The 122500-nt window shown below is 33.9% G+C and overlaps 4 protein-coding genes across 5 annotated transcripts; 1 reads left to right on the top strand and 3 right to left on the bottom strand.

Moving 5' to 3' along the window:
- Positions 1 to 40943: 40943 nt before the first annotated feature.
- Positions 40944 to 75714, bottom strand: LOC115410460 (matrix metallopeptidase-21-like). Its single transcript, XM_030122115.1, has 8 exons — positions 74838 to 75714; positions 63581 to 63770; positions 59310 to 59957; positions 56473 to 56612; positions 56253 to 56394; positions 48872 to 49129; positions 46141 to 46313; positions 40944 to 41267 (listed from the first exon to the last, which is right to left on the bottom strand). Exons 1-8 carry the CDS (start codon positions 74988 to 74990, stop codon positions 40944 to 40946), a joined length of 2028 nt encoding a protein of 675 aa, XP_029977975.1. The 5' UTR covers positions 74991 to 75714.
- A 5598-nt stretch (positions 75715 to 81312) lies between these two features.
- On the bottom strand, positions 81313 to 93143 carry LOC115410525 (uroporphyrinogen-III synthase-like). Of its 2 annotated transcripts, none has more exons than XM_030122192.1 (10): positions 93139 to 93143; positions 91034 to 91118; positions 89962 to 90045; positions 89781 to 89871; positions 88620 to 88694; positions 85899 to 85973; positions 85705 to 85788; positions 85481 to 85566; positions 81718 to 81816; positions 81313 to 81632 (listed from the first exon to the last, which is right to left on the bottom strand). In XM_030122192.1, exons 2-10 carry the CDS (start codon positions 91094 to 91096, stop codon positions 81510 to 81512), a joined length of 780 nt encoding a protein of 259 aa, XP_029978052.1. In that variant the 5' UTR covers positions 91097 to 91118; positions 93139 to 93143; the 3' UTR covers positions 81313 to 81509. The 2 variants fall into 2 exon arrangements, with proteins under 2 accessions (XP_029978052.1, XP_029978053.1); XM_030122193.1 differs by lacking the exon at positions 93139 to 93143 and adding an exon at positions 91588 to 91604.
- Positions 91986 to 103762, top strand: LOC115410526 (protein BCCIP homolog). Its single transcript, XM_030122194.1, is given in 9 exon segments — positions 91986 to 92148; positions 95715 to 95789; positions 96912 to 96992; positions 97108 to 97122; positions 97124 to 97195; positions 97302 to 97362; positions 97365 to 97488; positions 100584 to 100749; positions 103192 to 103762. Coding segments are annotated over 9 exon segments (927 nt in total). The 5' UTR covers positions 91986 to 91992; the 3' UTR covers positions 103369 to 103762.
- Positions 103763 to 105100: 1338 nt separating this feature from the next.
- LOC115410458 (putative pre-mRNA-splicing factor ATP-dependent RNA helicase DHX32) lies at positions 105101 to 122129 on the bottom strand. The gene is made up of 8 exons (XM_030122114.1): positions 121838 to 122129; positions 119699 to 119792; positions 119437 to 119586; positions 108374 to 108565; positions 108110 to 108265; positions 107053 to 107243; positions 105395 to 105585; positions 105101 to 105278 (listed from the first exon to the last, which is right to left on the bottom strand). The coding sequence occupies exons 1-8, from the start codon at positions 122117 to 122119 to the stop codon at positions 105101 to 105103; spliced, it is 1434 nt and encodes a 477-aa protein (XP_029977974.1). The 5' UTR covers positions 122120 to 122129.
- Positions 122130 to 122500: the final 371 nt, after the last annotated feature.

Here is a 122500-nt window from a genome sequence, read left to right as displayed (position 1 = left end):
ACAGACAGACAGACAGACAGACAGACAGATAGACAGACAGACAGACAGACAGACAGAGACAGACAGACAGACACACAGACACACAGACACACAGACACTTGCATCCTGTAGTTTTCAGTCAGGACAACTATTTCATGTACAAAACTCCACTTCTTCTTTCCTGGGTCTGAGGATGACAGAACTGAACTCACCTCGACAGTCTTCATCTAAACATACCAAACATATGTCAGCCTCCTGCACAAATTGTGCACATAATTATAATAAAACAAACTAACCTGGTTCATGTGTCTGTATTTCATTCTTTTTCTTCTAAAAAAAAAAAAAAAAAAAAAAAAGGCTAGTCTAATGGAACATTTCTCCATTTCTGCTGCTCTTTCTTTCTTTACCCTGTCAGCCTTTTTTTCCTTGTAACTTAATGCAACAGTTCAATGATTATCCTTACATAACCTGAATTCATCCCACAAATATAAGTTTGAGGAACCGTTTAAAGCATGTTCCAGGTTTTAGGATTCAGTCTAAATTTAGTTAAGTAATTTTGCAGGATTTTGGCTGGAGTCTGCAAATGTCTGCTCAGGAAGCACTCGAATGTATTTATTTAAGGATGATGCAAACCACTATTCAGTTTTTTTTAACCCATAAAGACCCAAATATACTCTGGAGACCAAAAGCATCTACAGATCTAAACTGCTTGATACCTGTTGATCCATTAATTCTATCAATACATGTAAATAATTGGTGTAAAATACAGTTTGTCATCTTTTCATGGTCATCAGATATGACCCATTTGGACGTTCAGAGGCTCTGTAGTTACCATGGAAACACCGTCATCTTCTACAACATTGATTCACCAGTAAAACCCATGGAGTTGGATCAACGACAGTGGATGGACACATTTGGTTTATGCTCAGTTAATGATATCTTTGTGGAAAAGTCTTTTTTTTTCAGTTTTTCCTCTATAATAACCTTTGAATTAACTCAATTTTAATGAACGTCTACATGATCATTGACTGAAATCCAGGAAAATACCAGATTTTTAATGAAAAAAAGCAATATTAATATTATAATAAATGATGATAAATAGCTTAGGTAAAGTCAAATGTAAACAGAAATGACAATGGATGAAGATTATGATCAAACAAGTGGTGCCAGGCAAAACAAACCCCGCCCCTCGCACGTATTTCGCCCATTATAAGTAAATGGGAAGGTTTAAAAAATTATTAAAAATTTGAACTTTGACCTACTTTTCCAAAAATGTAATGACATCTATTGTGCACTGTAAAAAAAAAAAAAATCCAGTAAAAAAAAAGAAACTGTATTATTCCGGCAGCAGGGGTGCTGGAAAAATACTGTAAAATAACAGAAAATAACCATCTCATAAAAATATGATAATTCTCCATAATTAAAATACAGTTTTTCACCCTAACTTTACATGAGATTTTTCTTTTTTTTTTTTTTTTACTTTTTAATGTTCAATAAAGAATATTAACATGAATTAAAACAATCAAATTACCTATAAATACATATATAAATAATTTTTAATGAGACTCAGTTGTACAATCCACTGATAAAAACTGTATTTTGTCAGTTTATCAGTGCTTATACATGTTATACATTCACAAAAATACATTTATTCAACATTTTTGTTGTGAAACCTCCTGTAATTACACAAGATATTTGCCAATTAACAAACAAGTCTTGTTAAAATTACAGAGCAAATACTTCTTTAAAGGTTAATTGTCAGTAATTTTATTTATTATAAAATTGTCAGTCGTTTTATTTATTTATTTATTTTTAACAGTATTAAACTTTAAATTAACAGTTTAATCTCATAAACAGAAAATAAATATTTGTGAAATTATGATACATTTGCAAATGTATTTCAACTGTATTTTTCTGTCAAAAAAGAAAAAAATTCCTTAAAAAGAAATGGAAATTTTATGGTTATTCACAGTTACAGTTTTTTCGTATTATTTTCCATTTGACATGTAAAATCACAGTCTATTTTTGTTGTTTCATTGATATTTTCCTGTATCTTAAAAATACAGGAAAAATCTGGAAAATATACAGTGAAAATTCTGTTAAATTACAGATTTTTTTTTAACAGTGTGGGTCACTGGCAATCCATATTATACCCAATTTGGTATGAATTCAACCAACAGTGTTGCTGTTAGAGACATGTGAAATTCTGCCCATTATAAGTAAATGGGGAAAAAACATTTTAAAAATTCCTAAAAAAATTTTTAACTTTGACCTACTTTTCCCAAAAGGTAATGACATCTATTCTGAGTCACTGGCAATTTATAAACCCAATTTAGTATGAATTCAGCCAATGGTTTTACTTCTTTAACCCTTAATAGGTAACCTGGGGTCCAAGCAGAGCCCACGTTTTTAATTTTTTATGTTTTCTATGTTTTTATTTGAAGCTCGTGCGTGTTACTTCATTTACCCTCCTAGTATAGGGATCTGAAAAGTAAAATGGAACCAAAAAATTAACTCGTAGAATAATATAGGCAATACAGACATTTTGGGGTTGCCCGTGACCCCAGGTTACCTTTAACGTATATTGATTTATTGTTTCTCCATTTCAGGTATTTCAGAATATGATCAATAATTGATATTATAAATTTCTAATAACACTAACCTTCAGTGCTTTAATCTTTTTTGAGTAATTTTAACATTGTGTGAGGCCATGGCTAAGAGGAAAACTAAGTGATGAAGATATTAGGACAGAGCTTGCAGATGTATGTATAACTCCTCACGTATAAAGCTCTAAATGGAACCGGACCAAGTTACATTGCAAACTCACTGATCAATTATGTACAAACTAGAACACTGAGGTCATCAAACGCAGGGTCACTAGCGACTCCCAGAAATATTACAAAGAAAATGGGGGACGCAGCCTTTACTAACTATGCACCAAAGTTATGGAATACAATTCCAAAAGACATTAGAGAAGCCAGTTCACTGAATATATTTAAAACCAAATTAAAAACATTTTTATTCTCATTAGCCTTTGAAAGGAAATAAAAATGGGGTCACAATTCAGGAACCAGGAATGTGCGCTGTTTTTATTTTTATTTTATTTTATTGTATTTCTGTTTTTATTTTTTATTTTATTGTATTTCAAATTTCATCTTATTTCTTGCACTTCAAAAATTCTATGCACAATCAAATATTTTAATGTGCGCTGTTTTTATTTTAATTTTAATTTTATTGTATTTCTCTCAACTTTCATCTTATTTCTTGCACTTCAAAAACTCCATGCATAATCAAATATTTTAATGTGCGCTGTTTTTATATTTATTCTTATTTTATTGTATTTCCCTCAAATTTCATTTCATTTCTTGATGTATAATCAAATCTTAATGTATTTTAATATTGTATTTTTTCAATCAATGTGAAGCACTTTGGGCTACAATTTCTGTATGAAAGGTGCTATACAAATAAAGTTTATTATTATTATTATTATTATTATTATTATTATTATTAGATTTAGAAGTAGAATCTGAATCAGATGATGACCATTTATCGATTGATAGTGTTTATGACGTCAGTTTTCCTTCTGTGAAGACTGTTTGTGAGCACCTATTCGTACTACCCAATTGTGTAGTTAGTTTAGTTTTTAGTTATAGTTTAGTTTTTAGAGAAACTTTATTGAAACTGTATTGCAAATGTGTTATAGCAATGTAGTGTGTTTATTTGTAACATGTGAAACTTTTTTGAAATTTTCTGTTAACTTTAGTGAAGGACATACTTCACGCAGTAAAGGAGAATTTATTTGGAAAATAAAGCACAATTTTGTTATATTTTTTTCGTTTCATTGCTATCCTTTCATACTATAAGCAATAAAGTATTGTAACTGACTAAAAAATAACATTTTTAGATGTTTTTATCACCATAGGTAACCTGGGGTCTAGCTGGACCCCAGGTTACCTGTAGCTGTGGGGGGCACCATGGTTACCTATTAAGGGTTAAGTGTTGACAAACAAACAAACAAACCGAACCAACAACAATACCTCTTGCCTCCACTTTGGGGGGGGGGGGGGGGGGGGGGGGGGGGTTAATTATGATAAAATGTGAGACAGATCACAGGAAAACCTCAATACATCCATGTCACATGCCAGGCAATGCAAACTTCTTATTACCTCCGCCAAGGAGGTTATGTTTTTGCCAGGGTTTGTTTGTTTGTCTGTTTGTTTGTCTGTCCGTTAGTGTGCAACATAACTCAAAAAGTTATGGACAGATTTGGATGAAATTTTCAGGGTTTGTTGGAAATGGGATAAGGAAGAAACGATTAAATTTTGGTGGTGATCGGGGGTGGGGGGGCCCACGGGGGGGGGGGCGCAGACCACAAAATTTCATCAAAATCTGTCCATAACTTTTTGAGTTATGTTGCACACTAACGGACAGACAAACAGACAGACAGACAAACCCTGGCAAAAGCATAACCTCCTTGGCGTGGGGGGGCCCACGGGGGGGGGCACTGATCAGCCTTGGCGGAGGTCTGCGCTCTCCGAGTGCTTCTAGTCTTGATATACTTTCTTCCTTGGATTAACTCTTTCAATGCCATGGGCCGATTAAATCGGTTTTACGAATACAACCTTTAAAGTGCCACAGGCCGATCAGATCGGCTTTGGAGAACACGCCATATTTGTGTACAAACAAACCATCAACCCCCATTTCTTTCTCACACTTCGATGACGTTCTTTCAAATCTTCTTGCAAATTACGATCAATAATGAATCGGCTGCGTCCGGTGCGTTTTGAATCTAAGTAGCAATCGGTCGGATGTTACCGAGCGGTTTTTGACCAAGGAAGAGCTCGCGTTTCGTTTTCTGCTTGGGAAATTTTATGAATGAATTTATGAATGAAATCATATGCAAATTAGATGGCCATTTTGTAGTAATATCGTAAACACAGCGATCTGTCAAAACAGTCCCATCTGCTAGAAAATGAGTTCTGATGACGATTCAGACTTCGATTATAAAAACGACGCGAAATACTGAAAAACGGCCAAATTCTGTGGCACTTTTAAGGCTTATTAGCCCCTTAACTGTCTGGCACTGAAAGAGTTAAGGTGATGTGAACTAATAAACAGTTCAGAGGATGATGAAATAACTATAAAAAACATTTTTCTTTTCCTTTACTCATATAAAAGTAGTAATGCACTGTGAAAGTACTGCACTCCAAGTTAGCAAATGAGCAAATACTGTAAGGTCTGCACTCAAAACCTTATAGTACATGAGTATCATCAGCAAAATGCACTTAATCGTCAAAACACTTGGTTTATGTTCAATACCACTGGTCTACGAGTAAAATGCTTCCAGAATAAAAGTAGTTAAACTTTACCAAATTTGAGCCGGATAGGAACTGGATACAATTGTTTCATGTCCATGTTGTATGTTCCTTGTTTTGCATTTGAAAATTGAAAATTAAAAAAAACCTTGATTAAAAAAAAAAAAAAAAAAAGCTGCACAGACCAAACCTGGACAGCGTGGTGTGCAGAGTGTGACACCCTTCCCCCCTGGTTTATTAAGGGATGGGTCATCCACGACCTATTCTTTAACCCCATCTGTTCCTCTGGTGGAAAAGTGAGGGGATGAGGAAGAGGAAGAAGAGGAGGAGGGGGATGCTGAGGTGAGGAGACAATTAGAAAATCAGGATGGGACATGTAGGCAGTGGAAGACAACATACTAATATACTTCACACATGTCCTTTTCAGTTCAAAAGTCTCTCAGATGCAACTATTTATGTAACAAAACAGTAAAAAAGTCCAGATTTCCAACACTAAACCCACTGAACAAACCTGATATGAAGATGCTGGCTTGTAAAATCCACATATCTCATGACCAACCAAACCATGTGTGATGGTGTGACACAACTAAACATGACAGTGTCCCCTTTTTTTGTTTGTTTTACAGGCTTTCCATTCCCCTCAAAGGAGTCTATGTTAAAGCTCACACAGCGCTCATTAAAGGAGCTCATCTTCGCCCAGAATGAAGCGTCATAAAAGCTCATCTGACCAAGCTTTTGTTCCACACGACACAAAGAACTCCCTGTCCACTTTTCACTGCATCGACATACCTAAGAAACACTCAGCAGAGCAGCAAGTATTAAGTATTTAAAGCCTTACTTAAGTATTTATCTGCAAAATTAAAATAAAAGGAGCGAAGTAAAGTGGTGCCTGTTGGCGCTTTTGAGTCATTTTCCTGCTGGTTTGAGCTATATTTCATACTGTTGGTAGAAAATGTAGTATTTATTGATAGTATTAGTATTTATCTGCAAAATTAAAATAAAAGGAGCGAAGTAAAGTGGTGCCTGTTGGCGCTTTTGAGTCATTTTCCTGCTGGTTTGTGGTATATTTTATATTGTTGGTAGAAAATGTAGTATTTATTGTTAGTATTAGTATTTATCTGCAAAATTAAAATAAAAGGAGCAAAGTAAAGTGGTGCCTGTTGGCGCTTTTGAGTCATTTTCCTGCTGGTTTGTGCTATATTTTATATTGTTGGTAGAAAATGTAGTATTTATTGATAGTATTAGTATTTATCTGCAAAATTAAAATAAAAGGAGCGAAGTAAAGTGGTGCCTGTTGGCGCTTTTGAGTCATTTTCCTGCTGGTTTGTGCTATATTTTATATTGTTGGTAGAAAATGTAGTATTTATTGTTAGTATTAGTATTTATCTGCAAAATTAAAATAAAAGGAGCGAAGTAAAGTGGTGCCTGTTGGCGCTTTTGAGTCATTTTCCTGCTGGTTTGTGCTATATTTTATATTGTTGGTAGAAAATGTAGTATTTATTGATAGTATTAGTATTTATCTGCAAAATTAAAATAAAAGGAGCGAAGTAAAGTGGTGCCTGTTGGCGCTTTTGAGTCATTTTCCTGCTGGTTTGTGCTATATTTTATATTGTTGGTAGAAAATGTAGTATTTATTGTTAGTATTAGTATTTATCTGCAAAATTAAAATAAAAGGAGCGAAGTAAAGTGGGGCCTGTTGGCGCTTTTGAGTCATTTTCCTGCTGGTTTGTGCTATATTTTATATTGTTGGTAGAAAATGTAGTATTTATTGTTAGTATTAGTATTTATCTGCAAAATTAAAATAAAAGGAGCGAAGTAAAGTGGTGCCTGTTGGCGCTTTTGAGTCATTTTACTGCTGGTTTGTGCTATATTTTATATTGTTGGTAGAAAATGTAGTATTTATTGTTAGTATTAGTATTTATCTGCAAAATTAAAATAAAAGGAGCGAAGTAAAGTGGTGCCTGTTGGCGCTTTTGAGTCATTTTCCTGCTGGTTTGAGCTATATTTCATACTGTTGGTAGAAAATGTAGTATTTATTGATAGTATTAGTATTTATCTGCAAAATTAAAATAAAAGGAGCGAAGTAAAGTGGTGCCTGTTGGAGTTTTATTGTTATATATGACAGTTTTAAGTCATTTTACTGCTGGTTTGAGCATTATTTTATACTGTTGGTAGAAAATGTTGTATTTATTGTTAGTATTAGTATTAATCTGCAAAATTAAAATAAAAGGAGCGAAGTAAAGTGGTGCCTGTTGGTGTTTTATTGTTATATATGACAGTTTTAAGTCATTTTCCTGCTGGTTTGAGCTATATGTTATACTGTTGGTAGGAAATGTAGTATTTATTGTTAATATTAGTATTAATCTGCAAATTTTATTGTTTTGTTGTTGTTTTTATTGTTATATATGACAGTTTTGAGTCATTTTCCTGCGGGTTTGAGCTATATTTTCTACTTTGGTAGAAAATGTAGTATTTATCGATAGTATTAGTATTAATCTGCAAAATTTAAATAAAAGGAGTGAAGTAAAGTGGTGCCTTTTGGTGTTTTATTGTTATATATGACAGTTTTGAGTCATTTTACTGCTGGTTTGAGCATTATTTCATACTGTTGGTAGAAAATGTAGTATTTATTGATAGAATTAGTATTAATCTGCAAAATTTAAATAAAAGGAGTGAAGTAAAGTGGTGCCTGTTGGCGCTTTTGAGTCATTTTACTGCTGGTTTGTGCTATATTTTATACTGTTGATAGAAAATGTCATATTTATTGATAGTAGTAGTATTTATCTGCAAAATTAAAATAAAAGGTGCATAGTAAAGTGGTGCCTGTTGGTGTTTCATTGTTATATATGACAGTTTTGAGTCATTTTACTGCGGGTTTGAGCTATATTTTATACTCTTGTTAGAAAGTGTAGTATTTATTTATAGTATTAGTATTAATCTGCAAAATTTCAATAAAAGGAGTGTAGTAAAGCGGCGCCTTTTGGAGTTTTATTGTTATATATGATGGCTTTGAGTCATTTTCCTGCTGGTTTGAGCTATATTTTCTACTGTTGGTAGTTTAATCTACAGAACTGCATCATATTACATCAGATCCTTATAGGTTTGTGTGAATCGGAGAAGGTTTTTGCAGCTTATTAAACTAAAGAAGAAGGAAAATTGTAGAACAAACCTATAAAATAACATGTCATCTAAATTTTCAGAATTAAAGCAGAGAAATGTGGTTTTCACTGAACTAAAAGGAGATAAAAACTGTACAAGTAGCTAAAAGCTGTTGAATAAATGTAGCAGAAGGACAAGTATAATATTTACCTATTGATGTAAAGTTGCATATCGTGGAAATACTCAAGTAAATTAGCTCAAAACAAAGCAGAAGTATATTTAATTATTGTAGACATAAATGCAGATGGTACACGATGTGATATATTCTGTGATTTCGGTGAAATAACCTTTAAAATCCAAGTCATGCCAACTAATCCCACACTGTAAAAAATGACTGTAGAATTAACACCAAAAAGTTGTAAAATTGCAACAAAAAAAAATTGTAAGTGACAATACGATGCAAAATTGTTTATTTGAAAAGATTTTGTGTTAACAATTAAATCAAATATAGCTGTAGTTTTTACAGGAAGAGTATGTGAACAAAACCAGATTTGGATGTAGAAATGATGTATCTCTATTAGGGCTGGGCAAGTTAACGCGTTATTACCACGTTAACACATTCATTAAATAACGCTGACAATTTTTTAAATCTCCCGTTAATGCTGTTCTGCCTTTCAAGCAAGTCTTAGTTCATTTATACATACGGACTCTTATTTTGAAACTCATGCTTTTATTCTGGCGCACCATACGCACCAAGCGCTGGTGCCCTGTGTGAACTGCACGTAGCTGAGAGGAGAAAAGAGCGAACTTTACAAGTACTGCTGAATCAAACTTTGTGTAACGCCAGCAGAAGCAACGCCTGTATGTATCAATCATTCTGTTGTTTCTAAATAATTTCACATGCATGCAATAATTTCACACGCATGCAGAAACATGTTTATGACGTTATTTTGGATGTGTTTATTACAATGTGTTATTAACATGTTTAAGCTAATTCATTTATGCTAGCAGTCGGAGATGGGTTGATAATTCTTTATGCAGGCTCATGCTAAGTTTATGTAAATTCATTGGTTGTGTTTAGGTATAATATGCCAGCCTTTGAACTAACCTTTACATATTTACGATGTGATTAGCTCGATGCTAACTTGAATGGGAAAGTCCATAGACACGCTAACGATTAGCATTTACAGATTAACTTAAGATTTGCAACATCTTTTTATCCAGCAACAAAGGTTCACATCAGAAATATTTTATACTATTCATTCTTACAACAACTGAACATAAAATACTCACAGGCAAACGTTTTTGGGGCCATACAAACAGAGTGAAAGAAACACGTCTGTTAGTTCCTTCTTATGTCCGAACTTACTACGGTAACACCAAAAGGACAAAACATACATACGACTAGAGGGCCCCCTTTGCTTGGTTTTAACAACTGAACATCACATATTATTGGGCTTATTAGTATTAGTACTTATTAGTGGGCTTAAGACTCCTGTCAATCACTCACAAGCAGAAATAAACTGATGTGGACATAAACATGGCGAAAAGTACCGGTCTTTTCCATGGACATTTTCATTTTAAATGTCTTCAGATGGTGGGGCTGAGAAGGACAAAGTTGTTTGGAAGAACTGACATGTAGAATTATTTTTATCACCGGCAATACACACGGTTGATGCCAGCACCCCCCCCCCCCCCCCCCCAATATAACTATGCAATTAATCACGATTAATTGCAGAAATCCACGCAATTAATTGCGATTAAAAATTTTAATCCCTGCCAAGCCTTAATTTCTATTTTTTTTTAGAAAATAAAACTGTAAATTGAAAAACAATGTGGTGCTGTTTAAACTGCAAGACCATAAATGTTCAATTAACGGTGTATTTGCTTTTTTTCATATATGTATTAAAAAAAGTTATAAAAAAGTAAACATTTAACAATGTAACATTTTAAACTTGTAAATTAATGGGTTGGCAGAGTTGGTAGAGCGGCTCGTCCAGTGGTTCAAATCCTGGCTCCGACTGTCCATATGTCAAAGTTTACATGGAAGACACCGAACCCTGAATTGCTCCCAGTCAGACCTGGTGGTTTTGGAAAGTGCTTTGGACACCATGAAGATGTGGAAAATGTGCTAAATAAGTGCAGTCCATTTACCATTTAAATCCAATGTTAAATCTACATGTTTAAACTGTTAAATCTACATGTTTAAACTGTTAAATCTACATGTTACTCCGTAAATATGTTTACAGTTGGATGTGTTTTTTACAGTATTGTTCTGGAAACCACAGCTGCCAGTTTTTTTTTTCCATAAAAACAACAGGATTTTTTTTTTTTTTTTTTTTACAGTGCAGGTAAAAATGCTAGACGCCGCAGCTGTCATGGCCACCAGCCTCGTGTCCGGACGCCTTTTCAGTTTGATTCTCCTCTTTGACAAAGCCTGCCACGACACGTACGCTTCCTGTCACTTTCCCAGGCTGGAAAAGGAGGCGGCGGCCAGGGGGAGTCACTTCGGTGTGGCCATGCGTGGGACAGCCACCGCCAACCCCCCCCTCCCTCCTGCCCTGACCTGCAGCTGCCAATCATCCTGACATCAGCAGAAAGCCCCCTGTTTTGTCTCTGAAACTCTCTCTCAGCCAGAGGTCAAGGTTCAGTTTGCGGTGGGCGGGGCCTGCCGACTGTGTGAAGACCCTGTCATTCCTCGACCGCAGATGCAGGCAAATTAGCGGGCAGGCATCGTTTACAGAGGCCGACTGCTTGTGGTACGACTCCTGAACACCCACGCTATTTGTTTATCAGGTATTTAGTCAATACCTAAATGCTCCATTATGCATGAGGCGACGCCGTACTTAATTACTGTTGCATGGTTTGGACGCCTTATTCAGATTAGCCTGTTTGATACATGGGCTATTCTCAAGAGAAGACACATAATTACTGTACTATTTCCATTTGGCAAATAGACTTCTGCTTACAAGTGTAACCATGAGGGGATATGAAGTCAAATGTACTTGTTCTGTCGTCTAAAACTGTTTTCGCTGCAGACTTACACAGCTCTCCGTCACACAAAGAGAGTTATTTTCTTCTCCACGGTATAATGACGGCATGAAAGCATGGGTTTGTGAATTCTAAATCCTATTTACCTCTCCTCGACATTAAAGATCCTTAGTGAGGAGCACTTTGCGCAAAACTATTTGATGATAAAGCTTTTGAAATATTGATCTGAATGTAAAATTGAGAGGCAGTCATGAAGGCATCAGTCAGTGTTTTTCTCTTTTAATCCCAACTTCTTTAGCTGGGGGCATAAAGGGAAGCAGAAAGAGAAGGAAGCATGCGAGGGCACATCTGTGTGTGTGTGATGGGATTCTCATGAGGGTGCACATGTGGATGCATTTACAAATGGAAGGCACGAGCGTGTGCACGTGCACGCCGGACTGTTTCAAGTGCATTTCTTCTTTGTGAGTGAGGTGAGAGACTGCTTGATTTGTGAACCACTGTAAACAAGCTGGAGCCTTGTTAACGATGCCACTCAGAGTTAATGTGCAAAACAACTTTCAAGTTGAAATCCGCTTTTCAGGAAAGTCTGAATTCCACGCTTATTACCGCGGAATAAATGCTGATCCGTACTATGCCTGGGTAAGTCAGAGGAAAACTCTGGCAGCCCAAACAAATTCCCTTTCAAACACATGGTGAAATATAGCACAGAGTTTGTGCAGAGCCAGGTAAATGTGTCTGCACAGTCTGACATTTCAGAGAAAACACACACATGTGAACTTATGTGGGGTAGACCAGATCGCTAAATCATTATGGCTTAAATCTGGCCCAAAACTGGCAAGCCATTTTGGCAAAGTTCTGGGCCCAAAATAGGCAAGCCTAAATCAAACCAGAAGGAAGCCAAAATTCACCCAAAAGTAATTGTGGACTTCCAAAATATAGCCATAATTGTCCCAGAAAAGCCCCAAATCCCCATAATCCAGCCAAAAAGTAGCCAAAACTGACCCAAAGAGGCCAAAAGGAGGCCAAAATTCACCCAAAAGTAATTGCGGACTTCCAAAATATAGCCATAATTGTCCCAGAAAAGCCCCAAATCCCCATAATCCAGCCAAAAAGTAGCCAAAACTGACCCAAAGAGGCCAAAAGGAGGCCAAAATTCACCCAAAAATAATTGTGGACTTCCAAAATATACCCTTAATTGTCCCAGAAAAGCTCCAAATCCCCATAATCCAGCCAAAAAGTAGCCAAAACAGACCCAAAGAGAGGCCAAAAGGAGGCCAAAATTCACCCAAAAGTAACTGCGGACTTCCAAAATATAGCCATAATTGTCCCAGAAAAGCGGAAATTGCAGACTTCCAAAATATAGCCATAATTGTCCCAGAAAAGCCCAAAATCACCATAATCCAGCCAAAAAGTAGCCAAAACTGACCAAAAGAGAGGCCAAAATTCACCCAAAATTTGTGTTGATCATGCTTTTAAAATGAAGTGGGGTTTTCTTCTGGGTAGAAATTCCCGCTCTTTGCACAGTGTTTTGGCTTTACAGAAATATGCCAAAACACAACCAAAACACCTCCATATATGGAATAACCATACCATCCTTACACGTGATCCCACTCTTTGCCCAGTCTTTTGGTTAACCACACATATGCCAGAACTCAGCCATTTATTGCTGATGCCTCCATTTCTATTACACTGGGTTACAAAAAAATGTTTTTTGCAAGTTGTCTAGGTTTTTTCAACTGAATTCGGACCATTTTGCACCGCTAAATCCAAAAATGACATCTGTTTTTCTCAATCAGGTCAGGGTTTTTTTTGCTAATTTGATTTGGAAAAATTTGATCTTCTCTTCTCACAAAATATAATAATTAATACCAAAATAAGATTGGTAAGCACACTTTATGAAACTTGTGACTTGATTCCTGTTAGGTACAATGGTGTATTCAGCGCAGATGTAGCAGAATACGTCAGGCTTATTTTTTGCGAGATCTTCTAGTCGAAGCCATTTCATTCACCTGTAATATTAAAAAAAAAAAACATTAATCATAAATTGGCAAAAGTAAAATCTTCAGAACTCGTTTATTACAAAAAATATGAAAGAATTTTGTATCATATGATGTGAAAATGCCCATAAATGTAAGCAAAAATGTCAAAAAGCCAATATGTAGAATAGTTCAGAAAGTTGACCTGATTGAGCAAAATTAATGTGATTTTTGGATTCAGCACACCAAAATGATCCTAAATCACCTCAAAAAACTTCAACAATAAATTTGTTGTTGACCAGTGTTATGGATAACCTGAATCATACCGTAGTTGAGCCAAAAGGTTTTCATAATGCCAAAAGAAAGCCAAAAATTCCAGATGTATGCCATAATACTGCCAAAATATTTGCTATCTGGGCGGCCTCTGACAACAGCAGACACCTCCAGTGTTTGGAAGGAACCTCTGTTTCTTATTGTCCTCTCCAAACACACCTGACACATTCAGGAGCAGAAACACACCCATGACAAAGATATCCACCTATTCATAGCTCTGCACCATTAGACACAATGTGTTCGCTTTAATTGCTTTCATAGGCTTCCGTCCAAAATACACTCCACTTGTGTCTATTCACGACTTGTTGACACGATGAAGGTGACGCAGAAGAAACCCAAACACTTTCCCCCGGCAGCCGAGCCTAAATAGTGCACATTAGAGACGCTGCCATTTCACAGTGAACATTTCCGCTGTGACTGACACTAACTATGATGTGGATGTGACCACCTTTGGCGACACTGAGGATCCGATCCCACTGAGAAATCATTCTACTGGTTCTGTGTGTTGAGGTTGCCCTCTAGTGGTGACTTCTTTTACAACATGCAGAGATGTATAGACCGAGGAGTTTAAAGGAACAGGAAATGCTCCTACATTTGCATTTTATGAAGCGGTTAGTCTGAAGAGCAGCTGTAAACGATAATGTCAAATGTGTAATCTGAGGAGGACAGATGTTGTGTATGTGGTAACCATGGTAACCGACATTAGAATATGAACATTTTCCATTAAAACACCTCCTGAACTGCCCCCCTGACCCCTTATATGCAGACGAAAGGACACAGAGTACATTCTAACATCAATACTTGCTTTAAAATCCAATATGTACTGGGTTAAATAAGGAACTATGGATCTGGTCATATTTACATGGGGTGGACAGAGGTGTTGGCAAGGCATAGTGGAAATCATATATGAATCAGCCTATAGTCTCTATGGAAATCTTAAGGCACAACAGGGGGTAAAAAAACAGTATTCAAAAAAAATAAAACTGCAGTTCTACAAAAGTCAAAGCAGTGAGACGCCTTATTCTGTTCAACTGGAAGAACAAAACTTATCAGACTCTGTTGAAAGACATTATACAACACTTACATTTGGAAAAAAAATCTAATTTTCACTAAAAGATAATGTAAAGTTTTTTTTTTTCAATTTAGCAGCTTTTTATAGATGACTTTAATATTAACCCTTTCATGCATAGTGGTCACTCCAGTGGGCAGCTGTTCTCTTGTATATTCATGGATTTTATTTAGGGATGTCCAATAATATCTGCCCACCGATATTATCGGCCCGATATTGGCATAAAAGTGTAATATCGGTGAATATCGTTATCGATTTTTTTGCCTGTCATTAAAACCGATAAAATAATGCCTTGATTTCGCCGGCATTTACCGACACGTAAACGAAAGCATTGTTTGTAGCTGAAAGAAATGTGCAGTTTTCAAAGTTGTACAGTAGAGTTGCCACACTGTAACAGACTCATGGAGGGAGGGAGAGAAAATAAGTAAATATGGCATTTTTTTCACAACTTAAGTTGAAGTATGTATTCTTTGCACAGACAGTGTTTACATTTTGAAAGCCTTGTTGCATTTGAGAATGCATCCAATGGGGCATCGCAATAAAATTAGGCATGATGTGTTAATTCCATGACAGGAGATACAGGGTAGGGGAGCAAAATTTACAATGAACATTTAGTTGTTTTTTCTCAGCAGGCACTACGTCAATTGTTTTGAAACCAAACATATATTGATGTCATAATCATACCTAACACTATTATCCATACCTTTTCAGAAACTTTTGCCCATATGAGTAATCAGGAAAGCAAACGTCAAAGAGTGTGTGATTTGCTGAATGCACTCGTCACACCAAAGGAGACTTCAAAAATAGTTGGAGTGTCCATAAAGACTGTTTAGAATGGAAAGAAGAGAATGACTATGAGCAAAACTATTACGAGAAAGTCTGGAAGTGGAGGAAGCAACAAAAAACGTACCAAAGCTTTTATTAAAGCTCTCCAATCCAAAATCCTAAAGGATCCAACCAAATCCGTGAGAAAAATGGCAACTGAACTTGAGGTAGACAACAAGAGCGTTAGAAATGCAGTAAAATAGGATTTGAAGTTAAAATCTTACACAAGAACACCAAAACACTTGTTGACAACAGCAACAAATCCAACTTTAGCAATTTTTGGGAATCATGTTTATGGCCGCCTTCTAGCCCAGATCTAAACCCTCTGGATTCTGCTATTTGGGACGTTTTAGAACATGCTACCAACAGAACATCACACAGCAATGTCGACTTTCTTAAAGATACTATTAAAGAAGAATGGGAGAAGTTGTCACCCGAATATTTGAGGAACACTTGCGCAAGTTTCAGGAAGCGTGTGAAGGCAGTTATTGAGAAAGAAGGAGGACACATAGAATAAAAACATTTTCTATTATGTACATTTTCTTGTAACAAATAAATTCTCATGACTTTCAATAAACTAATTGGTCATACACTGTCTTTCAATCCCTGCCTCAAAATATTGTAAATTTTGCTTCCCCACCCTGTATGTGATGTTACTTAAAATTAGTTTAATATCCCACATATATTGGCAGCGGTATCGGTAGATATCGGAATCGGAAGTTAAGCACTGGACAACATCAGCATATTGGTTTTTGGCAAAAAAGCCGGTATCGGACATCCCTAATTTGATTGTTTTAGTTGCATATCAGTGAACACAGTGGACGCTCACACTGCAAAAATCTAACTCTGACCAAGTGTATTTGTCTCATTTCTAGTCCAAATATCTCATCACACCTAAAATCAGACAGAATCACCTAAAGAGGAACTTTACAGTGAGATAGAAGAACTGATTTATAGACAACAGATCTGCAAAATCTGATTTCAACTAATCTGACCAAGAGCATTTTCACTTGTTCCATTGGCAGTTTTTGTTTTTTTTTTTGCTTGAATTCAACAAAAAATGTTCCTCTTTAGGTGATTACGTCTGATTTTAAGTGTGATGAGATACGTTGTTTTTGTTTGTTGTTTAAAGTAATTAACGACCGAATAAACTACTACTTCACTTAAGTCACAATTCTGCGTCCCAGGAAAAAACAGACTTCCTTCCATAAACACAGTGCATGCCTGCGTGGTCACGTATTACGTCACTTCAGGGTCGCATTCAGTTCAGACTCAAAACTGATAGAAGTCGCATTTAATGTGTAATATGGATGAGCACACACACAAAAAAAATTGGATTTCACCAAAAAAATCAAAATTGTGCATTAAAACCTGCTGTCTGAACGTAGCCATAATCTGGTACCAGAACCCACTTAGAACCAAAACCACCAGCGAATCAACCCCATGTACCCACAGACTGTATCAGTCAGTGAATACAGTATAAAACTCATGAGTTACACACATCTGCAGTGTGGTATCATCAAGTTTTCTTCATCAAACCAGAACTTATAGATGCTTATTTTAACAGTCCAACACAAAAACACTGTCATAATCTTCACATCAGCTGATAGTTTCCATTATAGCTCCGTTAGCTTAGCTCTGTTAGCTTAGCTCTGTTTTTAGACTGAAAACAGCCACAGTAAAATAACTAATCATCTGTTTTCTGTTTGGTTTGTGTTGCTATAGTCTGGTACCAGAACCCCCTTAGAACCAAAACCACCAGCGAATCAACCCTATGCATCCACAGAGTGCATCAGTTTATACACATCTGTATTATGGTATTATCAAGTTTTCTTCTTCAAACTAAAACTTATAGACACTTATTTTAACAATCGAACATAAAAACATTGTCTTATAATCGTCACATCAGCTGATAGTTTACATTATAGCTCTGTTAGCTTAGCTCTGTTAGCTTAGCTCTGTTTTTAGACTGAAAACAGCCACAGTAAAACCACTAACCATCTGTTTTCTGTTTGGTTTGTGTTGCTATAGTCTGGTACCAGAACCCCCTTAGAACCAAAACCACCAGCGAATCAACCCTATGTATCCACAGACGGTATCAGTTTATACACATCTGTATTATCGTCACAGTTTCCACACAACTGTATTACAGTATCATCAAGTTTTCTTCTTCAAACTAAAACTTATAGATGCTTATTTTAACAGTCAAACACAAAAACACTGTGAAAAATATTCACATCAGCTGATAGTTTACATTATAGCTCCATTAGCTTAGCTCTGTTAGCTTAGCTCTGTTTTTAGACTGAAAACAGCCACAGCAAAACCACTAATCATCTGTTTTCTGTTTGGTTTGTGTTGCCATAGTCTGGTACCAGAACCCCCTTAGAACCAAAACCACCAGCGAATCAACCCTATGTATCCACAGACTGTATCAGTTTACACACATCTGTATTATAATCAAGTTTTCTTCTTCAAACTAAAACTTATAGACGCTTATTTTAACAGTCAAACACAAAAACACTGTGAAAAATATTCACATCAGCTGATAGTTTACATTATAGCTCCATTAGCTTAGCTCTGTTAGCTTAGCTCTGTTTTTAGACTGAAAACAGCCACAGTAAAACCACTAATCATCTGTTTTCTGTTTGGTTTGTGTTGCCATAGTCTGGTACCAGAACCCCCTTAGAACCAAAACCACCAGCGAATCAACCTTATGTATCCACAGACGGTATCAGTTTACACACATCTGTTTTATCATCAAGATTTCTTCTTCAAAGTAAAACTTTTAGACGCTTATTTTAACAATTGAAAATAAAAACACTGTCTTCTAATTGTCACATCAGCTGATAGTTTACATTATAGCTTCGTTAGCTTAGCTCTGTTAGCTTAGCTCTATTTCTAGACTGAAAACAGCCACAGTAAAACCACTAATCATCTGTTTTCTGTTTGGTTTGTGTTGCCATAGTCTGGTACCAGAACCCCCTTAGAACCAAAACCACCAGCGAATCAACCCTATGTATCCACAGACGGTATCAGTTTATACACATCTGCATTACAGTATCATCAAGTTTTCTTCTTCAAACTAAAACTTAGACGCTTATTTTAACAGTCAAACATAAAAACACTATCATAATCTTCACATCAGCAGATAGTTTACATTATAGCTCTGCTAGCTTAGCTCTGTTAGCTTAGCTCTATTTTTTAACTGAAAAAAGCCACAGTAAAACCACTAATCATCTGTTTTCTGTACAGTTTGTGTTGCGATAGTCTGGTACCAGAACCCCCTTAGAACCAAAACCATCAGCGAACCAACTCTATGTATCAATAGGCTGTATCAGTTTATACACATCTGTATTATGGTATCATCAAGTTGTCTTCTTCAAACTAAAATTCATAGACGCTTATTTTAACAATCGAACATAAAAACACCGTCTTATAATCGTCACATCAGCTGATAGTTTACATTAAAGCTCTGTTAGCTTAGCTCTGTTAGCTTAGCTCTATTTTTTAACTGAAAAAAGCCACAGTAAAACCACTAATCATCTGTTTTCTGTACAGTTTGTGTTGCGATAGTCTGGTACCAGAACCCCCTTAGAACCAAAACCATCAGCGAATCAACTCTATGTATCAATAGGCTGTATCAGTTTATACACATCCGTATTATGGTATCATCAAGTTGTCTTCTTCATACTAAAATTCATAGACGCTTATTTTAACAATCGAACATAAAAACACCGTCTTATAATCGTCACATCAGCTGATAGTTTACATTAAAGCTCTGTTAGCTTAGCTCTGTTTTTAGACTGAAAACAGCGACAGTAAAACCACTAATCATCTGTTTTCTGTTTGGTTTGTGTTGCCATAGTCTGGTACCAGAACCCCCTTAGAACCAAAACCACCAGCGAATCAACCCTATGTATCCACAGACTGTATCAATTTACACACATCTGTATTATCAGCAAGTTTTCTTCTTCAAACTAAAACTTAGACGCTTATTTTAACAGTCGAACATAAAAACATTGTCTTCTAATTGTCACATCAGCTGATAGTTTACATTATAGCTCCATTAGCTTAGCTCTGTTAGCTTAGCTCTGTTTTTAGACTGAAAACAGCCACAGTAAAACCACTAATCATCTGTTTTCCGTTCGGTTTGTGTTGTCAGTAGCTGAACTAAAGATCTGTTTGAATCCAACAAACAAGGTCAGAACTGTCACGGTTTAGTCTGAACTGAGTATCAACAAACGGCAACTTAGCAAAGATAAGAACATCCCATAATAATTTTACCTTCATAAGACTCAGAATCAAACTCACCTGTGTAGAAGAAATGCTGCCATTTTAGCATCAAACTCCATTCTTTACATTTACAGTGGAGAAAACAACAGCTTCTATTTTTATCACTTCTTTTCTTTGAATCTAAAAGTTGTTTCTTAATGGTTCTCATCCCATCTGGTTACTTTTTGACACTTTGGTGGTTTTTAGTTTTCCTCATCATGGGAGACCACCACTCCCTCTAGTGGTCACATAAGTAAATCCAGTTCATATCTCTACAATTACATTTTTTATCGTCTTTCACAGAACCTCACAGAAGACCATTAGAGGTAGCAGCACACTGTAAAAAATAATGAATTCATTACTTACTGAAATCATGTGAACAGCGCAGATATCATCATGTGTCAGTCCACTGCAGACCAGGAACCCCCTCAAACCAAACCAGGACACCCTGAAGAAAGACAGAAGGACCGGTATTTAGAACTTGGATATGTAAACAGTAGGTATAAACACAGAACAACAAAAAAAAAAAACTAATTGATATTACACAATCCAGTTGATAATAAGTGGCTTCCCACTGAATTTACAGTAGGTATTTCATCCTATTATATTGCAGCCATTTACTAAAATCATTAAATTAAATTTTTTTCCTCGTTAATGTACACACAACACCCAATTTTGAAAGAAAAAAAACAGAATTGTAGACATTTTTGCTAATTTATTAAAAAAGAAAAACTGAAATATCACATTTCTATCACAAGAAAGCACATGTGTAAATATGTAATCAGTAATATTGTCCTTAAACCCTTAAAATCCTTAAAATACCATGTTTTCTCTTAATCCACCTGCAGAGATCAGCGACAGGACAAAACTTAAAATACACTATATGGACAAAAGTATGTGGACACGTTGAATTCAGGTGTTTCTGTTCCAACAGGGGTCTGGGATTCAAAACAATAATGACAAATGTTATAACATACTTTTATATTGTCATACATTTCATTGCATTAGTTAGTTGTGTGTAAATTGCATCCAAAATCCTTAATGCCAAATACTTTTGTCCATATAGTGTATTTTAATTATGATATAATGAATCGAGATTCAAAAAATTTTTAAGTATTTAAAGCTAGAAGTAAGTTGAAATATTCCACATTATGCAACAAGACTAAAAAAATAGATATTTCTATCACAAGAAAGCACATGTGTAACTATGTAATCAGCAGTGGTGATTTTTCACAGACTGCAAAGGAAGCTCAGCTTCCCCTAAAATCATGAAAGTTAAATGGTTAAATATGTTCGGTTGTGTTGACATTTCATTGACTACAAATGTGTTAGAACACGTTCATCTCACAGACGAGTTCGTTCAGAATCAGTTTTATCACAAACCAACAGACTCCATGTTGTTCACTTCTCCTCCATTCCCGTGTCTCTGTTTTCTCATTCCATCTCTGCTCAGTGCATTTGTCCGTAGACTCTCAGCGTCCATGCACTTCAATGGGACTGAGTGGAACAGTTTTTTTTCATTGCCTCAAAACTGGACGGTAATTGGATAAATGCCACAATGGTGTTCCGCCCCCGGACGCCCGGCGTCTCTGGGGGTGAATGGAGCTGTGGGCGGAGCTCGGCCGGGCTGGACGCCGGGATTCCATGTGCTGATTGGAGGATCAGCTGAAAGGCTGAATCCTGTTTGATTGACAGCTATTTTCAGATCTACTCCTTCACTGACACAGTTCAGTTTAATACCGTCGCACATTCTGCTGTGAAATCAGAGAGAAACCACTACGAAATTACTCGTTCATTTCTTGCACTGTAAATAAAACACACTCATTGGACTTCCTTGTTTCAATTTAACATAATTTCAACGTTTTCTTGTTTACTTGGTACGATAAAGTCACTGACCATTTTCTTAAAAAGGAACGGAGGGACGAATGTATGTTTAAATAACTTGACTTTTTTTTTATGTAAGCCGACAATGAGTTTCCCCTGTCTGAAAGACGAGCAGCCGCCACTGGTAATCAATCAATCAATCATTTTTTATTCTTCTGTAGAACAGTTTTGTTTTTTTTTTTAAATTGTACAGCTGTTTTGTGACTTTTAATCTATTATTGTATTTTATTCTATTATTTTGCTTTGTTTTTCTTCAGAACGACACTTTTTTTGTTTTTTTTTGTTTTTTTTTTAATTGTACAGCTGTCTTGTCTTTATTTTTGTATTTTATTACATTATTTTGCTTTTTAATTCTTCTGTACAACACTGTTTTTTATTCTACAGCTGTTTTGTCTTTTTAATCTATTCTTGCATTTTTATTCTGTTATTTCTCTTTTTCATACTTCTGTACAACACTGTTTTTAATTATACAGCAGTTTTATGTTTATTCTTGTATTTTATTCTTTTATTTTGCTTTTTTATTCTTCTGTATGACACTGTTTTTTAATTATACAGCAGTTTTATGTGTTTATTCTTGTATTTTTTCATTTGTTTTGTTTTTTTATTCTTCTGTACGACACTGCTTTGGAATTGTACAGCTGTTTTATGTCTATTCTTGTATTTTATTCTTTTATTTTGCTTTTTTATTCTTCTGTATGACACTGTTTTTTAATTATACAGCAGTTTTATGTGTTTATTCTTGTATTTTTTCATTTGTTTTGTTTTTTTATTCTTCTGTACGACACTGCTTTGGAATTGTACAGCTGTTTTATGTCTATTCTTGTATTTTATTCTTTTATTTTGCTTTTTTATGCTTCTGTACGACACTGTTTAATTGTACCGCTGTTTTATGTCTTTAGTCCTTTATTTTGTTTTTTATTTATTTTTCTGTACAGCACTTTGGTCCGCTGTGGTTGTTTTAAAGTGCTTTACAAAAAAAAGTAGAGAGAAAGCACTTAATTGTTTATCTTCCCCTGTAAGTCATTTTGGAAAAAAGCATCTGCCAAATGCATAAATGTAAATATAAATGTTTTGAATCCACCTGCAGAGATCAGCGACAGGACAAAACTTAAAACACACTATATGGACAAAAGTATGTAGACACGTTGAATTCAGGTGTTTCTTTTCTAACAGCGGTCTGGGAATCAAAACAATTTGTCAACAAAATGTCATGATATATTTTTATATTGTGATAAATATCATTGCATTGGTTAGTTTTGTGTAAATTGTTACCTTGGCTTACAAATACTTTTGTCCATATAGTGTATTTTAAGTATGATATAATGAATCAAGATTAGAAGAAATTTTAAGCATTTTAAGACAAAAGTATTTTTTGTGTTATTTTGCTTTTTTATTCTTTTGCACTGCACTTTTTTTTTTTTTTTTTAATGTACAGCTGTTTTAGGTCTTTATTCTTGTATTTTATTCTTTTATTTTGCTTTTTTATTCTTCTGTATGACACTGTTTTTTATTCTACAGCTGTTTTATGTCTTTATTCTTGCATTTTATTCTATTATTTTGCTTTTTTATTCGTCCGTACGACACTTTTTTTTAAGTTGTACAGCATTTTTATAACTTTATTTTTGAATTTTTTTCTATTATTTAGCTTTTTTCATCTTCCGTAATACACTGTTTTGGGTTTTTTTTATTTTTTAAAATTAAACAGCTATTTTATGTTTTTTTTCTTGTATTTTATTCTTTTAAGTTGCTTTTTTTATTCTTCTGTACGACAGTTTTTTTTTTGTTTTTTTTTATTGTACAGCTGTTTTATGTCTTTTTTTAATCTATTCTTGTCTTTTATTCTATTGTTTTGCTTTTTTATTCTTCTGTACGACACTGCTTTTTAATTGTACAGTAGTTTCATGTCTTTATTCATGTATTTTATTCTTTTATTTTGTTTTTTATTCTGTACGACAGGGTTTTTTTGTTTTTGTTTTAAATTGTACAGCAGTTTTATGTCTTTATTCTTGTATTTTATTCTTTTATTTTTGCTTTTTTATTCTTCTGTACGACACTTTTTGTTTTTTGTTTTTTTTAAATTGTACAGCAGTTTTATGTCTTTATTCTTGTATTTTATTCTTTTATTTTTACTTTTTTATTCTTCTGTACAACACTATTTTTTTTTTTTTTAAATTGTACAGCAGTTTTATGTCTTTATTCTTGTATTTTATTCTTTTATTTTTGCTTTTTTATTCTTCTGTACGACACTATTTTTTTTTTTTTTTTACATTGTACAGCAGTTTTATGTCTTTATTCTTGTATTTTATTCTTTTATTTTTGCTTTTTTATTCTTCTGCACGACACTGTTTTTTTTTTTTTAAATTGTACAGTGGTTTTATGTCTTCATTCTTGTATTTTGTTCTATTATTTTGCTTTTTTATTCTTCCGTACGACAGGTTTTTGGTTTTTGTTTTTTTTTTAATTCTACAGTGGTTTCATGTCTATTCTTGAATTTTATTCTATTATTTTGCTTTTTTATTCTTCCGTATGACACTTTTTTTTTAATTGTACAGCTGTTTTAAGTTTTTATTCTTGTATTTTATTCTTTTATGTTGCTTTTTTATTGTTCTGTACAACAGTTTTTTGTATTGTACAGCTGTTTTATGTCTTTTTTTAATCTGTTCTTGTCTTCTATTCTGTTATTTTGCTTTTTTATTCTTCTGTACGACACTGCTTTTTAATTGTACAGTAGTTTCATGTCTTTTTTCATGTATTTTATTCTTTTTTTTTTATTCTTCGACGGTTTTTTGTTTTAAATTGTACAGCTGTTTTATGTCTTTATTTATTTATTCTTTTATTTTGGCTTTTATTTATTCTTCTGTACAGCACTTTGGTCCGCTGTGGTTGTTTTAAAGTGCTTTACAAAAAAAACGTAGAGAGAAAGCACTTAATTGTTTATCTTCCCCTGTAAGTCATTTTGGAAAAAAGCATCTGCCAAATGCATAAATGTAAATATAAATGTTTTCAATCCACCTGCAGAGATCAGCGACAGCACAAAAGGTGCATCTTTGACAAGTGAAATACCTTATCTGTATTCAGTATTCTTTGGAATCCTTTGCCTTGACATACACAAGGACGCGTTATGACACTCATTTCAGATGATACTAGATGATGACTAGTTTTTCCACACAGCTCAGAGACAGATATGAGGCAACAGCACTGCAAGTTACTCATATCCTGGCAGAATTTGGGCGATTTTTGGTCGGTTTTCGCCTGTTTGTGAAGTGACTCCCATGTGGATTCTTATGCAATGACACAGGTTGTACATCTCCAAGTGATGCTGTTGCTGCTGCTGAGGCTCATTCTCCATCCCTGTCGCATTCCAAAGAGGCCCGTAGTGTAAAAAAACAAACAAAAAACAAATAAAAAAGGAGCTTTAGCAGCAGCACAAGAAACACAGATCACTGAAGTGTGCAGAAAAACAGTTTACATTTCGGATTTCTCTGTATGGGTGCGGGAAATGCTTCATAATAGAATAAACAAACAGATTACGAGGCTCCACTGCACTGCATCATCTTACGTCTTACACACCCGATTCCATATCAGTCTATCAATAATTCCCGCTGAGATGTCATCGACACAACAGAGCACGCAGCTACAAACATATGGCAGACAAACACAGCGTCTTTATGATTTACACAGTGTTTATTTGTGCCCGTGGTGGGTTTAAATCATTGTTTATTTAGCTTTTGTTTTTTTACTGTTTCAGCCTGAGACGTCTCCTCAGGACCCAGATTTGTACAAATACATGCTGAACTACTCTGATGTCGACGTTTTTTTACGGATTCTTGCTGTTCTTGTCGTGTCGTTTTCGTCTCGTGCGTTTCACTTTTAGATCATTTTCATTTTGTTGTGTGATGTTACAGCTGCACGAGCGGGATTATTCCAGTGGCAATTGGAGAACTGATGTCTAAAACTCGATTGAGTCTTAAAAAGCAAGTGAAGATGTTCTTGTTTAGACTTTTCGTTAGAAGTAGTTTTTATGACCATTCGGTTTTATATTTTTATGCCTGTGTCTGTGTGTGTAGCTGTGTTTTTTGGGTTTTTTTTGCCTATGTAGCCTATTTTATTTCTGATTTCATTATATTTCCGCAAAAAGTGCTATATATAAATCTGCTAAAATTTGCTTAGAGGTCTTATTTATGTCTTTTTGCATAAGAAATCAATAGAAGTGAATCCCCAAAAGAACTTTGTGTTGGTAAATCTCAGTGGATGGAGACGCTTGGGTTATATTCAGTTAATGATATATTTTACTGAAAAAGTCACATTTTCTTCACTTTTCTGTGTTTCTGATAAAACAACCTTCAACTTTAATCTCAGCTTTTATAAACATCTACATGATTCGTAAATTAAATATAGGAAAATACCTGATTTTCACTTAAAAATGCTAAACACAGAGTATAATATTAGAGAAAATGGTGATAAATCACTTAAGAAAAGTTAAATATAAAGAAAGAAATATTTTGGAATTGCCACAAAAGTAGCACTGGGTCTTTATGGGTTAACGTTGATTCTTCCAAGGCATATTTATCTGCAAATCAGAGTAAAATAAAGAAACAAGCATCATGTATTGATTAAAAGAACTAAGTGAAACATGCTACAGGGTGCATAGGAAGTGTTTTAATAATGTATTTAGTTTGTATGGAACCAATTTCTTCACAAAAACAGATACTGGAACATTTTACATAAAGTAGAAACTCTTCTTTTATGCACCTTAGTTAAGATTTAAGACACACTCTTAGTACTTCTGTTATGTTTGTAAGGTCTCTTATTTCTTCTGTTTATTATTTCTTTTACCGGTTAAAATTTGCTTAGAGGTTTTATTTATGTCTTTGTGCATAAGAAATCAATAGAAGTGAATCCCCAAAAGAACTTTGTGTTGGTAAATCACAGTGGATGGAGACGCTTGGGTTATATTCAGTTAATGATATATTTTACTGAAAAAGTCACATTTTCTTCACTTTTCTGTGTTTCTGATAAAACAACCTTCAACTTTAATCTCAGCTTTTATAAACATCTACATGATTTGTAAATTAAATACAGGAAAATACCTGATTTTCACTTTAAAATGCTAAACACAGAGTATAATATTAGAGAAAATGGTGATAAATCACTTAAGAAAAGTTAAATATAAAGAAAGAAATATTTTGGAATTGCCACAAAAGTAGCACTGGGTCTTTATGGGTTAATGTTGATTCTTCCAAGGCATATTTATCTGCAAATCAGAGTAAAATAAAGAAACAAGCATCATGTATTGATTAAAAGAACTAAGTGAAACATGCTACAGGGTGCATAGGAAGTGTTTTAATAATGTATTTAGTTTGTATGGAACCAATTTCTTCACAAAAACAGATACTGGAACATTTTACATAAAGTAGAAACTCTTCTTTTATGCACCTTAGTTAAGATTTAAGACACACTCTTAGTACTTCTGTTATGTTTGTAAGGTCTCTTATTTCTTCTGTTTTATTATTTCTTTTACCGGCTAAAATTTGCTTCTTCTTTCTGTCTTTGTGCATAAGAAATCAGTAGAAGTGAATCCCCAAAGGAACTTTGTGTTGGTAAATGCAAGTTATGCAAATTGACAGGATTTCAGTTCTGTTGCAACATGTTGATGCTCATATGAACTATGTTTTCAGCTCAAAAATGTCCAGTTTCATCACAATTCATGCTATATTTTCATGTCACAAATGGCCAAGTTATATTTGAACTGAATTTATCTGAAAAACAAAAATTCTATTCTTTTAGATTCCCCAATTTTTCTTACAAGATTATATCCTACATATCACGTTTTATTTTTACAGGTTGCAATATGGAGTATGGTGCTGATCCATCCTGCTTATGTTACGCCAATACATACATGAAGAATGTCGCACGTCACTTTTTAAATCAACAGTTTTCTAATAATAAGCATTTTTATAAAGAAATAACAATTCTATATTGTTATTTTCTCTTTAGTCTGATGATAAACTATACAATAAATAATTCTGATCCTAGTTTTTGCACAGGGGTCATTTGTGGAAAGTGTTACGGCTGGGGCCATTGGTTGTTCTTTTTTTTTTGTTTTTTTTCCCTTGTCTCCGCCTTCAATTCGGGGCCAACTGGGAACACCTGAATTCAATTTGCCGCCTGCATATAAAAGCCTGGGGCTCCGACCATGAAGACGAGACTGGGTCCGTCGCCGCAGTTCACTTTTTGTAGTTGGAGTGGGATCCCGGACGAGCCCCCAATCTGTTACGTGCCAGGAGGTCTAGGGTGCTGACACATAACAAAAACTAAAAGAAGGAAAAAGATGGTCCCGGAGACAGTAAAGGAAAACGTGGAGAGCAGGTCGCTTGTAGCAAAATAACTGAAAATTTATTATAGAAAAAATAAATTGTACATAGCCAAAATTACTTATAAATAACAAAAGTTGCGACAAACAAAAAGTGAACTGCAGCGATGGACCCAGTCTCGTCTTCATGGTCGGAGCCCCAGGCTTTTATAGGCAGGCGGCAAATTGAATTCAGGTGTTCCCAGTTGGCCCCGAATTGAAGGCGGAGACAAGGAAAAAAAAAACCAGAACAACCAGTGGCCCCAGCCGCAACAAAACGGTGACATGGCTGCCGAGCATCAGTATGATGGGATCTGGAACAACCATGTCACATCCGTCCACTGCCACATTTAGTGTTTTTGTGTCAGCTGTTATTGTTTTAGATCCACAATACTAACATTTATGAATAAGAGGAGAATTCCACTGGTCTACAAGGAAAATGCTTCCAGAATAAAAGTAAAGAAATTTTACCACATGACAGTCACTGATAAGGAAAAATCAAGTCAAAAATGCTGGTTGGCGGAACTTTCCAAGATACAGCCTTGGGTCAAAATGTGAAATTCAAGAATTAACGAGAGAATGGGTTTGACTCCAAAGGAATATTTGTCTCAGAGCTACAAGATCTACTTCAAAACACTGTCTGCACATTAGAATACATTCATTTTACAGGTTCTATTTAGTGGAAGATTTACAAAACTATTATATAAATGTACATAAACCAATATATATGTGTAATAACACTTAATCATATACCTTGAAAACATCAGCAAACCGGCACTTTTGTCGTTTATTTTCCAATTAATCTTATTAAAATACTTAACATTTAGCACATTCAATGTCTGAAGCAAATCATTTCTAAAAAATTGTAGACCAGTGTTAGCGATAGTAAGGCTATAAGTTTATTTCTAATAAAGTACTGGTACTGACCAGAGCATCATGGGTAATGTCACATCCGTCCACCAGCAAAAGTTTTCACATACACGTGCTATTCAAAATCCAATATTTCTGAAAATAGAACTTCCACTGTCAAATAATATCAGTAGTCTGTGCACAAATGGATTAGCATTATTTCAACACAGTTTTACGCATTTCTTACAACTTTTTTTTTTTTTTTTGACAAAAATGGCCGCTCATTTGACCCCCTAAGTAAATTTTTGCAGAAATAGGCTTTATTATTGTTATTATTATCATCATTATTATTATGAGTTCAAGTCTATAAGTTTATTACTAAAAAAAGTACTGGTACTGACCAGAGCATCATGGGTAATGTCACGTCCGTCCACCAGCAAAAGTTTTCACATATACGAGCTATTTAAAATCCAATATTTCTGAAAATATAGCTTCCACTGTCAAATAATATCAGTAGTCTGTGCACAAATGGATTAGCATTATTTCAACACAGTTCTATGCATTTCTTACAACTTTTTTTTTTTTTTTTTTGACAAAAATGGCCACTCATTTGACCCCCTAAGTAAATTTTACCCAAAATAAGCTTTATTATTGTTATTATCGTCATTATTATTCTGTGTTCAAAAAGCATCTAAAAAATTGGTACATTAATAATTGGAGGCAACCAACATTAGAAATGTTTTAGCCCCGTCGCCGATGCCTGTATTTGGATTATTTTGTGTGATTTTCATATGATTGTTTATTTTATATAAAAAGCATTTTATTTTATTTATTTATTTTTTTTCTATTAAACTTGTTTTGTCCAGGATCATAACAGCAGAATGGTAGTCTGGCTGCCTTCTGGTGCAATTATGTTATGAGGCTAACGATATGGGAAAATACCGGATTTTCACTAAAAACGCAAAAAAAAAAAAAAAAAAAAAAGTGAAAAAAAAAAAGCATTTTATTTATTTATTTTTTTTCTATTAAACTTGTTTTGTCCAGGATCATAACAGCAGAATGGTAGTCTGGCTGCCTTCTGATGCAATTATGCTATGAAGCTAACGATATGAGGAAATACCTGATTTTCTCTAAAAATGCAAAAAAGAAAAAAAAAAATAGTGAAAAAAAAGCTTTTTTTTTTTTTCTATTAAACTTGTTTTGTCCAGGATCATAACAGCAGAATGGTAGTCTGGCTGCCTTCTGGTACAATTATGCTATGAAGCTCACAATATGGGAAAATACCGGACTTTCACTAAAAACGCAAAAAAAAAAAAAATAGTGGAAAAAAAAAAAAGCATTTTGTTTGTTTGTTTCTTTTTTTCTATTGAACTTGTCTTGTCCAGCATCCCAACAGCAGAATGGTAGTCTGGCTGCCTTCTGGTGCAATTATGTTATGAAGCTAACGATATGGGAAAATACCGGATTTTCACTAAAAACACAAAAAAAAAAAAAAACAAAAAAAAAAAAAAAAGCATTTATTTTATTTATTTATTTTTTTCTATTAAACTTGTCTTGTCCAGCATCATAACAGCAGAATGGTAGTCTGGCTGCCTTCTGGTGCAATTATGCTATGACGCTAACGATATGGGAAAATACTGGATTTTCACAAAAAACGCAAAAAAAAAAAAAAAAAAAACAGTGGGAAAAAAAACAAACATTTTATTTTATTTATTTATTTATTTTTTTTAAATTAAACTTGTCTTGTCCAGCATCACAACAGCAGAATGGTAGTCTGGCTGCCTTCTAATGCAATTATGCTATGACGCTAACGATATGGGGAAAATATCTGATTTTCACTAAAAACGCAAAAAAAAAAAAAAAAACACAAAGCATTTTATTTATTTATATATTTTTTTTATGATTGTTTATTTTTTTAAATTAATTTGGCTTCTAACCTCTATTGCACAATGAGCTAACTGTAAAAAAAAAAACACATCTTATTGAACGTACTGTGTAAATAAACTAAAAAATAAGTCTCTTTATATATTCAAACACCTCACACATCCATTTTCTGCTCCTTAATCTCAGTGAATACAGTTTTAAACCTGGTTTCACTAAGCTGTAAAGGCCAAAAATGATGCCAATAGTGTTATTTATTCCAAAATTGCAGTTTCACGCGCATCAAATATACATGAAATACAAGATCAATAAGGTAAACATTCATATGCTGTTAATTTAGAAACAGAAGCTCGTCCTGTACATGTGAACAGGCTCATCATCGTATGACATCCATGCCTGTAGCTCCACTTACCATGACATTTTATTCCTTGGCTCATAATTGATTTCTACTTCAATTTATTAATATAGCCTATGGAACGCCTCTGGCACAATTCTCGTTATCCGCAGACCCCCCAGGAGTTTAATCTCTTAAAATGAGCTGAATTAATAAGGGTGCCTTCGAGTAACATATTGATTACGGAATCGATGTCCGTTTCTTTGCACCGAGCTCAAATGATTAGGATAAAATGGGACAGCAAGAAGTAATAAGACTCGTCCCCCCTTTTCAATCATTTGGCTTAATTTTTATTTCAATAGGCTTAATTTTGAGGGTTAGCGTGGAAATTTATACATCGCCGCTGCCAGGATTTTTATCGACAGATCAGAGGTGGTTGTGAGAAGAAGCACCCAGTGAAGTGGGATGAATCACAACAGTGCACTTTACAAGGGCGAGTGTCATGATTCGCAGGTCACATGACAGATGTAGGTTTGACCTTTTCTGCAGGGGATTCATGGGGGAGCGCTGATTTTTTTTTTTTTTTTTTTTTTTTGTACAGTCAGTGCTTTTCAAGTCGAGCCAAGAAGAACCTGATGTATTAACCTTTAAAACCACAATATAGAAAACAACCACAGCATACATTTACAGCACAGGTGTTAAACATGCGGTCCATGGGCCAAAACCGGCCAGCCAAGGGGTCCAATTCATCCTGTGGGAGGAGTTTGTGAAATGCAAACATTGCATTGAAAATATTAACAATCAATGGTGTCAAAATCCTTTTAATTCAGGTTCCACATACAGACCAGGTGGGTCAGACCAGGAAAATCTATATCATAATACTGACTCTAAGCACAACAGTCTCCTTTTGCACTGACTCCTTGTGGAAAGTTCAAGTTTTTTTTTCTTTTTACGATTGTGTTCTTAATATTGTGTTTTACTACTGTTGTTTTGAAATTTGTGGATACTGCTGGAACCTGTAAATTTCCCTATGGGATGAATAAAGTATCTATCTATCTATCTGGAAGGTCTCAGAGCGTGTGTGTATCTGCACACTTCTGAGAAATTGAGATGTTTTAAACTGGCCAATTTGGTACTGATTGTGGAGGAATCGTCCGTTCTCCACATTAAATATCTCGGCAAGTTGATAGGACCAATATTTACCTCCGCCAAGGAGGTTATGTTTTTGCCAGGGTTTGTTTGTTTGTTTGTTTGTCTGTCCGTTAGTGTGCAACATAACTCAAAAAGTTATGGACGGATTTGGATGAAAATTTCAGGGTTTGTTGGAAATGGGATAAGGAAGAAATGATTAAATTTTGGTGGTGATCGGGGGTGGGGGGGCCACTGATCAGCCTTGGCGGAGGTCTGCGCTCTCCGAGTGCTTCTAGTTGTATTTGTATTTGTGTTTATTTATTTAGCACAATAAAAAAAACAGTGCAGGGAGGGAACGAAGCCCAAAGGGCTTGTACAGAGTTCCACTCCCATCATCTATTATAAAATTTAAAAAAAATTGAATGTACAAACATAAGAAAACAATAATTAAACAACAATTAACAATATAGAAAACACTGAAAAAGTAAGGACAGGAGATGTTTTTTCAGTGAGTTTTTGAAAGATGTAAATGAAAATATAGACTTTGAAGACATGTCTAGATTGTTCCACAATTTAGGACCTCTAAATCAAATATTAAATTGATGACCAGATGTTCGACAGAAGGGTAAATGAAGACTGTCAGTATGTCTAGTTGAGTATAAATGTAAATCAGATGAAAAACTAAAAAAATTATGAAAAGTGTCCAGAAGATCTTGCTTATTATTGATAAACTTGTGCACAAATAAACACTGAGTTCATGAACGGGTAGTATTGAATATTTCCTAAAAATTGGTGCAGATGGTTTGTATCTACTAGACAGTGAGATTGTTCTCAGGAATCTCTTCTGGATTATGGAGAGTTTGCTGGCATAAGTTGGATAAATTCCTGACCGGACAATATTGCAGTAATTCATATATGGAAACAGAAAACTAGAATACAAAGTCAAGTGAGCAGAGGGATGAATCAGGGGACAAACTTTTCTCAGTATACCAAGCATCTTCATTGATCTTTTGCATACATAATTGAAATGGCTATTCCAATTAAGACCTTCATCCAGAACAACACCCAAAAATGTGGTGTGAGGTCATTTTGGGAGCTATTAGTCATTTTGGAATACAACAGCCTTACAATCACGTTGCGTTGCCCATGACGGTTGACAGGAAGCGCAGTACTATGCTACATGACGTGAAATGAAATTAAAAACAGGAACAACGCAGTTACTAACTTCAGTCCCTAGGTATTGGTATAAAGACTCGCTAGCACTACCATAATAGCCTATAAATAATGAAAATCAAAAATTTTCTCTTTGTTTTAGTGTAAAAAAGTAAAATTGCATGAAAATGTTTATATTTACAAACTATCAGTTTACAAAAATATGTGAATAACCTCAATTTCCTGAGGGTTTTGCCCAAAGCATCAATAAAGTTCTGCCTAACCTAATATAATATAATCTAAACTAATCTAAAGTAATCTAATTAAATCTAACCTAATCTAATTTTACCTAATCAATTTAATCTAAGATCATGTAACCTAATCTAAACTAATCCAATTAAATCTAACCTAATCTAATTTTACCTAATCTAATTTAATCTAAGATAATGTAACCTAATCTAAAGTAATCTAATTAAATCTAACCTAATCTAATTTTACCTAATCAATTTAATCTAAGATCATGTAACCTAATCTAAACTAATCCAATTAAATCTAACCTAATCTAATTTTACCTAATCTAATTTAATCTAAGATAATGTAACCTAATCTAAAGTAATCCAATTAAACCTAACCTAATCTAATTTTACCTAATCTAATTCAATCTAAAATAATGTAACCTAAACTAATCCAATTAAATCTAACCTAATCTAATTTTACCTAATCTAATTTAATCTAGGATAATGTAACCTAATCTAAACTAATCCAATTAAATCTAACCTAATGTAATTTTACCTAATCTAATTGAATCTAAAATAATGTAACCTAATCTAAACTAATCCAATTAAACCTAACCTAATCTAATTTTACCTAATCTAATTCAATCTAAGATAATGTAACCTAAACTAATCCAATTAAATCTAACCTAATCTAATTTTACCTAATCTAATTTAATCTAAGATAATGTAACCTAATCTAAACTAATCCAATTAAATCTCACCTAATCTAATTTTACCTAATCTAATTTAATCTAAGATAATGTAACCTAATCTAAACTAATCCAATTAAACCTAACCTAATCTAATTTTACCTAATCTAATTCAATCTAAGATAATGTAACCTAAACTAATCCAATTAAATCTCACCTAATCTAATTTTACCTAATCTAATTTAATCTAAGATAATGTAACCTAATCTAAACTAATCCAATTAAATCTAACCTAATCTAATTTTACCTAAAACAATGTAATTTAAACTAATCCAATTAAATCTAATTTAATGTAATTTTACCTAATCTAATTTAATCTAAGACAATGTAACCTAAACTAATCCAATTAAATCTAACCTAATCTAATTTTACCTAACCTAATTTAATCTAAAATAATCTAATCTAAAATTCAGGGGTCACATACAACATGATCTCAGCTAAAATCCTAGCATAATAACCTATAAATAAATAAATGACTCAAAATTTTCTTCTGGATTTTATCTGATGAAAATATTACATTATGTCTCTAAATGACAACTCCAATTGTTTCTCTTTGTTTTAGTGCACAAACCCCCCCCCCATTAAATTCTGGAAATATTTACATTAAACTTTGGTTTAACAATAATACGAACCTGAAATGTCTTCAGAGAATTAAATGTAATTTTACCAATATTTTACCTGTTACTAATTTTTTTTTATGTATTTGTACTTGTTTTATAAGTTGTAATGTACATGTCTAAATGATAAACTGAGGCATAATATTGTTAAAATTGCGCTTATTTTTACCTCCGCCAAGGAGGTTATGTTTTTGCCAGGGTTTGTTTGTTTGTCTGTCCGTTAGTGTGCAACATAACTCAAAAAGTTATGGACAGATTTGGATGAAATTTTCAGGGTTTGTTGGAAATGGGATAAGGAAGAAATGATTAAATTTTGGTGGTGATCGGGGGTGGGGGGGGCCCACGGGGGGGGGCCACTGATCAGCCTTGGCGGAGGTCTGCGCTCTTCAAGTGCTTCTAGTTTGTTTGTTTGTTTGTTTGTCTGTCCGTTAGTGTGCAACATAACTCAAAAAGTTATGGACAGATTTTGATTAAATGTTCAGGGTTTGTTGAAAATGGGATAAGGAAGAAATGATTAAATTTTGGTGGTGATCGGGGGTGGGGGGGCCCACGGGGGGGCCCATTTCCAACAAACCCTGAAAATTTCATCAAAATCTCTCCATAACTTTTTGAGTTATGTTGCACACTAACGGACAGACAAACAGACAGACAAACAAACAAACAAACCATGGCAAAAGCATAACCTCCTTGGCGTGGGGGGGGCCCACAGGGGGGGCCACTGATCAGCCTTGGCGGAGGTCTGCGCTCTCCGAGTGCTTCTAGTTCTTAATACATTTCAGGTTGTTCATGTTATTCAGATTTTTGAGGAAACTTTGTAGATGTAAACATTTTCATGATATAATTTTACTTTTTTCACTGTTATTTTACTGGTCCAGCCCATTTCAGATCCTACTGGGCTGAATGTGGCCCCTGAACTAAACTGACTTTGACACCCCTGGTTTACAGTTATTTAACGCCGGCACATTGAATCTGATTTGCATCTCACGGAATTGTATGTTTTTCTTTCCCCCCCTCTCTGAAGCGTTTCCCATTTGTGTCGACTGTAACAAACTCCATCTGCTGATCATCAGGATGTGATCAAACACTCTCAGCAACCCAGTGGATCTTGTGGTGAAGCCGTTGGAAAACATTTCTGACAGTATAATTATTGCTTACACAACCATAATTGCTGGTATTTTACTGTATGAATTTCCCGTCCAACGATTAATGATGTTTTCTATTGTTTTTCATGCTCACAAACACTCAGACTGACCAATTTCTTTGTAAAATTCATGCCATTTGTTTTGCGGGCATTTGAATCACTATTAAAGACAATAAATGCACAAAAACTCTGGCTTTAATTTTCTTCCTAAAACATTTAACAGGTTTTTTTTATTCATTTTGTTGCTAATTCTTGTGCTCATTGCAGCAGCCTCGTCCGATTGTATTTTCTAACAGATGTTTTACAAAAGAAAAGTGCTATTGTTTAGAAATGTACAGTATGAATGAGGTTGATTCTGTTCTATTTAATATGTGTAGAGTCAAAATGGAATGCAAAAAAAGGGAGAAATTTACAGATGATGTGCACGGTTTGGTTCAAATCCACGCTTTTAATCATTTTTAATAAATGCATGATAGTGGAGATTCTGTTACTTCTATTACACAGCCCAAGTTTAATAATTTTTGTGTTTTTTGTTTTTTTATGTAAATAGCTCAGTCGTACAACAAATGTATCTGTGGTCTTAGTAAAACAAAGCTCCTGCAATAAAACAGCCACCAGTGACCAAAAGCATCTACTGATTTAAAATGTGTAATAGCTTTTAAACTATTAATCCTATCCATACATGTAAATAATTGGTGTAAAATACAGTTTGTCATCTGTTCATGGTCATCAGATATGACCCATTTGGACGTTCAGAGGCTTCGTAGTTACCATGGAAACGCGGTCATCTTCTACAACATTGATTCACCAGTAAAACCCATGGAGTTGGATCAATGATAGTGGAAGGAAATACTAATTTTTATGTTTTCATTGGGGTTTGTTTGTCTGTCTGTTAGCAAGATTATTCACAAAGTTAGGGAATTTTTCAGGAAATGTTGATACTAGCACAAGGAACAAATTGTTAAATTTTGGTGGTGCCCGGGGGGGCAAGTTATTAAACTTGTCGTCCAGGATCATAACAGCAGAATGGTAGTCTGGCTGCTATCTGGTGCAATTATGCTATGAAGCTAACGATATGGGAAAATACCGGATTTTCACTAAAAACGCAAAAAAAAAAAAAAAGTGGAAAGTGAAAAAAAAAGCATTTTATTTATCTATTTTTTTTTTCTATTAAACTTGTATTGTCCAGCATCATAACAGCAGAATGGTAGTCTGGCTGCCTTCTGGTGCAATTATGCTATGAAGCTAACGATATGGGAAAATACCGGATTTTCACTAAAAACGCAAAAAAAAAAAAAAAAGTGGAAAGTGAAAAAAAAAGCATTTTATTTATCTATTTTTTTTTTTCTATTAAACTTGTATTGTCCAGCATCATAACAGCAGAATGGTAGTCTGGCTGCCTTCTGGTGCAATTATGCTATGAAGCTAACGATATGGGAAAATATCTGATTTTCACTAAAAACACAAAAAAAAAAAAAAAAAAAAAAGTGAAGAAAAAAAAAAGCATTTTATTTTATTTATCTTTTTTTTTTCTATTAAACTTGTATTGTCCAGCATCATAATAGCAGAATGGTAGTCTGGCTGCCTTCTGGTGCAATTATGCTATGAAGCTAACGATATGGGGAAATATCTGATTTTCACTAAAAACACAAAAAAAAAAAAAAAAAGTGAAAAGTGAAAAAAAAAGCATTTTATTTTATTTATCTATTTTTTTTTTTATTAAACTTGTATTGTCCAGCATCATAATAGCAGAATGGTAGTCTGGCTGCCTTCTGGTGCAATTATGCTATGAAGCTAACGATATGGGGAAATATCTGATTTTCACTAAAAATGCAAAAAAAAAAAAAACAAAAAAAAAAAAAATAGTGAAAAAAAAAAGCTTTTTTTTTTTTTTTCTATTAAACTTGTCTTGTCCAGCATCATAACAGCAGAATGGTAGTCTGGCTGCCTTCTGGTGCAATTATGCTATGAAGCTAACGATATGGGGAAATATCGGATTTTCACAAAAAACGCAAAAAAAAAAAAAAAAAAAAAAGTGAAAAGTGAAAAAAAAAAGCATTTTATTTTATTTATCTATTTTTTTTTCTATTAAACTTGTATTGTCCAGCATCATAATAGCAGAATGGTAGTCTGGCTGCCTTCTGGTGCAATTATGCTATGAAGCTAACGATATGGGGAAATATCTGATTTTCACTAAAAATGCAAAAAAAAAAAAAATAGTGAAAAAAAAAAGCTTTTTTTTTTTTTTCTATTAAACTTGTCTTGTCCAGCATCATAACAGCAGAATGGTAGTCTGGCTGCCTTCTGGTGCAATTATGCTATGAAGCTAACGATATGGGGAAATATCTGATTTTCACTAAAAACACACAAAAAAAAAAAAGTGAAAAGTGAAAAAAAAAGCATTTTATTTTATTTATCTATTTTTTTTTCTATTAAACTTGTATTGTCCAGCATCATAATAGCAGAATGGTAGTCTGGCTGCCTTCTGGTGCAATTATGCTATGAAGCTAACGATATGGGGAAATATCTGATTTTCACTAAAAATGCAAAAAAAAAAAAAAAAAAAAAAAAAAAAATAGTGAAAAAAAAAAGCTTTTTTTTTTTTTTTCTATTAAACTTGTCTTGTCCAGCATCATAACAGCAGAATGGTAGTCTGGCTGCCTTCTGGTGCAATTATGCTATGAAGCTAACGATATGGGGAAATATCGGATTTTCACAAAAAACGCAAAAAAAAAAAAAAAAAAAAAGTGAAAAGTGAAAAAAAAAGCATTTTATTTTATTTATCTATTTTTTTTTCTATTAAACTTGTATTGTCCAGCATCATAATAGCAGAATGGTAGTCTGGCTGCCTTCTGGTGCAATTATGCTATGAAGCTAACGATATGGGGAAATATCTGATTTTCACTAAAAATGCAAAAAAAAAAAAAATAGTGAAAAATAAAAGCATTTTTTTTTTTTTCTATTAAACTTGTCTTGTCCAGCATCATAACAGCAGAATGGTAGTCTGGCTGCCTTCTGGTGCAATTATGCTATGAAGCTAACGATATGGGGAAATATCTGATTTTCACTAAAAACGCAAAAAAAAAAAAAAAGTGAAAAAAAAAAGCATTTTATTTATTTATTTTTTTTTTTCTATTAAACTTGTCTTGTCCAGGATCATAACAGCAGAATGGTAGTCTGGCTGCCTTCTGGTGCAATTATGCTATGAAGCAAACGATATGGGGAAATATCTTATTTTCACTAAAAACGCAAAAAAAAAAAAAAAAAAAAAAAAAAAAAAGGGAAAAAAAAGCATTTTATTTTATTTATCTATTTTTTTTTTTTTATTAAACTTGTCTTGTCCAGCATCATAACAGCAGAATGGTAGTCTGGCTGCCTTCTGGTGCAATTATGCTATGAAGCTAACGATATGGGGAAATATCGGATTTTCACAAAAAACGCAAAAAAAAAAAAAAAAAAAAAGTGAAAAGTGAAAAAAAAAGCATTTTATTTTATTTATCTATTTTTTTTTCTATTAAACTTGTATTGTCCAGCATCATAATAGCAGAATGGTAGTCTGGCTGCCTTCTGGTGCAATTATGCTATGAAGCTAACGATATGGGGAAATATCTGATTTTCACTAAAAATGCAAAAAAAAAAAAAATAGTGAAAAAAAAAAGCATTTTTTTTTTTTTCTATTAAACTTGTCTTGTCCAGCATCATAACAGCAGAATGGTAGTCTGGCTGCCTTCTGGTGCAATTATGCTATGAAGCTAACGATATGGGAAAATATCGGATTTTCACTAAAAACGCAAAAAAAAAAAAAAAAAAAGTGAAAAAAAAAAGCTTTTTTTGTTTTTGTTTTTTTTTTAAACTTGTATTGTCCAGCATCATAACAGCAGAATGGTAGTCTGGCTGCCTTCTGGTGCAATTATGCTATGAAGCTAACGATATGGGGAAATATCTGATTTTCACTAAAAACGCAAAAAAAAAAAAAAAAGTGAAAAAAAAAAGCATTTTATTTATTTATTTTTTTTTTCTATTAAACTTGTCTTGTCCAGGATCATAACAGCAGAATGGTAGTCTGGCTGCCTTCTGGTGCAATTATGCTATGAAGCAAACGATATGGGGAAATATCTTATTTTCACTAAAAACGCAAAAAAAAAAAAAAAAAAAAAAAAAAAGGGAAAAAAAAGCATTTTATTTTATTTATCTATTTTTTTTTTTCTATTAAACTTGTCTTGTCCAGCATCATAACAGCAGAATGGTAGTCTGGCTGCCTTCTGGTGCAATTATGCTATGAAGCTAACGATATGGGAAAATATCTGATTTTCACTAAAAACGCAAAAAAAAAAAAAAATAGTAGAGGATAGAGAAGAATGAGGATAGAGAGAATGTAGAGGATAATATAATCGGTGACTTCAAAAATGTAAATGTACAGAAATAGTCATTTGAAAGTTGCCATAAAAATAGTTCTTGGCGTTAAAAGGCTTAAAATACACGATAATCAACAGCAATTACATTAAATCAGCTCAAAACTTCACATTTATAACAGTAGAATTAATTTTAAAAATATCATATATAGCAGTAAAAAACAGTCGGGGGCCATTTTACTTTGACTTTTCATACTTATTGCACATTTTCCTGATAACAGTGTCCTACATTTACTTAAGTACTTGCAAAAAGTACTTGGCATCAGTACTTTCAAATACCTGTTTTAGTCTAATAATCACTAATATCCTGCCCCTATATTAACTGAATACTAGTAAAACTACTGAGTCATGAATGCACTGGACTGTGCTCGTTCATTCTGAGTGCAGCTGGATGAACGTTGCAGATGTCAAACCACTGCGTGTCCACCTCCTTTCGTGGCAGGAGGCCATTGCGCGGCAGAAACGGCCGCCGCCAACGATCGCGACTCCCCACCACCTGCCAGAAACCCGTGCCCTTGAGTAGAAAGACGGCGTTGTGGGTGTAGGAGAAGTAGGCAGCGTCAACGTTGCCATCTGGATGGTCTCCACTCACCACTGGAGGGAACACGTCTCTGATGCGTTTGGGGAAGCCTCTTGCCAAGCTGTTGGCGCCCACGTCGAAGCCGTACACCTGTTAGAACAGATAATTGTTTTCCTTACGTAGAAATGAATTCAATTATATCTAACAAGTCACAGAGGAAGTCGGGGGAATGTTTGCATGAATACATTCCCTCATAATGGGGAGAAACAATGAATTAGCCTGGGCTTTGGGCCTTTCAAGAATTCTCTAAATGGAGATCTGTTCGATTACCGAGAACCCAAACAGCTGCTGTGGAGACGGAACAGTCTGCAGTCGGATTAACCTGGTGCATGAAGAGTTCACCTGGAGTGTTTATCATCTCTGTGGGTCCGAGGTTCGACTTTCTATAGATTTTACAGCAAGAAATTAACCCATAAAGACCCAAACCTGGGGCGCCGATAGGGGGGGGTAAACATGACAAATTCATGGGGCCCAGCATTTGTGGGGAGTTCATAGAGAAGAACCAAACGAACCAATCCAATGATATTCATCCCAATATAAAACTATATTATTGCATTTGTCATCAGGGTGTGATTTGGTGGGGGTTGGGGGTCAACTCCCCCTCTGGTTTTTACATCCCTACTTCTGATCAATGAATTTCATCTTTGGTGGGGGACAACCAACCAATGTAAATAACAGGCAGGTTGTGACAGTTTTCTTCCACCTATATCCTACATTAGTGGCACTAACGTTCACCTGAACTGAACTGTCGGCAGTCTCAGAATTCATGAACATCCCCATGCACTGGGGCGTTGTAAAAGGAGGGGGGGGGGGGGGGGGGGGGGGTAAATATGACAAATTCATGAGGCCCAGCATTTGTGGGGGGCCCATAGAGCAGTGGAGGGGGTCCAGTGGATACAGGTTAGAAGTTGTGAAAATTTTGTGTAAGGTCCACTGTACAATAATAATAATGGATTAGATTTCTATAGCGCTTTTCTATGAACGCATACTCAAAGCGCGTACAGTGGATCCATTATTCATTCGCTCTCACATCCTCCCTCTGGTGGTGGTCAACTACATCTGTATCCACAGCTGTCCTGGGGCAGACTGAAGGAAGTGTGGCCGCCAATCTGCGCCTACACCCCTCTGACCACCACCAAACATTCACACACATTCATACACCAGTGTGAGTAGCAGCACTGGAGACAAGGAGGGTGAAGTGCCTTGCCCAGGGACCAGTGGCGATTTTTCACAGACTGCAAAGGAAGCTCAGCTTCCCCTAAAATTACGAAAATTAAATGGTTAAATATGTTCGGTTGTGTTGACATTTTATTGACTACAAATGTGTTAGAACACGTTCATCTCACAGACGAGTTCGTTCAGAATCAGCTTTATCACAAATCACAGACTCCATGTTGTTCACTTCTCCTCCATTCCCGTGTCTCTGTTTTCTCATTCCATCTCTGCTCAGTGCATTTGTCCGTAGACTCTCAGCGTCCATGCACTTCAATGGGACTGAGTGGAACTGTTTTTTTCATTGCCTCAAAACTGGACGGTAATTGGATAAATGCCACCATGTTGTCCCGCCCCCGGACGCCCGGCATCTCTGGGGGTGAATGGAGCTGTGGGTGGAGCTCGGCCGGGCTGGACGCCAGAATCCCACGTGCTGATTGGATGATTAGTCGAAAGGCTGAATCCCGTTTGACTGACAGCTAGTTTCAGATCTACTCCTTCACTGACACAGTTCAGTTTAATACCATCGCACATTCTGCTGTGAAATCGAGAGAGAAAACCACTACGAAATTACTCGTTCATTTCTTGCACTGTGAATAAAACACACTCATTGGACTTCCTTGTTTCAATTTAACATAATTTCAGCGTTTTCTTGTTTCAGTTTCATAATTTAATAATTTCTTGTTCGAGTTTAATATCGTTTTGTAGATAGTTAAATCAGTCAAACTGTCGGCTAGGTCGGAGTGAAAGGAGCATCTGTAGTTTAAAAGGCTGAAGTCTTACACCCACAACACACTGGGCCAAGGCCATCTGAGCAGCCCAGCTCTGCTGGACATTCAGAGGACACTGGTCCAGTCCCTGGAAAAGACGCCTACTGGTACGATAAGGTCACTGAGAATTTTCTTAAAAAGGAACGGAGGGCCAAATGTATGTTTAAATAACTTGACAATGTTTTTTGATGTAAGCCGACAATGAGCTTCCCCTGTCTGAAAGACGAGCAGCCGCCACTGACAAGGACACATCAGCACATGGACAGAGCCAGATTCGAACCACTAACCCTTTGGTTATTAGACGACCCGCTCTACCATCTGAGCCATGGCTGCCCCATAGATAATAGAGGAATAGAAGTCGGGAGTCGGACATTGAAAGCATGCCAAGTTTCAGTGTTGTTGTACGCTAGCATAAGTGACGTTATGTATGGACCCTCAAGAAACAACGCTCATGCTTTCATGGGACCCACAGTCAGTAGTGGCGCCCCTGACCCAAACAGACACCAGTGACCAAAACCATCTTCTGATCTGAAATATTTTATACCTGCTGATCCCTGTTGATGTCCAAAAACTAAACTGCAGACTGCCCCCCCCCCCCCCCCCCCCGAGTACAACTTTATTTTTAATTACAGCTTGTGTTTAAGTAATAATCTCAAACTTTATATTTTCTTCAATTTTCTCTGTTTTGATGTAATAATATTTGAATGAACTCAGTTTTTGAGAACATCTACATGATTAGTAAATGAAATCCAGGAAAATAACATTTAATTTAATAAATAATAAATACATCAGAGAATAATATTATAATAAATAATGATAAGTGACTTGGGTAAGGTTTAAATATAATGAAAAAAAAAAAATCTGTTTTAATATAATATCCTTTAATTTACTAGTCAGATAGGTGTTCTTCATAGCCTAGAGTACATTCAAATATAGGAAAATACACAATTTTCACAAACAAATGACCTGTATAATATGATAGTAAATGGAAATAAATTCCTTAAGAGAGTTTATGAGAGAAGAGAAATATTAATTTGGAATTTGGCACAAAAATAGTTCTGGGTTTTAAATGGTTAAAGTGTTAAATAGGCTATAACTGTCATCCTACTAGGAATGTAATGATTACTGGTATAACAATAAAGCGCAGTAAAACTGTCAACAGTTAGTATTACTGTTTAAATTCTAATTATCATGATAACTGTGTTTGATTACCACACTTTTCCGGAGAAAATGCCTATGTAAAGATCTGCTTTTATGTCAAATATTTGAGAATAGTTTTAATTTATCACAATTTTTATTTTATATACCTCATATTTGGAACCAACATTCACTTTTAAAGTCTTTGAAAAGGTTCATTGAGCATCTGTGTGTTATTCATGCAATAAATTATGTACATTTTTCAAATCAAATTTTATAATTTTTTTTGTGTTTTCTAGCCTTTTACATTGATAAAGTAGGTTAAAGTGAAAAAAATAACAGGCAGATGATATAAATGAAGTTGTGCTGAAAAAAAAGACCCCAAACATGGGTATAGTAAACATTTGTTTATATAGTATATAAAGGCAAAATCAAAAGTACTGAAAAACGGCCAAAATAGGCTCAGACCACTAAGGGTTAATATTTGAATGTTTCTGTCAAGAGAAAGTACATTGTGCCAATTACACTGAACAAAAATATAAACGCACCACTTTTGTTTTTGCTCCCATTTGTCATGAGCTGAACTCAAAGATCTAAAACTTTTTCTGTGTACACACAAGGTTTATTTCTCTCAAATATTGTTCACAAATCTGTCTAAATTTGCGTTAGTGAACACTTCTTCTTTGCTGAGATAATCCATCCACCTCACAGGTGTGGCATATCAAGATGCTGATTAGACAGCAGGATTTTTGCACAGGTGTGCCTTAGGCTGGCCACAATAAAAGGCCACTCCAAAATGTGCAGTTTTATCACACAGCACAATACCACAGATGTCACAAGTTTTGAGGGAATATGAAATCGGCATGCTGACTTCAGGAATCTCCACCAGAGCTTCTGCCTGTGAACTGAATGTTCATTTCTCTACCATAAGCCATCTCCAAAGCTGTTTCAGAGAATTCATGAAGAAGACTGTGCGAGGAAAATGGTGGTCACACCAAATACTGACTGGTTTTCTGACCCCCCTGGACCACCCAATACAGTAAAAGTGCACATTTTAGAGTGGCCTTTTATTGTGGCCAGCCTAAGGCACACCTGTGCAATAATCCTGCTGTCTAATCAGCATCTTGAGCTGCCACACCTGTGAGGTGGATGGATTATCTCAGCAAAGGACAAAGGAGAAGTGCTCACTAACACAGATTTAGACAAATTTATGAACAATATTTGAGAGAAATAGGCCTTTTGTGTACATAGAAAAAGTTTTAGATCTTTGCGTTCAGCTCATGAAAAATGGGAGCAAAAACAAAAGTGGTGCGTTTATATTTTTGTTCAGTGTATTTTATTTGTTTTGGGTTTTTTTTTTTTGTTTTTTTCTCAAAATACAACTTGGTTAAATTATTTGTGTGTGTATCAGTACTTTTTGAACATTTTGAGCATAATTTCAACAATACCGCGATAATAATGATAATCGTGATAATTTTGGTCACAATAACCGTGATATGAAATTTTCATATCGTTACATGCCCGACATACTACACAAGCCATTTTGCTGAAAAAAGTCACTATTTCTTCAGTTTTCAATTAAAGATGGGAAAATACATGATCTTCCAGAGGATAATAGTATAATAGAAGGAGATAAATCACTTAAAGGTTAAATAGAGAGACAAATTCATTTGGGAGCTGCCACTAAAGCAACACTGGGTCTTTATGGGTTAATCTTTTCTGCTGACATTTCTCCACCAACCCCTGAGACGCTGGTGTTTCAGATCCTTCTAATAGAACTATTCCTGTGGGTTTCCTGCACCATTTGTCATGTGTAAAAGGGTAGATAAGGACGGCGTTCTCACTAGGCTGTTCTTGAAGAAGTAGATGCGGGACTCCCTTCGGTCGTAAAAGGCTGTGTCGATGGGACTGGGAACCCCCGGGAAACCCTCCGAGATCCGCCTCGGGTAGCGCCGCCCCTCCTGGTCCTGTGTGAAGGCCTGGTCCTGGTCCTGGTTGTACTTCCAGAACTGAGTACCTGTCAACAGAAGCATCACACACTGTAAAAAAAAAAAAAAAAAGCTGTAATTTAACAGAATTTTTACCGTTTATTTTACAGATTTTTCCTGTATTTTTAAGATACAGGAAAATATCAATGAAATGACAAAAATAGACTGTGATTTTACATGTCAAATGTAAAATAACATGAAAAAACTGTCACTGTGAAGAACCATAAAAATTTCCATTTTTTAACCCTTTCATTGCTGAATTATGAGAGCCTTAATCAAGATTTTTTTTCCTGAGTGTTTTATATCCATCTTTACGCATGAAAAAAACACTGTCATTGAACTTCTTTTTTTTTTTTATGAACCTATTTTTCATGGAGTTCAAAAAATGCCCACTCAGCTGGACTCCATGCATTTAATTTTTGAAGCAAAAAAAACATGTATTTACTGATATACTGTGTGAAAACTATGAAATAACTTTTTTTGGTGCTACTAATCTGATGTTTTGTCATTTTAACATACTCTAATTCTAGTCATTACTCATTTTATGGAGATAATATGCCAAAAAAAAAAATGTTTGAAAAAAACTGTTAATTACAGTCTAATAATAATAAGCAATTGATTTACACTCAAACATGTTAGTGCAGATCAGGTTTATCAAGAACAGTAAAATTACAGTAATGGAATGAATGTCAGTGTATGGGATGATCCATTTTGTTGGCTGAGGTGGAACTAAAACAATAAAAACCATAAATATACAAGAGAACAGCTGTAGAATGGCTGTCCACTGTAGTGACCACTATACATGAAAGGGTTAAAAGATTTTATTTATTTATTTATTTATTTATTTATTCCCACAAAAATAGTTAAATACATTTGCAAAAGTATCGTAGTTTCACAAATATTTATTTTCTATTTATGAGATTAAACTGTTAATTTTTTAAAGTTTAATACTGTAAAATAATTATAAAATGAGATAAAATTACTGACAATTAACCGTTAAAGAAGTTTTTGTTCTGTAAGTTTAACAAGACTTGTTTGTTAATTGACAAATATCTTGTGTAATTACAGGAGGTTTCACAACAAAAATGTTGAATAAATGTGTTTTGTGAATGTATAACATGTATAAGCACTGATAAACTGTGCAAATATAGTTTTTATCAGTGGATTGGACAACTTGGTCTCATTGAAATGTATTTATATATTTATTTATTTATAGGTAATTTGATTGCTTTAATGCATGTAAATATTCTTTATTAAACTTTATTATTATTATTATTAACTTTATTAAACTGATCTGCAGTAACATGTTTTGGTGTAAATCAATTGTTAATTGTTATTATTGTTGTTTCATAAGTGTATAAAGCAGGGGTGTCAAACATACGATGATTTGCAAAAAATTACATTCAAGATATTAACAAACTTTTTTTCTTTTTTTTTGCATATCCTCCTGAGACCAAGCAATGCATTTTGTCCTCCATAGGGGACAAAAGTTTGACAGTTTTACTTTAAAAATGCTGTCCATTGCAAAGGATATTCCATTTAAAAAATAAATAAATAAATAAATAAAAAATCAACAAATAAATTAAAAAAAATTTTAAACTGTATCTGAAAAAACTGTTGCATTATGCAGTTTGCTATCAAGACAATTTTTTAATGTAAAAAAAGCTAAAACTGTCATATTCCCGGGTCTCAGGAGGATTTTATCCCCATGAAATGAGTAATAACTAATATTAGAGTATGAGAAAATGTGAGAAAACAGTAGCAATTTAGCAATTAGTGGCATTAAAAATGTTTTTATTTCATAGTTTTCACACAGTTTATCACTTTCTGATGATGTTTAAATAAATGTTTCTTTGCTTCAAAACTTAAATGCATGGTGTCCAGCTGAGTGGACATTTTTGTAACTCCATGAAAAATAGGTTCATAAAAAGAAAAAAAAAAATAAAAAAAACACTTGCATTCTTTTTTTTTCATGCCTAAAGAGGAACAAAAACATTCAAGAAAAAAATATTGACTAGGTTTTCATAAATTCATGCATGAAAGGGTTAAATAAAGCTATGAAACTCTCCTCCACTACAGCGGACATAAATGCATTGCTGGGTCTCAGGAGGATACTGGTACTTTTACTCCAGTGGACCACCTGAGTTTCTGTTTTTACAGGAAACGCAGACCTTTTACAAAAATAATTAAGTCAAAAATGTTGACTTTATGTATTTTAATTACATGTAAATTTTCCATGGAATTTTATTACATAAGTTTAATGTAAAGAGTTGCATTTAATACAATGTTTTTTCTATCATATTGAGTCAATATGAATAAATTAAATACCTTCAGTCAGATTTGCTTTAGTTAATGCAAACTTTTACATAAACTGTGTTTGACTGTGACGCTCAGCCTTTTTATGTGATCTAGAAAATAAAGTTTACTTTAGTTGTTTGGATTCACTTTATACTAAGCATATTCACATTATGTTTGACTTTTTCAGATAAATAAACTTTAAATCTCATATAGTTCAGTTACATTTTACTTTAAAATATTACTTCATGTTTATTAGAGCCAAGAATCATTTTTTTGAGTGCAGCTTCACCTTTGAAGAAGTAGACGTCATCTCTTTTTCTGGACCACACGTGCACATATGCGTCCACTCCACCCGTGGGAATCCCTCTCCATCCGACCTGCAGGGCCACCGGATCTCCATAGCGCGTCCTGTTGTTTCGGTTCTCGTACAGCCAGTACCAGTCGTCTCTCATGAAGTAGGTGTTGAAGCGGATCACCACCTCCCCGTAGGCCGTCCTCTCCTTCCTGATCCAGTCAAACACTGTGTTGAACCTGCCTTTACAGCCTCCTGGAGGGAAATATAAGAGAGTGTAGTTTCACTCATTTGTGTTTCATAAGTGTATAGAGCAGGGGTGTCAAATATACGATGATTGGCCAAAAAAAATTACACTAAAGATATTAACGATTTTAGCTCAGGTTCCACACACACACACACACACACACACACACACCAACATGTTCAAAATTAAAATAATAGCATAATAAGCTATAAATAATGACTCCAAATATTCTTCTTGGTTTAACATGAAAATTTTTTTTAAATATTACATTATGCCTATAAATAAGGACAACCCCAAATTTCTTCTTGGTTTAATGGATAAATAGATAAATACACTTTATTGATCCCATTCTGGGAATTTGCCTTGAAGGGACAGCATTTGACAGGAAAAAAAAAAAAAAAAAAAAAAAGAATAGAATAGAATAGAATAGAATAGAATAGAATAGAATAGAATAGAATAGAACACAAGAGCAAACACACTACACATAATGAACTGGAAGTACAACCAGAACTGGGAAAGAAATCAGGATAATTTAAACAGTAAATAAAATAAAATAAAATAAAATAAAATAAAATAAAATAAAATAAAATAAAATGAAACAGAAAAGAATAAAATAAAACTGAATAAAACTGAAAAAAAAAAAAAAAAAACGGAAAAAAAACAGAATAGAATAGAATAGAATAGAATAGAATAGAATAGAATAGAATAGAATAGAATAGAATACAAGAGCAAACACAGTACACATAATGAACTGGAAGACCAACCAGAACTGGGAAAGAAATCAGGATAATTTAAACAGTAAGGTACAAGAAAATAAAATAAAATAAAATAAATAAAACAGAAAAGAATAAAATAAAACTGAATAAAACGAAAAAAAAAAAAAAAAAAAAACGGAAAAAGAATAGAATAGAATAGAATAGAATAGAATAGAATAGAATAGAATAGAATAGAATAGAATAGAATAGGCTTTATTATCATTTCACCAGTTGTACAACAGAACTGCAGGTGGTCTCTACCAGTGACAGTGCATTTACATCTAAATAACAACACAATAAGATACAAATACATGATATAAAGTGGTGTGCAATCAAAACATGTGCAAATTAGAGATAAACTGCACAAAAAAAGGAGGTAAAAAAAATATAAAAGTAGAATAAAAATGTGCAAATGTAACTGTAAACAGTTTATAAGTAACATTTATAAGTTATTCATTAGTTGTTTTGTTCTAAATCAAAGTATAACATTTGGAGTTGTCATTATTTATAGGTTATTATCCTATTGTTTTACTGGTTCAGCTCAGGTTATTCACTTGTTTTGTGAAAGGATAGTTTGTAAATGTAAATATTTTCATAATTTAAAAGCTATTCATTAGTTTTTTGCTCTAAAACAAAGTGCAAAATGTGAAGTTGTCATTTATAGGTTATTCTGTTATTTTACTGGTTCAGCTCAGGTTATTCACATTTTTTTGTGAAAGGATAGTTTGTAAATGTAAGTATTTTCATTTTTGCACTAAAACAAAGTGTAAAATGTGAAGTTGTCATTATTTATAGGTTATTATCCTGTTATTTTATTGGTTCAGCTCAGGTTATTCATATGTTTTTGTGAAAGGATAGTTTGTCAATGTAAATATTTTCAGAAGTTCTAAGTTATTAAGTTATTCAAAAGCTTTTTTTTTTTTGCACTAAAACAAAGAGAAACATTTGGAGTCGTCATTATTTATAGGCAATTATTTTACTGTTATGACCCATTTGGGATTAAAATGGGCTGAATGTGACCCCTGAACTAAAATGGGTTTGACACCCTGGTTTTGATGATATTTTAATTTATAAGGGTTTTTTTTTTTTTTTTTTTTTACAAAAACAAAGGAAAAACAAAAGTAGGAGTTGTCATTATCTACAGGTTATAATCTTATTTTACTGGTTCAGCTCAAGTTATTCACATTTTTTTGTGAAAGGATAGTTTGTTAATGTTAACATTTTTATAATTTATAAGTTATTCATTAGTTTTTTTGCCCTAAAACAAAGTATAAAATTTGGAGTTGTCATTATTTGTAGGTTATTATCCTAAATATTGTCAGAATTTATAAGTTATTAAGTTATTCATAAGCTTTTTTTGCAATAAAACAAAAGCAAAATGTGGAGTTGTCATTATTTATGGGTTATTATTCTGTTATTTTACTGGTTCAGCTCAGGTTATTCACTTGTTTTTGTGAAAGGATAGTTTGTAAATGTAAATATTTTTAATTTTTGCACTAAAACAACGTGTAAAATGTGAAGTTGTCATTATCTATAGGTTATCATCCTATTATTTTATTGGTTCAGCTCAGGTTATTCACATTTTTTTGTGAAAGGATAGTTTGTAAATGTAAATATTTTCATTTTGCACTAAAACAACTTGTAAAATGTGAAGTTGTCATTATTTATAGGTTATTATCCTGTTATTTTATTGGTTCAGCTCAGGTTATTCACTTGTTTTGTGAAAAGATAGTTTGTAAATGTAAATATTTTCATAATTTATAAGTTATTCATTAGTTTTTTTGCTCTAAAACAAAGTGCAAAATGTGAAGTTGTCATTATTTATGGGTTATCATCCTATTATTTTACTGGTTCAGCTCAGGTTATTCACATTTTTTTGTGAAAGGATAGTTTGTAAATGTAAATATTTTCATTTTTGCACTAAAACAAAGTGTTAAATTTGGAGTTGTCATTATTTCTAGGTTCTTCTCTTATTAATTTACTGTTTCTGCCCATTTGAGTTCAAACTGGGCTGAATGTGACCCCTGAACTAAAATGGGTTTCACACCCCTGGTTTAGATGATATGTTAATTTATAAGGTTTTGTTTTTTTTTTTTTTTTGACAAAAACAAAGTAAAAAAAAGTTGGAGTTGTCATTATCTATAGGTTATAATTTTAGTTTACTGGTTCAGCTCAGGTTATTCACATTTTTTTGTGAAAGGATAGTTTGTAAATGTAAATATTTTCATTTTTGCACTAAAACAACTTGTAAAATGTGAAGTTGTCATTATTTATGGGTTATCATCCTATTATTTTACTGGTTCAGCTCAGGTTATTCACATTTTTTTGTGAAAGGATAGTTTGTAAATGTAAATATTTTCATTTTTGCACTAAAACAAAGTGTTAAATTTGGAGTTGTCATTATTTCTAGGTTCTTCTCTTATTAATTTACTGTTTCTGCCCATTTGAGTTCAAACTGGGCTGAATGTGACCCCTGAACTAAAATGGGTTTCACACCCCTGGTTTAGATGATATGTTAATTTATAAGGTTTTTTTTTTTTTTTTTTTGTTGACAAAAACAAAGTAAAAAAAAAGTTGGAGTTGTCATTATCTATAGGTTATAATTTTAGTTTACTGGTTCAGCTCAGGTTATTCACATTTTTTTGTGAAAGGATAGTTTGTAAATGTAAATATTTTCATAATTTAGAAGTTTTTCATAAGCTTTTTTTGCACTAAAACAAAGTGTAAAATGTGAAGTCGTTATTATTTATAGGATATTATCCTGTTATTTTACTGGTTCGGCTCAGGTTATTCATATGTTTTTGTGAAAGGATAGTTTGTTAATGTAAATATTTTCAGAAGTTCTAAGTTATTAAGTTATTCAAAAGCTTTTTTTTGCACTAAAACAAAGAGAAACATTTGGAGTCGTCATTATTTATGGGTTATTGTCCTGTTATTTTATTGGTTCAGCTCAGGTTATTCACATGTTTTTGTGAAAGGATAGTTTGTAAATGTAAATATTGTCAGAATGTATAAGTTATCAAGTTACTCATAAGCTTTTTTGCACTAAAACAAAAGCAAAACATTTGAAACTGTCATTATTTATGGGTTATCCTATTATTTTACCGGTTCGGATCAGGTTATTCACTTTTTTTGTGAAAGAATAGTTTGTAAATGTAAATATTTTCATTTTTGCACTAAAACAACTTGTAAAATGTGAAGTTGTCATTATTTATAGGTTATTATCCTGTTATTTTATTGGTTCAGCTCAGGTTATTCACTTGTTTTGTGAAAGGATAGTTTGTAAATGTAAATATTTTCATAATTTATAAGTTATTCATTAGTTTTTTTGCTCTAAAACAAAGTGTAAAATGTGAAGTTGTCATTATTTATAGCTTATTATTCTGTTATTTTACTGGTTCAACTCAGGTTATTCATATGTTTTTGTGAAAGGATAGTTTGTAAATGTAAATATTTTAAGAAGTTATAAGTTATTAAGTTATTCATAAGTTTTGTTTTGCACTAAAACAAAGCGAAACGTTTGGAGTTGTCATTATCTATAGGTTATAATCTTATTTTACTGGTTCAGCTCAGGTTATTCACTTGTTTTGTGAAAGGATAGTTTGTAAATGTAAATATTTTCATAATTTATAAGTTATTCATTAGTTTTTTTGCTCTAAAACAAAGTGTAAAATGTGAAGTTGTCATTATTTATAGGTTATTATTCTGTTATTTTACTGGTTCAACTCAGGTTATTCACTTGTTTTTGTCAAAGGATAGTTTGTAAATGTAAATATTGTCAGAATTTATAGGTTATTAAGTTACTCAAGCTTTTTTTTGCACTAAAACAAAAGCAAAACATTTGAAGTTGTCATTATTTAAAGGTTATCATCCTATTATTTTACCGGTTCGGATCAGGTTATTCACTTTTTTTTGTGAAAGGATAGTTTGTAAATGTAAATATTTTCATAATTTATAAGTTATTCATTAGTTTTTTTGCTCTAAAACAAAGTGTAAAATGTGAAGTTGTCATTATTTATGGGTTATCCTATTATTTTACTGGTTCAGCTCAGGTTATTCACTTTTTTTTGTGAAAGGATAGTTTGTAAATGTAAATATTTTCATAATTTAGAAGTTTTTCATAAGCTTTTTTTGCACTAAAACAAAGTGTAAAATGTGAAGTCGTTATTATTTATAGGATATTATCCTGTTATTTTACTGGTTCGGCTCAGGTTATTCATATGTTTTTGTGAAAGGATAGTTTGTTAATGTAAATATTTTCAGAAGTTCTAAGTTATTAAGTTATTCAAAAGCCTTTTTTTGCACTAAAACAAAGAGAAACATTTGGAGTCGTCATTATTTATAGGTTATTGTCCTGTTATTTTATTGGTTCAGCTCAGGTTATTCACATGTTTTTGTGAAAGGATAGTTTGTAAATGTAAATATTGTCAGAATGTATAAGTTATCAAGTTACTCATAAGCTTTTTTGCACTAAAACAAAAGCAAAACATTTGAAATTGTCATTATTTATGGGTTATCCTATTATTTTACCGGTTCGGATCAGGTTATTCACTTTTTTTGTGAAAGAATAGTTTGTAAATGTAAATATTTTCATTTTTGCACTAAAACAACTTGTAAAATGTGAAGTTGTCATTATTTATAGGTTATTATCCTGTTATTTTACTGGTTCAACTCAGGTTATTCACTTGTTTTGTGAAAGGATAGTTTGTAAATGTAAATATTTTCATAATTTATAAGTTATTCATTAGTTTTTTTGCTCTAAAACAAAGTGTAAAATGTGAAGTTGTCATTATTTATAGGTTATTATTCTGTTATTTTACTGGTTCAACTCAGGTTATTCACTTGTTTTTGTCAAAGGATAGTTTGTAAATGTAAATATTGTCAGAATTTATAGGTTATTAAGTTACTCAAGCTTTTTTTTGCACTAAAACAAAAGCAAAACATTTGAAGTTGTCATTATTTAAAGGTTATCATCTTATTATTTTACCGGTTCGGATCAGGTTATTCACTTTTTTTTGTGAAAGGATAGTTTGTAAATGTAAATATTTTCATAATTTATAAGTTATTCATTAGTTTTTTTGCTCTAAAACAAAGTGTAAAATGTGAAGTTGTCATTATTTATGGGTTATCCTATTATTTTACTGGTTCAGCTCAGGTTATTCACATTTTTTTGTGAAAGGATAGTTTGTAAATGTAAATATTTTCATAATTTAGAAGTTTTTCATAAGCTTTTTTTGCACTAAAACAAAGTGTAAAATGTGAAGTCGTTATTATTTATAGGATATTATCCTGTTATTTTACTGGTTCGGCTCAGGTTATTCATATGTTTTTGTGAAAGGATAGTTTGTTAATGTAAATATTTTCAGAAGTTCTAAGTTATTAAGTTATTCAAAAGCTTTTTTTTGCACTAAAACAAAGAGAAACATTTGGAGTCGTCATTATTTATAGGTTATTGTCCTGTTATTTTATTGGTTCAGCTCAGGTTATTCACATGTTTTTGTGAAAGGATAGTTTGTAAATGTAAATATTGTCAGAATGTATAAGTTATCAAGTTACTCATAAGCTTTTTTGCACTAAAACAAAAGCAAAACATTTGAAATTGTCATTATTTATGGGTTATCCTATTATTTTACCGGTTCGGATCAGGTTATTCACTTTTTTTGTGAAAGAATAGTTTGTAAATGTAAATATTTTCATTTTTGCACTAAAACAACTTGTAAAATGTGAAGTTGTCATTATTTATAGGTTATTATCCTGTTATTTTACTGGTTCAACTCAGGTTATTCACTTGTTTTGTGAAAGGATAGTTTGTAAATGTAAATATTTTCATAATTTATAAGTTATTCATTAGTTTTTTTGCTCTAAAACAAAGTGTAAAATGTGAAGTTGTCATTATTTATAGCTTATTATTCTGTTATTTTACTGGTTCAACTCAGGTTATTCATATGTTTTTGTGAAAGGATAGTTTGTAAATGTAAATATTTTAAGAAGTTATAAGTTATTAAGTTATTCATAAGTTTTGTTTTGCACTAAAACAAAGAGAAACGTTTGGAGTTGTCATTATCTATAGGTTATAATCTTATTTTACTGGTTCAGCTCAGGTTATTCACTTGTTTTTGTGAAAGGATAGTTTGTAAATGTAAATATTTTAAGAAGTTATAAGTTATTAAGTTATTCATAAGTTTTGTTTTGCACTAAAACAAAGAGAAACGTTTGGAGTTGTCATTATCTATAGGTTATAATCTTATTTTACTGGTTCAGCTCAGGTTATTCAAACTGGGCTGAATGTGACCCCTGCATGAACCCCTGGTGTACGGACTGTGGTTCATTTGTCCACAGGTGTGCGTCCACTAGATGGTGCTGTGGTCACATGTACCGTACAGGTGCTGGATGGCCTTCCTGTCCATCCAGTCCATCTCAAAGCCGGCCTCATGGGGCAGGTAGCTGGGCTGCATTATAGATCCAGGTCTGTAGATGTGAGGTAAACCCAACACGTGTCCGATCTCATGAACCGCCACCTAATCAGTACACACAAACTGGAGTTCCATTCTGTCTGAACATTTCTACGTATGCGTCTGAAAAGTGAGCGTTCCTACTTTGAGCAGACTGATCCCACTGCCGGTGTTTGGAGCCGTAAAATGTTCGTCGTCATCAAAGTGTATGTCACCCAGAAACCAGGCGTGGGCGAATTCACGGCCGGTTCCGTCAAACCTCTGATTACATCCCAGGTGTCTTCCTGTTGGTTTGAAGATGTGACACAGATCACAGGAAAATCTACTTTTACATGTAAAGCAATGCAAACTTCACAGCTGCATGTGTTTTCAGCCTTTGGTTCATGTGAAGTGAACTAGTATGGGCATTAAACAGCTGAGAGGATGATTAAATTACTACAAAAAAAGACTTTTCTTTTCCTTTACCTGTATAAAAGTAGTAATGCACTGTCAAAGTACTCCATTACATGTTAGTAAGTGAGCAGATACTCTAAGTTCTGCATTAAAACCTTATAGTACATGAGAAGTATCAGTAAAATGCATTTAACCATCAAATTACCTAAACCACTAGCATCTTCTGATCTAAATTAATAATTTCTGATCCACTAAACCTATCAATACAAGTAAATAATTGGTGTAAAATACAGTTTGTCTTTATCCTATTGATAATATATTGTCTAGTACGTATTGTAAATTGCTGTTCTAATTTGGTATCTTCATAGAGTGTTTTATTATGAATATTTGGGCTACATATGTATGTTTTGTTTTTACCTTTTTTGTTGTATTGACAATTTATTTCCTGCTACTTTTTATTAAATTTGAATGGAGCGACTGGAACACCCAATAATTTCTCCCTGGGATTAAAAAAGTATTCTAAATCTGATTAAGACTGTGACACACTACTGGATATTCCACATCTAAGTGCACATGTGTCAACTTGCATGCAGCCTGTGTCAGTCGCTCCACCTTATAACCTCTTAATTATAATTACACACAACTGTATTTTTGCACACCATATATAGTTCTTTAATTATTATATTGTTAATCTATTGTTTAGTACATATTGTACAAATTGCTGTTCTAATTTTGTGACTCAATAGAGTGTTTTAATATGAATATTTGGGCTTCATATGTATGTTTTGTTTTTCTTTTTTGTTGTATTGATAATTTCTTTCCTGCTACTTTTTATTACATTCTAATGGAGTGACTAACGCCCAATAATTTCCTCCTGGGGTTAATGAAGAATTCTCCACTGCAAAAAAGGCAAGTACAAAAATAAGAAAATTAAACCCATTATTGGTTTAAAATGTCTTATTTTATGTTAAATTATCTGCCAGTGCAGTAAGAAAATTGCACTTATCAAGTTTTCTTAAACTAAGAAAATTTTATCTAAGGATTATAAAATGCTAAAATTGTTATTTTAAGCAGAATATACTCGTTTGAAGTCGTCATAGAAGGATTTTTTAAAAATCTAAATATAAGGTCTTATTAAGTTATAATGACTCAATAGCAGAGACGATTTCTCATAAACTGCAAGGGAAGCTCGGCTTCCCCTAAAATTACAAAAATTAAATGGTTAAATATGTTCGGTTGTGCTGACATTTCATTGACTACAAATGTGTTAGAACACGTTCATCTCACAGACGAGTTCGTTCAGAATCAGTTTTATCACAAACCAACAGACTCCATGTTGTTCACTTCTCCTCCATTCCCGTGTCTCTGTTTTCTCATTCCATCTCTGCTCAGTGCATTTGTCCGCAGACTCTCAGCGTCCATGCACTTCAATGGGACTGAGTGGAACAGTTTTATTCATTGCCTCAAAACTGGACGGTAATTGGATAAATGCCACGATGTTGTCCCGCCCCCGGACGCCGGGGCGTCTCTGGGGGTGAATGGAGCTGTGGGCGGAGCTCGGCCGGGCTGGATGCCGGGCTTCCACGTGCTGATTGGAGGATCAGTCGAAAGGCTGAACCCCATTTGATCGACAGCTATTTTCAGATCTACTCCTTCACTGACACAGTTCAGTTTAACTCTTTCAGTGCCACAGGCCGATCAGATCGGCTTTGGAGAACACGCCATATTTGTGTACAAACAAACCATCCTCCCCCATTTCTTTTTCACATTTCGATGACGTTCTTTCAAATCTTCTTGCAAATTACGATCAATAATGAATCGGCTGCGTCCGGTGCGTTTTGAATCTAAGTAGCAATCGGTCGGATGTTACCGAGCGGTTTTTGACCAAGGAAGAGCTCGCGTTTCGTTTTCTGCTTGGGAAATTTTATGAATGAATTTATGAATGAAATCATATGCAAATTAGATGGCCATTTGGTAGTAATATCGTGAACACAGCAATCTGTCAAAACAGTCCCATCTGCTAGAAAATGAGTTCTGATGACGATTCAGAGTTCGATTATAAAAACGACGCGAAATACTGAAAAACGGCCAAATTCTGTGGCACTTTTAAGGCTTATTAGCCCCTTAACTGTCTGGCACCGAAAGAGTTAATACCGTCGCACATTCTGCTGTGAAATCAGAGAAACCACTACGAAATTACTCGTTCATTTCTTGCACTGTAAATAAAACACACTCATTGTACTTCCTTGTTTCAATTTAACATAATTTCAACGTTTTCTTGTTTACTTGGTACGATAAGGTCACTGACCATTTTCTTAAAAAGGAACGGAGGGACGAGTTTATGTTTAAATAACTTGACATTTTTTTGATGTAAGCCGACAATGAGCTTCCCCTGTCTGAAAGACCAGCAGCCGCCACTGGTCTTAAACATGACCTTTCGAGATAAATACTCCAAATTTGAGTCAGTTTAAGTCATATCTTCCTTTTTTGCAGTGTGATATTCCAAAGTCAATTTTTCAGTATAAATAACATTAAAATGACGTCAGTAAAGTGGTAAAGTGGGATGGTTTTAAGCACATGCTTCGTACCTGTGCCAAAGCCAAGTCTAATATCAATATCTTCCAGCGGTGAACTCGTGTCCTCCACAAAGTCCAGCGGTGACACTTCGCTCCACATCCTGAAGGCCAGTCTGAAGATGTACCTCTGCTCGTCCACGGTCAGCTGACTGCTGTAGCCTTCACCCATCAGCCTCCACCTCAGCAGCGTCTTAGAAAAAGCCATGTGACCTGTTTCACTCACTTCTCTCTTCTGTCTGTTTTTGGACACCAGACCTGCGAGGTGACGTTTCCTTCGTCGGTTCGGTTCGTTTTGATGCACGTTCACGCTCATATTTTCCATTTTAGAGTCAGTGTTGGCGTCATGTGTGCCGTTTATGACATCACCAAACCCTTTAAAGTCGTCTGTGTCGTTTGTGTTGGTATCATTGGAAGCGTCGGTGGTATTAAAGTTGAATATGTCGCCTTCAGAGGAGTTGCCACCTCCTATGTTGGTCCTGACAGTTTCATTAAAGGTGTCCACAGCGGTAGAGTCGTCACTGTTCGACAGCTCCACCTCCTTGTCTGGAACTCCACACCTGGGTTTGTTCATGGCCGTCTTGGTGGCTTCGTCAAACACGCCGGTGACAGGCAGACCTGATACTCTCTGGAACTCTTCCAGGGCTGAGGTGAACTCCTGGGCTGGACCAAGGTGATTATCGTTAACGAAAACTAACGAAATGACAAAAACTAGAATTGTACAAACATTTTTGTTCACTGAATTAACCCTTTCATGCATAGTGGTCACTCCAGTGGACAGCTATTCTCCAGCTGTTCTGTTGTTTATTCATGCGTTTTGTTGTTTTAGTTCCATATCAACCAAATATAGTGGAGCTTATGCATCATCCCAAACACTGACATTCAGACCATTACTGTAACTGTGCTGTTCTTGATAAACCTGATCTGCACTAACATGTTTGAGTGTAAATCAATTGCCAATTGTAATTAGACTGTAATTAACAGTTTTCTGGAACAAAAAGTTTTTTTTTTTTTTGTTTTTGTTTTTGCATTTCCACCTGAAACCCAGCAAATGCATTTTGTCCTCTGGAGGGCACAAAAGTTTGACAGTTTTACTTTAACCCTTTCATGCATGAACTATGAGAACTTTAATCAAGATTTTTTTTCCTGAGTGTTTTTATTCCTCTTTAGGCATGAAAAAAATAGTGATTGAAATTTTTGTTTTTATGAGTCTATTTTTCATGGCGTTACAAAAATGTCCACTCAGCTGGACACCATGTGTTTAACCCTTTCATGCAATTATGAAAACCTTAGTCACGATATTTTTCCTGAGTGTTTTTATTCCTCTTTAGGCATGAAAAAAAAAACAAAAAAAACAAAACAATGCGATTGAGTTTTTTTGTTTTGTTTTGTTTTTTTTAAAGTAGTTACAAAACTGTCCACTCAGCCGGACCCCATGCATTTAACTTTTGAAGCAAAGAAACATGTATTTAAAACCTAATATCAGAATGTGAAATGGAAAACTATGCAATAAAAACATTTTTAATGCTGCTAATCAGATGTTTTCCCACATTTTAACACACTCTAATGCTAGTTATTATTCACTTCATGGAGATAATATGCACAAAAAAAAAAAAAAAAATGTTTTGTTTGTTGATTTACACTATAACATGTTAGTGCAGATCAGGTTGATCAAGAACAGCAGTTACAGTAACAGTATAAAATGCACTGTATGGGATGATGCACGTGTCCACTGTGTTGACTATTATGCAACTAAAACAATAAAATGCATGAATATACAAGAGAACAGCTGTAGAATAGCTGTCCACTGGAGTGACCACTATGCACGAAAGGGTTAATTTTTGAAGCAAAAACAATACATGCATTTACTGTCATACTGTGTGAAAACGATGAAATAAATGTTTTTTTTAATGTTGCTAATCTGATGTTTTCTCACGTTTTAACATACTATAATAGTAGTTATTACTCACTCAAATAATATGCAGAAAACAACAACACAACTTAAAAAAAACAAACAAAAACTGTTAATTACAGTCTAATAACAATTAGCAATTGATTTACACTCAAATATGTTGCTGGAGGTCAGGTTTATGAAGAACAGGAATGTTACAGTCACGTAATGAATTGCAGTGTATTATGGGATGGTGCATAAGTATCCACTGTCTTGGTTGATATGCAAGTAAAACAACAAAATCCATGAATATACAAGAGAACAGCTGTAGAAGAACTGTCCACTGTAGTGACCACTGTACATGAAAGGGTTAAAGAGGCTATGCATTGCAAAGGACATTCCATTAAAAAAAAATCAATCAATAAATAAAAATAATGAATGAATAATGAATTTGAAAATGTATCTGAAAAAAATGTTGCATTATGCAGTTTCCAATCAAGACAATTTTTTAATCTAAAACAGCCAAAACTGTCCATTTCCTGGGTCTCAGGATATTATCTCCATGAAATGAGTAATAAATATTAGAGTATGAGAAAATGTGAGAAAACAGTAGCAATTTAGCAATTGGCAGCATTAAAAATGTTTATATTTCATAGTTTTCACACAGTATATCACTTTCTGATAATGAGTTTTAACCCTTTCATGCATACTGGTCACTACAGTGGACACATATTCCAGCTGTTCTATTGTTTATTCATGGGTTTAGTTGTTTTAGTTCCATATCAGCCAACACAGTGGACGCTTATGCACCATCCCATAATACACTGACATTCATACAATTATTGTAGCTTTGCTGCTCATGATAAACCTGATCTGCAGTAATATGTTTTAGTGTAAATCAATTGCTAATTGTTATTAGACTGTAATTAACAGTTTTCTGGAACAAAAAGTTTTGTTTTTTTTTGTTTTTGCATTTCCACCTGAAACCCAGCAAATGCATTTTGTCCTCTGTAGGGCACAAAAGTTTGACAGTTTTACTTTAACCCTTTCATGCATGAACTATGAGAACTTTAATCAAGATTTTTTTTCCTGAGTGAATCAGTGGCTAATTGTTATTAGGGTTTTTTTTGCATATCCTCTTGGGACCCAGCAATGCATTTTGTCCTCTATAGGGGACAAAAGTTTGACAGTTTTACTTTAAAAATGCTATGCATTACAAAGGCCATTCCATTAAAAAAAAAAAAAATCAATCAATAAATAAAAATTATTTTAAAAATGTATCTGAAAAAACTGTTGCATTATGCAGTTTCCAATCAAGACAATTTTTTAATATAAAACAGCCAAAACTGTCCATTTCCTGGGTCTCAGGATTTTATCTCCATGAAATGAGTAATAACTAATATTAGAGTATGAGAAAATGTGAGAAAACGTTAGCGATTTAGCAATTAGCAGCATTAAAAAATGTTTTTATTTCATAGTTTTCACACAGTATATCACTTTCTGATGACGAGTTTTAAATACATGTTTCTTTGCTTCAAAAATTAAACACATGTTGTCCAGTTGAGTGGACATTTTGTCACTCCGTGAAACATAGGTTCATAAAAATAAATAAATAAATAAATAAATAATTTGCATTGTTTTTTTCATGCCTAAAGAGGAATATAAAAAACTCAAGAAAAAATAATGACTAAGGTTCTGATAACTCATGCATGAAAGGGTTAAATACATGTTTCTTTGCTTCAAAAATTAAATGCATGGTGTCCAGTTGAATGGGCATTTTTGTAACCCCATGAAAAATAGGTTTATAAAAAAAAAAAAAATTTCAAATGCATTGTTTTCTTCATGCCTAAAGAGGAATAAAAACACTCAAGAAAAAAATACTGACTCAGGTTCTCATAATTCATGCATGAAAGGGTTAAATAAAAACTATAATTAAAAGAAAAAACGACAACTAACTGAAACTGTATTGTGTGTTTACAAAACTAACTAAAACGTATAAAAATTCTGGATAAAATTCCCTTCGTTTTCGTCTTTGTCGATGTCGAATTGATATAAAATCGATTTATTTCCCTCAAGCAATTTTCGCTGCTGGTACCATATGATATTTAACGGTCCGTCACTTCTTGTCACTTGTCGTTTAGTCGTCTTCTGGTCCCCACTCTACCTGGAAACATGGAAGCTAAAGCTGGGAGAAAGTAGCAGAGTCCTGTCTGGGATTTATGTGAATTCGACGACGAAGAAGAGAAAAGATATAAAGAAACTAAAACTAAGCATTTAGAAAAGAACGAAAACTAATAAAAACTAAAAACGAATTAAAACGAACTGAATTAGAGAAAAAAAAAAGTCAAAACTAAATAAATCTAAACTATAACGAAAAATCCAAAACCGTTAGAACCTTGGGCTGGAGTTGGACCGACGTCTTGAGCTGTAACTCTTGGATTTTGCGACGATGCTCCTTCCTGGATCCGAACGTCTACATCATCCAAGTAGTCATCAGTAAAAGGAGAGTCTGCGTCATCTGCATCGTGGAACTGGATTTCCTCCCAGTTCACCGGCTTCATGAAACCATATCTGGAGAGAAACAACTGTAACATGACATGAGGCGTTAGTGATGTTTGGGTGTTCAAGTCACGGTAGTTCAGGGGTCGTTTAGGCTACGGTCAGACTGCAGGTAAATGTGGCCCAAATCCGATGTTTTTTGCCTATATGTGACCTGTATGTAGGGATGGGAATCGATAAGAATTTAACGATTCTGATTCCATTATCGATTCTCATTAGGTGAGGGAATCAAAGAGTACAAACGGGTGTGTTTGTGTAACAGAGTTAAGGTATATAGTGTAGGATTCCACTTGCCATTGCTGACTTTTGTTGTGCTAATTCCAATTTTATTTTGGGGACATGAACCCCACACCCCTTCAAACTGGGGTCGTGCACCCCAGGAGATAGCAGCAGTTTTGTCGTTCTTTCCTGGTGAGTGCACGCATGTTGGTCCTGTCTTTATTTTACTTTTTTTTTGTTTTCTTTATGTCATATTTGGGTGGGTGTTGTGTGCCGTTGTGTTGGTGTCATGATTGGCTTTCGGTTGAGTATGTTGTTGTTGTTTTTTTAATTGCAATGTTCTTTGTGTGTGTTCGTGGAGTTAGCTAACTGTGATTTTTATTTTATTTTATTTTATTTTTTTTTTAGCCCAAGACGGACTGCGGGTTTTTCATTTGACGTATGTTTTTTTTTTTTTTTGTATGTGTGCCAGATATGTATTTTGTTTGCTTTGTTTTTACAATGTTGGTTAAAAAAAAAAAAAAATAGCAGCAGTTTTGTCGTTCTTTCCTGCCCAAGACGGACTGCGGGTTTTTTATTTGACGTATGTTTTTTTTTTGTATGTGTGCCAGAATAAACTGGTGAACAAGGGAAAAAAAAGGATTGTGTGGAAAGACCTCTTTGGCAACGCATGTGTACAGCTGCTACATTTGCATTAACTGTCTTTTATATTTCCATCTTTGCACAGAAAATACAACATATACAGTATGTACAAATAATAATAATAATAACAGATGATGCCGACCCAGTTTGGGGGCGGGGCGTACAGTGAAAGTGAAACTAAGGATGCTTTACGAATTCCTCTATTGCCTCATTTCTACTACGTGGAACCGGTTCGACTCTGCCCGTCTCCCGTTGTCGTGCACCTCATTGCCTTTCCCCTACCTTCAGAAACTTGTATTTGAGGGGGTACAACATTTGTTGCCCGCACCGGAACCAGAACTGGGCCCGGATGACGGCCTGGTGTTCACTCTGCCGCTAGATTAACAAGCGCTGCTAAGTAGAGAATCAAATGAATCCCATGCTGTGGACAAATGTTTGAACAGATTGGAGGGATTCCACCATTTTGAAGAAATGGAAGCTTTGACAGTGTTCCAGTGGACCTGGTGTCGTCTTTTTAGACCGTTTCTGCCTCAACGCCATGTTGGCTACGTTCTCACCAAAACAATGCAGCGTATGCGTGACGTCATCGCGCATGTGCAACGAAGGTGGAATCGATAAGCAGAATCGTTAAGCAAGCAAGCAAACAATTCCAAGGAATCGAGCTACCGGGATACGGTTCTCGATTCCCATCCCTACCTGTATCCGATCTGTTAACCTTCCTCTTATGTTAGGGTCGGCACCAACCCATTTTAGGTTTTAAATGCATAAAAGAACCACATAAAGTTTGTTTATTGCATCTAAGCTTTTTGACTTTGTCAGGAACCTCGTTTCAACAAAATAATACAAAACATTTTTTTCTTCACTAAATTATGAAATACTCTGGTTGAAATTATGACCTTTATGTTGTTAGGGTCGGTTTCAACCCCGTTATAGAAAAATGAGTTTATAAACCAATAATGAGAGCGAAAACTGAAATCATAAGTGCACTGTCAGCCAACACACTGACAGCCAACTCCTCTCCCAATCATGTAAGCTTTTAGGGATTCTCATTTTGACTCGTTATCCAGTGTACCTGCACAAAAACAAAAAAAGCAAAGACGGGCATGTCCACTCATGTGACGTCAATTCCGTATAGAGTTGGTGACTTGCAGAGTGCACATCAAGGGGTATACTGACAAAAAAAAAGGCCAAGATGCTCACACTAAAAATATTAAAACCAATATTTTCATGGATAAGGAAACCTAACAAGGTAGCCAAGAGATAAGAAACAAATTGGATGATCGATCTTTGTATTTTGTGTATTTTACAGCTGATTTAAGACATGGGTCAAAACCGACCCGTTGACATAAGAGATGGTAACAGAAAGCTAACACAAGAGGAAGGTTAAAGCAGTGTTTTTCAACCTTGGGGTCGCTTGAAATTTATAGTAATTGATAAAAATTAAAAAAAAAAAAACAAAAACAAAAAAAACTTACTAATAAAAATATATGCGGAGTTGACAGAGACAATCCCAATCCATAACAGACATGACAAACTGAAGCTGAAACTGCAGCACTGTGGTTCTGTTTATCTGTCACATGTTCATGGTGGTCAGTTTCAGATGCTGCAGCTCTTTCATAATTCATAGTTTGAGTTCTTGTTTGTTCAGTATTAATTGTCAGCCTTGTAAATATAAGCTGGACTGACTGTACATATCCTGACCAAGGAAACTCAAATTCTCACTTTGTGCAGTAATCTACACCTGGATTTACTGCCTCTGTCCATAATAAGATACATTATATAGACTAAATGTCATCTAAAATTAACGTTTATTTGCAACATAGCATAGCAAACTATTACATGATCAAAAACAAATTAATTTTAGCAAAAAAAAAAAAGTCTCGGTTTCGAATGTCTGGGGTCGCCAGAAATTTGTGATGTTAAAAAGGTTGGAACTACAGTGATAAAGACAGTTTGAACAGCACAAATTCGACCCAGGCCACTTTCATATGTGGTCCTAAATCTGATACACATCTAATATTTTGCAATGTGACTTCATTTTGAACTGCCAGGTCGCATTTATCCGACATTTACGTCACTGAAATGCGACAAATGTCACAATTCTGTGTCCCAGGAGGAGGAGCGACGGGGAAAAATTTATTTCCGTAAACAGTGCGTACCTGCGTGGTCACGTATTATATCAGGACCACTTTTACAAATGCGGGTCACTTCAGGGTCGCATTCAGTTCAGACTCAAAACTAACAGAAGTCCCATTTAATGTGTAATATGAGCAAGCATACAAAAAAAAACAAAAACAAAAAAAAACACATCGGATTTCACCAAAAAATCTGAATTGTGCATTAAGACCTGCTGTCTGAATGAAGCCATACAACACAATATGATCTCAAGTGGATTGGACCGGTAAAATAATAACATATTAACTTATAAATAATGACTACTCCAAATTTTTCGCTTCGTTTTAGTGGAAAAAAAAAAAAAAAAAAGGTATGAATAACTTAACTTATAAATTTTGGAAATATTTACTATCCTTTCACAAAAAATGTGAATAACCCGAAAGGAATTAAATTTCTTAAGAAAAATAAGTGAATATTAACAATACTAGTATAACATTAAGTAGTAGAAGTACAAGCAGTAAGGTGAGAAGTATTTGTAGTTGAAGTACAACATTAACTAAGACAAACCTGAAAAGAATGAAATTTCTCAAGAAAAATAAGGGAATATTAACAGTATTATGTCTCAGGTAATCATTTATACACATGCATTATGGATCAAATCTACAAAGGCACAAAACTTTTGGAAACATTTACTCAAGTAAATGTAAACGTATTCTGAATTTTTATGTTTTTAAGTTATTCATATGTTCTGGGGGGGGTTTTGTACGAAAAACAAAGCGAAAAATTTGCAGTAGTCATTGTTTATAAGTTATTTTGTTACATTATGCCTATAAATAACGACAACTTCAAATTTCCTTCTTGGTTTATATGTGAAAAAATATTACCTTATCAAAATATTTACTATCCTTTAACAATAAAAAGTGAAAAACTTGAACAAATATTAATATTCACTTATTTTTCTTAAGAAATGTCATTCTTTTTATGTTATTTTTTCACATTAAACAAATAAGAACATTTTAAGTTGTCATTATTGACAGGCATAATGGAACATAACAACTTAGAAATAATGACAACTCCAATTTTTTCGCTTCATTTTAGTGCAAAAAAATACAAATAAATAACTTAACATCTAAACTTTGAAAATATTTACATTTACAAACTATTCTTTCACAAAAAATATGAATAAACTGAAAAGAATGACATTTTTTAGAAAAATTAGTCAGTATTAACATTAATATTTGTTCGTTACTCACATTTGATTGTTAAAGAATAGTTTGTAAATGTGAATATTTTCATAACGTAACATTAAACCAAGAAGAAAATTTGAAGTTGACATTATTTATAGGCATAATGTACCATAATAACTTATAAATAACAGCTACTCCAAATTTTTCACTTCATTTTAGGGCAAAAACTACATATGAACAACTTAACTTCTACATTTGGAAAATATTTACATTTACAAACTATCCTTTCACAAAAAAAATGTGAATAAACTGAAAAGAATGTTTTTTTAGAAAAATGAGTCAGTATTAACATTAATATTTGTTTGTTATTCACATTTTATTGTTAAAGGATAGTTCATAAATGTGAATATTTTCATAACGTAACATTAAACCAAGAAAAAAATTTAAAGTTGACATTATTTATAGGCATAATGTACCATAATAACATAAACAATGACTACACCAATTTTTTTGCTTCATTTTAGTGCAAAAAATACAAATGAATAACTTAATAACTTCTAAATTCTGAAAATATTTACATTTACAAACTATCCTTTCACAAAAAAATGTGAATAAACTGAAAAGAATTACTTTTTTTTTTTTAGAAAAATGAGCCAGTATTAACATTAATATTTTTTCGTTACTCACATTTTATTGTTAAAGGATAGTTTGTAAATGTGAATATTTTCATAACGTAACATTAAACCAAGAAGAAAATTTGAAGTTGACATTATTTATAGGCATAATGTACCATAATAACTTATAAATAACAGCTACTCCAAATTTTTCACTTCATTTTAGGGCAAAAACTACATATGAACAACTTCTACATTTGGAAAATATTTACATTTACAAACTATCCTTTCACAAAAAAATGTGAATAAACTGAAAAGAATGTTTTTTTAGAAAAATGAGTCAGTATTAACATTAATATTTGTTTGTTATTCACATTTTATTGTTAAAGGATAGTTCATAAATGTGAATATTTTCATAACGTAACATTAAACCAAGAAAAAAATTTAAAGTTGACATTATTTATAGGCATAATGTACCATAATAACATAAACAATGACTACACCAATTTTTTTGCTTCATTTTAGTGCAAAAAATACAAATGAATAACTTAATAACTTCTAAATTCTGAAAATATTTACATTTACAAACTATCCTTTCACAAAAAAACAAATAAATAGAAAAAATGAATTATTTTAGAAAAATGAGTCAGTATTAACATTAATATTTTTTCATTATTCACATTTAATTGTTAAAGGATAGTTTGTAAATGTGAATATTTTCAGAACGTAACATTAAATCATGAAGAAAATTTGAAGTTGACACTATTTATAGGCATAATGTAACATAACTTATAAATAACGCTTCATTTTACTTAACTTAATAACTTTGACATTTGGAAAATATTTACATTTACAAACTATCCTTTCACAAAAAAATGTGAATAAACTGAAAAGAATGAATTTTTTTTTTTAGAAAAATTAGTCAGTATTAACATTAATATTTGTTCGTCATTCTCATTTCATCGTTAAAGGATAGTTTGTAAATATGAATATTTTCATAACGTAACATTAAACCAAGAAGAAAATTTGAAGTTGATATTATTTACAGGCATAATGTAACATAACTTATAAATAATGACGACTCCTAATTTTTTGCTTCATTTTAGTGCAAAAAAAACATATGAATAACTTCAAAACTTAAAAATTCTGAAAATATTTACATTTACTTAAACAAATTTTACCAAAGTACCAAAATATTTACATTCACAAACTATCCTTTCACAAAAAACATGAATAAAAATGAACAATCTGAAATTTCTAAAGACAATTAAGTGCAATTTTAACAATATTCTGCCTCATCTTCTCATTTACACATATGCATTATAACTTACAGATCACAGTGGATCTACAAATACATGAAACTTTCAATAACAGGCAGAAAATTGTTAAAATTTTGAACTTGACTTTATATTTTCTGTGTAAAAATTCATCCCACTGGCCGGATTGGACCCTTAGGGGGGCCTGTTTTGGCCCACGGGCCTTATGTTTGACCCCCGTCTGGTCTAATGGAAACTACAAAGACCCCATTTTTCATTGACGTGTTATTTTCCACAGCGTCAAGCTTCAGTAAAGGTCTGTGAGTAAATACAAAAAACAAAACTTTAAGAATTCTCACATAGTTCCTGTTGTGCGTGAAGTTACGAATCCTCTTCAAACTAATGGAAACAAAATGTTCAAATGTGCACAAGTCTTCAGGTTTGGTGGTTCAGTAAAGGTCTGATGGTGACACCAGGCAGGTCCTTCAGGTTCTGTTCATCAGGTGAGTGGATGCACCTGCGGTTCAACCACACCTGAGGGTCATTGGGCTGAGTGGGCGGGGCTAAAGAGGCTGACACTGCTCAGTCGTAACAGAAAAATAAATAAAAAATAATTTAATTACACACACCTCAGTGAGCAGTGTTGAAGAAACTACAGTAAATTCCCAGGAAATACTTTTTATTCTGAAGCTTCTATCGCCCTCAAGTTTAAAAAGTTTGATTAGAAAATTCCTTGACGCACACACTAGCTAATGCTGCCTTCAGGCGCTGTCGGGAAGATGACGCTTTGCCCTTGTGAGTTACTAGTGCGTTGTGTTCAAGTGCTTCTGTTGTCGTAGTGAAATCAGACTTCTTACAGGTTTCTACAAGTTAAATTTAAGACTACTTTGAACTGAATTTAATGCCTATTTCACAGATATACCAGCAAAAATTTGTGACTCCTAGAATTTAGGAAAATGTATTTATTTACTTCAACGCCTTTATTCGCACTGTTACGAGTAATTCTCACCGGGAGCTTAAATTACTGATAATCGGTTCCTAATTTCAATATAAATTGGAACTAGTGGAAGTAAGTAGATGAACGTTACTTTCTTTACAGTTTGGATATTTCCCAGACACATTGAAAGCAACATAATTTAAGACCTCCCCTATCGAATTGAATACCTTTTAAAGACTTTTTAAGGCAGTAAATGCTAATTTGTTAGGCTAATTTTTTTTCATTTCATTTATTTCGTTCATGGATGTGCATTTCATCAGCAGACATTCAATATCACTGGTCAACAACAAATTTATTGTTCAAGTTTTTTGAGCTGATTTAGGATCATTTTGGTGTGCTGAATCCAAAAATCACATTCATTTTGCTCAATCAGGTCAACTTTCTGAACTATGCTACATATTGGCTTTTGAACATTTTTGCTTACATTTATGAGCATTTTCACATCATATGATACAAAATTCTTTCATATTTCTTGCAATAAATGAGTTCTGAAGATTTTACTTTTGCCAATTTATGATTCATGGTTTTTTTTAATATTACAGGTGAATGAAATGGCTTCGACTAGAAGATCTTGCAAAAATAAGCCTGACGTATTCTGCTACATCTGCGCTGAATACACCATTGTACCTAACAGGAATCCTGTTAGAAAATGATTTTTTTTCTCTTAAAACCTATTTTGGGTGAGAACTATATAAAAAATCAACTGATAACGTCACAAAAATGTCATCAATTTTGTGAGAAGATCAAATTTTTCAAAATCAAATTAGCAAAAAAAAAAAAAACCTGACCTGATTGAGAAAAACAGATGTCATTTTTGGATTTAGCGGTGCAAAATGGTCCGAATTCAGTTGAAAAAACCTAGAAAACTTGCAAAAAACATTTTCTTGTAACCCAGTGTAATCGGTTCCTATTTTCAATATAAATTGGAACAAGCAGAACTAAGTAGATGAACGTTACTTTCTTTACAGTTTGGATATTTCCCAGGCACATTGAAAGCAACATAATTTAAGACCTTCCCTATCAAACTGAATACCTTTTAAAGACTTTTTAAGGTAGTAAATGCTAATTTGTTAGGCAATTTTTTTTTCATTTCATTTATTTCATTCATGGATGTGCATTTCATCAGCAGACATTCCATAACACTGGGTTACAAAAAAATGTTTTTTGCAAGTTGTCTAGGTTTTTTCAACTGAATTCGGACCATTTTGCACCGCTAAATCCAAAAATGACATCTGTTTTTCTCAATCAGGTTTTTTTGCTAATTTGATTTGGAAAAAATTGATCTTCTCACAAAATATAATAATTAATACCAAAATAAGATTGGTAAGCACACTTTATGAAACTTGTGACTTGATTCCTGTTAGGTACAATGGTGTATTCAGCGCAGATGTAGCAGAATACGTCAGGCTTATTTTTGCAACATCTTCTAGTCAAAGCCATTTCATTCACCTGTAATATTAAAAAAAACATTAATCATAAATTGGCAAAAGTAAAATCTGCAGAACTCGTTTATTGCAAGAAATATGACAGAATTTTGTATCATATGATGTGAAAATGCCCATAAATGTAAGCAAAAATGTTAAAAAGCCAATATGTAGCATAGTTCAGAAAGTTGACCTGATTGAGCAAAATTAATGTGATTTTTGGATTCAGCACACCAAAATGATCCGAAATCAGCTCAAAAAACTTCAACAATAAATTTGTTGTTGACCAGTGTAAACGGTTCCTAACTTCAATATAAATTGGAACTAGTGGAACTAAGTAGATGAACGTTACTTTCTTTACAGTTTGGATATTTCCCAGACACATTGAAAGCAGCATAATTTAAGACCACCCCTATCAAACTGAATACCTTTTAAAGACTTTTTAAGGCAGTAAATGCTAATTTGTTAGGCTAATTTTTTTTCATTTCATTTATTTCGTTCATGGTTGTGCATTTCATCAGCAGACATTCCATAATCATCAGGTGAACAAACATATACACACCCATGCTCAAAAACGGAGCAGGATGAAGAAAATCTTATATTTCCTGCCCCCTTCTAAATAATAATAGCCTTAATGGTTAGCGATACACAACTAGCGCTAAAATCGTACTGTATAAAGTCAGACAAACCAAACAAAATAGATCCAAAGATAATACAAAATGAATACAAAACCAAGTGCAAAACTACATGTTCATGTTCAATTCAGGACTTTTAAGACTTTTTAAGACCCCAGGAAATTAGAAATGGCCAACACAAAATTTATTTTTTTTCAAAATATTAGAAACTTCAGGCGACCCCAGACATTCAAAATGGAGACTTTTTTTTGGCTTAATTTGTTTTTGATCGTGTAATAGTTTGCTATAATATGTTGCAAATAAATGTTAATTTTAGGCAACATTTTAGGCTATATAATGTAAATTTTTATTAGTAAGTTTTCAGGGTTTTTTTTTTTTTTTTTTTTTTTTACAAATTATCAGAAATTTCAGGCGACCCCAGACATTCAAAACTGAGACATTTTTTAAAATAAAATTAATGTTTTTGATCGTGTAATAGTTTGCTATAATATGTTCCAAATCAATGTTAATTTTAGGAAACATTTAGACTATATAATGTAAATTTTTATTTGTAAGTTTTCATTTTTTTTTAAATAAATTATTTGAAATTTCAGGCGACCCCAGACATTCAAAATGGAGACTTTTTTTTTTGGCTAAAATTATTTTGTTTTTGATCGTGTAATAGTTTGCTATACTATGTTGCAAATAAACATTAATTTTAGACAACATTTAGACTATATAATGTAAATTTTTATTAGTAATTTTTTTTTTTTTTATTTCACAAATTATTAGAAATTTCAGGTGACCCCAGACATTCCAAATGGAGACTTTTTTTTGTTGTTGCTAAAACTAATTTGTTTTCGATCGTGTAATAGTTTGCTATATGTTGCAAATAAATGTTAATTTTAGGCAACATTTAGGCTATCTAATGTAAATTTTTATTCGAAAGTTTTCATTCTTTTTTTTTTTTTTTTTTTTTAACTATTAGAAATTTCAGGCGACCCCAGACATTCAAAACGGAGACATTTTGTTTGATAAAATTAATTTGTTTTTGATCGTGTAATAGTTGGCTATACTATGTTGCAAATAAACGGTAATTTTAGACAACATTTAGACTATATAATGTAAATTTTTATTACTAAATTTTAAATTTTTTTTTATAAAATATTAGAAATTTCAGGCGACCCCAGACATTCAAAACAGAGACATTTTTTTTTATAAAGTTAATTTGTTTTTGATCGTGTAATAATTTGCTAAAATATGTTGCAATTAAATGTTAATTTTAGGCAACATTTTAGGCTATATAATGTAAATTTTTATTAGTAAGTTTTCAGGGTTTTTTTTTTATAGAAATTATCAGAAATTTCAGGCAACCCCAGACATTCAAAACGCAGACATTTTATTTGCTAAAATTAATTTGTTTTTGATTGTGTAATAGTTTGCTATACTATGTTGCAAATAAACGTTAATTTTAGACAACATTTAGACTATATAATGTAAATTTTTATTAGTAATTTATTATTTTTTTTAATAAAATATTAGACATTTCAGGCGACCCCAGACATTCAAAACAGAGACATTTTGTTTGATAAAATTAATTTGTTTTTGATCGTGTAATAGTTTGCTATAATATGTTGCAAATAAACGGTAATTTTAGACAACATTTAGACTATATAATGTAAATTTCTATTACTAAATTTTAAATTTTTTTTTCATAAAATATTAGAAATTTCAGGCAACCCCAGACATTCAAAACAGAGACTTTTTTTTTTTAAATAAAATTAATTTGTTTTTGATCGTGTAATAGTTTGCAATAATATGTTGCAAATCAATGTTAATTTTAGGAAACATTTAGGCTATATAATGTAAATTTTTATTAGTAAGTTTTAATTTTTTAGCAATTACTAGAAATTTAGGGGACCCCACATTTGAAAAACACTGCTCTAACAGTATCTATAATGTACTGGTCCATTTTATTTCTTTTGACGTTGCATCTCACAGATATTTTTTCCAGTGTGCATTTACCTCTGCTGTGAATTTGTCCGTTATGAGCTCCGCTTGGTGAGAACTACCACTCTGCACGTCCGAATGATCCCGTTTATGGAACAGTTTCTCTGCATCAGCTGAGCCAACGCTCGTCCACAAAAGCACAACGTTCAGCTGGATAAAAGTCAGCATCGTGGCGTCGGTTTGGTCCTGAGGTTTTATACAAGTTCAATGACTGAAAAGTAGAAGCCACGGTGCTTTATAGGCAGAAGAGCACCCCCCCCATTCACCCACCACCCATGTAAAGGTGTGACTCAGTGGAGGTAGAACCCTCTCTACACCTGGGTGTGATAAATAAACCCCTCTGTTTTACCGTCTGCAGTGGTTGAATTTGACTGGATTGTATAGATGTGTCGTACACGCTCTGCTGCCTTCAAACGCACCGTCATTAACCTCCATAAAAAGACAATAACAGTGGATTCACCTAAACAAACACCACCTGTTTTCAACCAAAAAAAAGAAGAAAAAAAAAATCTGTTGGATAAAGTTTATTTTCCAGAACAAACTGTGCATTATATTTCCTTTACATACTTAATTTAATTCACACAACAAATACAATTACATTCACATAAAGTTTCAGTGCTTGGCTCAATGATGCAAAAACATTTTCACTGTACATTAAAGCAATAAAGCAATAAATTTAAATATTGTTTTTTGGGGCAAATCAAGTCAATCACCAAAAAAACTATTGAATAATCGTACATTTCTGCAACCCACAGAGATGGAAATTCTAATCTTAATTATTTATTTTTGTAGGTTTGCCTTTTTTTTTAACAGATTTTGTTCTTTTTCTCTTGATGTTTTTTTCATGTTTCACACTGTATATTTTCAACCTGTCTTCCCTGCACTGGATTTTTGTCTAAAAAAATAAATGACAGTGGATGGAGATACTTGTCTTATGTTCAGTTCATGATATATATTTTGCTGAAAAAGTCACTTTTTCTTCAGTTTTCTCTGTTCTGATACAATAACCTTTGAATTAACTCAAGTTTTTATAAACATCTACATGATCAGTGAATGAAATCCAAGAAAATACTTGATTTTTTATTGGAAAAAAAAAAAAAAAGAAGAAGCAAAATTCAGAGGATAATGTTATGATAAATGACTTAGGTACGGTTAAAAGTAAAGGAAAAACTGAAATATTAACCCTTTCATGCATGAATTATGAGAACCTTAGTTGAGGGTTTTTGTTTTGTTTTATTTTTTGGCTGTTTTTATTCCTCCTTAGACATGAAAAAAACAATGAGATTGAGGTTTTTTTTGTCTTGTTTTACATAGATGTACAAAAATGTCCACTCGGCTACACCATGAATTTTATTCTTGAAGCAAAGAAACATGTATTTAAAACCCAATATCATAAAGTGATATGAAAACAGTGAAATGAAACCATGTTTAATGCAGCTAATCTGATGTTTTCTCACATTTTAACATATTCTAATACAAGTTATTACTCACTTCATGGAGATAATATGCAAAAAAATAAATATTAACAATTGATTTCCACTCAAGAACCAACCAAGAACAGCAAAGTTACAATAATGGTATGAATTGCAGTTTATGAGATGATGCATAAGTGTCCACTGTGTTGGCTGATATGGAACTAAAACAACTAAACCCATGAATATACAAGAGTAAAGCTGTAGAGTAACTGTCCACTGGAGTGACCACTATGCATGAAAGGGTTAATAATAAGTGAATGAATGATAATTTAATAATTTACTTTGAGTTTTTATGAATATCTACAATTCTATAGGGTCAGTACATTCAATAATAAATAAATAGTGATAAATTACTTTGGAAAGGTTGGATACAGAGACAAATTAATTTTGAAGTTTCCACATTTAGAGGGTTTCTGCAGGTATCAGTAAATCTAATTTAATGCTTTTTAATGCCCTTTTTAATGCCACTTTTAACAAATGTAATGCCCATGTCCAGCTGCAGACACAGTTTTATATATAGTTTAATGACTTTTAGGTCTTTAAGGGTAAAGACATGAGAAGCTACATACTCATTGCATCAGTTCTGGTTAGAAACGGGTTGTGGCTGAAACATATTAATCACTGCAGTAATTATTGAATCGAAGGATCCGAACTTTTGGCTTAATTAAACCCAACTGGGGACTTTTTTTTGGGTTTGACTGTAAATGAACACCCTCTTTGACAGCTGACAAGAGGCAATGTTATAAAATCTGTACATACAGTTGCGGAAAAAATTATTAGACCATCAAAAGTCATCAAAAACAATGGTTATGCAATCCAGTCCTAACTCCTGTGTGTATCATGTGACTAAAACAGACAGAAAAGAAAACATGGAATGTCTAAAAGCACTGTTTTTGTCAGTACAATGCCATAGATACTGATGTAAGAACTGAAGTGATTTGTTATTATCAAGAAAACATGGAAAATGGATAGATATCAGCTCTGAAATTAACCCTTTCATGCATGAATTATGAGAACCTTAGGCAAGATTTTTTTTCTAGAGTGTTTTTGTTTGCGATTATGCGATCAATTTTTTTTTTCATGGAGTTACAAAAATGCCCATGCATTTAATTTTTGAAGTAAACCCAATATTAGAAAGTACAGAAGAGGATTAAAGCCACTGGAAAAAAATAAAATAAAATAAGGTCCAATATATATTTCTTATTATTATTATAATGAGAAAAAAGTCAGAATTCTGAGGAAAAAAAGTCAGAATTCTGAGGAAAAAAAGGCAGAATTCTGAGTTTAAAGGCAGAATTCTGAGTTTAAAGGCAGAATTCTGAGAAAAAAATTCAGAATTCTGAGGAAAAAAAGGCAGAATTCTGAGTTTAGAGGCAGAATTCTGAGAAAAAAATTCAGAATTCTGAGATTAAAGTCAGAATTCTAACAAAAAAAAGGCAGAATTATGAGGAAAAAAAGGCAGAATTCTGAGTTTAAAGGCAGAATTCTGAGGAAAAAAAGGCAGAATTCTGAGTTTAAAGGCAGAATTCTGAGGAAAAAAAGGCAGAATTCTGAGTTTAAAGGCAGAATTCTGAGGAAAAAAAGGCAGAATTCTGAGTTTAAAGGCAGAATTCTGAGTTTAAAGGCAGAATTCTGAGGAAAAAAAGGCAGAATTCTGAGTTTAAAGGCAGAATTCTGAGGAAAAAATTCAGAATTCTGAGGAAAAAATTCAGAATTCTGAGGAAAAAATTCAGAATTCTGAGGAAAAAAAGGCAGAATTCTGAGGAAAAAAGGCAGAATTCTGAGTTTAAAGGCAGAATTCTGAGATTAAAGGCAGAATTCTGAGATTAAAGGCAGAATTCTGAGTTTAAAGGCAGAATTCTGAGTTTAAAGGCAGAATTCTGAGATTAAAGGCAGAATTCTGAGTTTAAAGGCAGAGCTCTGAGAAAAAAATTCAGAATTCTGAGGTTAAAGTCCAGTGGCCCTAATCCTGTTCTTTAAGAAAGTAATATGAAAACAATGAAATAGAAACATTTTCAATGCTGCAAATCTGATGTTTTCTCACATTTTAACATACTCTAACACTAGTTATTACTCAGTTCATGGAGATAATGTGCAAAAAAACCCTTTGTGTCTAACAAAAAAAACCAAGTGGTTTACACTCAAGCATGTTAGTGCAGATCAGGTTTATCAAAAAGGGTAAAGTTACAGTTATGGTATGAATGTCAGTGTATTATGGGATAATGCATGAGCGTCCACTGTGTTGGCTGATATGGAACTAAAACAACAAATCCCATGAATATAGAAGAGAACGGCTTCGAACAGCTGTCCACTGTAGTGACCACTATGCATGAAAGGGTTAAACTACTGTGAGCTATTTTTGTTGTTATCATTATATTTGTCCAAACACATGTACCTTTAGTTGGACCAGGCATTAAAATGAACAAGAAATTGGAGAAAACAAGGGGTGGTCTAATAGTTTTTTCCGCGACTGTACAACCTCATACACAGATGAGCGGACAGCATCATTACACACAACACACTTCTTCAACAGCTTCCTTCCCTGCCACAGTGAGGCTCTTGGCCAGTGCTAAATAATTTTGGGCACAGTGCAATATATTGCACAGGTGTCAAACATGCGGCCCGGGGGCCAAAACTGGCCCTCCAAAGGTTCCAATCCGGCCCACAGCAAGATTTTATGGAGAGCAAAAATGACACTGAAGATATTAACAAAGGTGTTGGACTGGTTTTAGCCCAATGTGATCTGAAGTCAAATAATAGTCTAATAACCTTTACAATAAAATGTGAACAACCTGAAAATAAGTACAATTTTAACAATATTCTGTCTGTTACTAAATGTTTTGTGGATTCGTAGATCCGATTTGTAAGTTGTGTTAATAAGTTGACACATAATATTGTAGACATTCTTATTTTAGTTCCACATTCCAAACTTCAAAATTTCAACTATATTATGTTTGTGTAACATTGTGTCATGCACATGTACAAGTGATAAGTTGAGGCATAATACTGATAAAATTTAGCTTATTTTTCTTAAGAAATTACATTTTTTCCTGGTTATCCACATCTTTTTGGTGAAAAGATAGTTTGTAAATGTAAATATTTTCATAATTTAATATTTTTATTGCATGAAAATGAAGAGAAAAACTTGGAGTTGTCGTTATTTACAGGTTTTTATGCAATTATTTGAATGGTTTGGTCCGCTTGAGATCGAATTAGGCTGAATGTGGCCCCTGAAGTAAAATGAGTTTGACACTCCTGATATATTGTATGTGTATATGTGCATGTGTGTATGTATATGTCACAGTAGAGATTGAAATCCAGTAGGATTCCTAATCCTACTAGGACAGACTGTAATTCTATTTGGAAGTGGGATCTGAAGATTGGAAAAATACGGCAAAAAATATAAGAATTCTGTCAGGACAATCTCGAATTCTATTAGGAGAATGTCAGATTATATCAAAATGTATGGAAAATAGACTGAATCATTTCTAAGCCAAAATTCCAGTCAATTTCAGCATAGGTAAGCATACAATTTCGCCATCACTATTCCAGCTGAATTATTTTCATATCTGTCATATCTATATCAGTGTAAGGAAAAACCTTTGTAGTATTACTTGTTTGAAATTTTGAAGTTAGCTGTAGACTAACGTTAGTGTCACTATTGTGTAGTATGTAGCACATTTAAGTATTAGAAAAATTACTGACAAAACCTCTGTAGTATTACTTGTTTGAAATTTTGAAGTTAGCTATAGACTAAGTTCATTGTCACTATTGAGTAGTATATAGCACCTTTAAGTATTAGAAAAAAACAACTGACAAAACCTCTATAGTATTACTTGTTTGAAATTTTGAAGTTAGTACTATAGACTAAGGTTATTGTCACTTAACTAGTGAGTAGTATGCAGCACATTTAAGTCTTAGAAAAAGTCTTTGAAGCTTAGCTATAGAATATTAGATTCAAAGTCTGTGTAAATTCTGAATGAAATCATGGTTTGTAAGAATATTGTTGTTTCTATAGAATATTAGATTCAAAGTCTGTGTAAATTCTGAATGAAATCATGGTTTGTAAGAATATTGTTGTTTCTATAGAATATTAGATTCAAAGTCTGTGTAAATTCTGAATAAAATCATGGTTTGTAAGAATATTGTTGTCTCTTTTACTTTTAACCCTACCATCTAGACCAGGGGGCAGCAAAATGCCAATGCCAACTTTAACATCGTACATTTTCTGAATGGCTTGGCAACAATTAGATAATAATAAAATTGTATGTTGCCATGGCAACGGGTTGTTTACAGGTACGTTTTTCAAATTCTACCGATTTCTGAATACAAATGTGTCTCATTTACATACCAATGACAGTTACAAACGGCCATTGAATAAGGTTGGACCAGATAGGACGGCTGGCATCCTGGTTACAATGTGTGTTGACCTAAGGGCCATATACTGGATCTAAGATATGAAAATAATTCAGCTGGAATGGTGATAGCGAAATCGTAGGACAGACTGAAATTCCAAAATTCCAATCTTCAGATCCCACTTCCAAATAGAATTACAATCTGTCCTAGTAGGATTGTAAATTCTCCTAGGACAGATAGGAATTCCAATCTTCAGATCCTAATTTCTTGTAGGATTTCAGTTTGTCCTAGGACAAACTACAATTACTATCTGTCCTAGTAGGATTAGAAATCCTACTGGATTTCAATCTCTACTGTGACATACATACATACATATATATATATATATATATATATATATATATATATATATATATATATGTATATGTATATATATATATATATATATATATATATATATATATATATATATATATATATATATATATATATATATATATATATATATGAGCTCGTTTAGACTGACTACTTCCTGGCGGTGTATTTATATATTTTATTTTATTGTCTGCTGGGTTGGTTTTTATGCACTTTTTTGTTTTTTTGTGTACTTTTATATATATTTATATTCATAGATGTACCTGTTTTTTTTTATAGAATTATGTGGGGTGTTTTTTACCTGACTATCTGAATGACCGCACAAGAATTCCTATGTGTATATGCACAAATGGCAATCTTGAATCTTTGAATCTTGAAATCTATATTCTATACTATCTGTGGTTGCAGAAATGTACAATGGCAACATTATTCTGGCAACAGGTTGTGGAAATAACACCATTTATGTGTTGAAGTTCGTGTGTTACTGCAGGGCTTTGGCGATGGCTGCTCCCAGATGTTCAGCTGTTGGCTTTTCTGCTGTAGCGCTGACACACAGACCTTCTGCTGTCATCGCATCTCGTGTAGTTGGTCCTATGGCTGCAAACTGGAAACCAAACAGCAAAGGTGAGGGTTACAGACACGGAGAGTCTGATACCAGTAACACAGTATGAACTGAGAGGAAAACACACCTTTATCTGAGTCAGCCCTTCCCTTGAAAGCTTCCGCACCACTTCAAGGCAGAACTTCACCCCTGACGGACTAAAGAAAGCTATGCTGGCAGGAACTCCCTACGGATCACAAAAAAATATATAGGACCAATGTCGGTATGTACCGGCATGTTCTATTATGAATCAATAAATTGGATTTGTGAGGTTGTCAGGTTCTGTTCTATGTTAAAGTCCTGTGGTCTGGATGCAGGAGAACAATCTACCAGTAGAAGTGGGTGGTACTTTCACTGGAGGAGAACTAACTAATTCTATAAAAGTCCACATATGACTTCTATCAGTGTTCAATAGTAACGATATATCTGTAACCATATACGTGTTATAAACCATCCAAATATGGACCATTATAAGTAAAGGCAAATTTGTAATATTTAAAAAAAAATGTAAAAATCATCAAAAATTTAAAAATCTAAATTTCTCAAAACAGTGAACAAACATGGTAGACAGTGTCCCAAGGAAGATACATAAAAACTGAAATGAAGAAGATGAAGATGAAGAAGAAGATAGTTGAAATCTAGACATTGGTGACCTTGAATTCGAACCTTCAAGGTCAAAGGTCATGGACCCCAAATGAAAGTCCATATATGACTTCTATCAGTGCTCAATAGTAACTATATTGATATCTGTAACCATTTATGTGTTATAAACCATGAGAATATGGACCATTAGAAGTAAAAGCAGATTCTTAATATTTCAAAAATGGGTCAAAAATTCAAAAATTTAAATTTCTTAAAACTGCAAACAAACTATGTAGACATTGTCCCAAGGAAACGACATAAAAAACTGAAATTAATCTGACTGGTTGTTTCGGAGAAGGAGATTTTGGAATTTTAGACATTAGTGATCTTGAGTTTGACCCTTCAAGGTCACTCAAGGTCAAAGGTCATGGACCCAAATGAAAGTCCATATATGACTTCTATCAGTGCTCAATAGTAACTATACTGATATCTGTAACCATTTATGTGTTATAAACCATGAGAATATGGACCATTAGAAGTAAAAGCAGATTCTTAATATTTCAAAAATGGGTCAAAAATTCAAAAATTTAAATTTCTCAAAACTGCGAACAAACTATGTAGACATTGTCCCAAGGAAACGACATAAAAAATGGAAATTAATCCGATTAGTTGTCGTCTCAGAGGAGAGAAGATAGTTGAAATCTAGACACTGGTGACCTTGAGTTTGACCCTTCAAGGTCACACAAGGTCAAAGGTCATGGACCCACATGAAAGTCCATATATGACTTCTTATCAGTGCTCAATAGGAACTATATTAATATCTGCAACCATTTACATGTTATAAACCATCAAAATATGGACCATTACAAGTAAAAGCAGATTCTTAATATTTCAAAAATGGGTCAAAAATTCAAAAATTTAAATTTCTCAAAACTGCGAACAAACTATGTACACATTGTCCCAAGGAAACGACATAAAAAATTGAAATGAATCCGACTAGTTGTTTTGGAGAAGGAGATTTTGGAATTTTAGACATTAGTGATCTTGAGTTTGACCCTTCAAGGTCACTCAAGGTCAAAGGTCATGGACACAAATGAAAGTCCATATATGATTTCCTATCAGTGATCATTAGTAACTATATTGATATCTGTAACTATTTACATGTTATAAACCATCAAAATATGGACCATTAAGGCACATTTGTAAGACACATAAAAACAAGGAAATGAATCCAACCAGTAATTTTGGAGAAAAAGATCATTAAAATCTAGACATTGGTGACTTTGAGTTTGACCCTTCAAGGTCACTCAAGGTCAAAGGTCATGGACCCAAATGAAAGTCCATATTTAACTTCCTATCAGTGCTTAATAGTAACTATATTGATATTTGTAACTATTTACATGTTAAAAACCATCAAAATACGGACCATTAAAGGTAAAAGCAAATTCTCAAAGGTAGGGTAGGAGATGTTTTCCTGGAACATTTTTTTACAATATTGCTTAAAATCCCCTTCACACCCCAATTGCAACCAATTAATTAAATGCTCTAACACACAAATAAAAAAATTTCCGTCACCTGTGGAATGGACAGGACTGAAAAAACACCATCCAATCATTTTAACCGGCCCATTGAAATGATTGAACAGTGATATGTCTATCAAACTCAACTGTCATTTGTCCCTCCCCCCTCTTCACGAATTGATGCTGCATAGCACTCGTGAACCCTCAGGAACAAGTATTGCGCATTCCGGTAGTCTGGAGGCGTGGCTTCAGGGGGGGAGGGGATCTGAAGAAAGAGGTTTGGACTTTTGAATTGTGTATTTTCAAAATGTAGCTTGCTTGAACCGTTTTTCCAGGATCTCCTACCCCACCTTAATATTTCAAAATGGGTAAAAAATTCAAAAACCTAAATTTCTCAAAACTGCAAACAAACTGTGTACACATTGTCCCAAGGAAACGACATAAAAAATTTTTAATTAATCCACCTAGTTGTTTCGGAGAGGGAGATTTTGGAATTTTAGACATTAGTGATCTTGAGTTTGACCCTTCAAGGTCACTCAAGGTCAGAGGTTATGGACACAAATGCAAGTCCATATATGATTTCCTATCAGTGATCAATAGTAACTATATTGATATCTGTAACTATTTACATGTTATAAACTACCAAAATATGGACCATTAAAGGTAAAGGCAAATGTTTAATATCATCGGCTTCCTGATAAAAGTCGCATTATGTAATAAATTCCCATTATGTAATAAAAGTTCAAAATGTAATAAGAATGTCACGTCATCTTGTAATAAAGCCACATTATGTAATAAACTGACGCATTTTGTAATAAACTGTCAACGCATTATATAGTAATTTTTTTCACATTATGTTGTAAGTTATTACAATCTGAGGAATTGATTACAAAATGCACTTGACACATTTTTATTAAAAAAATTAATAACATGGTTCATTATGTAATAACAATCCAAATTAATATCATTTCAGAGCAATTTAGAAGAAATTAGTCACAGGAGCTACAGGTAATGGAATCAGAACTTTAACCACACAGTTTAAAGATTAATTTAGCACATTACATTTTCCTGAAATAAAAATGTGTCAAGTGCATTTTGTAATAAATTTCTCAAATTGTAATAACTTACTACATAATGCGAAAAAAATTACTACATAATGCATTGAGGTATTTTATTACAAAATGCATCAGTTTATTACATAATGCGGCTTTATTACAAGATGACGTGACATTCTTATTACATTTTAAACTTTTATTACATAATGGGAATTTATTACATAATGCAGCTGAACAAACCTGCTATGTGACTTTTGGCAAATTTTACAGGAGAAACAAAAAACTGTTTATATAACAGGAAACTGTGAAATATGGCAAAAAAAATATTCTGTTCCTTTAATGTTGGTACTTATGATGGAATGTAAACAACTTTCACAGGAGACTGAAATTTGAAGCTATAATAGGGGAGATAGCAGATTTTTATTCCCAACCAAAAATGTCACTTAGCAGGTTTTATCAGGAAGCCGACGATATTTAAAAAATTGTGTATAAAAATTCCAAAATGAAAATATCTCAAAACTGTGAACAAACTTTGTAGACATTGTCCCATGAAAGCTATATAAAAAATTGGAAATTTTCATCCGGCAGAAATTGCTAACGAAGACTAAGACTAAAATACTAACTAAAAGTAAAATACTACGCGAAAAAGGAACCTAAAATCTTCACGTAAAGCTGTGACATAGTGTGACTGTACCTGCTCTGTGAAGTAGTTGTTGAGATTCTTCTCCAGATCTGGATGTTCAGCTGTTTGATAGACAGTCAGCGTCTCTAGGGGCACTCCTGGAAACAAAGAAGAGAAAGATTCCCGCTGTGATAAAGGTAGAGCAATTACTGGTTTATAATTAGTGTAACCCCAAATGGGAATCTTATCACCTTGAATTTTAATCAGGAACCACAAACGCTAGTGTAAACGCTTACCGCTTTCCCTCAAAGCTGTCGGCAAGACTTCCCTTTTGATGGAGCCACAGGGGAAGAAAAGTGGAGGAATATTTGTGTCCTCTCCTATGATGAGAGTTTGGTATAAGGTCATATTACTAATCAGGCTAATATTACCTTTTCTATTAAACCCAACAGTGTCGAAACAGTGCGGGGATATAAATATCATATCGTACGTTCAATGATAACGCGGGACAGGACGTCTGCGGTGCCCGTGTCTTCACCCACAGGATTCAAACCCAGACCTCGGACTGAGAAAAGGAAATCAGAATCAGAATCGCCTTCATTCGCCAAGTTTCTTCAAAAGAATACAAGGAATTTTACTCCAGTTTTTTTTAAACTATGCTATGCTCGCTCTGTACAACATAGTAAACAAGCACTAAAAAAAACACAACTAAAACAGAGTTTAAATAAAGTTAAAAAAAAAAAAAAAAAAATTCTGTACAAAAAAAGTGCGTAAACATTTAACTTAAGTGGTGCAATTAAAAGATGTGCAACGGAAAAAAATGTGCAAGGAGAAAGAAGAGCAGTCAACAGACACCAACAGTCAGTGGCATCACAGAATATGCAAAGAAATGCTGATGTCACATGTTGTCATGAGCAGAAAATGCAAAACAAATTTTGTACCATAATGCAAAACATGGCAGTTCATGTCAAAGGGGCTAAATGTTGGACTTCAAATATTCCAAATGATTCAGAATTAGCATTATCATTGTTCTGTAATTTCCCAATATCCATCTATCCATCCATCTATCCATCCATCTATCTATCCATCCATCCATCTATCCATCTATCTATCTATCTATCTATCTATCTATCTATCTATCTATCTATCTATCTATCTATCTATCTATCTATCTATCTATCTAGTTGGTTAGGGTTCTTTCTTTCTTTCTTTCTTTGGGGTTAGGGTTCTTTCTTTCTTTCTTTCTTTCTTTCAGGGTAAGGTTCCTTCTTTCTTTCTTGCTGGTAATGATTCTTTTATTCTTTCTTTGGGGTTAGGGATCCTTCTTTCTTTCAGCTTAAGGTTCTTTCTTTTTTTCTTTCTTTTGAGTTAGGGAACTTTCTTTCTTTCAGGTTAAGGTTCTTTCTTTCTTTCTTTGGGGTTAGGGTTCTTTCTTTCTTTCTTTCTCTGGGGTTAGGGTTCTTTCTTTCTTTGGGGTTAGGGATCTTTTTTTCTTTCTTTCTCTGGGGTTAGGGTTCTTTCTTTCTTTGGGGTTATGGTTCTTTCTTTCTTGGGGTTAGGGATCTTTTTTTCTTTCTTTCTCTGGGGTTAGGGTTCTTTCTTTCTTTGGGGTTAGGGATCTTTCTTTCTTTGGGGTTAGGGATCTTTCTTTCTTTCTTTCTTTCTTTCTTTCAGGTTAAGGTTCTTTCTTTCTTTCTTTGGGGTTAGGGATCTTTCTTTCTTTGGGGTTAGGGATCTTTCTTTCTTTCTTTCTTTCAGGTTAAGGTTCTTTCTTTCTTTCTTTGGGATTAGGGTTCTTTCTTTCTTTTTCTCTTTCAGGTAATGATTCTTTCTTTCTTTTTTACCTTGGGGTTAGGGATCTTTCTTTCTTTCAGGTTAAGGTTCTTTCTTTCTTTCTTTCTTGCTGGTAATGATTCTTTTATTCTTTCTTTGGGGTTAGGGATCCTTCTTTCTTTCAGCTTAAGGTTCTTTCTTTCTTTCTTTTGAGTTAGGGAACTTTCTTTCTTTCAGGTTAAGGTTCTTTGTTTCTTTCTCTGGGGTTAGGGTTCTTTCTCTGGGGTTAGGGTTCTTTCTTTCTTTCTTTCAGGTTAAGGTTCTTTCTTTCTCTGGGGTTAGGGTTCTTTCTCTGGGGTTAGGGTTCTTTCTTTCTTTCTTTCAGGTTAAGGTTCTTTGTTTCTTTCTCTGGGGTTAGGGTTCTTTCTCTGGGGTTAGGGTTCTTTCTTTCTTTCTTTCAGGTTAAGGTTCTTTCTTTCTTTGGGGTTAGGGTTCTTTCTCTGGGGTTAGGGTTCTTTCTTTCTTTCTTTCAGGTTAAGGTTCTTTGTTTCTTTCTCTGGGGTTAGGGTTCTTTCTCTGGGGTTAGGGTTCTTTCTTTCTTTCTTTCTTTCTTTCTTTCTTTCTTTCAGGTTAAGGTTCTTTCTTTCTTTGGGGTTAGGGTTCTTTCTCTGGGGTTAGGGTTCTTTCTTTCTTTCTTTCTTTCTTTCTTTCAGGTTAAGGTTCTTTCTTTCTCTGGGGTTAGGGTTCTTTCTTTCTTTCTTTCTTTCAGGTTAAGGTTCTTTCTTTCTTTGGGGTTAGGGTTCTTTCTTTGGGGTTAGGGTTCTTTCTTTCTTTCTTTCTTTCTTTCAGGTTAAGGTTCTTTCTTTCTTTGGGGTTAGGGTTCTTTCTTTTTCTCTTTCAGGTAATGATTTTTTCTTTCTTTTTTTCTTTGGGGTTAGGGATCTTTCTTTCTTTCTTTCTTTCTTTCAGGTTAAGGTTCTTTCTTTCTTTCTTTCTGGTAATGATTCTTTTATTCTTTCTTTGGGGTTAGAGTTCTGTCTTTCTTTCAGGTTAAGGTTCTTTCTTTCTTTCTTCCCACCCACAATTCCCTCTTTCTTTCTTTCTCTGTCTGTCTGTCTGTCTGTCTATTGTTCTGCTAAAGATGCCAGTATAGTGGACTGCACAGATATGAACTTTATTTAGACCAGAATGCCATGCTCTGCTGTGTAGAAAACAGTGAAAAACAGCCCAGGAGGCTTCTACCTGCACCTGCTCAGACTCCAAAGACCAAACACATTCACAGTAAACTGTTACTTGTGCACAGCCTAAGGTAGTAGCGTCAGTTCACACATTTCCGTGAACACCAGGTGCCTGCCACACTTTGTCTTCACGCTCGACTGCATTTAAAGGAATAATGCGTAAAAGCGGTAAGTTTAGAGAAATGTGTTTCATGAACTACCTAATGCAGCGGTGGCCTTTCCCACCACATATATGGACTTGGTGTTCCACTTATCTTTCACAGAGCTGCCCCATTCTGAATGATAATGAGGAGAAACATCACTTTTAATCAGATCTACAGGAGAATTAGCTTCAGTCTGAGTATATATCTTTTTTTTCCAGGGATTCAGTTGCATTAACCCATAAAGATTCAACATCAACCGACAACCAAAAGCATCTACTGATCTGTAATATTTAACACTGTTGATCCACTAACTCTATCACCAATTGAAATAAGTGGTTCCAGGCACAACAAACCCCACCCCTCACACATATTGTAGCTTATTTTGGCATCGATCCAGCTGATGTCATCATGTCTACGCATGTGCTGATGTCAGCATATCAATGCCTCTATATATGTGCCAAGTTTGAAGTCAACTGAAACAAAATTGATGTTTTTATAGACATGTGAAATCTTGTCCATTACAAGGTAAACGGGAGAAGAAAAATATGTAAAAATTCATTAAAAATTTAAACTTTGACCTACTTTTCCCAAAATATACTCACATCTATTCTGGGTAACTGTCAATCTATAAACCCAATTTGGTATGAATTCAACCAATAGTTTTGCTGCTAGAGTGTTAACAAACAAAAAAGAAACAAACCAAACCAAAAACAACACCCCTTGCCTCCCCTTCGGTGGTAATAATGGTGTAAATGCAGTTTGTCATATTTTCATGGTCATCAGAAATGACCCATTTGGAAGTTCAGATGCTCCCTAGTTACCGTGGAAGCACGTCATCTTCTACAACATTGATTCACCAGTAAAACCCATGGAGTTTGATAAATGACAGTAGATGGAAACACTTAGTTTATGTTCAGTAATGACATATTTGAGTGACAAAGTCACTTTTTCTACAGTTTTCTCTGTTTTTCTGAAATAATAATTGTCAACTTTACCCTGGCTTTTATGAACATCTATCATGATCAATGGATTAAATATAGGAAAATACCTGATTTTCACTTAAAAATACAAAATACAGTGGATAATATTGTGATAAATGGTGACAAATCACTCAAAAAACATTGAATAGAGAGAATAAAACATTTCAGTAGTGCCACAAAAGTAGCACTGGGTCTATATGTTTAAAGGTCTAATTGTCGCCTCTCTGTACAGTCTTACCTTCCTTTCTTTCCTCTATGCACATCTTCACAGCCTCCACTGCTCTTGGACTGGTAAAAATGAGACCTCCATGTTTTTCAGGTTGGAAAATCTGAAATGGACAACATGTTTAAAAAAAACAAAGGCTGAGACAACATTGTTAGTGTGACTGAATAGGTTCGACTTTAAGAGCAGGTGTTACCTTATCTGTCAATGTGTTCAATGAGACAAATTTAAAAGACAGAACAGGAATAAGTGTGGCTTTATGTCCATGTGATGCCAGCTCCTGTAGAAAAACAAAGTCAGAGCTTAGATGCAAAGAATTACAAGTAAATGAACCGACAGCTTCTTCCAAAACATATTTTAACCAGTGGAGGATTAATACCACGTATTTTAATCAACTACTGTACTATAGATGAATTTTAATGTAATTTAACTTCAATTAATGTACTTTCATACCTCTGTACTCTTTTCTCTACTACATTTGATTCATGCACTTTCATATGTGGTGATGAACTTAAGATTGAGAGGGTTTAAGAATTTTTTTTCTTCTGAAATCATTATCACTTAGTTATCACAGATCACCAATACTACAATACTCAAGGATTGTATAGTATATGATGCACTAATGTAGATTAAACAGTTTAGAAAGTATATCTAAATATCTATGAGCATTTGAGTCACATAAAATAAATGGATTCAATAAAATGAATCCAAAACATCATCTGCTGGAGTGAAAACATGTATTTGTTTTCTATTTCATGTCTCCAATCCAGATAAATCCAGATAATCTGACAAACAATCCAGATAAAAGATTTAGGAAGAATATCTATAACTATAAGCATCTGAGGGAAATAATATGAACACATTAATGAATGGAGCAGTAAAATGAATCCAAAACATCCTCTACTGGCATGAAAAAATGTTTTTGTTTTCTATTTCATGTCTCCAGTCCAAATAAAATTAGGGAAAAGAGTCCCTCACAGTCATATTATAGAGGGAAGAAATATACAGTATGTGAATGTAAATGCCTAAATTGAATAGTGCAATAATAATACTAATAATAAGTAATAATTATTATTCATGTTTTAATTATATTTCACTGATAACATTTTCTTAAGTGAGTTTCTGTGTGCAGAAGTTTTACTTGTGGTACAGTATTTTCATAATATAATATTTGCACTTTTAATGTTACTTATAACTGAGTGCTTCCTCCACCCTTGAATTTTTATTGAGTTCTTAAAAAGTAAATGTTAATGGATAGGGTCTGTTACCTTAATATAAGGATCAGGTCCAGATTCTCCATCCCTAGGCTCTTTGAGAAGCAGGACCTGCATCTCGGAAAAAGGCCTTAAATCCCTGGATAATTGAATTAAAATAAGAAGAATAAAACAGAACAAACCAGAGTGGATGAGAATGTTGCTGCTAAAAGTGAAGACAAAGTCAAAAACACTAAAGGGGTGTGTGAAAGCATGAAAAGCTAAGCTACACCCTGTCAAACTGACATGTGCAAAATACTGATAACAAAGCTGTCGAGTCACGATTATTGGACTGCATCTGCAAACCAAATAAAAGGCAAAAATACCATATATATGCTCATAAAATCCTGTGCATCTTATTAAATTACAGGTAAATGTCTGCTAGTGTGTTGTTGTTTACATAAGTTAGCATCTGGAATGTGACAAATTAGCTTAGTTAGCAGTCGTACTTCTGCTCTCAATTAAACATGTTCAAAACAGCCAGCAGAAATACATCCACGCCAGCTTTAACGTTAAAAATTAATGCAAATAATGCAAGAAAAGACAATTATTGTTCCCTTTTTACCTACGTTGTGTGGAGCTGACAGCTGAAGGGTCACTGAATTACTTCCGGTAAAGAAGGGGGGGGGAAGTCGGCTAAAATTGAACAACCTTCATAAAGCTATTCTAATTAAATATTAAATAATCAAAAACTTTAAATATATCCTTATTTATTTAATTGTGTTGCTAAGTACATGAAATGATGACGTACAAAGTGTAGTTAAGACAAAATCTAGATACTTTTGGTCCCTATTTTGGAAAATGGTTTAAATCCATGCAACTAACAGACATAAACTGCCATTGCGGCTCTGGGTGTAGCCGTAAAGTGTACGTACGGAGCCGTAATGGCGGTCGCACAGCCTCAGTTTCCTCCGTCGCTGTCTTTTGCAGATCAGTGAGTGTTGCCACGCCCACTCTCTGGACACGCGTGTTGCATGTTTGCAGTCGGCATGGCTTCGTCAGCTAAGAGGAGAGCAGTAGGTTTGGGCGAAAACCCCGAGGAAAGTGATAACAGCTCAGATGAGGACCTGGAAGATGATGACGACTCCGGAGAGGAGGACAGCGAAGCATCCGAGGAGGAGATAAACGAGGTAGAATAACGGAGAACTTCCGGTTGTGTTATGGCCTGGCTAGTTAGCTAGCTAAAGCAGCTGTTGGCTAACAGAGGCAGCACAGTAGCATGAAGTTTACTGTTAATGTTATCATATATTAATGTATGAATACTAAATGCATTGACGTGGAAATACTGCAGTGTAAAAACTGTTATTCAAAACTTTAAGTAAAAGCACACATTACGAGCAGCAGCACCAACATGTGTTAGAAATTAAAGTATGAATGATAATAGTAATGGTAAGTAAATGTTACAGCTGCAATGTGGGAGTCATAATTGCTTTAACCCTTTCATGCGTTAATTATGAGAACCTTAATTAAGATTTTTTTTCTTGACTGTTTTTATTCCTCCATAGGCATGAATAAAAAACAACAACAATGTGATCAAGTTTTTTTTTTTTTTCCATGGAGTTACAAAATGTCCATGCATTTAATTTTGAAGTAAAGAAACGTGTTTAAAACCCAATATCAAAATTGATTTTAAAACAATGAAATAAATCTGATGTTTTGTCACATTTTAACATATTCTATTGCAAATTATTACTCTTTTCATGGAGATAATATGCAAAAAAAAAAAACTTTTTTCTAACAAGTAACAATTGATTTCCACTCAAACATGTAACTGCAGATCAGGTTTATCAAGAACAGCAAAGTTACAGTAATGGTATGAATTACAGTGTATGGGATGATGCATAAGCATCCACTGTGTCGGCTGATATGGAACTGAAACAACAAAACCCATGAATATACAAGAGAGCAGCTGGAGAAGAACTGTCCACTGGAGTGACCACTATGCATGAAAGGGTTAAATACAGATAGTCAGCTTGATCTCTTCTTAAACATATCAGTGTATTAGTTAATTGCATAGTAATTATGTAAGTGTGTTAATGTATAACAGCTAAAATTTGCTTAGAGGTCTTATTTCTGTCTTTGTGCATTAGAAATCAATCTAAGTGAATCCCCAAAGGAACTTTGTGTTGGTAATACAAGTTCTGCAAATTTACAGGATTTCAGTTCTGTTCAACATGTTGATGGTCATATGAACTATGTTTTCAGCTCAAAAATGTCCAATTTCATCACAATTCATGCTATATTTCATGTCACAAATGGCCCAAGTTATATTTGAACTGAATTTACCTGAAAAACAAATATTCTATTCTTTGAGATTCCCCAGTTTTTCTTCCCAGATTCTATCCTACATATCACATGTTTTATTTTTACAGGTTCAATATGGAGTATGGTGCTGATCCATCCTGCTTATGTTACGCCGATACATACATTAAGAATGTCACACGTCACTTTTTTAAATCAACAGTTTTCTAATAATAAGCATTTTTATAAAGAAATAACAATTCTATATTGTTATTTCCTCTTTAGTATGATGCTAAACTATACAATAAATAATTCTGATCCTAGTTTTTGCACAGGGATCATTAGTGTAAACGGTGACATGGCTGCCGAGCATCAGTATGATGGGATCCACAACAACCATGTCACATCCGTCCACTGCCACATTTTGCGTTTTTGTGTCAGCTGTTATTGTTTTAGATCCACAATACTAACATTTATGAATAAGAGGAGAATTAGCAATAGTAAGTCTACAAGTTTATTACTAATAAAGTACTGGTACTGACCAGAGCATCATGGGTAATGTCACGTCCGTCCACCAGCAAAAGTTTTCACATACACGTGCTATTCCAAATCCAATATTTCTGAAAATAGAGCTTCCACTGTCAAATAATATCAGTAGTCTGCATAAATGTATTGGCATTATTTCAACACAGTTCTGTGCATTTCTTACAACTTTTTTTTTTTGTTTTTTTTTTTTTTTTTTTTTTTGACAAAATTGGCCACTCATTTGACCCCCTAAGTAAATTTTAGCCGATAAGTATAGAAGTGTAAACAGATCCATATTTGGCTCTGAGTTGTAATGGAGTAGCAGAGGATGGAAATATTTAGGTAAAGTTCACATACACCAGGGGTGTCCAAACTTTTTTTCAAGAGGGCCAGATCTGATAATGTGGACATTGCCAGGGGCCAGTGGTCCCTTCAGACATTTTTTAAACAGTAAAAATTACATATAATGCACTGTTCTACAACAGTTTTATTTTCATTGTCACAATATCATTTTTTAAATGGCAATGTAACCAAATCTAAGCCACTCAGGTGTGAACAAATTAAAAAAAAAAAAAAAAAAAAAAATTCTCCCTTCCTTTCACATCTGGAGTCAGATAACATAGAACAAACTGTGTGGAGTATCTTAAACTTCCAAGTTGATAAAAATCTTAACCCCACATTCATTTTAAACATGACTTATATGAGTAATCATTACTCATATATTACTCAGTAATGCAAAGTCTGTTAACATTTAAGATGAAAACATATGACTCTTACTCTTGTCTTTCACAAAATCATTCAGAAAGTAATATTTGTGTCACATCTACAAGTACATAACACCAGCAATTATAGGCAACTAACCTGGCAACTTGGTCGCCTGCCCTGGTGGTGAATTCATTGAACTCCCAGGTTCACATGAAGAGTCACTGCTGAGTTTAAAGCAGCTGGAATTTGCTTCACTTTTTCAGAGCGCTCACTCCCTGCTAGCTTGTCGTATGCGTTAGCATGTTTTGTCTGCTCGTGTCTCTTTACATTGAATTCCTTAAACAAGGCAACAGTCTGTTGACAAATTAGGCAAACATAATTGTCTCGATTTTCAGTGAAAAAAAATGTAATTCCCATCTCTCCTGGAAGCGGCGGCCCTCACTGTCAACTTTCGTTTTTTTATTTACAGGCGCCGTGGTTAGAAATTAGCGAAAAAGGTTCACGGCAAAGTCACAGAGCCAGATAGAGTTAGAGTGGTGCTGCCACCATGAGGTGAAAGGAGGAACTGCATTTTGAACCTTTTATGATTCATGTACTCTGTTCAACAGTCCAAGTGGGCCATAAATAATATAACATAAAACCCAAGCTGTGGGCCGTATAAAATCTGACCGCGGGCCGTGATTGGCCCCCTGGCCGGACTTTGGACATGCCTGACATACACATTGTTGTGACCAAAGGTTTTGACACTGACACAAGTAGATGTGATAAATTCGCCAATTAAAGTCTTTGACACATAAAAAAATCTTAGAATTGTTCTTCAGTGTATCTCAGAAATATGTAAACATATTTCTACAAAGACTGAAGGGGTTAAGCTGGTGCAAACAAAATGTTTATCTTTGTCAAAACCTTTGGCCACGACTGTAGATCACCACTGAATTGTAGTGTAGTAACATGTGCCTTATTAACATATTTTTAGTTTCTACATACATATGTGTTCTGTTTAACACATGTATAAATATAAGATTAGATATACTTTATTATCCTCCAAGAGGGAAATTCAAACGTACAACAGCACAAAAAAATATGAATCAAATACAATAAAAAAAAAAATGTTAAAGTGACAAAAAATGACAAGAAATAGTAATTATAATAATAAATACAGTAATAAGCATGCACTTATATGCATAAGTCTAATCTGATATTTACTCTCCTCTTTGTTCTTCAGGAGGTCGTAGTGGACTTCGAAGCTCACGCCCTCACAGGCAGTGACTTCAACGGGATAAAGAAGCTGTTGCAGCAGGTTTGGGATGATATTTTTCTACATCAGATTTTTTTAAAATTAAGTTATTCTTTTGGGTGTTTGCATTAACTCCCTGATGTCACTTATTTTGTCCCTGTGAGTGAACTACAGTCAGTTTGCCTTGTGGGGGGATCTGCTCTGAATTCCGGCTCTTTATTGATATTGTCGTGGTTTTTCTCAGAAATGACATCAGTTCTTTTCGCACGCAGTCTGCGAGATAAGACGTATCAACATTTAAAGTTATTTTGTTGATCTGGGAAGCATATTTTCATTTCATTCCAAAATCTTATACATTCACTGGCCGTTTCTGACTTTGGTTTTGCACAGTTACAATTTTTATCAGTGTATTTTTCCTATAAAACCTGTTTAGTGACAGTATTAATGTTGTAATTGCATCCAGGTGACCTCAAGTAAGTTCCAAACAGCAAATAATAAGGAAAAAAAAAACACGAATCAAAGTCCAGGGAATATGTCATAAGGGTTAATGAACTGATTTCTTACATAGACAGTCGCAGAAAAATTAAACTAATTAAAAAGTCAGTTTTTTGTCAGTTTTCTGTGTTTGGATATAATTACACAAATACACATTATACTAAACAAGCCTGTAAAGGATATTCACAAGCATCCAAAGGAATCACATAGCATTTCCTTCCAACACAATTAAGGAAACAGATTTCATAACATATGTACAGTTGCAGAAAAATTATTAGACCGTTAAAGCTCATCAAAAATAATGGTTATGCAATCAAGTACTAACTCCTGTGTGTATCAAGTGACTAAAACAGACAAAAGAAAACACTGAATGTCTAAAGCACTGTTTTTGTCAGTACAATGCCATAGATATTGATGTAAGAACTGAAGTGAATTTGGTTATTATCAAGAAAACATAGAAAATGGATAGATATCAGCTCCTGAAATTAAACTACTATGAGATATTTTGTTGCTCTCATTATATTTGTCAAACAAATGTACCTTTAGTTGTACCAGGCATTAAAATGAACAAGAAAGTGAAGAAAATAAGTGTGGTCAAGTAGTCTTTTTTCCGTGACTGTATTACACTTTCCAGCGTGGTGTAAAGGATGAGGGCTTTTCAATTTATCTATCTGTGCGGTTTCATTTCAGCTGTTCTTAAAAGCTCATGTGAACACGTCGGAGATGACAGACATCATCATTCAACAGAATCACATCGGAAGCGTCATTAAGGTGGGTAATTCGGTACGCCGTCATTACCTTCAGTCTCATATTATACAGTGCAGGTGACTTTTTAAGGTTGTATCTCCATCATTTATGCATCACTGATGTCCTTACTCTGCCGCAGCAAGCCGAAGTACCGGGAGGACAGCGATGACGATGACCCAGATGAGGTGTTTGGTTTCATCACTATGCTTAACCTTACAGAGAGAAAGGTAATCCAGTCACATAAAGCCACTTAACGGCCCCTGTCGACGGAGGGGATAAATACATGCAAGGTTAGTTCATTTCAAGTTTAATTGTGTGTGTGTGTGACGGCAGGGCGTACAGTGTGTGGAGGAGGTGAAAGAGCTCATCGTGGAGCAGTGTGAGAAAACTGCGGCCACAGCGTGACCGAACAGCTAGAACTGATCCTCAATGACACCAGTAAACCTGTGGGGCTCCTGCTGAGTGAGCGCTTCATCAACGTCCCGCCACAGATCGCCCTCCCACTGCACACACAGCTACAGTGAGTGTCCGTCTGCCAACAATAGAATAGAACAGAATGCCTGTATTGTCATTATACATATGGGCTAAAATTTGCTTAGAGGTCTATTTATGTCTTTGTGCATAAGAAATCAATCGAAGTGAATCCCTAAAGGAACTTTGTGTGGGTAAATGCAAGTTCTGCAAATTTACAGGATTTCAGTTCTGTTGCAACATGTTGATGCTCATATGAACTATGTTTTCAGCTCAAAAATGTCCAATTTCATCACAATTAATGCTATATTTTCATGTCACAAATGGCCAAGTTATATTTGAACTGAATTACCTGAAAAAACAAATATTCTATTCTTTTAGATTCCCCAATTTTTCTTACAAGATTCTATCCTACATTCACATGTTTATTTGTACAGGTTGCAATATGGAGTATGGTGCTGATCCATCCTGCTTACGTTACACCAATACATACATTAACTCTTTCGGGCCAGACAGTTAAGGGGCTAATAAGCCTTAAAAGTGCCACAGAACTTGGCCGTTTTTCAGTATTCGCGTCGTTTTATAATCGAAGTCTGAATCGTCATCAGAACTCATTTTCTAGCAGATGGGACTGTTTTGACAGATCGCTGTGTTTATGATATTACTACAAAATGGCCATCTAATTTGCATATGATTTCATTCATAAATTCATTCATAAAATTTCCCAAGCAGAAAACGAAACGCGAGCTCTTCCTTGTCAAAAACCGCTCGGTAACATCCGAACGATTGCTACTTAGATTCAAACGCACCGGAACGCAGCCGATTCATTATTGATCGTAATTTGCAAGAAGATTTGAAAGAACGTCATCGAAATGTGAGAAAGAAATGGGGGTGGATGGTTTGTTTGTACACAAATATGGCGTGTTCTCCAAAGCCGATCTGATCGGCCCGTGGCACTGAAAGAGTTAAGAATGTCACACGACACTTTTTAAATCAACAGTTTTCTAATAATAAGCATTTTTATAAAGAAATAACAATTCTATATTGTTATTTCCTCTTTAGTATGATGATAAACTATACAATAAATAATTCTGATCCTAGTTTTTGCACAGGGATCATTAGTGGAAATGGTGACATGGCTGCCGAGCATCAGTATGATGGGATCTGTAACAACCATGTCACATCCGTCCACTGCCACATTTTGTGTTTTTGTGTCAGATGTTATTGTTTTAGATCCACAATACTAACATTTATGAATAAGAGGAGAATTAGCAATAGTAAGTATATAAGTTTATTACTAATAAAGTACTGGTACTGACCAGAGCATCATGGGTAATGTCACATCCGTCCACCAGCAAAAGTTTTCACATACACGTGCTATTCACAATCAGATATTTCTGAAAATAGAGCTTCCACTGTCAAATAATATCAGTAGTCTGTGCACAAATGTATTAGCATTATTTCAACACAGTTCTGTGCATTTCTTACAACTTTTTTTTTTTTTTGACAAAAATGGCCGCTCATTTGACCCTCTAAGTAAATTTTAGCCAATATGTACAACGAAATTAAAAGAGACAACTCTCTTGTGGTGCGTAGAGTAAAACAGTTTAAAAGAAAAAAAAAAGTGTCAGTATATATACAGAATAAAGGCAAGCATGTCAACCAACTAAGAAACGGTAGAGATAAATATATATTGCGCTTTGACATATATAATCAGCTCTGAAAACACTTTACACTTCATATAGAGTGAATTCTCTAGAGCAGGGGTGTCAAAATCATTTTCCTTCAGGGGCCACATTCAGCCTCATTTGAACTCAAATGGGCCAGACTCGTAAGATAATTGATTGGTTTATTTCGAGCTTGTGCACTCCAGGTACAGTGTTGAGTCAATTTCACAATAAGTAATAAGATAATATGACATCCATGTATTATACACATCAATATATGTACTCAATATACATAAATATATACAATAATTCACTATTAATATACACCCTTAGTAGCCTAAAAGGGAGTGAGAAGAAGTAAAACTTATTTACTCCCACCCCCAGTTTCACTTTTACATTGTGTACACTGGAAAAAAATCTTAATCTTACCAAGTGGATTTTTCTCATTTCTAGTCAAAATATCTCATCACACTTAAAATAAGACATAATCGTACTTGCTCAGGTTTAATTTGACTTTTTTTTTTTTACGCAAAAAAAGACATAAATTCCAAGTTATCAATATTTATAGGTTATTATGATAGTATTTACTGGTGTGACCCACTGGGGATTGAATTGGTTTGTATGTGGCCCCTGAACTAAAATTATTTGTCAGCCTTGATCGTGAATATTGTCAGTGCACCGGGAAAAAAAATCTAAATCTTACCAAGTGTATTTTTCTCATTTCTAGTCAAAATATCTCATCACACTTAAAATAAGACATAATCACCGTAACTTTTCAGTGAGATATAAGAACTGATTTTTAGACAATAGATCCTGAAAATCTTATTTCAAGAAATCTTACCAAGAAGATCGTTTTCACGTGTTCAAATTTTTTTTGCTTGAATTAAGCGAAAAAAAATCTGCCAACGGAGCAAGTTTTCTTTTTGTTTTCATGCAATAAAAAAACATTAAATTCTGAAAATATTTACATTGACAAACTGTCCTTCAGAAAAAAAACACGTGAATAACATGAAAAAAACTTACATTTTGTAAGAAAAATAAGTACAATTTTAACCATATTATGCCTCAACTTATCATTCGTACATGTATATTACACACAATGTTACACAAACATTTGGTAACAGGTATAATATTGTTAAAATTTTGAAGTTTGTAACTGAATAAGAGCAATTTCTCCAGGTCATTGTTCTTCTTGGTGGTTCCTTTAGGTTCAACTGGACTAGTTTTGCTCTTTTGAAGTAAAGCATAGGTTGTAAATGTAAATATTTTCATAGTGTAATGTTATTTTTTCACATTAAACCAAGAAGAAAATTTGGAGTTCTCATCATTTACAGGTTATTAATCGAGTTAATTGAGTACTAATTGAGTGCTCTAGAGTAAAAGGAGTCTAAATGGTTGGAATATCAAATATCTTCATTCACACTTGAAACCAAGACACTATTATAAAGTAAACGGGTTAATTATTTTTTTCTTTCAGGGGAGAAATAGCTGAAGCTCAGAGGACAAATAAGCCCAGTGGGAAGTGTCACTACTGCCTGTTGATCAGCAAAACCTGCAAAGAAGCATCTAAGACCATCCCAGCCAGAGGAGGAGGAGCTCCTAAAGAGGAGTACATGTTCATCAACGCAGAGGAGGAATTCTCTATGAGGTACGGTCGAATAAAACCACAGCACAGGTTAGAGCGTATACTGGATGATAACTGACAGCAGATCTTTACATTTCTAAACATTTAATTCCCCTTCTGATCAAATTTTAATTTGTACAGCAGTTGTCAAAAGAATGTTTGGCCTGAAATGTGATGAAATATCTGAAATAACATTTATGTTTTATAAATAGTTTGGATTGTGAAGCTGAAGTTACATCAACTTCATTGTGCTCCAATTTATTTTATTATAGATTTATATAAACTCAGACAGAACTGGCTTTGTTGTCATTCAGTCAATAGTACATGATCGAACAAAATATAGTTAGCCAGGTCTGTGTGTTGAGATAAAAAAGAGAAAAGAATAAAATATATAATAATAATAAACAGGGTTCCTGCAGGGTCTTAAGTCTTAACAGTCTTGAATTTACAAATCTGCATTTAATACCTTAAAAAAAAAAAGACTTAAAAAAGGTATTAAATTTGATATGGTAGGTCTTAACCCTTAGGGGTCTGAGCCTATTTTGGCTGTTTTTGAGTACTTTTGATATTACTTTTATATACTATATAAAGAAATGTTCATTATACCCATGTTTGGTACAAAAAATATAAAATCAGATTTGAAAAATTTAAATAATTTATTGCATAAATAACACAACAATGCTTAATTAACCTTTTCAAAGACTTTAAAAGAGAGTATTGGTTCAAAATATTAGGTATAGAAAATTAAAATTGTACTAAATTAAAACTATACTCAAATAGTTGACATAAAAGCAGATCTTAACATAGGTGTTTTCTCCGGTTTCCCCCCCTGGTCCTCCCAGGTTCTGCATCCAGTTCAGGTGGGAGTCATCCTCACCCTTACCTGTAATGCTAATGCAGTCTGTGGATTAGAATCCGCAGATTCAGACAGTTTTTTCCGTTTGAAAAAGGACAAAACACGACGAAGATATGGTAAGAAATCTAACGCCCCCCCCCACCTCATTTTCACAATTTACTTGCGTTTTTTTGCTCTGGTTTCAAACCGTCGTATCTCCAGTTGTCTTTGCTCTATCAACATCAAATAAAAAGTGGGAGAGTGTTTCCAGCCAGCACTTTCAAATGCAATTACCCTCAGTGGTCGACGTGACCGACTTCCTACGTTACGTGTTGAAAATATCATGTGATTCAGTCACAGGGCCGTGACTGTGGACCCCTAAGGGTTAAGTTATGTTGCAATAAACTTGTTTGTTGAATTGTGTTTAACATTACTTTGTTTGCAGCTTGGACATTTAACAGACACATTTAGTCAACTAGGGATGTAACGATTACCGGTATAACGATAAACCGCAGTAAAATTGCAGATGGTTAGTATTACCGTTTAAATTCTAATTATCATGATAACTGTGTTTGATTAGGCAAGGCAAGTTTATTTGTATAGCACATTTCAGCAACAAGGCAATTCAAGTTGCTTCACACAGGACATTGAAATGCAACAACAGGGAAAAAGAAACACATTTAAAACATTATAAAAGAAACGTGTAAAAGGTGATTAAAAACAGCAAGTAAGAAAACACATAAAATCCACAAAAAAAAAAAAAAAAACCCACATTACCGCACTTTTAGGGGAGAAAATGCCTATGTAAAGACCTGCTTTTATGTCAAATATTTGAGTATAGTTTTAATTTATTACAATTTTGATTTGACATACCTAATATTTGGAACCAATATTCACTCTTAAAGTCTTTGAAAAGGTTCGTTAAGCATCTGTGTGTTACTTATGCAATAAAGTATATACATTTTTCAAATCAGATTTTATATTTTTTGTGTGTTTTTTGGCCTTTTGATAAAGTAGGTTAAAGTGAAAAAAATAATAGACAGATGATATAGATGAAGTTGTGCTGAAAAAAGATCCCAAACATGGGTATAATAAACATTTGTTTATATAGTATATAAAGGCAAAATCAAAAGGACTGAAAACGGATAAAATAGGCTCAGAACCCTAAAGGTTAATATTTGCATGTTTCTGCAACAGAAGGTACGTTGTGCCAATTATTTTATTTATTTATTTTTAAATACAACTTTGTTAAATTATTTCAGTGTGTGTTTAAGTACTTTTGAACATTTTGAGCATAATTTCAATAATACCGCGATAATAATGATCACCGTGATAATTTGGTCACAATAACCGTGATATGAAATGTTCATATCGTTACATCCTTATAGTCAACTCAGTTCAACCAGACAATTTATATTGAAATTAGGAACCAATTATCGCCAACTTTGCAGCCCCATGAATCAAGGCATTGGAGTAAATAAATACATTTTCCTAAATTCTAGGAGTCACAATTTTTGCCAATATGGTTGTGAAATAGGCATTAAATTCTGTTCTAAGTTTTAAAAGTCTTAAACTTAACTTGTAGAATCCTGTATGAACCCTGTTAAAGCATGGTGTGTGTTCTACTTACAGCAGGCCATCCTCAAGTTCCACTACTCAGTCCAGGAGGAGGCGGACTCCTGTTTGAGCGGCAGGTGGTCCTTCGACGACGTTCCCATGAAGCCGTTCAGGACAGTGATGCTGGTTCCAACTGACAAAATGCCCGCCATCATGGACAAACTCAAAGAATACCTGACTGTGTGAAGGCTATAATAAAAAAATAATAATAATAATAAGGTGTGTATATAAACTGAAGACCAGCGGGCTGATGGAAAGACTTCGAAACCAGAGGGAAAACACTTTGATACCAACAGTTACAGCAGAAACATGACTTCTCCTGTGATTTTTTTTTTTTTTTTAAGATTTTTTTTTAACAAATATATGGCTCAAAAGAAATCACCAATATAATCATGTGAATATGAATGACTTGCCACGAAGAGTCCATACGACGTAGATTTGTATTATATTAAGTTAAAACCATTGAAGGTAGTTGGTAAAAACATGCAATCCTCTTAGAATTTCCTCACGTTTTTCCAAGTCTGATCAGCATTTCAAACATGAAATAGTAAATAAATATTTTAACACCAGCAGATAACTTCATTTCCTTTGTTTTTTTTTTAATGGATTTTGGGTTTTGTTTGATGCATATTTACTTCAAACTGAAAAGATGGCGCCTTATCAAAAGGACAGCTCTGCATAACAAAACAGTGGAAACATCGGTACGAGGTGATAAATGAGGATTCCTGCAGGTTGTGAATGCATCTAAAGGGCACAACTAATATTTTGAGCCCTTTAAAAATAAGAATCAACCCGTCATATCATTTGCTTGGGAGGATGCTTAAAATGCTTAATTCCCTTTTTTTTTTTGCTTAATTCAAGATTTTTTTTTTTTTTTTTGCTTAATTCACGATTTTTTGGTTAATTCAATTTTTTTTTTTTTTTTAATTCAAGATTTTTTTCGCTTAATTCAAGCAAAAAAAAAAAATCTGAACAAGTGAAAATGATCTTGGTAAGATTTCTTGACATTAGATTTTCCAAATCTATTGTCTAAAAATCAGTTCTTATATCTCACTGAAAAGTTACTCTTGAGGTGATTATGTCTGATTTTAAGTGTGATGAGATATTTGGACTAGAAATGAGAAAAATACACTTGGTAAGATTTAGATTTTTTTCCGGTGTGCTCGGACATTTTATAGCAAGAGGAGGATAACTGTTGTCACGGCAACCGACGGGGAGGTAGATGAACACAGTACGGTTGAAATGTGGAATATCAGAGTATTTCAATGAGTGCTCTATAAAGGGTTAAACTCCAAAATCCTAAATAGATGTGAAGTTTGAAGGTGAGTTCATTTAAAGATTATTATAAAAACACATATTTTATGAAAAAATTACAAAATGAGGATGTTGCATTGCTATAAAACTAGGCAGCCAAGAAATTGTTCTATGACAATAAGACTTTTTAATAATTAAACTTTTTTTTTCCACAAAAAAACCCCAGATTTATCCAAAGTATCAAGAATCAGTGCAGTGTTATTGATTCAACTCCATGGGTTTTACTGGTGAATCGATGTTGTAGAAGATGACGGTGTTTCCCCGTTAACTACATCCAAATAGGTCATATCTGATGACCATGAAAAGACGACAAACTGTGTTTTACACCAAATATTACATGTATTCATAGAATTAATGGGTCAACAGGTATTAAACAGTTTAGATCCGTAGTCGGTTTTGGTCGACGGTGGATGTTTGAGTCTTTATGGGTTAAAATAAAAGGTAGTAAATCACTTAAATGTTAAAAAATAGAGAAAAAATCATTTGGGAACTGCCACAAAAGCAGTACTGGGTCTTTCTGTGTTAAACTTCTTGACTTAGCTGTATCCAGAGCAGTGGAATAAATGACCCAGAGCCATGTGATGTAAATTCTTATCTCACTGAATCACACATCGGTCGTATGTTGCGACTCCGTTGTGCAGTCGCTGTTGCTCGTCAGGGGTCTCTGTTTCCCGTCTTTACAGTTCCTGGATCCGTCTGGGTCCAGGATGTCTTGCAGTATGTCTTTGCTTTCACTAGAGGGCAGATTATAGAAGAAATACAGCGGTGCCATTTGGATGAACCTGAAATGACACACAGATTTAGAGATTATTTAGGAAAGGATTTACAGAAATGAAACAAAAAAACAGGTTTATGTCGAGGCCTACATAATCCTGGGGGTGTTTTATCCCAGACTTACACTTGAGGGGAGATTTCTGACACTGTCCTCATGTAGTTGTTGTCCGACAGGGTGTATTCATGGAATATGACCCACTCCGGTAGCCCCAGTTTCTGAGACTGGGCCCCGTAGCCGGACAGTGGGTGGACCTGAGCCATGTGTTTGTGGGTCAGAATGAAGTAGTTCCCAGATCCGTCCACATCTCGAGCAATCTGCACAAAGAAAAGGTACAACAGAGGGTATGAATTAAAGAATGAAATATGCCCAGGCCTTACATGGGCTTATAAGATACCAAAAATATAAACTAAAGACTTCTTCTCTCCTTCTTTAATATCTTATTCTTGCCCCGTTTTATGTATTTGGCTGAAGCTGTTCAATCTGTTCAATGTCTTCTTCTTCTTTTTATTATTATTATTATTATTATTTTACTGGTCCAGCCCACTTGTGATCAAATTGGACTATATATGGACTAAAATGAGTTTGACCCCCCTTGTATAAATGTACATTAAAAAAAAAAAATTATATATATATATATATATATATATATATATATATATATATATCAGTGGTGGCTGCTCATCTTTCAGACAGGGGAAGCTCATTGTCGGCTTACATAAAAAAAAAAAAAGTCAAGTTATTTAAACATACATTCGTCCCTCCGTTCCTTTTTAAGAAAATGGTCAGTGACCTTATCGTACCAAGTAAACAAGAAAACGTTGAAGTTATGTTAAATTGAAACAAGGAAGTCCAATGAGTGTGTTTTATTTACAGTGCAAGAAATGAGCAAGTAATTTCGTAGTGGTTTCTCTGATTTCACAGCAGAATGTGCGACGGTATTAAACTGAACTGTGTCAGTGAAGGAGTAGATCTGAAAACAGCTGTCAATCAAATGGGATTCAGCCTTTCGACTGATCCTCCAATCAGCACGTGGAAGCTTGGCGTCCAGCCCGGCCGAGCTCCGCCCACAGCTCCATTCACCCCCAGAGATGCCGGGCGTCCGGGGGCGGGACAACATCGTGGCATTTATCCAATTACCGTCCAGTTTTGAGGCAATGAAAAAAAACTGTTCCACTCAGTCCCATTGAAGTGCATGGACGCTGAGAGTGTACGGACAAATGCACTGAGCAGAGATGGAATGAGAAAACAGAGACACGGGAATGGAGAAGTGAACAACATGGAGTCTGTGATTTGTGATAAAGCTGATTCTGAACGAACTCATCTGTGAGATGAACGTGTTCTAACACATTTGTAGTCAATGAAATGTCAACACAACCGAACAGATTTACCTCCGCCAAGGAGGTTATGTTTTTGCCAGGGTTTGTTTGTCTGTTTGTTTGTCTGTCCGTTAGTGTGCAACATAACTCAAAAAGTTATGGACAGATTTTGATGAAATTTTCAGGGTTTGTTGGAAATGGGATAAGGAAGAAATGATTAAATTTTGGTGGTGATCGGGGGTGGGGGGGGCCCACGGGGGGGCCACTGATCAGCCTTGGCGGAGGTCTGCGCTCTCCGAGTGCTTCTAGTTAACCGTTTAATTTTCATAATTTTAGGGGAAGCCGAGCTTCCCTTGCAGTCTGAGAAATCGTCTCTGGTATATATATATATATTTGTGTAAAAGTACCTCATCATATACATTGAAAACTACAGTGTCTGAGTGGAGGCTTCGGTGAAACACGTACCTGCATGAAGAACCCGGCCAGCAGAGCTCTTTTAATGTTGTGGGCGTTGGTTTTGGTTCCAAACGAAGGCTGAGAGATGGGAAGTTCGATCCGGTTCAGGATGTCGGTTAATTCAGATCTAATGGCGTCGGCTCTCTTCAGGGCACCGTGGTCCAGGAAATAATCCTTACACCACTTTTCAACACACATACCTGGAAAGATCAACAATACCAATCATGTAGTTATTATCTGAAACTGTTTAACATGAGGCTTTACTTGGTTAAAACTGGTCAAATTTGACCATCTTTGTGTTGATTTGTTATTTCAGTGTGTTATGAATGATAGAGTGATATTAGACAAAGGAAAGGAAAGGAAAGGAAAGGAAAGGAAAGGAAAGGAAAGCTAACATAAGTTAAGTTAAGATAAGCTAAGCAAAGGAGAGGAAAGGAAAGCTAAAGTAAGCTAAGGAAAGGAGAGCTAAGGTAAGCTAACATAAGATAAATTAAGCCGAGGAAAGGGAAGAAAAGCTAAGGTAAGCTAAACTAAGGAAATTAGAGCTAAGGAAAGGAAAGCTAAGGTAAGCTAAACAAAGGAAATTAGAGCTAAGGAAAGGAAAGCTAAGGTAAGCTAAACAAAGGAAATTAGAGCTAAGGAAAGGAAAGCTAAGGTAAGCTAAACAAAGGAAATTAGAGCTAAGGAAAGGAAAGCTAAGGTAAGCTAAACTAAGGAAATTAGAGCTAAGGAAAGGAAAGCTAAGGTAAGCTAAACAAAGGAAATTAGAGCTAAGGTAAGCTAAGGAAAGGAAAGCTAAGGAAAGCTAAAGAGAGGAAAGCTAAGGTAAGCTAGGGAAAGGTAAGCTAACATAAGCTAAATTAAGCTGAGGAAAGGAAAGAAAAGCTAAGGAAAGGAAAGCTAAGGTAAGATAACAATCTAAATTAAGATGAGGAAAGGGAAGAAAAGCTAAAGAAAGGAAGGAAAGCTGAGATAAGATAAGGTAAAGTAACAAAAGATAAGATAAGATAAGGGACATTTCTCAGTTGCCTGCAGTAAATACATATATAAAGTGTTGTCTGTCTGCCTGGCTCTGCTCTGACCTTGCTCTCTCTGTTCTGTTTGAAGGTGTTGTAGATGCTGATCAGGGTGAAGTGGTCTCCTTCAGGGTGCTGGAACTTCCTGTGACAGTGGACGGCCTCGTGGGTCAAACCGGCGCTGGGCTCCAGGAAGCAGCTCGGTGCTAGAAGACGTCAAAGCGTCAGGAGGTCTGAGACAAACTGAACCTACTGGACCTCTCCTGGTTCAGTCGTGTATGTTCACAGAAGGTCTGTGACGTCACTGCTCTCACCTGACAACATGGCTGCGATGGTCAACATCTCACTCACACAGTCGAACTCGCAGGACGCCAGCAGAGCTTTGGCCATCTGAGGGTCCAGGGGGAACTCGGATATGATGATCACGATCTCGGACAGGTTACCGTCGTCGTCTAAAGCTGCGAGGTAGTCCAGCTCCTCCAAAGCCTGCATCAGACCCTCAGGATCTGCATCAAGGAGGAAGGGTCTCAGAACCAACATTCAAGGACTTTTTAGGCCTGTTTGACAAGGGTTTAGTACCCCCCCCCCCCCTCCCAAACTTAATATTTATTTAATTTTGTTCATACAAATATACAAGAAATTTATTTACATTAACATATCCAATCAAACATCCCATATGGGCACACATGAAAGAAAAAAAATAAAATAAAAAAAGGACATCTGCAAATTATTACTTATTTTATTACTTATTACTTATTTCTCTTTTTTTATATATCCATGACTATGATTTTAAATGTTCTTATTTTTCATGCTCTGACTGTAAACAATAATTTTCTACCACAACTAACCATCTGTTTTCTTCACATCTCACTGAGGAAGAAAAATCTCACATTAAACTTTAAGGAAATTTTAATGTTTTTATCTCAAAGAAAAGATGTGTCCCAATATTTTTGTCTATATAGTTTATAAACATCAATATTTCCTTAAGGTTTTAAAGTGAGATGTGAAGAAAGTAGATGGTTAGTTGTGGTAGAAAAGTATTATTTACAGTTAGAACATGAAAAATATTTTAGAAATTTAGAGGTAGAACATTTAAAATCACAGTCATGGATAAAAAAAAAAAGAAAACAACAAACTCAATGTTGAGAGAAATTAAATAAAAACCATCTCAGAGGCATAGAAGCAAATATAACATTTTAAACCAAACTAACAAATGTAATGATATTTATCCCAATATAAAACTATATTATAACATTTGTCATTATTGTTTTGTATCCGCAGACCCCTGTTAGAAAAGAAACACCGAAATTCAACATGTCCACATACTTCTGTCCATATAGTGTGCGCAGCATCCAGATTGTGTTTTATTCCATAAATTTAGAGGGCAATTATAGAAAAAATAGCCCATTATCAGGATGCAAACACAATTTTATCTCTCATAAATTACTCTAACCAGACATAGCATTAAAAATAAAATAAAATTTAAAAAAACAACAGAAAACCAAGTGTATTTTTAACTTTCCATAACTCTCATAACATTCATGGCACATTCTGCAGGTCTGGACTCTTATTACAGCCTTTTTTTTTTTTTTTTTTTTTTAGGCTACAGACTTCCACCTCATTGGACCAGTCTGTCATTTCCCAAACAAGACGAGCTGTACAATCTTTAATGAGCTGTCCTGGTTTTGCCGGTCCTGTTAGGACGGGTCGGGCCCAGACAATAGTCCTTACATGGGCCCTGTCAGCTCGGCTCAAACATGGCTGACTGGACCCAAACAGCCACATGGAGCCAGGCCATTGGGTCGTCCTCTGGCCAAAACACCTCCCATGTACACCTCTGGGGTTTTCAGGAGAGAGAGAGTTCTGTCTGTGGGAACCTGAGAAGAATTCTGCTCTATTTGTTGTAAATACTGATGCAAAGCATTTGTATTTCAATATATTTTAATACTAATATATCAATATATTTTTGAATATTGAAAAAATTTGTAAATATTCCAAAATGGATTAATGATACCCACGCTTAACCCTTACACCCCAAGCCTAAAATGAACCATCTAGACCAGGGGTGTCACACTCATTTTGGTTCAGGGGCCATATTTAGCCCAATTTGATCTCAAGCGGGCCACACCGGTAAAATAATGACTTAATAACCTATAAATAATGACAAATCCAAGTTTTTCTTTTTGTTTTAGTACAAAAAAAAATTAAATTATGAAAATATTTACATTTTACAAAAAAGATGTGAATAACCTGAAAAAACAGAAATTTCATTTGGAAAAATTAATGCAATTTTAACAATATTATACCTCGACTTATTATTTATACATGTACATTTATAAACAATGTTCCATAAACATTTGGTAACAGGCAGAATATTGTTAAAAGTTTGGAGTTTGGAACTAAAATTTGAAAAATTTGTACAATATTCCATCTCTTATAATTAACACAACTCCAGATCACAGTGGATCCATAAATGCACAAAACATTTAGTAACAGGCAGAATATTTTTAAAATTGCACATTTCGGGTTGTTCATCTTGTTCTTATTCATGTATTTATTTGCATTTTATTGTCAAAGAATAGTTTTGTAAATGTAAATATTTTCACAGTGTAATATTATTTTCACTTAAATTTCTTCCATTTAATTTTTCACAAAGAAAATGTGTAGTTGTCATAATTATGGGTTATTGTGTTGTTATTTTGACTGGAGATCACATTGGTCTGTATGTGGAACCTGAACCAAATGGATTTGGACAACCTGGACTGTTCAGGTTAATATTTGCACTTTCAACCTGCGGGCCGGAATGGAACCTTTGGCGGGCCAGATTTGGCCCCCGGGCCGCATGTTTGACACCTGTGATGTAGACTTTTATTTCTTATTTTGACTATTAAAAGGTTAGAAAATATGCTGTGAGTGGTGTCAAACATGCGGCCCGGGGTCCAAATCCGGCCCGCCAAAGGTTCCATTGTGGCACGCAAGATGAAAGAGTAAAAATGAACCTGAACAGTCCAGGTTGTCACAATCATTTTGGTTCAGGTTCCACATACAGACCAATGTGATCTCCAGTAAAAATAACAACACAATAACCCATAAATAATGACGACTACAAATGTTCTTTGTGAAAATGATGTGGAAAAAATTTAAGTAAAAAACTAACATCACACTGTGAAACTATTTACATTTACAAAACTATTCTTTCACAATAAAATGCAAATTAAAGAAATAAAAACAAAGATGAACAACCCGAAATGTACAATTTTAACAATATTCTGTCTGTCACTAAATGTTTATGTAACATTGTGTGTAATGTACAGGGGTTGGACAAAATAATGGAAACACCTTCACCTCAAGATGATAATGCCCCAATCCATACAGCTAGAACTGTTAAAGAATGGCATGAGGAACATTCTAATGAAGTTGAGCATCTCGTATGGCCGGCACAGTCCCCAGACCTCAACATTATTGAGCATTTATGGTCAGTTTTAGAGATTCAAGTAAGACGTCGATTTCCACCGCCATCGTCTCTAAAAGAGTTGGAGGGTATTCTAACTGAAGAATGGCTTAAAATTCCTTTGGAAACAATTCACAAGTTGTATGAATCAATACCTCGGAGAATTGAGGCTGTAATTGCCGCAAAAGGCGGACCTACACCATATTAAATTATATTTTGTTGATTTTTTAAGGTGTTTCCATTATTTTGTCCAACCCCTGTACATGTAGAAATATCACTGGTCAACAACAAATTTATTGTTGAAGTTTTTTGAGCTGATTTAGGATAATTTTGGTGTGCCGAATCCAAAAATCACATTAATTTTGCTCAATCAGGTCAACTTTCTGAACTATGCTACATATTGGCTTTTTAACATTTTTGCTTACATTTATGGGCATTTTCACATCATATGATACAAAATTCTTTCATATTTCTTGCAATAAACGAGTTCTGAAGATTTTACTTTTGCCAATTTATGATTAATGTTTTTTTTAATATTACAGGTGAATGAAATGGCTTCGACTAGAAGATCTTGCAAAAATAAGCCTGACGTATTCTGCTACATCTGCGGTGAATACACCATTGTACCTAACAGGAATCCTGTTAGAAAATGATTTTTTTTCTCTCAAAACCTATTTTGGGTGAGAACTATATAAAAAAATCAACTGATAAAGTCACAAAAATGTCATCAATTTTGTGAGAAGATCAAATTTTTCAAAATCAAATTAGCAAAAAAACCTGACCTGATTGAGAAAATCAGATGTCATTTTTGGATTTAGCGGTGCAAAATGGTCCGAATTCAGCTGAAAAAACCTAGACAACTTGCAAAAAACATTTTTTTGTAACTGTTATGACCCTGGGTCATAATTTGTCTATTTATATGTATATGTATGTGTTTTCTGTTTAGAGTGTGTGTGTTTTCCCCCCGTCCTGTAGGTGTGCTGTGCCCCTTTTGTTTCCGTTTGTTGCAGGTTGCTGATTGGTGGAGCATGATTGCCCAGCCCTTTAAAGATGGCCCTGGAGCTCCCATCCTTGCTCGCTCTTGCCTCCTGTCAGCTCCCAACCCTGTGTTCGTGTGTGTGACCGTCAGTCTTCGTGCTCGTGGAAAACTCCGATTGTTTGTATTTGTAAATAGTTTTTGTTAAATCGAACCTTTTTCTGGTAGGGGAGGTCGGCTCTTTTGTTTTCCCATTTTCTCCTGTTTTGGTTAGATAGTTAGGTAAGTTTTCTGTATTTTATTTCTTGCATTTATTTTGGATTAGGAAAGTTAGTTTAAACTCTACAGATATTTTGTTTGTTGTTTTAGCCGCTCCCTCCCCTAACCCTTCCTTAGTTGTTAAAACAAAAGTAGTAATAATAAATATTGTGAATCTTAGTTTTTGACTGACGTGAGTGCTTGGGAGCTGGGAGGGGACAAAAGTTGAGCCTATTATGTTCGCCCTGGTGAACCCCTAGGCCGGGGCGTAACAGTAACCCAGTGTAATAAGTCGAGGTATAATTTTGTTAAAATTGCACTAATTTTTCACATGAAATTTCTATGTTTTCAAGTTTTTTCACACCTTTTTTGTAAAATGCAAATATTTTCCTAATTTAATTGGGGCTTTTTTGTACTAAAACAAAAAGAAAAACTTGGATTTGTCATTATTTATAAGTTATTAACTCTTTCGGTGCCAGACAGTTAAGGGGCTAATAAGCCTTAAAAGTGCCACAGAATTTGGCCGTTTTTCAGTATTTCGCGTCGTTTTTATAATCGAAGTCTGAATCGTCATCAGAACTCATTTTCTAGCAGATGGGACTGTTTTGACAGATCGCTGTGTTTACGATATTACTACAAAATGGCCATCTAATTTGCATATGATTTCATTCATAAATTCATTCATAAAATTTCCCAAGCGGAAAACGAAACGCGAGCTCTTCCTTGGTCAAAAACCGCTCGGTAACATCCGACCGATTGCTACTTAGATTCAAAACGCACCGAACGCAGCCGATTCATTATTGATCATAATTTGCATAATTTATTCGGTCGCGTGACCTCAAATTCCCGTCTGATTGGTCTCAAAAGGGGGACACAGAAAGAACATCATCAAAATGTGAGGAAGAAATGGGGGTGGATGGTTTGTTTGTACACAAATATAGCGTGTTCTCCAAAGCCGATCTGATCGGCCTGTGGCACTTTAAAGGTTGTATTCGTAAAGCCGACTTAATCAGCCCATGGCATTGAAAGAGTTAAGTCATTATTTTACTGGTCTGGCCCGCTTGAGATCAAATTGGGCTAAATATGGCACCTGAACCAAAATGAGTTTGACACCCCTGACTTAGAACTTTCAAAATCTAGCACTTTTTCACAATTTAGGTCATGTTATAATTCTGCTAAAACAGCTTCTAGTACAGGCGTGAGTGAAATTACCAAAATGACCCAATAAAGCCGATAAAGTGCAGGTTTCAGAAAACTTTTGAATTTTCCCAATTATTCCCAACAATGAAAAAGTTACAGCCGTCCTATCTGCAAATGCACAGGGTGTGTCAGCGGTGACACATCAGGTTTTAAAGAGTTAACCCATTATCAGGCAAGTGACTATTTTTGGTAATTTCCACATACATTACAAGTCAGTGACATCAACAGTTCCAGTGAGGGAACAATCTCAGGTCCAATGTGGTCTCCAGGGTCTGTAAGGTCCACCTCTGCCTGAACAGTGAGTGGACCTGCTTTGTTCGGTACCATGAAGTAATGGTACTAATGTAAGGAATGATGTTCAAAGGGGTCATGTGGATGTGGACAGGGGTCTGGACCAGCACTGATGTTGGACTAATGTTCTAAAAGCCAAGCACCGAACCTGGGGGGACAGAGCTTTCTCCATCGCAGCTCCAACCCTCTGGAACTCCCTCCAACCCTCTATCCGACACTGCTCCGACGCCAACACCTTCAAATCCCTTTTAAAAACTCATTTATTTAAAATTGCTTTTAATGTTTTATCTTAATATTTAATGTTTAACTGTTTTATATTCGTAGACTTGCCTTTTGCACCTGTTTTTATCTGGTTTTAATATGTCTGTTTCTGTTTTTATCTGCTGCATGTAAAGCGTCTTTGAGTTATATGAAAAGCACTATACAAATAAAATGTATTATTATTATTATAATTCTTCTTATTATTAATATTAATATTAATAATAAAATACATGTTCCTTTCATCTTACACGTGCTTTTCTTGTACAGGGTGAGTCAGAAAAAACGCTCTTTTCATTTAAAGAAATTGTACCACTGAAATGGAAATGCTTATTTTTCTTTTGATCATCCAGTCATATTGATGTGGTTATTGAACATGTCTGGCGACTGAATCATTGATTTATGACATAGCATAACAGAGGGAATGTCCATTGTTTATTGTGCACCGAAATATCTGCCAACACAGTTTATGCCACCGTGAATGAAATTGAAATTGTCAACCATTACAGCATGTTACTCGCCATCAAAATGTTTTGTCTCAACGAAGTCGTCCGGCACGACCTTCAACCTGGCTACCATTCAGATTGATGCAAATCTGTGCTCGTTGTCGCATCTCTAACACAGCTCTTCTCGCCATTCGTGTTCGTCGTAGGGCTTGGATTTCAGCCGTGATGCGATTTCGGAGTTCCTGAAGAGTTTGTGGAACAGTCTGATACACACGGTTTTTAAGATACCCCCACAAGAAAAAATCAAGGGGGGTCAAGTCCGGGGATCTAGGTGGCCACTCTCTCTCCTGACCCAAACAGACAACTCGATGAGGAAATAATACCTGCAATCGCTGTGGTCTTGCCATGATGAAAACTCCCTGGGCACCTATGTCCTGAGTGTGAAAGCAAAGCCCCGACTCCTGTAATTGTTGTCAATTTCAACTTTGTTCACTGTGGCATACATTGTGTTGGCAGGTATTTCAGTGCCCAATAAACAATGGACCTTCTCTCTCTTATGCAATGCAATAAATCTATGACTACATCACCAGACATGCTCAATAACCACATCAATATGACTGTATGGTCAAAAGAAAAATCAGTGTTTCCGTTTTAGCAGTACAATTTCTTTAAATGGAAAGAGCGTTTTTTCTGACTCACCCTGTATTTTCACCCCACCTCCCAAAGGGGAGGCAAGGGGTATTGTTCATGGTTCAGTTTGTTTGTTTGTTTACACTTTATTGGTTGAATTCATACCAAATTGGGTTTATAGATTGCCAATGACCCAGAATAGATGTGATTACAGTTTGGGAAAGTAGGTGAAAAGTTCAAATTTCTTAATAAATTTTTCAATTCTTTTTTTTCTCCTATTTACTTATAATGGGGGAAATTTCACATGTCTATAAAAACATCAATTTTGTTTCAATTTTCTTCAAACTTGGCACATATATATATAGAGGCAGTTGATATGCTGACATCAGCACACGCATAGACATGACATCAGCTGGATCGATGCCAAAATAAGATACAAGCTGCACTGTTTCTTTTAAGTTTAAAGATTTTATGTTTTATCTATTTATCAGTTTTTTTTTCTCATGCCTATACTTTTCGTTGCTTCCCTGCTGTAATGCTTTTAATGTTTTATGTAAAGCACTTTGAATTGTGTTGTACATGAAATGTGATATAAACCTGCCTTACCTTGCGCCTACAATATGTGCAAGGGGCGGGGTTTGTTGTGCCTGGCACCACTTGTTTATATTTACTTCTTAGATTTTTTTTTTTTTGCCACATATTTAGTAAGGAACCAAATATGGTAACTTCATTAACCTTGATTTTCTACGTAATAAAATATTCTGAAATATTTTGTAAAAGTAATAAAGTCTTGTTCTGTCCTCCAACAAGAGACTAAGGTTGGAATGTTGACTTTCAGAGTATTTCTATAAGGGGTTCATGGTATTAGTACCTTTAGTGACTATAGTAAAGTGTCTGAATACTTCTTTTTTTTATTTTGTGTCTGAATACTTCTTTTTTTTATTTTGTGTCTGAATACTTCTTTTTTTTATTTTGTGTCTGAATACTTCTTTTTTTTTTTGTTTTGTGTCTGAATACTTCTTTTTTTTAAATTTTGTGTCTGAATACTTCTTTTTTTTTGTTTTGTGTCTGAATACTTCTTTTTTTATTTTGTGTCTGAATACTTCTTTTTTTTTATTTTGTGTCTGAATACTTTTTTTATTTTGTGTCTGAATACTTCTTTTTTTATTTTGTGTCTGAATACTTTTTTTTGTTGTGTGTCTGAATACTTCTTTTTCTTTATTTTGTGTCTGAATACTTTTTTTATTTTGTGTCTGAATACTTCTTTTTTTTTATTTTGTGTCTGAATACTTCTTTTTTTTGTGTCTGAATACTTTTTTTTATTTTGTGTCTGAATACTTCTTTTTCTTTATTTTGTGTCTGAATACTTCTTTTTTTATTTTGTGTCTGAATACTTCTTTTTTGTGTGTCTGAATACTTCTTTTTTTAATTTTGTGTCTGAATACTTCTTTTTTTGTGTGTCTGAATACTTCTTTTTTTGTGTGTCTGAATACTTCTTTTTTTTAATTTTGTGTCTGAATACTTCTTTTTTTTGTGTCTGAATACTTTTTTTTAATTTTGTGTCTGAATACTTCTTTTTCTTTATTTTGTGTCTGAATACTTCTTTTTTTTGTTTTGTGTCTGAATACTTCTTTTTCTTTATTTTGTGTCTGAATACTTCTTTTTTTTTGTTTTGTGTCTGAATACTTTTTTTTTTTTGTTTTGTGTCTGAATACTTCTTTTTTTATTTTGTGTCTGAATACTTCTTTTTTTATTTTGTGTCTGAATACTTCTTTTTTTTGTTTTGTGTCTGAATACTTCTTTTTTTTTGTTTTGTGTCTGAATACTTCTTTTTTTTTATTTTGTGTCTGAATACTTTTTTTTATTTTGTGTCTGAATACTTCTTTTTTTGTGTGTCTGAAAACTTCTTTTTTTTGTGTCTGAATACTTCTTTTTCTTTATTTGTGTCTGAATACTTCTTTTTTTTTGTTTTGTGTCTGAATACTTTTTTTTTTGTTTTGTGTCTGAATACTTCTTTTTTTATTTTGTGTCTGAATACTTCTTTTTTTTTGTTTTGTGTCTGAATACTTCTTTTTCTTTATTTTGTGTCTGAATACTTCTTTTTTTATTTTGTGTCTGAATACTTCTTTTTTTTTGTCTGAATACTTCTTTTTCTTTATTTTGTGTCTGAATACTTCTTTTTTTATTTTGTGTCTGAATACTTCTTTTTTTGTGTGTGTCTGAATACTTCTTTTTTTTAATTTTGTGTCTGAATACTTTTTTTTATTTTGTGTCTGAATACTTCTTTTTTTTGTGTGTCTGAATACTTCTTTTTTTGTGTGTCTGAATACTTCTTTTTTTGTGTGTCTGAATACTTCTTTTTTTTGTGTGTCTGAATACTTCTTTTTTTTTAATTTTGTGTCTGAATACTACTTTTTTTGTGTGTCTGAATACTTCTTTTTTTTAATTTTGTGTCTGAATACTTTTTTTTAATTTTGTGTCTGAATACTTCTTTTTTGTGTGTCTGAATACTTCTTTTTTTATTTTGTGTCTGAATACTTCTTTTTTTTTTGTTTTGTGTCTGAATACTTCTTTTTCTTTATTTTGTGTCTGAATACTTCTTTTTTTATTTTGTGTCTGAATACTACTTTTTTTTTTGTTTTGTGTCTGAATACTTCTTTTTCTTTATTTTGTGTCTGAATACTTCTTTTTTTATTTTGTGTCTGAATACTTCTTTTTTTTTTGTCTGAATACTTCTTTTTCTTTATTTTGTGTCTGAATACTTCTTTTTTTATTTTGTGTCTGAATACTTCTTTTTTTTGTTTTGTGTCTGAATACTTCTTTTTCTTATTTTGTGTCTGAATACTTCTTTTTCTTTATTTTGTGTCTGAATACTTCTTTTTTTATTTTGTGTCTGAATACTTCTTTTTTTGTGTGTCTGAATACTTCTTTTTTTTAATTTTGTGTCTGAATACTTTTTTTTATTTTGTGTCTGAATACTTCTTTTTTTTGTGTGTCTGAATACTTCTTTTTTTTGTGTGTCTGAATACTTCTTTTTTTGTGTGTCTGAATACTTCTTTTTTTTGTGTGTCTGAATACTTCTTTTTTTTAATTTTGTGTCTGAATACTTTTTTTTTATTTTGTGTCTGAATACTTCTTTTTTGTGTGTCTGAATACTTCTTTTTTTTATTTTGTGTCTGAATACTACTTTTTTTGTGTGTCTGAATACTTCTTTTTTTATTTTGTGTCTGAATACTACTTTTTTTGTGTGTCTGAATACTTCTTTTTTTTTATTTTGTGTCTGAATACTTTTTTTTATTTTGTGTCTGAATACTTCTTTTTTTTGTGTCTGAATACTTCTTTTTTTTTATTTTGTGTCTGAATACTTCTTTTTTTTGTGTCTGAATACTTCTTTTTTTATTTTGTGTCTGAATACTTCTTTTTTTGTGTGTCTGAATACTTCTTTTTTTTATTTTGTGTCTGAATACTTCTTTTTTTTTGTGTCTGAATACTTCTTTTTTTTTTATTTTGTCTGAATACTTCTTTTTTTGTGTGTCTGAATACTTCTTTTTTTTATTTTGTGTCTGAATACTTCTTTTTTTTTGTGTCTGAATACTTCTTTTTTTTTATTTTGTGTCTGAATACTTCTTTTTTTTTATTTTGTGTCTGAATACTTCTTTTTTTTTGTGTCTGAATACTTCTTTTTTTTAATTTTGTGTCTGAATACTTCTTTTTTGTGTGTCTGAATACTTCTTTTTTTTATTTTGTGTCTGAATACTTCTTTTTTTTATTTTGTGTCTGAATACTTCTTTTTTTTTGTGTCTGAATACTTCTTTTTTTTAATTTTGTGTCTGAATACTTCTTTGACCACAGTTGACTCAGTCTAACCTGGTCTGTCGATGAAATCACACTGTCCGAGGCCGGCGATCTCCATCCTTTTTAGAAACAGGACAGTAGGTGTGATGTTGGACTCCAGGATCTGAGAGGACGTCTCTGCAGGAAGACGAGGTTCCTCTGGATACAGACAGAAACATTTACCTGATGGAAGGAAAAAAGAACACAATCACCACAAAGTTAAAACACAAACACTGACTGTGACCTTTGGTTGAATAGGTGAAGCGTCGTCCAGGTGACGGACGCTCAGACGGACCTGTCGGAGCGGACAGCTGCCTGCGGACGTCCGCCTGACACCGGCTGATTGGCTGAAGCGTCTCAGAGTTGGCTCTGATCCTGGGATTGTACACCTACGAATGGAAGGCAAATGAAAACAGGCACATTTCCCATTTAAGGTACAGACGGGGACAAATTAAACCTCAAGAATGATTTTAAGGCTGTTGAATCTCCTGTATTTACTTTATTTTCCTAATGTGTTCTAACACTTACATGTCAGGGATCATTTAATTCAGGAAAAAGGTAATTTAAAGTCCCACATTATCTGAGAATCAATGAGTCCACCACAATATTTATTTATTTATTTATTTAACTGAGAATTCACACAAAACCTCAAGTGTTTTTTTCTTGTACTTTCATAGTCTTACACTTGAATATACAATTCATCTGGTATATATTTTCCGTAAAAAACAACCAAAAAAACCCCATGTTGATTAAAAAGGTATTAAAACCTTTAAACCTGAACTTTTTCTAGGATTACAAACTCTAAAATTTCTAGATTTGATTCAGTTTAAAACAGCATAGCAAATATTTAAAGCAAGACATAACATTCTTCCAAAAAAAAAAAAAAAAAAAATACAGAAATTGTTTTCAGAGAGAGAAGGAGGATATAATCTAAGAGGGAAAGTGAATTTAAAAATGCATTGTGTCAGAACAACTGGAAAAAAGAATGTGTTAAATTATGGAACAGTAACAGATGAAATAAAGCAAAGTAAAAGCAGAAATCAATTTATTTATTTTATTTTGATTTTTAAAAAATATAATAATAACACTGGTCAATAACAAATTCATTGTTTAAGTTTTTTGAGCTGCTTTAGGATAATTTTGGTGTGCTGAATCCAAAAATCACATTCATTTTGCTCAATCAGGTCAACTTTCTGAACTATGCTACATATTGGCTTTTTAACATTTTTGCTTACATTTATGGGCATTTTCACATCATATGATACAAAATTCTTTCATATTTCTTGCAATAAACGAGTTCTGAAGATTTTACTTTTGCCAATTTATGATTCATGTTTTTTTTAATATTACAGGTGAATGAAATGGCTTCGACTAGAAGATCTTGCAAAAATAAGCCTGACGTATTCTGCTACATCTGCGGTGAATACACCATTGTACCTAACAGGAATCAAGTCACAAGTTTCATAAAGTGTGCTTACCAATCTTATTTTGGTATTAATTATTATATTTTGTGAGAAGATCAATTTTTTCCAAATCAAATTAGCAAAAAAACCTGACCTGATTAAGAAAAACAGATGTCATTTTTGGATTTAGCGGTGCAAAATGGTCCGAATTCAGTTGAAAAAACCGAGACAACTTGCAAAAAACATTTTTTTGTAACCCAGTGTAATATATAACAAAGAAATCAGTTTAAAGGAATATATAAAATACAATTTTTACAGAAATATAAGGATGAGGAACAGCAGTTTAACCCTGGATGGTAATGGAAGGGTTTGAAGAAGGAAATCCAGCTGGACTGTTTTGTGCTCTTATGTTTTCTATGGTTTGTTATAACTTATGTTCTTTTTCAGTGACTTGGTGCTGACCTCTTCTTTTTTATGGATCGTATATGTTAGTTATATAAATGTGGGGTACGACAGTATAAACTCAGCTTTTTCCTGCTCCATTTTGGACTTAACACCTTGAGGAGCCACAATGAAGTAGTTCAACTTTGTGTTCTTTGCCTTACCTTTGAATTTTGTTTCTACTTATGTTTGAAAGAAACTTTAACTTCAAACCCTTGTAAAAAAAAACAACAACAACAAAAAAAAAAACAGGCATGTTTAGGCATAAAAAGTTCCAGGATCCTTTATATTGGTTGTTCTTTATATTGTTGTTGATGATGATGTAAATATGTAAATAATATTACATTTTAAATCCTAATTCTATATTTATGTAAATATTTAAATAAATGCCAAATTTCTTATTATTTTCTTTACATTTTAATTTTTTCACTTCGTTTGTGTTTTTTTTACTACCCGTCTTTCTCTCTGCGCTGTATTTTTGCTGCTGTAACTGTGAAATTTCCCCCACAGTGGGATAAATAAAGTCTTATCCTAGCCTCTAATTTCTTACCGATCAGAAGATTTATATGACAAAAAAAATCCTCATGTACCATTTTCTTCTGGACTCCTGTGTCAATGATGAAGTTGACGGACTCTGCCGGCCACCACATGTCCTCCCCTTGTGGCGCCGACAGGAAAACCCTCCTGGACATTCTGGCGTCCGGTTCCTCTATCAGGATGGGCAGTAACCCTCGCTGGGGCGGGTTCAGAACCACAGGAACCATCGGACCCAGCTCTGCCCCCAGCCTGGTGCCTTCCCTCTGGAGGATGCTCCGGGCACAGTCAACCTCCTGAAGATAAAGCAAAAAAATACTGAAGATTAACCCTTTCATGCATGAATTATGAGAACTTCAAGATTTTTGAACTCCAGACATTGGTGACCTTGAGTTTGACCCTTCAAGGTCACTCAAGGTCATGAACCCAAATGAAAGTCCATATATGACTTCCCATCAGTGCTCAATAGTAACTATATTGATATCTGTAACCATGTCTGTGTTACAAACCATCAAAATATTGAGCATGAGAAGTAAAGGCAAATGTTTAATATTTCAAAAATTCAACATCAAAATTCTTAAAACTGTACAGAAAATTTGTAGACAATTTTAAATTAATCTGACCAGTAGTTTAGTCAGAGCAGATGTTTGGAAAAAATTGCTTATGAAGAAGAGTCTCTATGTAATGTTCTAAATCATGAATGGGATTAAAGTAGTGGA

The sequence above is a fragment of the Sphaeramia orbicularis genome, chromosome 19 (assembly GCF_902148855.1).
Source record: "Sphaeramia orbicularis chromosome 19, fSphaOr1.1, whole genome shotgun sequence".
Lineage (NCBI taxonomy): Eukaryota > Metazoa > Chordata > Actinopteri > Kurtiformes > Apogonidae > Sphaeramia > Sphaeramia orbicularis.
Note: the sequence above shows the minus strand (reverse complement) of the source record. Positions and strands in the feature narration are given on the sequence as shown.

What these genes read in the sequence shown, in the direction of transcription:
- LOC115410458 (XM_030122114.1), bottom strand. Translation starts at nt 122,119, where the DNA reads ATGAAAGGGTTAATCTTCAGTATTTTTTTGCTTTATCTTCAGGAGGTT. An exon ending in TGGCCGGGTTCTTCATGCAG is followed by an intron (nt 105,586 to 107,052) that starts GTACGTGTTTCA and finishes TTCTTTGTGCAG; the next exon opens with ATTGCTCGAGATGTGGACGG. An exon ending in TCAGAAATCTCCCCTCAAGT is followed by an intron (nt 105,279 to 105,394) that starts GTAAGTCTGGGA and finishes GTGTCATTTCAG; the next exon opens with GTTCATCCAAATGGCACCGC.
- LOC115410525 (XM_030122192.1), bottom strand. Translation starts at nt 91,096, where the DNA reads ATGCAGGTCCTGCTTCTCAAAGAGCCTAGGGATGGAGAATCTGGACCT. An exon ending in GACCTGATCCTTATATTAAG is followed by an intron (nt 90,046 to 91,033) that starts GTAACAGACCCT and finishes GTTTTTCTACAG; the next exon opens with GAGCTGGCATCACATGGACA. An exon ending in ACAACTACTTCACAGAGCAG is followed by an intron (nt 81,817 to 85,480) that starts GTACAGTCACAC and finishes TGTGATCCGTAG; the next exon opens with GGAGTTCCTGCCAGCATAGC.
- LOC115410460 (XM_030122115.1), bottom strand. Translation starts at nt 74,990, where the DNA reads ATGCTGACTTTTATCCAGCTGAACGTTGTGCTTTTGTGGACGAGCGTT. An exon ending in GGCCATCCAGCACCTGTACG is followed by an intron (nt 49,130 to 56,252) that starts GTACATGTGACC and finishes ATTTCCCTCCAG; the next exon opens with GAGGCTGTAAAGGCAGGTTC. An exon ending in ACTTCTTCAAGAACAGCCTA is followed by an intron (nt 41,268 to 46,140) that starts GTGAGAACGCCG and finishes CTGTTCTAACAG; the next exon opens with GTGTACGGCTTCGACGTGGG.